Here is a 144179-nt window from a genome sequence, read left to right on the forward strand (position 1 = left end):
ACCTCCCTCCATCAAATATCAGTTTATTCTCCATAGTTAAGAGTCTCTTACCGTTCTTTCCCTCTCTTTTTTTTCCCTTCTCATATGTTCATCTGTTTTGATTCCTAAATTCCACATGAGTGAAATCATACAGTAATTTTCTGTCTTGGACTGACTTATTTAATTTAGCATAATAGCTGTAGCTCCATCCACATTGTTACAAATGGCACAATTTCATTTTTTATGGCTGAGTGATATTCCTGTGTGTGTGTGTGTGTGTGTGTGTGTATCACTTCTTTAATCATTCACTAGTCAGTGGACACCTGGGATCTCTCTATAGTTTGTCTATGGTTGATAATGCTGCTATAAACATTAGGGTACATGTACCCCTTCTAACCTGTATATTTTATCATTTGGGTAAATACTTAGTGCAATTGCTGGATCATAGGGTAATTCTACTTTTAACTTTTTGAGGAACCTCCATACTGTTTTCCAGAGTGGCTACTCCAGTTTGCATTCCCACCAACGGTGTAAGAGGGTCCCCCTTTCTCCATATCCCCACCAACATTTGTTGTTTCCTGTGTTGTTAATTTCAGCCATTCTGACAGGTGTAAGGTAGTATATCATTGTGGTTTTGATTTGTATTTCCATGATGATGAGTGATATTGAGCATCTTTTCATGTGTCTGTTAGCCATATGGGTGTCTTGTTTGGAAAAGTGTCTATTCATGTCTTCTGCCCCTTTATTAACAGGGTTGTTTTTTGGGTGTTGAGTTTGGTAAGTTCCTTATAGATTTTAGATACTAACCCTTTATCCGATATGTCATTTGCAAATATCTTCTCCCTTTTTGTCGGTTGCCTTTTAGTTTTGTTGATTGTTTCCTCAGCTGTGCAGAAACTTTTTATCTTGATGAAGTCCCCATGGTTCATTTTCTGTATTTCAGATTTCTGTATGTTGATTTTTGTATCCTGCGACTTTACTGAATATGTATATCAGTTCTAGCATTTTTTTGGTGGAGTCTTTCAAGTTTTCTACATACAGTATCATGTAGTCTGGAAATAGTGAAAGGTTGACTTTTTCCTTGCCTATTTGGATGCTTTTCTTTCTTTTTGTTGTCTGATTGCTGAGGCTAAGACTTTCATTACTATGTTAAATAGTAATAAGAATGGACACGACTTGTTACTGACCATAGAGGTAAAGCTCTCAGTTTTTCCCCATTAAGGATTATATTTGCTGTGAGTCCTTCATTGATAGCCTTTATGATGTTGAGGTATGTTCCCTCTATCCTGCTTTGTTGAGGGTTTTTATCAAGAATGGATACTATACTTTGTCAAATGCTTTCTCTGCGTGTATTGAAAAGACCATATGATTGTTACCCTTTCTTTTATTAATGTGGTGTATCACATTGGTTGATTTGCAAATATTGAACTAGCCCTGTAGCCCAGGAATAAGTCCCACTTGATCATAGTGAATAATTGTTTTACTGTACTGTTGGATTTGATTTCTAGGATTTTGTTGAGAATTTGTGCATCCATATTAATAAGGGATATTGGCCTATTATTCTTTTTAGGGGAATCTTTGATTTTGGAATCAGGGTAATGCTGGCCTTGTAGAATGAGTTTAGAAGTTTTCATTTTTATTTTTTGGAACAGTTTGAGAAGAATAGGTATTAACTTTTTTTAAATAGCTGGTAGGATTCCCATGGAAAGCCATCTGGCCCTGGACTTTTGTTTGTTGGGAGATTGTTGATTACTGATTCCATTTCTTTGCTGTTTATGGGTCTGTTCAAATTTTCTATTTCTTTCTCTTTTAGTTTTAGTGGTTCATATATTTGTAAGAAGTTTTCCATTTCTTTCAGATTGCCCAGTTTGTTAGCATATAATTTTTCATAATCTCTTATAATTGTTTTTGTTGTGTTGTTTTTGATTTCTTCTCTCATTTGTGATTTTATTTTTTTGGGTCTTTTTTCTTTTGGTTAAATCTGGCTAAGGGTTTTTCAATCTTATTAATTCTTTCATAGAACAAGCTCTTAGTTGTGTTATCTCTTCTACTGTTTTTTGTTGTTGTTGTTTTATTTTGTTTTGTTTCTATGTCATTTATTTCAATTTGAATCTTTATTATTTCAATTTTCATGCTGGCTTTAGACTTTATTTAATGTTCCTTTTCTAGTTCCTTTAGGTATAAGGTTAGGATGTGTATTTGAGACTTTTCTGGCTTCTTGATGTAGACCTGTATTGCAATATACTTCCCTCTTAAGATTTCCTTTGCTGTATCCCAAAGATTTTAGACTGATGCATTTTCATTTTCATTTTCATTTGCTTCCATGTGTTTTCTTTGTTGTTGTTGTTCTTCTTATTCTTTAATTTCCTGGTTAGTCCATTTATTCTTTACTAGAATATTTTTTAACCTCCATGCATTTGTGATCTTTCCAAATTTTATCTTGTGGTTGACTTCAAGTTTCATAGTGTTGTGATCTGAAACCTTCATAATATGATCTCAATCTTTTTGTACTTGTTGAGGACTGATTTGTGACCTAGTAGGTGATCTGTTCCAGAGAATATTCCATATGCACTCAAAAAGAATGTGTATTCTGTTGCTTTAGGATGAAACATTCTGAATATATCTGTTAAGTACATCCAGTCCAATGTGTCATTCAAAGCCATTGTTTCCTTATTGATTTTATGCTTAGATGATCTGTTCATTGCTGTAAGTGGGTGTGTTAAAGTCCCCTATTATTATGGCATCATTATTGAGTTTCTTTATTTTTGTTATTAATTGATTTATATATTTGGACACTCCTAAGTTGCAGGCATAAATATTTACAAGTATTAGATGAAATCGATGGATATGCCCCTTAATTATGGTATAATGCCCTTCTTCATCCATTGTTATATTTGTTTTAAAATCTAGTTTGTATAAGTATGGCTATTTCAGCTTTCTTTTGGTGTCTGTTAGCATGATAAGTTGTTCTCCATCTTCTCGCTTTCAATCTGCAGATGCCTTTAGATCTAAAATGAGTCTCTTGTAGACAGCATATAGATGGGTCTTGTTTTTTTATCCTTTCTGATATCCTATGATTTTTGATTGGAACATTTAGTCCATTCACATTCAGAGTGATTATTGAAAGATATGAAGTTAGTGCTATTGTGTTACCTGTAAAGTTGGTTTTTCTGGTGGTATTCTCTGTTCCTTTCTAGTCTGTGTTGCTCTTGGTCTTTTTTTTCCCCTCAAAGAATATTTCTTTTTCCCTTTAATGTTTCTTACAGGTCTTGTTTAGTGGTCCTGAACCCGTTAGTTTTTGTTTGGGAAACTCTCTCTCTCCCTCTATTTTGAATGTAGGTTTGCTGGATAAAGTATTCTTGGCTGCATATTTTTCCCATTGAGCATATGGAATATAACATGCCACTCTCTTCTTGCCTGCCAAATTTCTGTAGACAGATCTGCTGTGAATCTACTGTCTTCTCTGGTCAGTTAAGGACTTTTATTCCCTTGCTGCTTTCAGGATTCTTCCCTTGTCTGTGTATTTTGTGAATTTGACTAGGATATGTTTTGGTGATGGCTAGCTTTTGTTGAATTATGGGAGCTCTCTGTGCTTCTTAGATTTCAGTGTCTGTGTCCTTCCCCAGATCAGGGAAGTTTTCAGCTATAATTTACTCAAATAAACCTCCTTTTTCTTTCTCCTTCTTCTTCTGGGCCTCCTATGATACAAATGGCACTCTGCTTTAAGAAGTCTCAGAATTCCCGGGGCGTCTGGGTGGCTCAGTCAGTTGAGCGCCGACTTCGGCTCGGGTCACGATCTCGCGGTCCATGAGTTCGAGCCCTGCATCGGGCCCCTGTGCTGAGAGCCCGGAGCCTGTTTCAGATTCTGTGTCTCCCTCTCTCTGACCCTCCCCCATTCATGCTGTCTCTCTCTGTCTCAAAAATAAATAAACGTTAAAAAAAAAACTTAAGTCTCAGAATTCCCTAAATCTATTTTTATGATCTAGTACCTTTATTTCAATCTTTTTTTTAGCTTCATTATTTTCCATAATTTTATCTTCTATATCACTGATTCATTCCTCTACTTTGTCCATCCTTGTTGTCATTACATCCATTCAGTTTTGCATCTTGTTTATAGCATTTCTGATTTCGGCCTGACTAGTTTTTAGTTCTTTTATCTCTGCCTTAAGGGATTTTCTAGTGTCTCCTATGCTTTTCTCAAGCCCAGCTATTATCCTTATGATTACAGTTTTAAATTCTAGTTGAGATATTTTTCTTCTATCTGTATTGATTAAATCCCTGCACGTGGCTTCTTCCTGTTCTTTCTTTTAAGGTGAATTCCTCTGTCTTGTCATTTAGTCTGGGTCACTGTTTTTTGTGTGTGTGATTGTTAGGAAAGCCTGTTGTATTCCTGGTCCTGAAAGTAACAGCTATATTAAGAAGTGAAAAAAAAAGTAAACTAGATCTTAGGTGTGTTTTGGTCTGCTTGTTAAAAGAACCTAGATCCAAAAACAAAACAAAACAAACAACAAAAAAAGGAAGGTACATACTATTTCTGTTACCCTAGAACAGAAGCTTCTGCAGCTACTCTGATCAGTAGACTTGGTGCATACTAGCGGTTTGTGCTGGTCTCCTGGGGGTGGGGCCTGCTGCACTGATTTTCAGGCACCATCAAGCCAGCCAGGCATGACCCAGGTGATGGCAAAGACTTCCAGAACTTCAGACTTTGTGCTCTGCTGCTTATAAAAAATTGTGTGGAGATGCACCTGCAGGGTGCAGGGGAATGGGGCTTCTTGTAAGCAGCTCTGGCCTCCACTTGGTGGCACAGCACTAACCAACCTCAGTTAGTGCTGATAGGTAGAAGGGAAAATGGTGTCACCCCACTCTCTCATCCCTAGAGAGGGCAGTTCATGGCTGCCACTCTTCAGGAAGCCCTCACAAAAGAGCAAAAAATCATGTGTTATTGTCCCTAGCTTCCACCAGATCCCTCCCTTCACGCTGCCTGCATCTGAGCTGTCTACCTGCCACGTGTCACAGTACCCTTTTATGTCAGAACTGTGGCTGGGTTTTGAAACTCCAAATTTTGGGGACATGTATGATGCAGGCCAGCACTGATTCTCTGAGGGAGGGTCTCACCACAGTTTTGCCACTTGCCAGTTTGTTCCAGAAAAGCAGTCACACAACCAAACAGTGTTTCAGAGTTTATGGTAAGACACAGCACAAAGCCAGCACCAAGATTTGCTCTCCTCATCTGGTGTCTTTATTCCTATGCTAGGGAACAGGACAGAACATTGTCCTTGCTGGTTCTTTTTGTCCCCTGAATAGCCTTGTGGTAAATATCAAATGCATTCCAACCAGGGGAACTGTTTCTCCCTATGTGACCCAGGGGATCCTTAGACCAAGCTGCCCATTCCTTGGTCCTTGCTTTTCTTCCCCACTTGAGCACCACCAAGACTGTGAGGCACGACCCTGGCAATGGTGTAGACCTCCAAACCTTCAGACTTTGTGCATGACTGCTTATAAAAATTTGGAGTTCATTCCCTCTCCTTTTCCCTGTCAGTGATTTTGGGGAACAGTTTTTCTTATATAATCTCCTGCACATGCTTTCACTCTTTTTCTTTTGCTCCTCTCCATGATCAGGGCTTCCTCCCCTTCTCAGTACTTGTAGTCCAGTTTTGTTCTCTCAGTCCTCAGACTGATTTCTTGGGTGTTCAAAATAATTTGATATTTATCTATCTGTGTCCAAGGGACAAGGTAAGCTTAGGGTCCTCCAACTCTTCTGCTATCTTAATTTTTTTTGTTGTTTACACATCGCCGTACTTGTTTTAATGGCTCTATAATACATTGTTACTAACAGTGTACCCTTTTCCCAACAGTCTCACCAATACTTGTTATCTTTCAACTTTTTGATAATATATTCTAATAGGTGTGAAATGGTTTTTCCTCATTTCTTTGATAGAAGTGTTGAGCATGCATTCTTAATACCATCTTTTTATGTTGGCTATTTGTGTGTCTTCTTCGGAAAATTGTGTACTGATATCTTTGGCCATTTTTAATTTTTTTTTTTGCTGTTAAATTATACAAGTTTCTTAGAGATTTTGGTTATTAACCTTTCATCACATATGTGGTTTGCAAATATTTTCTCCAATTCCATAGGTTAGCTTTTTATTTTGTTGATGGTTTACTTTGCTGTGAAGGAGCTTTAGTTTGAGATAGTCCCATTTATTTATTTTTGCTTTTGTTGCCTGCATCTTTGGCATCATATCTGAAAAATCATTGCCCTGACCAATGCCAAGGAGATTTTACATAGATTTTCTTTTAGGAATTTTATGGTTTCAGGTCTTCCATATAAGCCTTTAATCAATTTCAAGATTTATGTTTGTTTTTGTGAGTGATGTAAGAGAGGGTCCAGCTTCTTTCTTTTGAATGTGAATATCCAGTTTTCCCAATGCTATTTATTGAAAATACTATCCATCTTCATTGTGGGTTCTTGGAACCCTATCAAAGATTAGCTGAGTACATATGTGTGGATTTCTCAGCTTTCTATTCTGTCCTATTGGTCTACGTTTCTGTGTTTATTCCAGAACTGTTTTATACTGTTCTGATTACTGTAGATTTGTAATATAGTTGGAAATCAGGAAGCATAGTGTCTCCAGCTTTGTCTATTTGGGGTTTCATCATATGAATTTTGGAATTTTTTTTCTATTTCTGTGAAAAATGCCATTAGAATTTTAAATAGGGATTGCATTGAATGTTTAGATCACTGTGTCATAGAGACTTTAAAAACCTTAATTTTTCTAAGAACACAAGATATCTTTCATTTCTCTTCATTTTTTGGATAAAAGTCTTGTTTTCAATGTGCAAATCTTTAACCTCCTTAATTTTTAAGTTTTCTATTGTTTTTTGTTATGCTATTGAGTGGTTCTCTTGATTTCTCTTTCAGATAACTCACGTATTATATAGACATACAGCTTATTTTTGTATGTTGATTTTTGTATCCTGAAAGCTTACTGAATTTGTTTAATAGTATTTGGTGAAGTCTTTAAGGTTTCTGTATAAAAAAAAAAATCATGTCACTTACAAACAGATCATTTTATTTCTCACTTTCTGACTTGGATGCCACTTTGTTTCTGCTTCATTGATCTAGGATTATGTTTGATAAAACTGATTAAAGTGAGCACCTTTGCCTTATCACTGATATTTGAGGAAAATCCTTTAGCCTGGGCTTGTCATATTATGTTGTAATACATTATTTCTATACCTTATATGTTGAGACTTTTAGTCATCAAAGAATGTTGAATTTTGTCAGATGCTTGTTTTGCATCTATTGAGATGATCATATGATTTTTATTATGCATTCTGTTATGGTGGCATATCATATTTATTGTTTTGTGTCTATTGAACCATCTTTTTATCCCAGTGATAAATACCACTTGATCATGGCATATGATCCTTGTCCTCTTGGATTCGGTCTGCTACTATTTTGTTGAGTATATTTACACCTAAGATAATTAGGGACATTGGCCTATAAAAATTTTCTTGTATGGTAATTTCCTGGATTTTATATGAGGGCAAAACTGGCCTTATAAATGAGTTTAGAAGTATGCCTTCCTCTCAACTTTTTGAGAGTTTGCTAAAGATGGTATTAATTCTTCCTTAAATGTTGCTAGAATTCACCAGTAAAGCCTTCTGGTCCTGGGCTTTTATATGTTGAGAAATTTTTGATTATTCATTTTCTAAGAATTTTGTTAGTCTATTAAGATTTTTTATTTCTTCATAATTCACTTTGTGATAGGTTTCTAGGAATGTATTCATTTTTTCCATGTTATAAAAATTTTGGGGATATGGACATTCATGGTCTTTCAAGATCCTTTGTATTTCTGTGGTAGCAGTTTAATGTCTTCTCTTTCATTTCTGATTTTATTGGAGCCTTCACTCTTTTTCTTAGTCTAGCTAAGGGTCTATCCATCTTGTTTTTTTAAATTTATGATGGCTCAGAGCCGGGAGCCTGTTTCCGCTTCTGTGCCTCCCTCTCTCTCTGCCCCTCCCCCGTTCATGCTCTGTCTCTCTCTGTCCCAAAAATAAATAAAAAACGTTGAAAAAAAAAAAAAACCCTTTTAGTTTCATTGATCTTTTCTGTTGTTTTACTTGTCTCTATTTCATTTATTTCTGCTCTTTATTTCCTTCCTTTTTCTATATTTGGGATTAGTTTGTTTGCCTTCTTATAGTTCCTTGAGTATAAAATTAGGTCATTAATTTGTGATATTTTTAATTGAAGCATAATCAACATGCAGTGTTATATTAGTTTCAGGGGTACAATATGATTCAACAATTCTATACATTATTCAGTGTTTTTTCCCCTTAATGTAGTTACTTATTACTGTAAATATCCCACTTAAAACTGTCCTTGCTGCATCCCATAGATTTTATTACGTTGTGTCTATTTCTTTGTCTTGAGATATATTTTAGATTCCCCTTTTGATTTATTCTTTGATCCACTGGTTATTTTGAAATGTGTTTCATTTCCATGTATTTGTTAATTTTCCAGCATTTCTAATGTTACTGATTTCTGATTTTCATACCAAAAAAGACTTATGATTTTCAGTTTAAATTTGTTAAGTCTTGTTTTGTGACTTAACATATGATCTATTCTGCACAATGTTCCCTGTACACAAGAAAAATGTGTATTTTGCTGCTATTGGATGTTCTGTATATGTCTGTCAGGTCTATTTGTTATAATTTATAGTTCAAGTCCATTATTTCATTACTGATTTCATTCCTAGATTGTCTCTGAAATGTTGAAAGTGAGGTATTGAAGTCTTTTACTATTGCTATCTTTTTCTGTCTTTGGATCTTTGTTCCTAGTTATATATAAATAAATATTTACATATTTATAATTGTTACATTATGTTAATGAATTGACCTTATTGTCCTCATACAATGACCTTTTTAAATCTCATTACAACTTTTGATTCAAAGTCTGTTTGCTCTGGTTGAAGTATAGCTACCCTTATTCTTTTACTTTTATTTGAAGGGGATGCTTTTTCTATTCTTTCAGTTTCACTATGAGTGTCCTTAAGCGAATTCCTTATATGCAGCATATAGTTGGGTCTTGTTTTTGTTGTTTAAATTTATTCAGTCATTCTATCTGGTTTTTTCATAGTATAATGGCCTATGGCGTTTTTTTAAATCAGTATTTATTAGAGTAATTTTAGGGTTGCATTATTATTGAGCAGAAAGTACAGAGACTTCTCATATACCCCCAAATATGCACAACCTCCCCCACTACCAATATCCCATACCAGAGCAATACATTTGTTAAATCAATGAAATTACATTGACATATCATTGTCATCCAGAGTCCATAGCTTACATTAGAGTTCACTCTTGGTATTGCACATTCTATGGCTTTTACAGATGTATAATGACCTGTATCCACCATTATAGTATCATACAGTTTTCACTGCCCTAAAGATCCTCTGTGCCTCAGCTATTGTTGCCTGCTTCCCCAGCCCCAGGCGACCACTGATTTTTACTTTGTCCATAGTTTTGCATTTTATAGAAGTCATATAGTTGGAATTATATAGAATGTACCCCTTTCATATTGGTTTCTTTCACTTAATGATATTCTTTAAAGATTCCTCTGTACTTATTTTTCAACAGAGTGAAACTCCATTGTCAGGATATAGCATAGTTTATTTTTTAATTCTGTCTCAAAAGTTTTATGGGTAATATTTTTTAATTTACATCCATTATTTAGCATATAGTACAACAATGATTTCACAAGTAGATTCCTTAATGGCCCTTACCCATTTAGCCCATGCCCTCTCCCACAACCCCTCCAGTAACCTTCTGTTTTGTTCTCCAGAGTGTCTTATGTTTTGTCCCCCTCCCTGTTTTTGTATTATTTTTGCTTCCTTATCCTTGTGTTCATCTCTTCTCTGTCCTTGTATGAGTGAAGTCACATGATACTTGCATTTCTCTAATTTTGCTTAGCATAATTCCCTCTAGTTCCATCCACGTAGTTGCAAATGGCAAGATTTCATTCTTTTTGATTGCTGAGTAATACTCCACTGTGTGTATATACCACATCTTCTTTATCCATTCATCCATCAATGGACATTTGGGCCCTTTCCATACTTTGGCTATTGTTGATAGTGGTACTATAAATACTGGTGTTCATCAGCCATTCTATCTTTTTACTGGATAATTTAATCAACTTACATTTGGGGTAATTGTTGATAGATAAGGACTTATGTGAATTTAACTTTTTTCATATTGCTCTGTAGTTCCTTTGTATCTTTCTTTGTCACTGTAAATTGATGATCTATATATATATTGGTATTGGTATGCTTTCATTCTTTTCTTTTTGTATGTATCTACTATAGGTTTTGCTCTGAAGCTTAAATGAGACATAATTATAACCATTCATTTAAGCTGATAACTTGAATCATATACAAAAGCTCTTACACATTTACTTGCCCCCCCATTTTTTATGTCATAATTTACATTTTTTATTGAAGTATAGTTGATGTACAATCTTACATTAATGTCAGATGCACAACATCATGATTGAACTCTATGCTATGCTTACCACAAGTGTAGCTACTATCTGCCACCATACAAAACTATTACAGCACCATTGACTATATTTCCCATGCTGTGCTTTTCATTCCATGACTTATTTATATAACTAAAAGCCTGTACCTTCAACTCCTGCTCACCCTTTTTTTCATATCCTCCCCACTTCTTCTCCCCTCTAGCAACCACACATTTTTCTATATTTATGGGTTTCTACCTTTTTTGTTTGTTCATTTGATTCACTTGTTTAGATTCCATATAAAAGTGAAATCATATGGCATTTGTCTTTGTCTGACCTATTGACTTAGCAAATTACCCTCTAGGTCCATCCACATTGTTGCAAATGACAAGATCTCATTCTTTTTTATAGCTGAGTAATATTCCAGTGTGTGTGTGTGTTTGTACCTACCACATCTTCTTTATCCATTAATCTATCAATGGACATGTGGGTTGCTTCCATTATCTTGGCTATTGTAAATAATGCTGCAATAAACATAAAGGTTCATATACCTTTTTGAATTATCATTATTATTTTCTTTGGGTAAATACCCAGTAGTGGAATTATTGGATCATATAATAATTCTATTTTTAATTTTTTGAGGAACCTCCATACTGTTTTCCACAATGACTCTATAAATTTACATTTCTACCAATGTACAAGAGTTCCCTTTCCTCCACATTCTCACCAACATGTGTTATTTTCTGTCTTTTTGATTCTAGCCATTCTGACAAGTGTAAGGTGAGCTCTCACCATGGTTTTGATTTGAATTTCCCTGCTGACTAGTGATGTTGAGCATCTTGTCATGTGTCTATTGGAAAACTTACATCTTTTTATGTTACCTATCCATTAACAAAACATTGTAGCTAAAGTTCTTTTTTAAACTTTTGTCTTTTGGCTGAAGCACATGCTCTGTGGCCCAGGTGGAGTGAGACATGGGGCAAGGAGTTGGGGCATGTGCCCTGAGTCCCTAGGCTTCCACTCTGAAAGGACCGGCCATCCCTTGAAGCCTGGCTCACCTAAAGCTTGCCTGAAATCCAGAATTTGAGTTGGATTTTGTAAGAGGCTTCACAAGGTGGAGTAGGTCTGAGGTGTAGGTCACTGATGTGAGAGAAGGTTGCCTGAAGATGCATTCTGAGGGACCCTATTAATGGAGGGATATCTGGTTTACCAGGTGTAAACCAGAAGTATGACATCTGGGAAGACTGTCACTCTAGCCAGATAGTAGTCTGTTATAGGCTTTTGCCTTAAGAAGCATCATAAAGGAGGAGAGAAGGGGCTTAAAGTCAAGACTGTGTTTGGCAGACACACAAATGGATACACATAACCAGAGCAGGAAAGACCATCTTCCACAACAGAAGAGCTTTTGAAATTTCAGCATTATTTTATAGTTTTTAGAAACTTAAATGTGTGACCTTACACATTAAGAAACCCTCAAACAAAAAGGTCAAAAACAGATTCCAGGCTGCAGTGTTTCAACTAATGTCTATTGAGTATCCACAATCCACAGAACCAATTTCTAGGTCTTTAGGATGTATTTTATAGGTTTGAAGAGCAACATCATCCATTCAATAAACCTTTCCCCAAGAAATTAATGAGTATGAAAACACTTTAACTTACCTTTGAGTTCAAAGTGATTTGCATACCATTCTAGTATTAGACTATTGCAAATCTGATTATATATTCACCTTTTTCAGTGATTTTATATAATAAGTAACATGAAAACATGAAGAGTGTTCTAATTTTAGTTTAAAGAATACTCTTTAGTAATTCTTATAAGGCCAGTCTAGTGTGAGGAACTCTCTCAGCTTTTGTCTGGTAAATTATTATCTCTACTTCATTTATAAAGGACAACATTGTTGGATAAAGCATTCTTAGTTGGAAGCCTTATTGTTCTTTCATCATTTTGAACACACCTTATTCTCTCCTGTATGTGAAAATTTTCTGCTGAGAAATCCACTGGTAGCCTTATGGGTGTTTCCTTGTATGTGATGAGTGTTTTTTCTTTTGTTTTCTGTTGCGCTTTTAAAATCCTTTCTTGAGCTTTGATTTTTAAGAGTTTGTAAGGTAACTTGGTGAAAATATCTCTGCTACAGGTTAGGGATATTTGAGCTTCATGTACTTGGATGTCCATATCTTTCCTCAGACTTAAGTTTTTAGCCATTAGTTCTTTCAACTAGATTTCTGTCCCCCTTTTTAATTCTCTTTCTAGATTCCCATAATGTGAGTATTAGCACTCTTGATGGTGTTCCATAGATGCCCTAAGTGTTCATTTTTGTTCATTTTTATCCTCTGGTTAATTTCAGGAGATCTGTTTCAAGTCTGCAGATTCCTGTTTCTGCTTGATCAATATGTTGTTGAAGCTCTTTATTACATTTCTTTCATTTCATTTATTGTGTTATTCTCAAGAATTTCCTTTTGGTACTATTTTATTATTCCTATTTCTTTGTTGAACTTTCCATTTTTTTAATTGTTTTATTGAGTTTATTGAATTGTCTCTGTTCTCTTTAATCTTTCTCAGCTTCCTTAAAATTATTTCAAATACTTTTTCAGGTAACTTTATACCTCTCCATTCTTTGAGGTCAGCTACTAAAAATTATTATTTTTTCCCTTGGTGATATATTCTCTTGCTTTTTCATGTTTCTCGTGGCTTTGAGTCAATATGACTACTTTGAGGAAGTAGTCCCATCTTCTCTTTTGGGGACTTGTTTTAGTGTGGATTGATTTTCACCTACTCAAGCTGCAAAAGCACTGGCTGGATGGGATTAAGTGTCTCTGGTTATGAGGCTGCTTGGGTCCCTCTGGTATCTGTTTTGTTTGTAGAGGAAGTTTCTTGTTCAGGGAGTTCCTCTAGATGTCTGGTCAGGTGAATTGGTGCTCAGAGCAGCAGTAGAGCCAGCGTCCTGGGATAAGGGCAATACAGAACTAAGACACCTGGGGCACAGACATAGTTGCTGAGGCAGTGGTGCCGGAGGTGTGGGCATAAGCAGATAACCTAGGGAAACAGGATCCATGTCTTTAGAGTCCACTGCTGTGACTTGGGCCCTGAGGGGGGGGGGGGGGAGGACAGAAATGCCAAGGTAGGATGAGCCCAGAATGACAGGGTGCAATAGGCTGGACCTGGTGGGTAGAGTGTAGCAAAGTCCTGTTCTCTTACTATGTTCAAATTGTGTGATAGTTGTGGCCAAGTTTTAATTTACATGACCTCTTTATTTGAAGAACAAAGAATGAATGGGCTTTAATTTTGAGATGCCCACAATGATACACAACATTAAACATTAAATAGTGGAAATTAAAAATGTCTTCAGTAAAACTTCGGTGCCCTAGCACCATTGTTCTTATCTATTTTCTATGTAGAACTAAGATTGACTAACCTGTTTAAATTTTCTATTTATCATAATGCAGTAGAAATTTCAGGGCAATTATAGTGAAGATTTTGTAACATTCTTTTAAGATAATTTATTTCTATAAAATGTAAGGGTGTGATCAGAGGTAGCTTGAGTGGCAAAGACAAATAACTTGTATTTCAATCATGAATAAGGGAACAGAGTAATAACAGCTCTATAAAGAAATATTTTCTTTGGAGAAATGTTAAAATATTTCAAAATTCTAAAATTCAGTTTTACGTTATCACTAACAGACTTAACATATAAACACATCCTTCTCTGGTCTCTCTACTATCCTCTTCCATCTTAGAAGGTCCAAACCCTTTCATTACTTCTAATTCCAATACAGTAAAAATGTTAACAGTTTCTCTGGAAACCGTATTATAGACTCTATATGTTTTAAAAAGTGCTAAATTTTTCATTAGTAAATGTTTTGAATTCATAATTTGCTTCTTCCTACTGGTTTTTCTCTGGCACAAAAACAACTTGTTTCCCTGTTTTTATATTATACTCTAAATGAATAATATTCTCTTAGCTTTATTATCTACTCCTAGATCTCTCCTTTGATTTAGCTCTAGTATGTAGCATTTATTCTGCTGAATGTCTCTAAACTGCCTAAGTGAGGGAACATAGTAGTTCTTTATGTGTCCAGGATCTATCTATTATGCTTATATAAGGCTAAACCCTGCACCTAGATAGTGTTACAACTTGGGTTTAAAAGCACTTAAATCCTTTCCCTTTCAAAACATATTTTTTGAAAGCTCTGCCTTGCATTATATACTTGTAACAAAGAGGCATGGTTTCAAATTTACCCTGTGGAAAGATGCCTAGCCTGTTTTACAGTGCTCTTTTTAATTTCATTTTACACAACTTACTTCAGATTGCAAGGAAACAAAGGGTGTTTTGTATTTTCTAAGGATTTCCTATTTGCAATTCATGTTGTCTTATCCTTATCTCCTCCTCTAAGCATGCTTCCTGTGTTTATAGGCATGTCTCAGGGATAATGTGAGTTTGGTTCCAGACCATCACAATAAAGCAAGTATTACAGTAAAGTGAGTCAAATGAATTTTTTGATTTACCAGTATATATAAAAGTTATGTTTATGCTATATTATAATCTATTAGGTATGCAATAAATAGCATTATGTCAAGAAATGAACATACCTTAATTAAAAACACTTTATTGCTCAAACTTAATCGTCTGAGTTTTCAGCAAGTTGTAATTTTTTTTTTTTATACTAGTAGACGGTCTTGCCTCAATGTGGATGACTGCTGACTGATCAGGGTAGTGGTTACTGAAGGCTCTGGTGGCTGTTCAATTTCTTAAAATGTCTTAAAATAAGACCACAGTGAAGTTTGCAACATAAATTGACTCTTTCTTTCATGAATGACTTTTTCTGTAGCATGTGATGTTATTTGGTAGCATCTTACCCACATTAGAACTTCTTCCCAAATCAGTCAATCCTCCTAGTTGATAAAACATCAGCAGCAGCATCATTTAAGTTTATGGAATATTCAGCAGTCTTCACAGCATCTTCACTAGGAGTAGATTCCCTCTCAAAACAACAACAACAACAACAACAACAACAACAACAACAACTTTTTTCATCTGTAAGAAGCAACTTCTCATCTGTTGAAGTTTTATCCTGAGATTGTAGGAATTCAGTCACATCTTTAGGATCGACTTCTAATTCTAGCTCTCATGCTATTGCCACCACATCTGGAGTTACTTTCTCCACTGGAGTCTTGAACCCCTCAATGTCATCCATAAGGGTTAAAATCAACTTCCTCCAAGCTGCTGCTTATGTTCATATTTTGTCCACTTTCCATGAATCATTAATGCCGTTAATGGCATCCAGAATGGTGAATCCATTCTAGATGTTTCTCAATTTATTTTTCTAGATCCATCAGAGGAATCACTATCTGTGGCAGCTATAGCCTTATGAAATATACTCCTTAAACAATTAGAATTGAAAGTCAAAATTACTCTTTGATCCATAGGTTTCAGAATGGATGCTCTGTTAGCAGACATGAAAACATTAAACATTAAACATTTTTTTAATTAATATTTATTTTTGACAAAGACAGAGCATGAGGGGGGTGGACAGAGAGGAGACAGAGAATCTGAAGCAGGCTCCAGGCTCTGAGCTGTCAGCACAGAGCCGGATGTGGATCTCAAACTCACCAACCATGAGGTCATGACCTGAGCCTAAGTCAGATGCTTAACCAACTGAGCCACCCAGGTGCCCCTACATGAAAACATGAATCTCATTGTGCATCTCAATCAGTCATCTTGGGTGACTAGATGAGTTGTCAATGAGCAGTAGTATTTTGAAAGGATTTTTTTTTTTTCTTTCTGAGCAGTAGGTCACAACAGTGGGCTTAAAATATTCAGTCAACTATGTTGTAAACAGAGGTACTGCCATCCAGGCTTTGTTGTTCCATTTACATAACACAGGCAGAATAGATTTAAAATAATTCTTAAGGGCTCTAGGATTTTCAGAGTGGTAAGTGGGTATTAGCTTCAACTTAAAGTCACCAAGCTACATTAGCCTGTAACAAGAGAGTCAGCCTGTCCTTTGAAACCAGGCATTGACTTCTCTCTAGCTCAAGCCCTAGACATCATCTTTTAATATATGGGTGTTACATTTACATTGAAAGCCTGTTTTTTAGTGTAGACACCTTCACTAATTATCTTAGCTAGAGCTTCTGGATAACTTGCCGCAGCACCTTGCACTTTTATGTTATGGAGACAGCTTAAGCCTCATGAACCAATCTTTGCTAGCTTCAAACTTTTCTTCTGTAGTTTCCTCATCTCTCTCAGACTTCATAGAACTGAAGAAAGTTAGAGTCTTGCTCTGGATTAGACTTCGGCTTATGGGAAAATTGTGGCTAGTTTGATCTTCCATCCAGACCACTAAAACTTTATCTATACTAACAATAAGGGGGTTGTGCTTTCTCATCCATTTGTATGTTCACTGCAGTAGCACTTTTAATTTCCTTCAAGAATTTTTCTTTTGCATTTACAACTTGGCAAACAGGTTAAAAAAAAAGCCTAGCTTTAGGCTTCTCTCAGCTAGAAATGATTAAGCTTAAGGAGGAAGGCATATCAAAAGCTATTTAAAGTGGGAGATGTGATACCCACCTCTCTCTTCCCAAATCTTACTTCTTTGGTCAACCTTTTCTCATCTCCCCAGACACCTAAGGTGTCTAGGTGAAACCCTGTAGCAGTCAGTATCTTTCTTACAAGACTTAGAATAAAATATCATTGAAGAAAGTAATTTCATTTAACTCTTCAATCCTAACACTCTATTGCTAAAAAGCTGGAAAATTACTTGCTAAAATAAAATAATTAAAGCCAATGCTTGTTTTCAGTTATAGCTTGCAAATGATATTAAATATATGAGTTGCTTATTTCAAGTTTATAATCAGTATCAAGCTGATAGAAGATATGGAAAAATTTTAAATAGAATCATTACTCTAAATACAAACAAAAATGCTCCTAGGATACTAGAAAAAGCATGTTGAAATATATAGGACCAGTTTTGTTCTTTTTGCCTTATGTAATCAACCACAGGTGTTTCCTTGTCCTGTGTAAATTATTTAAGTTAAACACATAAAAATGGTTATTATTCTTGTGCTTTGTGATTTATAAAAAGGTCTAAGTACAATCATAATGTTAAAATTTTACTTCCTAATGGGATTTGGCTAAACTGGATTGCAAATGCCATAGCAATCAACAAAAGTGTAAAATATATAACAAATAACTTAGTTGTGTTGTATGTGAAATGCAGTTAACTAGTTTCAGCCAATTTGCTCATGACCATGGATGTGTCAGCCGAGGAGGTGTGTTAATCTCAGACCTCCTGTCAAGGAAATACTTGCTAATTAGCTTAAAGAACTTCAGCTAGTTGACAGCTTCCAACTATTAATGATTTCAAGGGCCACCCCCTAACATCCCTGTTGGCTTTCTGCCTGATTGCTTTCAACAACAAAACCAAGAAACTTTGCATTCCCAACTTCTCAAAAAGGGTAGCATATACCCATTTTATTGCATGGCTTTTCTATCAGAAGTGATGCTCTTCCTTGGCAATCCCAGCCAATGATTTAGCAGATAAGGAATACTAGAATTTTTCTGTCTATCATGCAGCTTCTTTACCAGTCTTTGGTTTGAAATTCTCCATTGGATTGACCAAAACTTATTTGTATCATAATCTTAAGTTCTCCCTAATCAATCTTCCTTTATTCTCCCTTTGTCTTCCACAGGCATAATCCTGTAATAGACCTCTTGCATTCATAATTCTGTGTCAGCATCTACTGTTTGAAGGATATAACACATTAGTCCCAGTACTGACAACAAGGACTGCATTACAGGGAATTTGTGAGACACGAGTAATCCTTAGCACAAAGTGGCTCCTCAATTGCTGTAATTCTCACTGGTAATGACTTAGCAAATTGAATGTTTTGGTAAAGGGTAATGCTTTGGTCATTGCAGTGGTTTAGGATTTTGAAAATTTCAAGGGAAATCATGCATACTAAGACAATAAAATTGACTAGATGTTATTAATAGTGCTGATGCCTGACCGAGCAATAATGAAAAGCAGAAATAATTAAATAATGGAAAACTAACAGTAAAGATCCATTGGCGGCTTACAAAGTAGCCATTATTAATTCCCATAGAAGAGCAGATAAACCCTAATCTGATCTCAGGATTTAATAGTTAAGGTTACAGGGCTTCAAAGATAATTATGTGTCAACTAAGGCAAGTCTGGTGTATCAAGATCTTTTGGAAAAACTGTGACTCTAAAGCATGGGTTGGGGAATCTAATACATACCCTTTGAGGATTCAGAAAGGTCTGGGGAACCCAAATCCCAAAGTCTGAAAAGCTGACCTCCCTGTTAAAAGACAGCACTTTCCCGAGCCTTAAAAAAATCACAATCTAGGGGACATTCCAGAAGCCTCTCCCCAAAAACGTCAGTAGGAGGCCCACCAGGATTTGCCTTACCACTTCTCTGGATCTAATTAAGAAGGTAGCTATTGCGCCTCAGAGGAACTTTAAGAATTAGCTCATGTTAACAGAAGTTGAAGGGAGTACCTGTGGGACTAGATTTTCAGGGTGCTTAATCAAGAGAGCTAGTATATAGGACTAGATAATGGAGAGATTATTAACATGAGCTCACATACCTGAGACACAGAACTCAATATCCTGTTAAGTATCTTAGGGCATGACTCAAACTCTCCAATAGAATGCCTTCTAGAAACCTACGGAAAGTGTGACTTATTTTGAGTGAAGTTGAAATGCCATCACTAATGGTAGAGAAAGAGACTACAAGGCTCAGGGAATTGGCATGATGGGCTAGATAGATTTTGTAAGCCCAAAAGGGTCACCAGAGGATAATGTTACATAAGATGCAGATAATACATGTTCATAGGGCTGATGACAGGAAAGGCTGTTAATGAGTTTGGCTCATTGACATCAATGGGGATGATGCAGCCCCAAAGCAGTAGACTTCAGTTAGAAACAAACACCAGAAGCCAAGGGCTCTTCATGTCAAAGTGGTAGCCAAAAGGGCTTGAACTGCAGAGCCTATCAGTGATACTATCATGGAACTTACACATACCTGATCTAAAGGCTTAGAATTCCACAAAACATAGCATCTGAGCAAGAAGTCCACTTTATAGCAAAGGAACAATAGGACTAGGCCCATGACCATAGAATCTACTGGTTTTGTCACATATTGTATCATCCAGAAGCAACTGACCTGAGAAAGCACTGGATGACTTGTTGCTTGTACAGCTCCTACAGTGCCTTCTTAGAAGCAGTATCCTCCAAGATGAGGTATACACACTGAATAAAGAACTCTATAAGGCCTTATGTCCTCAGTAGGAAGATGCATTTGTGTGAGACTAAGGTATGGAAGAATGAGTGCCCAACTTACCAGTTACTCTCTATGACCCACTGGAAGAGGTAGGCTTCCCATCCTCACACCTCTGAGATTACAAGGCTAGTGGTCCTACTCCCAAAATGGAACCTTCTCTAGCCAAGCAACATACAAAGAGTCAGTGAGTTATAAAACACGGGTATCAACCTGGAAATTTTGATTTTTTTTTATGTACCTAGAGACAAGAAAAGGAGTCAGTAGGAATAACTGACCATGATCAGCAGAAGGAGTTGTTAAACAAGTGAGGGAAGACAGATTATGTGTGGAACTCAAAGCAATCCCCCTGGGAACCCACGGTTCTTTTTCCTTCCCAACTGTGGGATAAGTGCAGAAACTTCAGTGTGACAAGTGTTTAATTTCCAGGAGTCCAGACCCCTTAGAAATCAGGATTTGAGTTGCATCATCAGGTACATAAATCAGCATGAATGACCCCCTAAGGGAAAAGGAAATTTAAAATGGTTAGTGGAGGGGTGGATATAGTTATAAGTACCAGTTATAGCCCAGGCTTCCTTGCAGTGGTGAGTGTTGGAGTTTATCTCATTACGTTCCCTCATAAATTTCCCCTCAGAAATTTGGAGTAGCTGCTGCCCAAACATGTTACAAGGGAAGGACTGTGTTGCATGTGGAGGTATGCTGCTCAGACATTACCAGTATCTGTAAAGATCAGCCTATTACTTAGTCTGTGAGATTTTTTTTTTTTTTTGGACATTTTTGCCTAATGCGGGACTCCTCTAAATGGGCAATCTTTACTCTGAAGCTCCCATTCCATTGCTGAGAATCTGTCATATCTGCATCATGCTTGACACTCCTAGCTGCATCTCAGTGTCTGTTTCCCAGGGGACCCAGTGACCACAATAGCTGTGCATCTCAGTAGACTTTAATTATATAAATTCCCAGGACCTTCCATAAATTAGTCTCACACACAGTCCTCACTTAGGATCTAGAACTAATGTAGATATAATTACTTTATCCCCACTCCCACTGCATCTTGTCAGGAAGCAGATTTCATAGGTTCTTAATTTTGATAAACCTCACATCTCTATAGTCTTGAACTGATAAGACTAAAATTCTTTTTAGTCAGTGTGCTATAAAAACAAGTAGCTTTTGTGCTTCACAGAACACACAATTTATTCCAACATATTATTCAGGAAGAGTTTGAAATGTAATTCTTCACCACCATTCATAACTAGTATTAATAACTACAGAACAATGTAGGTGAAAAGTAGGAGTAGGCGTTTCAAGGATATGTGAATATGATTTATATAAAAAGTACTTTAAAAACTGGCTGAATGCAATTTCTTATTCTGGGTAGTGAAATTAGGTGATTTTTCTTTCTAATCCTTTTTTTGTATTGCTTCATTTTATTAATTCAGAAAAGACTCACTTTTTGTTGGACTATGGAAAAAAATAAAAACTTCTTGAACTCCTTTCTGGTCAGCTAATGTGTGATACTATGAGTTATAGTCAGCCATTACATATACATACATACATCCTTAAAAATATAAAATATACTCCTCCTTTGAGAGAAATTTTAAAAAATGGCAAGGTAGAAAGTGGTATTGAGGGAAAACAGGCTGTAGTTTAGTTGTTAAATGCAGTAGAGTGATGAAAGCTCATATGAACAAATTTCTGGGTATAATTATACTAACGTATAGGTTAAAAAGATTGTCAGAAAAAAAACGTTAAAAATTCCTACCTACATGATGACTTTCCTAAAATAAAATATTAGGTCTTTTTCAGAGTCCATTATAGATATAATAATACTGAATACATATTTAATTATTTATACATAAATTTATATATATATATGTATAAAGTATATATATATATATATTTAAAATACATATATTTTTAAAGGTTCTGGGAACAGATCACTTATACTTGAATACAGTGTAGGCACTGAGCAGTATAAACTGCTTCTTAAATCATAGGATTGAATTAACTACTATATTAACGTTGTTTTTTTACACAAACAGATTTGGATTGAGAGTTCTGGAGGAGAACACTATAACTATGGAAAGAGAAAAAAAGAGAAACTAAGTTTAAAAATATCAAATTTTCCAACTAAAAGGAAAACAGAAATCTGAGGTACATATTATTAATGTGAATATAGAGAAATCATTCTAATTTGACATACAATTAGAATATCAGCAAAAGTAGTCTATTGAATCTGTCTAGAAATGCTCCTTAGAAAGACAAATCAAGACTAGCTTCTGAAAGAAACTCAAAGTCAAACATTTTTGCCCTGAGGTATCTGCCTTTAGCCTAATTATTTCCTCAGTACATTCTTCCTTGTTTAACTTCAGTTTTTCTTTTTTCTTGCCCACATTTCAGATACATTTCTTCTTACTTCGTTATGTACTATATATTCTTATACTTTCATATACTTTGAGACAACCTTTCTCTCTGTCACTAGTTCCTTGTCAACAGATACTTGGAAGTTTGGGTTGCTCTATTCATTATATTATGTAGAAACGTATCACAAATTTTATATATCTATAGGAATGACACCAGATTCTGAGAACACAGAGTTCTTATTTAATGTAAAATGGAAGTGGTGTTACAATTGCTTAGCATTTAAAAAGTATATTAGCTTGTTTATTCAAGTTATCAAATTTTTAAAATTTTTATAAATTTCCATCCTTTAAACTCAGTGATAAACTAAAAGTGTAACATACATATAAAGCATTCTGGACTGACTATTACAAAATCAATGTTTTAATGAATTTTAGCAAGCACATTTACTCATATGAACACACAAACACACTGCCTAATGATGAAAAGGAAGGCATTAGGATTTTCATATTCCCCATTGTGTAGAAAAGGAAATATGGTTTAGAGCAGTTAAATGAAATTACAAAGAAATAATCCCATTACCAATCCGTTTGCCTTCAAATGCTACTGCTATTTACACCATAAGTGGTAAAATTATATTTATTAAGACATAGCTGCTTTACATGTATATGAATTAAATATATTTTCTTGACTTACAATATTGTTTTAGAAGTGATTATTCCCAGTCATTCCTGTTTATTCTTAAACTTAGTTAACCTAGTGCCATAACTATTCATTACTATGTAAAATGGATTATCGTTTAAGATAATCGTTGCATTCCCTGAAAGCTGGTTGGTTGTATTAGATTTATTCATTATGCACAGTATAAATAATATACTTCATTTACTATTCACATGATAAACATATAAAGAAATGTGCAGTTACATGAATGAAAATTAAACAAGTATAATCCATTTTCTGAAACCTTGGAGCCAAATAGGTTTTGAACTTTCAGAAAGATAAAGTGAATGAATAAATCATTTAAGTATAACATTCCTATCATTCCATAATCAATAACTGATTATATATGGACCCAAATCGTCCCACATATGTGGAATAAATAAAAACTTTAAAAAGCCTGACATCAGTTCTGGTCCAGCTTTCTTACCAAATGTATTAAGATTAGTTTGGGATCAGTGGACAAATGAGCACAACATAACAAAATCAATAAATCAACAAAATTTTATATGTAAAACTATTGAGATTACAGATGGCATATAATACATTTTAGATCTGTAGAAATGTATAGAGTACCATTGTCAATAATAATATAAACAATGAGTAACACAGTCTGTGATATTACTGAAGGAATGATGTACTTTTCATTAATGAAGCAGGTCAGTATTGTTTCAAAGAAAAGTTGTCAAATTAGAGTAATTTTACTTATTGGATTTTAAAAAAAATTATGCCTAAGTACAATTAAAATACTTGATGATAATACAAGTAAATATACTTTTTGAAGGCTAAGTGCTCAGGTAGTTTATTCAGTACTCAGGGAACACAGTACTTATAAATAGCTAATATTAGTAATCACATTATATAAATGTGAAGGGACAATCTTAGAGATATTAAGCAAGGTAACACTAATAAGTCTTAAAACTGAAGTATAACCCAGATCATCTGATTTAGTCTAAAATAACTAAGCTCTACTGCATAAGATTCTCAGTTGCATATAAAACGTGGCTTGAATTTTAGTTTGATATTATTTGAATTAAACTCTGTGAGTAACAATGGGAGATAATGTTCCTAAATAACAGCTCCTGGAAATTTTGTTTTTATATACACTTTAATCGATTTTAATGATATACAATATTGTATATAATAACTACAAAAAGTATTTTCATAGAAACTCATGTTAGACATAAACTTACCACAGTGAAAATGTGGTTATTTTTTCCTTAATCATTGGTGGGTCTTCCCATAATGTATTGTCTGTATTTTTTTTATAGCATAAAAACTTAAAAGTAGAAGGGTATATTCTAACTTGAATTCTGCTAGGTCATAGTGGCGCTTTTAATTTTTTAAGTATATATTTACTCAAATATGTGAAACATTTGTCAAGTATCTTTGGTGTGCTTAGAATAAGATTATAAATATGCAGTTACTCCTGACCTTGGCAAACCTAGTTTCTATGTTTATTATTGCAATTTCTAAAAACTGTTATTCCAGTATCACCAGTATTACATTTGGAATTTATAATTTCCTTAGAATTAACATGAGAGTAACAAAAAAGTCAAAATATTAGAACAATATTTTTAAAACGCTGAGTATTTTAGTTCATAGATATATTCTAATGCTTACCTCAATCCTGAAATGTAGGTCTTATTATCATGATATTGAGTTAGAAACACAATAGTTGTTTCCCAAAGTGTATAGAAGGTATAATAGCAAAATTTGGTTTTAAATTGATGATTCTTTGATTGCAAATGGTTAGGTATTCTACTATGAAACATAGCATAACAACAAACAAAAATATATATTCCCAAACCTGCAAATCAGTTGAGCAAACCAGCATTTATGTTTTGCCTGTCTACAGAGCAAATATCTATCTCTTGTTTTATAAATCCAACTATTTTTTGTAATATGTTTTATTTCATTGAATCTGCCCCTTTATAGTGTTGTCATTAAAAAAAATGTTCAGATTTTTGCACCTAAATCCCAAAACAATTTTGTGTATATATATACTTGTCGCTAAAGGCAAAATTATTTCTCTAACAAATCCATGTGCCCCTTTTAGGACATTGTGTACATGAATTGTTTTATAGTGCAAGGACCCAATATATGTTGTTTGCAGTGTAATCATGTCCTAATTTTCCATTTTTATTTGCTCTCTGTCTCCTTTGCTTCGAAGAAATCGATACTATGATGGAATGGTATAAAATATTCACAAAGATGTCAGGATTTGAATCAGATGTAATAATGCTGTTCACTATTATGTAGGATTCTTTTGTTGTTCAAAATGAAAAGAGCTTTACTATTTTCCTGATTTTAAAAATAAAACCTATTTCTTAAAAAAAAATCTATATAAAAACTGAAAATAAGATAAAACAAGACCAACAATAAAACCATGCAATTGTAATATCTAGAGAAAAACTGTTAGAATTTTAAAAGACAATCTTTTAGGATATCTACATTTCTCTTTTTCTCTCTCTGACATGTGTTTATTTCAGTGAAAGAAAGAAGACAAACTTTCAACCTTCCCACATTTGTACTTCTTGATGTCTGAAATTCATTTTTTGATTGTTTCTTTTCTTTTTTAGAGAAATTCCTTTAGCCATTCTTTTAGGGTTAGTCAGGTGAAAACAAATTCTCTTCACTTTCCTTCATCTAAAAATGTCCTTTTTCATCTTCATTTCTGAAGGATATGGCATGACAGATCTTTTCTTTTAGCACTTGAAAAATATGCTGTCAACATTTTCTGGTCTCCATGGTTTCTGATGAGAAATCTGCTGTCATTAAAATTGTTTCTCCCCATAGGGGAAATTTCTCTCTCACTGCTTTCAAGATTTTTCCTTTTTCTTTAATTTTCAGAAGTTTATGATGTGTCTCAGTGTGGGTTCCTTTGGGTTTATTTTGTTTGGAATTTGCTCTAATTTTTTAATCTTTGGATTTCTATAGTTTGACAAATACAGAAATTTCTAGCTATTATTTTTTTTAAATATTTTTAGCTCTGTCATCTGTGTTCTTTCCCCAGGTGTCAGTGATATGTTAGATTTTTTAAATAATTTTTCAGATTTCTGAAGTTTCCATTTTTTTCAATGATTTTCTTGTTGTTAATTTCTATTGTTCTGTCTTACAGTTCACAAATTCTTTCCTTTGTCCCCTTCATATTGGTGTTGAGCCCATCCACTGAAGTTTTTATTCGAGTATTATATTTTTCATTTTTAACATTTCCATTTGGTTATTATCTTCAATCTTTGCTGAAAACTTCTGTTTCTTTGCAGAGATTTTTATTTATTTATTTATTTATTTATTTATTTATTTATTTGGGACAGAGAGAGACAGAGCATGAACGGGGGAGGGGCAGAGAGAGAGGGAGACACAGAATCGGAAACAGGCTCCAGGCTCCGAGCCATCAGCCCAGAGCCTGACGCGGGGCTCAAATTCACGGACCGTGAGATCGTGACCTGGCTGAAGTCGGACGCTTAACTGACTGCGCCACCCAGGCGCCCCTGCAGAGATTATTTTTAATTTGTTTCAAGTATATTTGTAGTTGCTTATTGAAGAATTTTTATTATGGCTGCTTAAATTCTTTGTCAGAAGACTTTAACATCTCAGTCATTTTAGTGTTGGTTTTTGCCCTTTTCTTCAGTTTGAAATCTTCCTAGTTCTATGACAAGTGAATTTTGATAGTAAGCTGGACATTTTGTATATTATATATGAGACATTGGATCTTATTTAAGCCATCTGTTTTAATTTTTTTAATGTTTATTTTTGAGAGAGATACAAAGCGTGAGCAGGGGAGGGGCAGGGGAGAGAAGGAGACACAGATTCGAAGCAGGTTCCAGGCTCTGAGTAGTCAGCACAGAACCCTATGTGGAGCTTGAACCCACAAACCACAAGGTCATGACCTGAGCCAAAGTCAGATGCTTAACCGACTCAACCACCCAGGCACCCCTAAACCATATGTTTCAGTAAGACAGTGCTCTGGCAAGAGAAATGAGGGCACCACTTCATTACTGCCAGGTGTGATGGAAGTTCAGGTTCTCCATGTGGCTTCCATTAATACTGTAGAAATAAGCTCATTACTGCTACATGGTGGTCAAAGTCTCGTTTCTGAACTATGTCTTTTGTGACAACACTGCTGGAGAAGGGAAGGGTTGTTTCTGTTGGGTGGGGGTAGATGTCCAGGCTCTCTATGTGATATTTATTGACATCTCTGGGAAGGAGAAAGACTTGTTACAGCCTAGCAGAGATAAAAGTCTTCCATCTCAACTTGGACTTTGATACCCAACCCTCGAGGGGATTTGCAATTTTTTCTTATACTCTCACAGCTATGGACATCTTGACTCTCCCTTTAGCCTTTGTTGGTATCGGTGGGAGTGGGTCCACAGGTGTGTGGAATAAAGTGGTTATTTTCTAAAAGATTTTTATTTCTGGTCCTTTGGCTAGAGAAAGTTTTTTGTTTGTTTTGTCTAGGCCCCTTGGCATTGCTGGGATTTTGGCATCTTCAACAAGTCTGAAAATTTAGACTTGAAATGGAAAAATGAAAATCCAGGATAATTACTTCATTTACTTTTACTTTAATCAGTGGGGATAACTGACTAAGAAAGAATTTGAAATGTGTACTGAAGAAAATATCATTGGTTGTTCAACAAGGAAAATATAATTGTATGATCTAAAATAACTTTCTTTGGGTTCATTTTAATATGAAAGTATATTAGAGATAAGTCCATATTCTTTTTGACTAGTAGCCTCTTACCTTTGAAGGTTTGCCTTATTATACATTAAGTTTATTTAGTTATTTTGAGAAAAACAGCATGAAGGATGGAGGGGCAGAGAGAGAGAGAGGGAGAGGGAGAATTCCAAGCAGGCTCCATGCTGCCAGCACAGAGCCCAATGCAGGGCTCAAACACAGGAAGCCACAAGATCATGACTCGAACCAAAACCAGGAGTTGGACGCTTAACTGACTGAGCCACCCAGACTCCCCACTTGTTATAGGAGTCATTAAAGGCAGAAATTTCTATTCTATAAGCCTGTGCTGTATTACATCTATTTAAAAATAGATTTTAAAGAATATTTCACAAATATAGTTATAAATGTTCTTTATTAATTTCTAATGTGTGTATTTCAACTCATTAACAAAAACACGTTAAATAAACTATATGTTTACAGCTTTTAGAATTTACACATACACTGTAATATTACATCTATATAAAATCAGCCAAATGTTGTATTTTCCTGCCTTTTACAAGTGAGAGGTAGGGAGATAGAGACAGCAGGAAAGAGATATTAGCCAGTTTGGTTAAAATCAAATGGCTAAGAAATTGAAAATATCAGAGACTTCTTTTGGATAAATGTTCCGTTCTGCAGGACATCAGCTGTGATAAATGGGGAGGAGCATAGCCTGTAAAGTATGTTTTATTCTGTCTTGGGTATATTCCTACAATTTATATTAGTGGTAGCTTAATGAATATGCTGTCAGATGATAATTTTTTTCCAAAGTGGATAAAAGGAAGACAATCTGTTAAAACATAAAATCCATTTTTCATCTATTATGTTGAAATAAAAAATTCCACTTTTGTAAGTCAATACAATAGAATATTGGCAATTTCATATTTTTAAAAACTATTATATGGCAATTTTTTGACCTATGTAAAAATTACTTCCACTGATTTAACAAAGTATTGAGAAAATAGTAAACTATTTTAGACTTTTGGGGTAGCTTTGTAACTTGTTTAATGACTAGCTGCATTTTAATTAAATCTGTTTCAGAACTCACTTTTCCCCGCTTTTTAATAAATCCATGGAGAGGTGACTTACCTAGTATACTTATAGTGTTCAAGGCACAAGCACTTCAATCCTCATTTTATCTATAGTTCAGAACAAAAGCAAAAGCCCTAAAGCTTTTACAATTGTTAGTTTCTGTTTCTATCCAGTCAAGATCAACTTTATCCTGGTTACCTGGTAATTAGGTAGTAAATTCTCAGGGTATTGATTCAATTTAATTCATGTTGAATAGGTTTTTTTCCTCAAGTCCAGTAATTTTGTTTTTTAATTATTTTGTAGCCTACTATTACTATGCTCTTTTCAGCATGGGTTTCCTGCCCCCCAAAGGGTTTCTTAAAGAAGGTTTAATTTTCTTTATGTTAATTATAAAAGAGAACAGTTCCTTAAAAGCTATTTATTATTTCTATCTACAGATGTCACTTTAATCAGTCTTCAAAGATATTCATTAGCCTTGAATATTGATGGCAACAACATGGTAGAATAGGAGATCGCAACACTGGTACCACACAAAACGGTGATTCCATAGATGAAAATAACTCTGGGAAACTGTAAAGGACAGAACTCTAATGGAGCACAAAAACCAAAGCCACTGCATAGAAAGCATTTTACCTGCTTCACCCTATCCTTTGGGCCTGCGTTTTTCAGTAGCAAGAGGAATGAATCCCCATGGGGCAAAGGAGAGAAGGACTCTAGTAGAACTTGTCACCAAGTCTTCACCAATGGTGACCCCAGCTGGCACAGTTCTCTGAAGTCCACACTGGTACCCCTTCCTTCCAAACCTCCCTGGAAAAAATGAAGCCACTAAGCACATGCCTGTGCTCCAAATTTACTCCACAAACTCCCCAAGGGCAAGATCCTTGTGCCCACTCGCAGGTGAAGATATTTCTCTACCAAAGTCACTCCCTGAAGTATGGAAAAGGTGAAATCTCCTTCAAAAGTGTATACACAAAATACAAGGCTACAAGAAACACACAGGAAAACATGACATCATCAAAGGAACACACAATATTTCCAGTAGCCAACCCTAAGAAAGATAAATGAATTGTCTGAAGATTCAGAACAATATTTTTAACAGCTTTATTCATGTATAATTGACAAAGCTGTAAGATTTAAAGTGTACAACATGATGATTTGATATATGCATCCATTGAAAAAAGGATTCCTCCAATTGAGTTAATTAACACATCAATCACCTCTTATTTCTTCCCCTTTTTTAGTGAGAATATTTAAGTTCTACTTTCTTAGCAAATTTCTTTTTCTTTTTCTTTTTCTTTTTTTCTTTTTTTTTTTTATTTAAAGAGAGAGAGCATGAGCAGGGAGAGGGGAAGGAAAAGAGAGAATCTCAAGCAAGCTCCAAGCTCAGCATGGAGCCAGATGCAGGGCTGGATCCCACAACACTGGGATCATGACCTGAGCTGGAATCAACAGTTGGATGCTCAATTAACTGGGCCACTAAAGTACCCCCATACTGTCTTAGCAGAGTTCAATTAACACTGTGTCGTATAATTGAAATCTGTTATCATCTATAGTCACCATGATATACAATAGAAATTTAGACCTTATTCATCCTATAACTGAAAGCTTGTACCCTTTTACCAAACTCTCCCCATTTCACCCACCCCCAACCCCTGGCAATCATTTTCTACCCTATTTGTAACTGTTTTAAGTGATTAAGTCTTTATCTGGCTCATTTCACTTAGCATACCACCCTCTAGATTTATACATGTTGTTGCAAATAACAGGATTTTCTTCTTTTTTAAAGGCTGAATGATGTCCTTACTGTATATATATACCATGTGTTCTTTATCCATTCATCCATTGATGGCCATGTAAGTAGTTTCCATATATTGGCTACTGTGACTGATGCTGCAATTAAAAATGAGGGTATAGCTATCTCTTAGAGATAATGGCTTTGTTTCCTTTGAATATACATCCAGAAGTAGAATTGCTGGATCATATGCATTTCTATTTTTAAGTTCCTGATGAAACTACATACTGTTTACCATAGAAGTTTTATCATTTTCATCCCCACCAACAGTATTTACCTTTTCTTCACATCAACAGTTCACATCAACAGTTATCTTTTCTTCACATCTTCATCAGCATTTGATATTTCTTTTGATACTAACTATTCTGACTAGTGTGAGGTGAGATCTTCTTGTGGTTTTGATTTGTATTTTCTTGACAATTAGTGATGGCACCTTTTCATAGATCTGTTGGCCATTCGTATGTTTTCTTTGGAAACAGGACTATTCAGGTCCTATGCCCATTTTTAAATTGGGTCATTTATTGTTGTTTGTTGCTATATTAAGTTGTAGGAATTACTTATATATTTTGGGTATTAATCCTTTGTTGTATATGTGATTTACACTTCTGTTGCACAGGTTGACCTTTTCATTTTCTTTGATTGTATACTTTGCTGAGTAAAAACTTTTTGGTTTGATGTAGTCCCAATTGTTTATTTTTGCTTTTATTGTCTTTGCTTTTGATGTTAAATCTAAAACAATTATTTCCAAGATCAAAGCTAAGGAGCTTATTCTCTATTTTTTTCCCTAGTTTTATAGTTTCAGGGCTTATAGTCAACTCTTCAATCCATTTTGAGTTGATTTTTGTGTATTATGTAGATGGGAGTACAGTTTCATTATTTTGCATGTGTATATCTAGTCTTCCCAGCACCATTTATTGAAGAGACTGTCCTTTCCCTTTTGTATATTCTTGGCTTCTTTGCTGTAAATGGATTGGCTGTATGTGTGGTTTTACTTCTGGGCTCTCTGTTCTATTGATCTATGTTTCTGCTTTTATCCAATATATTTTTATCACCATAACTTTGTAATATAATGTGAAATCAGGAAAAGAACAAATCTTTAGCTTTGTTCTTAAAATTGTTTTGACTATTCAGAATCTTTTAAAATTTCACACAAATTTCAGGATTACTTGTTTTATTTTCTGTGAAAAATGCCATTGGGAGTTTGATTACAGATTGCATGAAATGTGAAGATTACTTTAGGTAGGATGGACATTTTAACAGTATTAATTCTTCTGATCTATAAACACAGATTTATGTGTGCTTCTATGTACAGCTTTTCACCTTGTTGGTTAGATTTTTCCTATGTATTCTATTGTTTTGATGTTATTTTAAATGGGATATTTTTCCTAATTGTGTATAGACAAGTGATTTTTGTATGTTGATTTTTTAATCCTCCATATTATTGGAACAAGTAAATTCAGTTAGTTTTTTGATGGAGTCTTTAAAGTAATTTGCAGAGAGAGCTTTTATTCTTTCCTTTGAATTTGGATATATTTCCTAATTGCTTAGCTAGAATTTCCATTAATATGTTGAATAAAAGTAGAATGGGCATCCGTATCTTCTTGTTCCTCATTTTAGAGGAAAAAATTCCAGTATAGCAACTTTGAGTATTAGGTTAGTTGTGAGCTTCTCATAAATTTCCCTGATTTTGTTCAGGTATATAACCATTTTTTGGTACATTATCATGAAATGCTGTTGAATTTTGTTAAGTGCTTATTCTGCACCTATTGAGATGGCCATATCGTTGATACACTATTTTAAAAAAAGAATAAAGAATTTTATTGATTTGCACATTGTGAACCATCCTTCTTGGAATAAATCTCACTGGATCATGGTGTATGATCATTTGATTGCAGTCAATTTAATTTGCTAATAGTTGAGAATTTTTGAATTTGTGTTCATCTGGGTTTTTAGCCTATATATTTTTTGTCTTGTAGTGTCCTTGTTTGGCTTTATGCTGGCCTCATAAGCTGAGCTTGGAACTGATCACCCTTCTATTTTCTGGAGGAGTTTCAAAAGAATTAGTTTTACTTCTTTAAATGTGTGGTAAAATTTATTATTGAAATAATCTAATCCTGAACTTTTCTTTGTTAGGAGAATTTTGATTATTGATTCAAACTCCTTGCTAATAATTGGTCTGTTTAGATTTTCCAAATGTTCATTATTCAGTCTTGGTATATTGCATATTTTTAGACCTTTATTGATTTCTTCCATGTTGTCCAATTTGTTGATGTGTATTTACATAGTTCCATATGATCCATTGTATTTTTGTGGTAATTGTTGCAATGTCTACTATTTATTTATGCTTTTGAGTTTCTTGCTATGTCTAATTAAAGATTTATCAATTTTATCTTTTTAAAAATCATCTTTTAGTTTCATTCATCTTTCCTATTGTATTATCTATTTAATTGCTCCATTGATTACTATAGTCCTGCAGGACTTGTGATTGCATGTCTCATTGACTATCAGAGCCAGACCCCTGGTTACCAATGCTGCACATATACCTGTAGCCAGGCTTCATTCCTGCTATATAAGCACATTTACCACTGTCTATAAAGACATCATAATGGCTGTAATAACTTTAGGGCCATTGCTGAACTCTCACATATTTCTCTGCATTTATTTATCTTGCAGACCCCAGCTACCTAAGTGACCATATGACCACACATCTCCTGGATCTGGAGTCGGTACACAACTCCACACTTGACAAACCTTGTACCACTAGACCCAGTGCTATTGTGCCTTTGTGTTCCCGCTTCCAGTCAGTATCACTATGCCTCCATATTAAGGTATTCCCTTGCTGATACCAGTCTATAAAGTCTGGAAGAGACGACTGCTTCTTCAAATGAACAGACAGCAATGAAAGGATGGACATAAAAATCAAGAACAATTATGCCAGTGAAGAAATATGAAGAAAAGAAAGGAAGAAAGAAAGAAAGAAAGAAAGAAAGAAAGAAAGAAAGAAAGAAAGAAAGAAAGAAAATGTTTATTGATCAACCATAAATAAATTTTGATCCACAATTTGTCAAATAATTCAAAATAGTTGTTACAAACAAGTTCAGCAAGCTTCAAGAAAGCACAGATAGTTTCTTGAAAATAAGGAAGTCAGTACAAGAGCAAAATGAATATTTCAACAAACACAAACAAAAAAGAACCAAACAGAAACAAGAGAATACTGTGACTGAACTAAAAACTGCTATAGAGACCTTAAGCAACAGACTTCATTAAGTAGACAACATAATCAATTCAAAGATATATCACCTGAAATAATGCAGAAAAAAAATGAAGAGATATATAAAACACTTTAAAGTAAATTATACATGCATTATGAGTATTCCAGAAGGAGAAGAGAAAGAAAGGGGCTGAAAGCTTATGTAAATAAATAACTGAAAATTACCCAAATCTTGGTGGAGAAATAGACATCCAGTCTTAAAAAACCAAGAAGATGCCATAATTGTTGAACATAAAGAGGTCTACACCAAAATAATTTGTTAAAAGTCAAAGAATTTTGGAAGGAGCAAGAGAAAAGCAACTCATCATATACACACACATACATCTTCATACACACACAACTAAGATTATCAATGGATTTCTCAACACTAAGCTTGTAAGCCAGCGGAGAGTGGAATGACAGATTTAAATAAATGAAAGAAAAAGATCTGCCAACTAATACTATATTCTGCAATAGTGCTTTTTAAAAATTTATTTATATATTTTTGAGAGAGGGGATGGGGCAGAGAGAGAGGATCCCAATATGACCCCACACTCCTAGAGCAGAGCCCAGCACAGGGCTGAAACTCACAAACCATGAGATGATGACCTGAGCTGAAATCAAGAGTCAGACACTTTTCTGACTGAGACACCCAGGCTCCCCAATAGTGTCTTCAGAAATGAATGAATGCTTTTCCCAAACAAAATCTGAGGAACTTTCTTACTATTAGATCTGCCTTAAAAGAAATGCTTAAGGAAGTTGTTCAAATGGAATTGAAACTATTGAAGAACAATGTGAAATCATATGAAAATATAATTCTTAATGGTAACATTAAATATAGAGGAAAATAAGACTACAGACAGAGTAAAATAAGACTGCAGTGGTGGTCCACAAATTACCCTGGAAGCTAAATGTAGAAAAAAAAACCCACAAAAATTTCATTATGGATTTTCAATACAAAAATAACCTCTGACTTTTAGAAAACAAAGGAAATGAGTAGGGTGGTGGGCAAAGTGTAAGACTTTTTCTATGCACTTATGATGAGGGAGCATAAGGAAGCTGAGAGCAAAGCACAAGCTAACATCCTGCCCCCTGGGTGGGATATCTGTGACATTCCTCAGACATCCCTGGCTACCTGAGAACAAAGGAAAGGACAGAAAACAAATGGTTAAACTGGTAATCTCCATCATTTTACAAATATTTTAGTAATATTACAGGAAAAGGGCAATCTTATCAATAGCCTAATCTTTAGGAACTTCCTATTGTCTTAATAATAATGTTTTTGCTAGAGGGTAAAACAACTTTAGTTTGAAAATAGCTAGGCTTCCAGTAATCTGTGAGTCATTTTAGTATATGGAAATCCCTTTAAGAAACTTCCTCTTGTCTTTATCTCCCCCAGCTTCATAGTATATAACCAGTCACTTCACAACACCAGGGCAGCTTTTTCTGCCCATAGGTCCTGTCCCAGTGCTTTAATAAAATCACCTTTTTTGTACTAAAGACAATTTCAAGAATTTTTTCTTGGCCATCAGCTCTGAACCCCCGCCAATTAAACTTTTTATCAAATTACAGATGATTATAACACAAATTTATACAAGCCTCATTTTAACTGCAAAGAAAAACCCTCTTATACATACACAAAAGATAAAGAAATGAAACCAAATCTCTACCAAAAAACATCAAAAAACAAGACAACAAAAGTGTAGGAGAAACAAAGGAAATGGAAAACAGAAAACATTGTAAGTTTTTACACATCAGTAACTATCTTAAATATAAATTAATTATATCCCCCAATTGAAAGATGGTGATTGAATATGGATAAAAAAATTCTAGCAGTATGTTATCTACAAGAGATTAACTTTGAATATAAAGACACATCTGGGCCATAAGTAAAGGTATGGAAAAATAAATTCCATGCAAATGGCAATCAAAAGAGCAGAGATTGCTATACTTCTATCAGAAAAATTAAGTAAAATACTGTCACTAGAGACAAAGTCATTAAATATTGATAAAAGTTTAAATTTAACAGGAAGATACAACAATTATAAATATATACTTACCCATCAGAGAACCCAAAAATATAAAACAAATAATGATGTATCTGAAGGGAGAAATTAATAACAATATAACTATAGTAGGAGACTTTAATACCTTAAATTATGGATAGAACATCCAGGCAGAAAATCAATAAGGAAAGAGCTCACTTGAACAGTCTATAAACAAAAAAGACCTAACAGACTTATACAGATCTTTCCATCCAACATCATTTTCTCAAGCACATAGAATGTTCTATGAGAATTAGATATTAGATCACAAAATAAGTCTTAACAAATTTAACATTGAAATAGTACCAAGTATCTTCTCAGAACACAATGGAATGAAATTAGAAATCAATAAGTGGAAAATTCCCCATTAAATAATTATTAAATTATTAAATTAATAATATTAAATTAAATATTAAATAACATATGCTTAACCATTGGGTAAAAAATATATTCAAAAAAGTGTTTTAAAATACTCAAAATGAATGTGAAAATAACAACTTAACACAAAACTTATGGGATGCACCAAGAGGATTACTAAGGAAGTTAGTAGGGAAGTTTATTATGTTAAATACCTATTATAAAAGAAATAAAGATATCAAACAGCCTAACTTTAGATTTTAAGGAACTAGAAAAACACCAAATGAAATCCATGGTTAGCAGAAGAAAAAAATAAATAAACATGAGATGAGTAAATTGTTACAATGTCCTTACAACCCAAAGTGATCCATAGATTCAATGCCACATGAAAGTCTCAAAGCCATTATTTACAGAAATAGTAAAAACACTAAAATTCATTTGGAATCCTAAAATACTCCAAATAGCCAAGGCAATATTGAAGAAAAACAATAGAACAGGAGGCATCACACTCCATGGTTTAAAATAATATTTCAAAGGTATAAAAATCAAAAGGGTAAAGTACACTCATAAATCAATCATATGGCCAAGTGGAATAGAAGGGAGAGCCCAGAAAAATTCAAGCTTTTGTGGTCAACTGAGAAAATTTTTCTCCACATGCAAAAAAAATGAAATTGGACCTGTATCTTCCACTATATACACCATCAAAAAAATGCCAGAAGAAAAAATAAAAAGCTCATGGACATTTGTCTGGGTAATTATTTCTGGATATGACAGAAAAGCAAAAATTTACCAGTAGGATTATATAAAACTAAAAAGCTTTTGCACAATAAGGGAAACAAATGAAAAGACAGCCTACCAAATGGGAGAAAATATTTCCAATCCATATATCTGATAAGGAGTTAATATCTAAACTATATGAGAAACTCTTAAAATTCTATAAGAAAAGAAAATTAAAAATGGTCAAGGGTCTCTGAATAGACATTTCTACAAAGAAAGTGCACCCCAGGAGACCCCTGCCTGCACCCACCTCGACTTCATGCACACCACCAGAGTGCCCCTGAACAGTGTTTTGGGAAACCCAGTTTGCACCCACTTTAGCCACTTGAAGGGCACCCTTCAATTAGAATTAAAGAATAACTGAAATTAAAAATGCACTAGAGGGAATTAACAGATTAGAGGATGCAGAAAAAAATGGTTCAGTGATCTGAAAGACAGGTAATAGAAAGCATGCTAGCTGAACAGTAAAAAGAAAAAAAATGAGGATAGGTTAAGGGATTTCTTGGATAACATCAAGTGAACAAACATTTGCATGATAGGGGTCCCAGAAGAAGAGAGTGAAAAGGACAGAAAACTTGTTTGAAAAAATAGCTAAAAAATTTCCTAACCTAGGGAAAGACACAGATATTTACATTCAGGAAGTACAGAGTTCCAAACAAGATAAATCAAAGGAGGTCCACCAATAATAATTAAAATGTTAAAGATTAAAGAGGAAGCAACTAGTAACATGCAATACAAAACAAAACCTTATAAGGATATCAGCTGATCTTTCAGCTGACCAAAAGGGAGTGGCATGATATATTCCAAAAAGGAAAAAGTCTACAACCAAGAATACTCTACCCAGCAAGTTTATTCAGAATTGAAGGAGAGATTAAAAAATCCCATTAATATTTCTTATAAAGCTGGTTTAGTGGTGGACTCTTTTAACGTCTGTTTGTCTAAGAAACTCTAAGTGGAAAAGAAAAGGCCCTAACTAGCAGAAATTATGAAAGAAAAAAAAATCATGAGTAAAAGCAAACATATAGTAAATGTACTAGAGCAACCACTTTAAAGTTCGTATGAAAGATAAAAGACAAAAATAGAAAAAATATATTAAAAATTAGGAAAAGGACTCAAAAATAAAACTGTAAAATATGACATCATATACATAATATGGAGGAGGGTAAAAATGAAATTCTTTATAAATGTGTTCAAACTTAAGTAATGGGCAACCTAATATAGACTGCTATATACTTAAGATGTTATATATCAACCTCATGCTAACCAGGAACCAAAAACCTATAATAGATTCAAAAAGAAAGAGAGGAAGAAAAGAAGGAACAGAGAAGAACTGAAAAAAAAAATAGCAGAAAAGTGTAAATGGTCTAAATGTTCTAAAAGACATAGGTTGAGAGAATGAATTAAAAAATAAGACCCATCTATATGCTGCCCACAAAAGACTCATCTAACTCCTAAAGACACATGCATACTGAAAGTGAAGGGATGGAAAAAGATACTCCATGCAAATGTAAACAAACAAAAGCCAGGGTGACAATACTTATATCAGACAAAATAGCCTTTAAAGCAAAAAATATAACAAGAGACAACACAATAGGTGGATTAATCCAACAAAAGGATATAGTAATTGTAAATGTCTATGTACACAACATTGTAGCATCTAAGTACACAAAACAAATATTAACAGACATAAAAAGGAGAAATTGACAGCAATACATTTTGTGAAACAGACTAATGCCATCCTGGACAAATCTGCCATGATAATTTCTTTGTGACCTGAAGCCTTCTTGAGCACAGCCCTGCCCCTCATATTATTTCTTTTTCCTTTTGTTAACCATACCCTTAAGTGCACCCTTAGGGTGTATTGTCCTTGCTCTGATAGGTGAGGGGACTATAACACAAAACTGTTCTCAAACATTCTTTTCCTGAGTGGTCTCCCAGTATCTACTCCCCATCCTCCAGAACTATAAAAGTAGATAGTTTGGGAGGTAGGTTTGCAGAGACCTACTTGTTGTTTCAAGGCCACCTAAGACACACTTCTAGTGAAAGTCCCCCTAGTAAAACCATTTCTTATCAAGCTGGACTTGTTGGCTTTTATTTTTGGTCTTACAGCTCTTTCATCCTTTGGAGGTCATTTTGCATATACTTCCCTTTCACAGAACATGCATTAATAGTAGGAAACTTTAACACTCCATCTGCATCAATGGATAGAATATACAGGAATAAAATCAAGAAGGAAACAGTGGCTTCGAATGACACATTAGACCACGTGGACTTAACAGATTTATATAGATCATTTCATCCACAAAACCCAGAATACATTTTTTTCTTTAGGTGCGCAAGGAACATTCTCTAGGACACATTACATGTTAAGCCACAAAACAAGTCTCAATACATTTAAGAAGACTGAAATCATATCAAGCATCTTTTCCAACCAGAATGGTATAAACTGAAAATCAATTACAAAATAAAAGCTAGAAAGAATACAAATATGGATGCTAAACAACATTGTCCTAAACAACCAATGAGTCAATAAATAAAAAGAGGAAATTTAGAAAGAAAAATATATGGAAACTGAAAATGAAAACAGAATGTTCCAAAATCTTTCGAATGCAGTTAAAGCAGTCCTAAGAGGGAAATTTATATCAACACAGGCCTACTTCAGGAAACAAAAAATCTCAAATAGTCTAGCTTTATACCCAAAGGAGCTAGAAAAAGAACACACAAACCTCTAGTAGAAAGAAGGAAATAATAAAGATCAGAGCAAAAACAAATAAGAGACAAAAAGATCAACGAAACCAAGAGGTAATTCTTTGAAAAGATAACTGCTAAAGGTTTGTGAATGCTTATCCAAAAAAAAAAAAAAACTCAAAATCAAAAATGGAAGAGCAGTAACAACTGACATTACAGAGACTACTACAAAAAACTATAGGATAACAAGTAGAACAACCTAGAAGAAATGGATAAATTCTTAGAAACACGTTCTTCTAAACCTGAAGCAAGAAGACATAGAAAATCTGAACAAATTGCTACTAATGAATTCAATTGGTAAAAAATAAATAAAGAAACAAAAAACCTCTCCTAAAACAAAAGTCCAGGACCAGATGGATTCATGGGTAAATTCTATAAAACATTTAAAAGAGAATTAATGGCTAGTGTCCTCAAACTGTTCCAAAAAAATAGAAGAGGGGGGAAAAAGCTTCTAAATAAATTCTACGGACCCAAAATTATCCTGATAACAAAACTAGACAAATACTATGAAAAAAGAAACTACCAGCAAATATCCCTAATGGACACAGATGCAAAAATCCTCAAAAAAATATTAGGAAACTGCATTCAACAATACATTGAAAGGATCATTCACCACAATCAGGTAGGATTTATTCCAGGAATGCAAGAACATTTCAATATCCACAAGTTAATCAACATGATACACTACATTAAAGAATAAAAATATGATATCAATAGAGGCAGAAAAAGCATTTAACAAAATTCAGCATCAGTTCACTATAAAAAAATTCTCAAATGGGTTTAGAGGGATTATATCTCAACATAGTAACGACCATATCTGACAAACCCATAGCTATCATCATAATAATGAAAAACAGCTTTTCCTCTAAGATCAGAAACAAGACAAAAACATATATTCTTGCCATTGGTATTCAACATAGTCCTGGAAGTCCTAACTGCAGCAATCAAACAAGAAAAAGAAATAAAAGGCATCCAAACTGGTAAGGAAGAAGTAAAACTGTCATTATTCATAAATGACATGATACTAAAATCCTAAAGACTCCATCAAAAAATTATTATAAGTAATAAATAAATTTAATAAAGTTACAGGATGCAAAATTAATATACAGAAATTGGTTGAGTTTCTATATATTAATAACAAAGCAGCAAAAAGAGAAACTAATAAAACACTTCATTTATATTATAACAAAAAGCACAAAATACCAGGAATAAACTTAACCAAGGAGGTGAAAGACCTCTACTCTGAAAACTATAAAACACTGATGAAAGAAATTAAAGGTGACATAAATATACCATGCTCATGGTTTGGAAGAATTAATATTGCTAAAATGTCCATACTACCCAAAGTAATCTGCAAATTCAATGCAATCTCTATCAAAATACCAGCAACACTTTTCACATAACTAGAACAAATAACACTAAAATTTGTATGGAACCAGAAAAGACCTTGAATTGAAAAAAACAATCTTGAGGAAGAACAAAAATATGGAGGTATCACAATCCCAGATTTAAAGATACATTACAAAGCAATAGTAATCAAAAACTATGGTACTGGCATAAAAATAGACCTATAGTTAAATGGAACAGATTAGAGATACCATAAATAAATCTGCACTTATACGATTACTTGATGACAAGTCAGTCAAAAAAATACAGTGAGGAAAGGTAGTATTTTCAATAAATGGTTATGGGAAAACTGGACAGCTACATGCAAAAGAATGAAACTGGCCACTTTCTTATACCATACACAAAAATAAACTCAAAGTAGATTAAGGACATAATGTGAAACCTGAAACCATAAAAATCCTAAAAGAAAATATAGGCAGTAATCTTTTATATAGGCCCTAGCAACATGTTTATGGATATGTCAACAAAGGCAAGAAAAATTAAGCAAAAACAAACTTTTGGTACTACATCAAAATAAAAAGCTTTTGCACAGTGATGGAAGCCATCAAACTGACAAAGGAGCAACCTACTGAATGGGAGATGTTTTTGCAAATGATATATCCAATAGATATTAGTATCTATCATATATAAAAACTTGTACAACTCAAAAAAACGCCAATTTAAAAAAATAGGTAGAGGACCTGAGTAGACATTTTTTCCAAGGAACACATACAGATGGGCAATAGACATATGAAAAGATGATCAACATCACCTCCATCAGGGAAATGCAAATCAAAACCACAATGAGAGGTCATCTACACTTCTTAGAATGGCCAAAATTAAAAAGACAAGAAATAAAAAGCATTGGCTAGGATGTGGAGAAAAGAAAACCCTTGTACAATATTGGTGGGAATGTAACTTGGTGAAGCCACTATGGAAAATAGTATGGAGGTTCCTCAAAAAAATAAATAAAGACCATATGATTCAGTAATTCTATTACTAGGTATGTACTCAAAGAAAAAAAATAATTCAAAGAGATACATGCACCCCAAGTTTATTACAGAATTATTTACAATAACCAAAATATGGAAGGAATCTGTGCATTGATTGATGAATGGATAAAGAAGTGGTATTCACACACACACAATGGAATATTACTCAGCTTTTAGAAATATGAGATCTCCCAGTTTGCAATAACATGGGTGAACCTTGAAAGTAGTAAGTCAAATAAGTTGGAGATAGACAAATACTATATGATTTTACTTACAGAATCTAAAAAGCAAAACAAAAGAACAAAGAAACAGACCTATAAATACAGAGAACAAACTGGTACTTGCCAGAGGGGAGGAGGTAGATAAAATGTGTGAAGGGGGGTGGGAGGTACAGGCTTCTAGTTTTGGAATGAATAGGTCACATGCATGAAAAGTACATAATAAGGATGTAGTCAATGGTATTGTAATAGCACTATATGGTGACAATAGTAGCTACACTTGTGAGAACATTATAATATATAGAGTTGTTGAATCACTCTGTTGTATACTGGAAATTAGTGTAACATGTGTGTCAACTATCCACAATAAAGTAAATCATTAGGATCTGATCTCTCTCTCTCTCTCTCTCTCACACACACACACACACACACACACACAGCATATACACTTGCTGCAATAAACATGCATTTAAAAAAACAAGAAATCCTCTGTATGTTAACTAACTTGACAAAAAAAAATCAAACAAATTCATGTTATCCTGCCATTGGGGTAACATGAATAAGCCTGAAGGATATTAGGCCAAGTGAAATGAGCCAGACACAGAAAGACAGATACTATATCCTTCCACTTACATGTGCAATCTAAAATAATCAAGTTCATAGAAACACAGTCAAATGGTGGTTGTCAGATATGAGGTGGGAGAGAGAAGTGAGGGGTGTTGGTCAAAGGATAATATGTTTTTATTTATCCAAGATGACTAAGTTCTGGAGATCTAATGTACTATATGACTGATAACAATGCTGTATTATATACTTGAAATTTGCTTAAAGAATGTGTTCTCATCCCAAGAAATATGCAGATAACTGTGAAATGATGGATAAGATAATTACCTTGTGTTATTTCATAATGTGCCTATATGGCAAACTATCAAGTTGCATACTTTAAATTTTAAGTATGCATAAGTGTCATAGGGGGTGAAAAATAGTTTCAACCAATAAAAGTGACCAAAATGACCAAAACTTGAAAATTCATAACATATCTAAAGAGATAATATATAATTTTTAAGTTGCATTTGGTAAAGTGAAGGTGGAAGAGATGTTTCACCACAAAGCACATAACAGAATAATTATAGATTCTGATTTGACAGTGGTTGTCCAAGCAATGTTTTATAGGAAGCTGCCATAGCTACCAGATTCATATATGGCTATCCTATTAGTGTGACTATTCTTAAAGAAGAAAGGGATGAAAAGTAATGAATGATTTGAAATGAAGTAATGAAGTATGAAGTAATGAATTATTTGAAATGTTTTTAGCTTGAAAGTAGACTAATACAGTGTTTGATTCTGGCTCATCTACTAGGTCTGGTGAACTCAACCATTTTTTTCTGTTAGCAGAGAGCAGGTAGAACCAACCCTACTACTAGTGACTACTTGCCCCTTGATTTTCTCCCAAGAGCATCCCAGACTCTACCTGTCCAAATTTGAAATAACAATCATTTTGCTAACCACAGTCCTTCTATCAGAGATATTGTTTCTAACTTCCACTTTAACACTTGTAGAGATGCTTCAGAGTCATTCTTGACTCCTCCCTTTGACTTAACCTTTACTTGTGTAACCAAATCTAAAATCTTTCCATTTTTACCTTCTAGACACTTATTTATACATCACTTCTTTCAAACATAATATTGCAACAGCTCTGTAATTGGTAGTCTGATTACATTTTGGCACTTTCAAATCCCATACATTTCCTGAGATCTCCAAAATAAATATTTTATTAATTTTCCTAAATCTACAAGGAGCCTCTTACCTACAAAAAAGCTAAGGCCTCTCTTGTAACTATCTTTTTACCTCTTCTCCCGACCACCTTTCCAAATAACAGTAACATGGAAAGCTTCATGGTGTAGATCTCAAATACAAAGCCACCCAAAGCCAGATTATCTGATTCAAAAACTATGTATAACTTTTACGGTGGCTAATGTACACATGCACATACACACGTCAATTACATTTGAAATTTATTGACTATAAATTGGCTATACAGTTTTACTGACTATAAAGCTATAAAGGAAGAAAATAGTCCCTAATTCAAAAGATTATAAGAATTAAATTATGTACTATATAAAAATTCTATGAAGCATTCAATAAATATTAACTATAATCATATTTATTGATCAACTTGTATGTCCCAATCATTGAAATGAGAATATCATGTGAGTTCAATCTCCTGTTACATTCCAAGATTCTGGGTCAATTCTACAAGAAGTCATTGTATATAGGTTAAAGGATAGATATTTTTTTTAAGAATAATAGTCATGAGATTAATTGATGGGCTTGAAAACAACATAGTAGACAGCAGAGAATCTATTGCTGCAGAGATCAACGAACTGAAAAATAGTCATACTAAATTTAAAAATGCTGTAAATGAGGTGCAAAATAAACTAGAGGCAGGGATAGTGAAGATTGAAGAGTCATAGGGGAAAATAGGTGAAATAGAAGATAAATTATGGAAAAAGATGAAGCTGATAAAAAGAGGGATAAAAAAATTCTGGATCATGAGGGGAGAATTAGAGAACTAAGTGATTCAGTGAAATGGAACAAGATCCATATCACAGGAGTTCCAGCAGAAGAAGAGAGAGAGAAAGGGTCTGAAGGTATACTTGAGCAATCATAGCCAAGAACTCCCCCAATCTGGGGTAGGAAACTGACATTGAAATTCAGGAGGCACAGAGAACTCCCTTCAGACATAACTTGAATTGACCTTCTACACGACAGGTCATAGTGAAACTGGCAAAATACAGAGATAAAAGAGAATTCTGAAAGCAGCTAGGGATAAACAGGCATTAACCTACAAAGGTAGACACATAAGGGTAGTAGCAGGTCTACCTACCGAAATGTGGCAGGCCATAAAGGAGTGGCAAGAAATTTTCAATGTGATGAATAGGAAAAATATGCAGCCAAGAATTCTTTTTTTTTTAATTTTTTTAAACATTTATTTATTTTTGAGACAGAGAGAGATACAGCATGAACGGGGGAGGGTCAGAGAGAGAGGGAGACACAGAATCCGAAACAGGCTTCAGGCTCTGAGCAGTCAGCACAGAGCCCGACTCAGGGTTCGAACCCACGGACAGTGAGATCGTGGCCTGAGCCGAAGTCGGACGCCTAACTGACCGAGCTACCCAGGCGCCCCTCTTTTTTTTTTCAATATATAAAATTTATTGTCAAATTGGTTTCCATACAACACCCAGTGCTCATCCCAAAAGTTGCCCTCCTCAATACCCATCACCCACCCTCCCCTCCCTCCCAACCCCATCAACCCTCAGTTTGTTCTCAGTTTTTAACAGCCTCTTATGCTTTGGCTCTCTCCCACTCTAACCTCTTTTTTTTTCCTTCCCCTCCCCCTGGGTTTCTGTTAAGTTTCTCAGGATCCACATAAGAGTGAAAACATATGGTATCTGTCTTTCTCTGTATGGCTTATTTCACTTAGAATTACACTCTCCAGTTCCATCCACATTGCTACAAAGGGCCATATTTCAGTTTTTCTCATTGCCACGTAGTACTCCATTGTGTATATAAACCACAATTTCTTTATCCATTCATCAGTTGATGGACATTTAGGCTCTTTCCATAATTTGGCTTTTGTTGAGTGTGCTGCTATAAACATTGGGGTACAAGTGCCCCTATGCATCAGTACTCCTGTGTCCCTTGGATAAAGTCCTAGCAGTGCTATTGCTGGGTCATAGGGTAGGTCTATTTGTAATTTTTTGAGGAACCTCCACACTGTTTTCCAGAGTGGCTATACCAACTTGCATTCCCACCAACAGTGCAAGAGGGTTCCCATTTCTCCACATCCTCTCCAGCATCTATAGTCTCCTGATTTGTTCATTTTGGCCACTCTGACTGGTATGAGGTGATATCTGAGTGTGGTTTTGATTTGTATTTCCCAGATGAGGAGCTGCAGTCCAGTTCTCCCAGCACGATTTGTTAAAGACACCATCTTTTTTCCATTGGATGTTCTTTCCTGCTTTGTCAAAGATTAGTTGGCCATACGTTTGTGGGTCTACTTCTGGGGTTTCCATTCTATTCCATTGGTCTATATGTCTGTTTTTATGCCAATTACATGCTGTCTTGATGATTACTGCTTTGTAGTAGAGGCTAAAGTCTGGGATTGTGATACCTCCTGCTTTGGTCGTCTTCTTCAAAATTACTTTGGCTATTCGGGGCCTTTTGTGGTCCCACACAAATTTTAGGATTGCTTGTTCTAGTTTCGAGAAGAATGCTGGTGCAATTTTGATTGGGATTGCATTGAATGTGTAGATAGCTTTGGGTAGTATTGACATTTTGACAATATTTATTCTTCCAATCCATGAGCACGGAATGTTTTTCCATGTCTTTATATCTTCTTCAATTTCCTTCATAAGCTTTCTATAGTTTTCAGCATACAGATCTTTTCCATCTTTGGTTAGATTTATCCCTAGGTATTTTATGCTTCTTGGTGCAATTGTGAATGGGATCAGTTTATTTGTCTTTCTGTTGCTTCATTATTAGTGTATAAGAATGCAACTGATTTCTGTACATTGATTTTGTATCCTGCGACTTTGCTGCATTCATGTATCAGTTCTAGCAGACTTTTGGTGGAATCTGTCGGATTTTCCATGTATAATATCATGTCATCTGCAAAAAGTGAAAGCTTGACTTCATCTTTGCCAATTTTGATGCCTTTGATTTCCTTTTGTTGTCTGATTGCTGATGCTAGACCTTCCCACACTATGTTAAACAACAGAAGTGAGAGTGGACATCCCTGTCGTGTTCCTGATCTCAGGGGAAAGCTTTCAGTTTTTCCCCATTGAGGATGATGTTAGCTGTGGGCTTTTCATAAATGGCTTTTATGATCTTTAAGTATGTTCCTTCTATCCCGACTTTCTCAAGGGTTTTTATTAAGAAAGGGTGCTGGATTTTGTCAGTGGTCTTTTCTGCATCGATTGACAGGATCATATGGTTCTTATCTTTTCTTTTATTAATGTGATGTATCATGTTGATTGATTTGCAAATGTTGAACCAGCCCTGCATCCCAGGAATGAATCCTCCTTGATCGTGGTGAATAATTCTTTTTATATGCTGTTGAATTCAATTTGCTAGTATCTTATTGAGAATTTTTGCATCCATATTCATCAGGGATATTGGCCTGTAGTTCTCTTTTTTTACTGGGTCTCTGGTTTAGGAATCAAAGTAATACTGGCTTCATAGAATGAGTCTGGAAGTTTTCCTTCCCTTTCTATTTTTTGAAACAGCTTGAGAAGGATAGGTACTATCTCTGCTTTAAATGTCTGGTAGAACTCCTCTGGGAAGCCATCTGGTTCTGGACTCTTATTTGTTGGGAGATTTTTGATAACCGATTCAATTTCTTCGCTGGCTATGGGTCTGTTCAAGCTTTCTATTTCCTCCTGATTGAGTTTGGAAGAGTGTGGGTGTTTAAGAATTTTTCTATTTCTTCCAGGTTGTCCAGTTTGCTGGCATATAATTTTTCATAGTATTCCCTGATAATTGCTTGTATCTCTGAGGGATTGGTTGTAATAATTCCATTTCCATTCATGATTTTATCTATTTCAGTCATCTCCCTTTTGTTTTTAAGAAGCCTGGCTAGAGGTTTATCAATTTTGTTTATTTTTCAAAAAACCAACTCTTGGTTTCGTTGATCTGCTCTACAGTTTTTTTAGATTCTATATTGTTTATTTCTGCTCTGATCTTTATTATTTCTCTTCTTCTGCTGGGTTTAGGCTGTCTTTGCTGTTCTGCTTCTATTTCCTTTAGGTGTGCTGTTAGATTTTGTATTTGGGATTTTTCTTGTTTCTTGAGATTGGCCTGGATTGCAATGTATTTTCCTCTCAGGACTGCCTTTGCTGCATCCCAAAGCGTTTGGATTGTTTTATTTTCATTTGCATTTGTTTCCATATATTTTTTAATTTCTTCTCTAAATGCCTGGTTGACCCACTCATTCATTAGTAGGGTGTTCTTTAACCTCCATGCTTTTGGAGGTTTTTCAGACTTTTTCCTGTGGTTGATTTCAAGCTTCATAGTATTGTGGTCTGAAAGTATGCATGGTATGATTTCAATTCTTGTATACTTATGAAGGGCTGTTTTGTGACCCAGTATGTGATCTATCTTGGAGAATGTCCCATGTGCACTCGAGAAGAAAGTATATTCTGTTGCTTTGGGATGCAGAGTTCTAAATATATCTGTCAAGTCCATCTGATCCAATGTATCATTCAGGGCCCTTGTTTCTTTATTGACCATGTGTCTAGATGGCCCTTGTTTCTTTATTGACCATGTGTCTAGATGATCTATCCATTTCTGTAAGTGGAGTGTTAAAGTCCCCTGCAATTACCACATTCTTATCAATAAGGTTGCTTATGTTTGTGAGTAATTGTTTTATATATTTGGGGGCTCCCGTATTTGGCGCATAGACATTTATAATTGTTAGCTCTTCCTGATCGGTAGACCCTGTAATTATTATATAATGCCCTTCTTCATCTCTTGTCACAGCCTTTAATTTAAAGTCTAGTTTTTCTGATATAAGTATGGCTACTCCAGCTTTCTTTTGACTTCCAGTAGCATGATAAATAGTTCTCCATCCCCTCACTCTCAATCTTTAGGTGTCCTCAGGTCTAAAATGAGTCTCTTGTAGACAGCAAATAGATGGGTCTTGTTTTTTTATCCATTCTGAAACCCTGTGTCTTTTGGTTGGTGCATTTAGTCCATTTATTTTCAGTGTTATTATAGAAAGATATGGGTTTAGAGTCATTGTGATGTCCGTAGGTTTCATGCTTGTAGCGATGTCTCTGGTACTTTGTCTCACAGGATCCCCCTTAGGATCTCTTGTAGGACTGGTTTAGTGGTGACGAATTCCTTCAGTTTTTGTTTGGGAAGACCTTAATCTCTCCTTCTATTCTAAATGACAGACTTGCTGGATAAAGGATTCTCGGCTGCATATTTTTCCTGTTCATCACATTGAAGATCTCCTGCCATTCCTTTCTGGCCTGCCAAGTTTCAGTAGAGAGATCGGTCATGAGTCTTATAGGTCTCCCTTTATATGTTAGAGCATGTTTATCTCTAGCTGCTTTCAGAAATTTCTCTTTATCCTTGTATTTTGCCAGTCTCACTATGACATGTGCAGAAGATCGATTCAAGTTACATCTGAAGGGAGTTCTCTGTGCCTCTTGGATTTCAATGACTTTTTCCTTCCCCAGATCTGGGAACTTCTCAGCTATTATTTCTTCAAGTACACCTTCAGCACCTTTCCCTCTCTCTTCCTCCTCTGGAATACCAATTATGCGTAGATTATTTCTCTTTAGTGCATCACTTAGTTCTCTAATTTTCCCATTATACTCCTGGATTTTTTTTATCTCTCTTTTTCTCAGCTTCTTCTTTTTCCATAATTTTATCTTCTGGTTCACCTATTATCTCCTCTGCCTCTTCAATCCGAGCCATGGTTGTCTCCATTTTATTTTGCAGATCATTAATAGCATTTTTTAGCTCCTCCTAGCTGTTCCTTAGTCCCTTGATCCCTGTAACAATAGATTCTCTGCTGTTCTTTATACTGTTTTCAAGCCCAGCGATTAATTTTATGAGTATTATTCTAAATTCACTTTCTGTTATATTGTTTAAATCGTTTTTGATCAGTTCGTTAGCTGTCATTATTTCCGGGACATTTTTTTGAGGGGAATTCTTCCGTTTAGTCATTTTGGATAGTCCCTGGAGTGGTGCAGAACTGCCGGGCACTTCCCCTGTGCTGTCTTTAATAACTTGTGTTGATGGGCAGGGCCCAGTCAGATCTGATATCTGCCCCCAGCCCACTGCTGTGGACACAGTCAGACTGGTGTGTGCCTTCTCTTTCCCTCTCCTAGGGGCAGGATTCACTGTGTGGTGGCGTGGCCCGTCTGGGCTACTTGCACACTGTCAGGCTTGTGGTGCTGGGGATCTGGTGTATTAGCTGGGGTGGATCCTCAAGGTGCACAGGGGCAGGAGGGGCAGGCTCAGCTCGCTTATCCTTTGGATATCCGCTTCAGGAGGGGCCCTGAGGCACCAGGAGGGAGTCAGACACACCGGAGGGATGGATCCGCAGAAGCACAGTGTTGGGTGTTTGTGAGGTGCCAGCAAGTTCCCTGGCAGGAACTGGTTCCCTTTGGGATTTTGGTTCGGAGATGGGTGAGAGAGATGGCGCTGGTGAGCACCTTTGTTCCCCGCCATGCTGTGCTCTGTTGTCTGGGGCTCAACAACTCTCCCTCCAGTTATCCTCCTGCCCACCCTCCCTGTTCTCTGAGCAGAGCTGTTAACTTATAACCTTCCAGATGTTAAGTCCTGCTTGCTGTCAGAACACACTCTGTCTGGCCCCTCCACTTTGCCAGCCAGACTCAGGGGCTCTGCTTTGCTGGCGGGTTGCCCCTCTGCTCCAGCTCCCTCCTGCCAGTCCATGTAGCACGCACTGCCTCTCTGCCCTTCTACCCTCTTCCGTGGACCTCTCATCTACACTTGCCTCCAAAGAATCCGTTCTGCTAGTCTTCTGGCAATTTTCTGGGTTATTCAGGCAGGTGTGTGTGGAATCTAAGTGATCCGCAGGATGCAGAGAGCTCAGTGTCCTGCTACACCGCCATCTTCCCAGAAGCCCCCTCTGGAAAGTGTCCAGCCAAGAATTCTTTATCCAGAAAACTTTTCATTCAGAATAGAAGGAGAGATAAAGGTTTTCCCAAACAAAAACTAAAGGAATTCATCACCGCTAAAGAAGCCCTACAAGAGATCCTAAGGAGGACTCTGTGAGTGAAATGTTGCAAGGGCCACAAGAGACAGAGACATCACTACAAGTGTGAAACCTACAGACAGTACAATGACTCTAAACCCATATCTTTTAATAATAACGCTGAATGTAAATGGACTAAATGCTCCAATCAAAAGACATAGGATATCAGAATGGATAGAGAAAAAAAGACCCATCTTTGCTATCTAAAAGAGACTCATTTTAGACTTGAGGACACCTTCAGATTAAAAATGAGGGGATGGAAACAATCTATCATGCTACTGGAAGTCAAAAGAAAGCTGGAGTAGCCATACTTCTATCAGACAAACTACATTTTAAACTAAAGGGTATAATAAGAGATGAAGAAGGACATTATATAATAAATACAGGGTCTATCCCTCAAGAAGAGCTAACAATTATAAATGTCTGTGCATCAAATTAGAAAGCACCCAAATATATAAAACAATCACAAACATAAGCAGTCTTATTGGTAAGAATGTGGTAATTGCAAGGTTCTTTAATACTTTACTTACAACAATGGACAGATTATCTAGACAGAAAATTAATAAAGAAACAATCACCTTGAATGATACATTAGACCAGATGGACTTGACAGATATATTTAGAACTTCTTATCCTAAAGCAGCAGAATGTACTTTCTTCTCAAGTGCACATGGAACAGTCCCAAGGTAGATCACATGCTGCGACAAAAAACAGCCCTCAGTAAATATAAAAGAATTCAGATCATATCATGCACACTTTCAAAACACAATGCTATGAAACTTGATCAACCACAGGAAAAATTTGGAAAACCTCCAAATGCATGGAGGTTAAAGAGCATACTACTAAAGAATGAATGGGTCAACCAGGCAATTAAAGAATAAATTTTTAAAAAATATGGAAACAAATGAAAATGAAAACACAGCAATCCAAACCCTTTGGGATACAGCAAAGGCAGTCCTAAGAGGAAAATACATTGCAATCCAGGCCTATTTCAAGAAACAAGAAAAATCCCAAATACAACATCTAACAGCACACCTAAAGGAAATAGAAGCAGAACAAAGAAAACCCAAATCCAGCAGAAGAGAAATAATAAGTATTAGAGCAGAAACAATATAGAATAAAAAAAAGTAGAACAGATCAATGAAATCGAGTTTTTTTTTGACAAAATAAACAAAATTGATAACCCCCTACCCAGACATCTCAAAAAGAAAAGAGGACCCAAATAGATAACATCAAGAATGAAAATGGAATTATCACAACCAATCCGTCAGAAATGCAGGCAATTATCAGGGAATACTATGAAAAATTGTATGCCAACAAACTGGACAACATGGAAGAAATGGACAAATTCCTACACACCCACACACTACTAAAATTCAAACGGGAAGAAATAGAAAATTTGAGCAGACCGATAACTAGTGAAGAAATTGAATCAGTTATCAAAATCTCCCAATAAATAAGAGTCCTGGACTAGACTGTTTCCCTGGAGAATTCTACTATACATTTAAAGCAGAGGTAATACGTATCCTCAAGGTTTTCCAAAAAATAGAAATGGAAGGAAAACTTCTGTACTCCTTCTATGAAGCAGCATTACCTTGATTCCCAAACCAGAGAAAGACTCTACACAAAAGAATTATAGGCCAACATCCCTGATGAACACAGATGCAAAATTTCTCAACAAGATACTAGCAAATCAAATTCAACACAATATAAAAAGAGTTATTCACCATGTTCAAGTGGGACTCATTCCTGGGCCGCAGGGCTGGTTCAATATTCGCAAATCAAATGTGATACATAACATAAAAGAAAGCATAAGAATCATATTATCCTGTCAACTGATGCAGAAAAAGCATTTGACAAAATACAGCATCCTTTCTTAATAAAAACCCTCAAGAGAGTGGGGATAGAAAGGACATACTTCACAAAGGAACAGACTTCAAAAAGAAACATAACATCATAAAAGCCATATGTGAAAAGCCACAGCTAATATCATCCTCAATAGGGAAAAATTGAGAGCATTCCCCCCAAGATCGGCAACACAACTGGGATATCCACTTTAACCACTATTGTTTAACAGAGTGTTGGAAGTCCTAGCCTCAGCAATCAGACAACAACATGAAATAAAAGGCATCACAATTGGCAAAGAAGTCAAACTTTCACTTTTTACAGACTACATGATACCCTACATGGAAAACCTCAAAGCCTCCACCAAAAGACTGCTAGAACTGATATATGAATTCAGCAAAGTCGCAGGGTACAAAATCAATGTACAGAAATTGGTTACATTTTTATACACCAATAATAAAGCAACAGAAAGAGAATTAAAGAAACTGATCCCATTTACAATTGTACCAAGAACCATAAAATACCTAGGAATAAATCTAACCAAAGATGTAAAAGATCTATATGTTGAAAATTATAAAAAGCTTATGAAGGGAATTGAAGAAGACACAAAGAAATGGAAAAACATTCCATGCTCATGGATTGGAAGAATAAATATTATTAAAATGTCAATACAACCCAGAGCAATCTACACATTCAATGTAATCCCAATTAAAATTGCACTGGCATTCTTCTCAAAGCTAGAACAAGCAATCCTAAAATTTCTATGGAAACACACACACACACACACACACACACACACACACAAAATACCCGAATAGGTAAGTAATATTGAAGAAGTAAACCAACATGGGAGGCATCACAATCCCAGACTTCAGTCTCTACTACAAAACTGTAATCATCAAGATAGTATGGTACTGCCACAAAAACAGACACATAGACCAATGGAATAGGATAGAGAACCTAGAATCGGACCCACAAATGTATGGCCAACTAATCTTTGGCAAAGCAGGAAGGAATATCCAGTGGAAAAAAGAGTCTCTAACAACTGGTGCTGGGAGAACTGGACGGCAACATGCAGAAGAATGAAACTAGACCACTTTCTTACACCATACACAAAAATAAACTCAAAATGGATGAAAGACCTGAATGTGAGACAGGAAACCATCAAAACCCTAGAGGAGAAAGCAGGCAACAACCTCTTTGACCTCAGCTGCAGCAATTTCTTTCTCGACACATCTACAAAGGCAAGGGATCTAAAAGCAAAATGAACTTTTGGGACCTCATCAAGATTAAAAGCTTCTGCACTGAAAAGGAAACAATCAACACAACTAAAAAGCAACTGACAGAATGGGAAAAGATATTTGCAAATGACATAGCAGATAAAGGGTTTATATCCACAATCTATAAAGAACTTACCAAACTCAATACCCGATAAACAAACAATCCAGTGCAGAAATGGGCAGATGATTTGAATAGACACTTTTCCAAACAAGACATACAGATGGCCAACAGAAACATGAAAAGATGCTCAATGTCACTCATCATCAGGGAAATACAAATCAAAGCCACACTGAGATACCATCTCACACTGGTCAGAGTGGCTAAAATGAACAAATCAGGAAACTTCAGATGCTGGTGAGAATGCGGACAAAGGGGACTCTCTTGCACTCTTGGTAGGAATGCAAACTGGTTCAGCCACTTTAGTAAACAGTGTAGAGGTTCCTCAAAAAATTAAAAATAGAACTACCCTATGACCCAGCAATAGCACTACTAGAAATTTATCCAGAGGATACAGGAGTGCTAATGCATAGGGACACTTGTATCCCAATGTTTATAGCAGTGCTTGCAAAAATAGCCAAATAATGGAAAGAGCCTAAATGTCCATCAACTGATGAATGGATAAAGATGTCGTTTATATATGCAATGGAATACTACCTGTCAATGAGAAAGAATAAAATCATGCCATTTGTAGCAATGTGGATGGAACTGGAAGGTATTATGCTGAGTGAAATAAGTCAGTCAGAAAAGGACAGATATCATATGTTTTCACTCATATGTGGATCTTGAGAAACTTAACAGAAAACCATGGTAGGGGAAGGGAAGGGGAAAATAGTTACAAACAGAGAGGGAGGGAGGCAAACCACAAGAGACTCTTAAATACAGAGAACAAATTGAGGGTGGACAGGGGGTTGGGGAAAGGCGAAAGTGGGCGATGACCATTGAGAAGGGCACTTAATGGGATAAGCACTGGATATTGTTGTGTGTAAGCCAATCTGACAATAAATTATATTAAAAAATTTAACAGGAATCAATGCAAAGATGTTAGAAACATGAAAAGTCAAAGAACTATAATAGTAGCAAAGAATCATAAGTTTCCAGTAACCGCAAAGAAATAGATTTGAATTATCTGAAAATGAATTAAAACTAATAATTTTAAGGAAGATAGATTCAAGAGAATGCAGACAGCTCATAGAACTCAGAGACATAATACATGGACAAACCAAGAAGTTTACCCAAGATATAGAATTCCTAAAGTACCAAACAGAATTTCTGTAGGTGAAATGAAAACAACAGAAAGCTTCAATAGCAGGCTTAATCAGGCAGAAGAATCAGTGAACTTGAATACAGATCTCTTGATATCCAGTCAGAGGAGAATAAAGAAAATGAAAAAGAGGGAAAAAGTCTATGTGAGTTATGGGATGCCATCAAGTAAAACAATATCACATTATGAGTGTCAGGAGAAAAGGAGAAAGAGAGAGAAACTGTAAAGAAATAATGGCTGAAAAATTCCCAAATCTTGGGAGAGAGATAGCCATTTACATACACAAATCTCAAAGATCTCTGAACAGATTCAACCCAAATGATCAGTGAAACATCATGTCAATCTCAAGACATGGCACAAAAGCAGTAGTTGGAAAAGCACCTGGGTTTAACTGAAAGAGATTTATTTACTGATCTTAGACCTGAGATGGAAAAGTGGAGATCTTCAGATCTTTTGCAAAAAAGTTCTGGCAGGCACTGATTCTCTACCCCTCTCCCAGCCTAGGTAGCCTAGCACTTGTGGGAGCTAGTGGAAACACTCTCCATCTATCTTGCTAGCAATGCATGCCCTGCCCCTGAGTTGCCCTCAAGATTGACCCAACTAGGCAGATGTCCTCCCGAGCACCTGCTACAAGCAGACCAGGCAGGAATCTGTACAATTCCAAAGTAATTCCTGTCCTGAGGAGTGAGGGAGATAACCCTATGTACCAACACATCCACAGTTCCAGCAGCCAAGCCTCTTAGTTGGCTGTGCAAGGAGAAGCCCTACTGCCTGCACACTGACAACTGTGAAGATACTATATTTAGACATACTAAATATAGACACCCAATGTGACTGCTGCCCACCAACAAAACCTCTCAACCAGCCCTGCAGGGAACAAGTCCTCCCATTTGGTATACCTACAGCTGTGGCAGAGAGGTTAATTACAGAAAGCTAGCTTGACTGACAGCCCTGCCCACCTATGAACATAAAGTAGCCTCAGGCCTCTCAACCAAACTCTACCTGATGCACCAGTAGCAGGCAAAGCAGGTTATTGAAGCCAGCTGGGCTGAAGGCAGATGTGGCTCCACCCCAACAGCAGTGTGCATGCAGCCCACATAGGAGACAAACCTGGAGTGCCTGGTTCTGGTGACCAATGTCTTTGAATGACACATTGAACCAGATGGACATAACAGATATATACAGAACATTTCATCTCACAACAGAATAACACATTCTTTTCAAGTGTTCAAGAATAGAACATTCTGAGAATAGATCACATAGTAGGGCATAAAACAAGCCTCAATAAATTTAGGAAGACTGAAATCATACCACACATCTTTTCTGACCACAACAGTATGAAACTAAAAATAAATCACAATAAGAAAACTGGAAAACAAAGAAACAAACATGTGGTGACTAAACAAACAGTGGGTCAGCGAAACAGTCAAAGAAGGACTAAAAATACATGAGAAAAAAAATCGAAAACATAATGGTCCAACACCTCTGGGACAGAGTGCAAGCAGTTCTAAGAGGGAGGTATAGAGCAATACAGGCCTACCTAAAGAAACAGGAAAAAATTCAAATAATCTAACCTTACACCTAAAGCAACTAGAAGAATAACAAAGCCCAAGATGAATAGAAGAAATGAAATAATCAAAATTAGAGCAGAAATAAAAGACATAGGGACTAAATATACAATAGGAAAAAAAATGAAACCAAGAGCTGGTTCTTTGAAAAGATAAACAAAATTGACAAACACTTACCCAGACTCATAAAAAAAAAAAGATAAAGGACTCAAATAAGTAAAATCAGAAACAAGACAGAAGTAATAAAAGATGCCACAGAAATACAAAGAATTAAATGCCAACAAGCTGGACAACTGAGAAGAAATGGATAAATTCCTAAAAATATACAATCTTCCAAAACTGAGCAAGGAGGAAATAGGAACAGACTGATTACAAGTAAATTTAAGTCAGTAATCAAAAACCTACCAAAAAATAAAGGTCTAGGACCACATGGATTCACAAGTGAATTCTATTGCATGTTTATTTTATGTATGTATGTATGTATGTATGTATGTATGTATGTATGTATGTATTTTCAATGTTTACTTATTTTTGAGAGAGCAAGAGGATGAGCAGGGGAGGGGCAGAGAGAGAAGGACAGAGAATCCCAAGCAGGCTCCGCTCTGTCAGCGCAGAACCACGTGTGGGGCTCAAACTGACAAACCATGAAATCATGACCTGAACTGAAGTCAAGAATTGGATGCTTAACTGACTGAGCCAGTCAGGCACCCCTCTACCAGATACTTAAAGAAGAGTTGATACCTATTCTCCTCAAACTATCCCACAAAGTAGAAGAGGAAGGCAAGGTTCCAAATACACTCAAAATGATACCAGCTTTACTCTGCTTTACCCTGAAACCAAAGGCACCACAAAAAAAGAAAACTACATGCCAATGTCCCTGATGAACATAGATGCAAAAATCCTCAAAAACATATTAGAAAATCACATATATCACTATATTAAAAAGATCATCACAATCAGGTAGGATTTATTTCTGAGATACAAAGATGATTCAATATTTGCATATCAAGCAATGTCATACACCATGTCAAACTAATAGAATTATATCAGCATCTCAATAGATGCAGAAAAAGCATTTGACATGATTCAACATTGATTCATGATAAAAATTCTCAACAAAATGGGGTTAGAGGGAACATACCTCAACATAATAAAGATCATATATGAAAAGCTTGCAGCTAACATTGTACTCAATGGTGAAAAGCTAAGATTCCCCCTAAGGTTAGAAACAACAAGGAAGTCCACTTTTAAAAAAAATTCCAATATAGTTAACATACAGTGTTATGTTTGTTTCAGGCATATAATACCGTGATTCAACAATTCCATATATTACCCAGTGCTCATCATGACAAGTGCACTCCTTAATCCCCATCACCTATTTCACTCCCCCCTACCACACATACATATCCCCTCTGGTAACCATCAGTTCCCTCAAAGTCTGTTTCTTGGTTTGTCTCTTTTTTCCTTTGCTCACTTGTTTTGTTTCTTAAATTCCACATGAGTAAAATCATATACTATTTATCTTTCTCTGACATTTCACTTAGCATTACACTCTTTAGTTCCATCCATGTCATTTCAAATGGCAAGATTTCATTCTTTAAGGATGTCCACTTCTAACACTTTTATTCAACATAGTACTAGAAGTCCAAGCCATAACTATCATGCAAGAAAAAGAAATAATGGAGATCCATATTGGTAAAGAAGATGTTAAACTCTCACTAATTGTAGATAACTTGATAGTACAGATAGAACATCCTAAAGGTTCCACTAAAAACTACTAGAAGTGATAAATGAATTCAGTAGAGGCAGTATGCAAAATTAATACACAGAAATTTGTAATATTTCTATACACTAACAACAAAGTTGCAGAAAGTAAAATAAACAAAATCACCATTTACAATTGTAGCAAAAAGAATAAAATACCTGGGAGTAACCTGAATCAAAGAGGTTAAAGACTCATACTTTGAAAATTATAGACCATTGATAAAAAAACTGAAAATGACTCAAATGGAAAAATACTCATGCTCGTGGATTAGATGAATATTGTCAAAATATCCATACTATCTAAAGCAATCCACAGATTCAATATAATTTCTATCAAAATACCAACAGCATTTTTCACAAAACTAGAACAAATAATATTTAAATTAGCATGGAACCCTAGAACACCCAGAATAGCCAAAAAACAAAACTTTTTAAATGGGAGTATCACAATCCCAGATTTGAAGATATACTACAAATTTTTATATATTTCAAGATATACTACAAATCAAAACATCATAGTGCTTGGACAAAAAAGGCACATACATTAATAGAACAGGATAAAGACCTAAGAAGTTAACCCACATATATATGGCCAATTAATCCATGACAAAGGGGGCAAAAATACAGAATGGGGAAAGGCAGTCTTTTCAACAAATGGTGCTAGGAAAACCCAACATGTAAAAGAATGAAACTGGATTACTTTCTAACACCGTACACAAAAATAAACTCAAAATGCATTAAAGATCTAAGTCTGAAACCTGAAACCATAACATCCTAGAAGAGAACACAAGCAGTAATGTCTCTGACATCAGCCATAGTAAACATTTTTCTAGATATGTCTCCTCAGGCAAGGGAAACAAAATCAAAAATAAACTACTGGAACTACATCAAATAAAAGGCTTTTGCACAGAAAGGGAAAACATCAACAAAACAAAAGACAATCTATTAAATGGAAGAAGATATTTTCAAATGGTATCATCGATAAGGGCTTCATATCCAAAATAGTTAAATAATTTATCCAACTCAACACCAAACCTCCCCCACAAATAACCCAATTAAAAAATAGGCAGAGGACCTGAATAAACTGTTTTTCAAAGAAGTCAGCAGATGGCTAACAGACACATGAAGAGATTATCAACATTACTGATCATCAGAGAAATGCAAATCAAAACCACAATGAGATATTCCCTCATGCCTGTTAGAATGGCTAAAAATACAATGACAAAAAAAGTAACAAATGTTGGCTAGGATGTGGAGGAAAAAGGGACTCTTGTGCACAGTTGGTGAGAATATAAATTGGTGGAAGCACCTTGGAAAACAGTATGGAGTTTCCTCAAATAATTAAAAATAGAAATATCTTACGATCCAATAATTCCACTACTGATTTTTACCTAGGGGAAATAAAAACACTAACTCAAAATATGCATATACCCTATGTTCATTGCAGCATCATGTACAATAGCCAAGACATGGAAACAACTTAAGTGCCCATTAATAGATGAATGGATAAGGAATATGTGGTATATACACACAATGGAATGTTACACGACTGTAAAAAAGTATGAGACTGTGCCAATTGAGACAACATGGATAAGCCTAGAGGGTACTATGCTAAGTGAAATAAATAACACTGACAAAGACAAATACCATCTTATTGTACTCATAAATGGAATCTAAGAAAATGGATAAGGCAAAAGTAGAATCAGAACTATAAATACAGGCAACAAACAAATGGTTGCCAGAGGGGAAGGGAATAGGAGGTTGGGAAAAATAGTTGAGGGGAAGAGGGATATACAGGCTTCCAATTATGGAATGAGGGTGTCATGGGAATAAACAGCAGAGGATAAGAAATACAGTCAATACTTTTGAAATAGCAATGTAATGTGACAGTAGTATCTATACTTGTGGTGAATGTAGCATAATGTATAAACTTGTCAAATTACTAAGTTGTACACTTGAAACTAATGTTAACGTTGTGTGTCAAATATACTAAAAAAATGATAAACGTTTAGCACACTCATCAAGGAAATAAAAAAAGATGACTCAAAGTTAGAAGTGGAGGGGAAATAAGAACAAACACCACAGAAAGACAAGATTATAAGGGAATATTATGAAAAATTATATGCCAACAAATTAGATGATTTTGAAGAAATGCATTCCTAGAAACATTCAACTTTCCAAAAGTGAGTCTAGAAGAAATAGAAAATTTAACTGATTACTAGATGTGAAATGAATTAGTAATCCCAACATCCTGAGAAAAAAAGTCCAGGATCAGATTAAAGGGTGAATTTTACCAAACTTTAAAAAAATAGTTAATACCTATTATTCTCAAACTACTCCAAAAAGTAGAAGGAAAACCTTCAAATTTATTCTACAAGGCCAGCATCACCTTTATACCAAAACCAGATAAAGAGTCTACAAAAAAGAAAACTATAGGTCAACATGTCTGATAAACATAGATGGAAAAATACTCAAAAAAAATTAGCAAACTAAAATCAATAATACATTTAAAAGATCATTCACTACAATCAAGTAGGATTTATTCCAGGATGCAAGAAGAGTCAGTATTTACAAATCAATCAATATATCACATTAAGAAGAAAAAGGATAAAAACCATATGATCATCTCAATAGATGCAGAAAAAGCATTTGATAAAATGCAATACCTATTAACAATAAAAACTGTCAACATAGTAGGTTTAGAGGGAACATACCTCAACATATTATAGGCACAGCTAACATCATATTCAAGGGTAGAAAACTGAGAGCTTTTCCTCTGACATCAGGAACAAGACAGTGATAACCACTCTCAACACTTATTCAACATAGTACCGAAAGTCCCACCTTCACCAGTCAAGAAAAATAAGTAAAAGACATACAAATTGATAAGGAAGAAATAAAAGTGTTACTATTTACAGTTGTCATGATACTATACATAGAAAACCCTAAAGACTCCACTGAAAAAACTATTAAAACTGATAAGTTCAGTACAGTTGCAGGAATCAGTTGTTTGTATACATTATAACAAAGAGCCAAAAGACATTTCATGAAACAATTCTATTTATAATTACACCAAAACAAAATACCTAGGAATAAACTTAACCATGGAGGTGAAAGTATGAACCTGATGAAAAAAATGAAGACAACACAAACAAATGGAGAGATATTCCATGCTCATGGGTTGGAAAAATTAATATTGTTAAAATGTCCATCCTACTCAAAGTAATCTACAAATTCAATGTGATCCCTCTCAAAATACCAACAGCAGTTTTCACTGAACTAGCACAAATTATACTAAAATTTTTATGAAACCACAAAAGACTCTGAATAGCCAAAACAATCTTGAGAAAGCAGAAAAAGCTGGAAGTATCATAATACCAGATTTCAAGATATACTACAAAGTTATAGTAATCAAAACATTATGCAACTGACACAAAAATAGACACATAGGTCAATAGAACAGAACTGAGAACCCAGAAATATACTTACAAGGTCAAACACAAAAATAGACACATAGGTCAATAGAACAGAACTGAGAACCCAGAAATATACTTACAAGGTCAATTAATCTATGACAAAGGAAGCAAGAACATACAATGGGAAAAAAATAGGACCTTCAATAAATGGTGATAAAAAAACTGGACAGCTACATGCAAAAAATTAAATAAGACCACTATGCACAAAAATAAACTCAAAAGTGATTAAAAAAATATCAGAACTGAAACCATAGAAGTTCTGGAAGAAAACAGGAAGTAATCTCTTTTATATAGGTCTTAGCAACATTTTCTCTAGATATATCTCCTACGGTAAGAAAAACAAAAACAAAAATAAACTTTTGGAACTACAGCAAAATTAAAAGCTGCACAGCAAAAGAAACCATCAATATTACATAAGGGCAACCTACTAAGGGGGGAATATATTTGCAAATGATATATCTGATGGGGGTTAATATCTAAAATATATAAAGAACTTATGCAGCTCAACACCAAAAAACCAATCTGATAAAAAATGGGCAGAGAACCTGAATAGACATTTTCCCAAAGAAGACATATAGAGGCCAACAGATACATGAAAGATCATCAGTAATCACCAGGGAAATGCAAATCAAAACCATAATGGGATACACTGGTCAGAATGACTAGAATTAAAAAGACAAAAAATCACACACGTTGCCTAGTATATGGAGAAAGAGGAACCCTCCTGCACTGTTGGTGGAAATATAAATGAGTTCAGCCACTATGGAAAACAGTATGCAGATCCCTCAAGAAATTAAAAATAGAAATACAATATGATCCAGTAATTCATTACTGGAAATTTACACAAGGTAAATGAAAACAATAATATGAAAAGATATATGCTCCCCTATGTTTATTGGAGCATTGTTTACAATAGCCAATATATGGAAGCAACCCAAGTGTCCATTGATAGATAAATGGCTAAAGATATGGGGTATACATACACGGTGGAATATTTTTCAGACATAAAAAAGGAGATCTTGCCATTTGTGACAACATGAATGGACCTAGAGGGTATTATGTAAGTGAAATATGTTAGAGAAAGACAAATAACATATGGAACCTAAAAAACAAACAAATGAACAAGGGAACAGATATACACACAAACAGACTCTTAAATACAGAGAACCAACTAGCAGTTTCCAGAGCAGAGGATAGATGAAATAGATAAAAGGGATTCAGAGGTGCAAACTTCCAGTTATAAAATAAATATGTCACAGAGATGAAAAGCACAGCAAAATATTGTAACAACTATGATAACAGATGGTGACTACACTTATCATATTGAGCTCTGAATAATGTATATAGAATTGTTGAATCAATGTTTACACCTGAAACTAGTATAACATTGCGTGTTAACTATACTTCAATAAAGAAATCTGGGGGTGGGGAGAAGCTGCAGGAGGGGATAAGCTGAACAAGTTCATTCAGAATGGCATGGGCAGGGAGGCTCCCAATTAATAGTACTCAGGGGTTTAGGGAAGTACTTTTTCTATAGATTATAAATACTTCCTGAGGATTTTCATCATTCCAGTATTTAGGAAGCCACATGACTTTGTGGTAAGAATTATTACAGAAGAACCCAAAATAAATGGAGGAGAGAACTGGTGGAAAACTGAATTTGGCTAATGCCCTCTCCTCTACACCACTCTTCTCTAGGTCTGTTATTTTAAAAAATGAAAATCCCATCCATCTTTCAGAGTCCAAGTAATATTCCACCCCCATCTCTATCTCCCTTTCTTTTCTTTTTTTTTTTTTTAATGTTTATTTACTTTCGAGTGATAGGAAACAGCATGAGCAGGGGAGGGGCAGAGAGAGAGAGAGACACAGAATCCACAGCAGGCTCCAGACTCTGAGCTGTCAGCACAGGGCCCGACGTGGGGCTCGAACTCACCAACCGTGAGATCATGACCTGAGCCAAAGCTGGATGCTTAACCGGCTGAGCCACCCAGGCACCCCTCTATCTCCCTTTCTTTACACACATACACACACACATGCACATACACAATGACAGTGAACCTCTCACTGCTCTAAGCACCCATCCAGCAGTACACCTGCATTTCTATCATAGCACTTGTCAGAGTCAATCTGGTTTGGGGAATTCATTCATTCATTCATTCATTCAATAAATATTTATTGAACATATGCTATGTGCTGTGTTCTAAAGTTATTGACCAAAACAGAAAGGCATCCTATCCTCATGGAGGCAGGAGTCCAGTTGATCATATTTGAATCAGCCCCCACCAGTACACCACTGAATTGTGGGTTCTGGAAGCTGGGACCTATGTCTCCATCATCTGTGATCCTCAGTGATTAGCACAACATTTGACACATATTAGGAGATTAATACATGCTTATTGATTGGGTGATAAAATCAATGAATCAATCAATACTAAGAAACAGACTTTTTCTCTTACTTAAAACCATCAAGTATCCCCCATTGTCTACATCAGGGCATCAGGGTCAGCAAACTAAAAAACAAAAGGAAGACAAGAGCTAGCTATAAAACAATCAAAAAGTAATTTTTAAAATGGTGATAGTGAGTTCTACCTGTCTATAATTACTCCAAATGTGAATAAATTATCCAATTAAAATACAGAATGGCTGAATGGATTAAAAAACAAAACCCAAGTATATGCTGTATATAAGTGACTTGTTTAAACTTTAAGTACCCTAATAGGCAAAGAGTGAAGGAATGGAAAAAGATATTCATGTGAATAGAAACCGAAAGTCACCAGAATCAAAAACTATAAAAAGATAAAAAGGTCATTACATAATAAAGAATTCAATTCATTAGGAGGATGTAACAAATGCAAACACATACACACCTAATATTGGAGCATCTGAATACATTAAATAATTATTAACACATGTGAAGGGAGAAATAGACAACAATATAATAATAGTAGGGAATTTCAGTACCCACTTTCACAATAACTAGATCATCCATACAGAAAATCATCAAGGAAATAATAGATTTGAATGACACTATGGACCACATGAACTTAATGGACATCTGCACAATAGTCCATTCCCAAACTGGCAGGATATACATTCTTCACAAGTACACAGAACATACTTCAGAATAGATCACATGATAGGTCACAAAAGAACTTTTACCAAATTTAAGAAGGTTGAAATCATACCAAGTATCTTTAGCAACCACAATGCTATAAAACTATGAATCACTAATAGAAACAAAGCTGGAAAGTCACAAATATGTGGAGATTAAATAACATACTTGTAAATAACAAATGGGTCAAAAAGTAAATCAAAAGGGAAATTAAGAAATATCTTGAAACAAAAATGGAAGAACAACATATCAAAACCTTTGGGATGCTGCAAAAGCAAATCTAAGAGGGAAGTTAACAGTGATAAATGAGTACATTTAAAAACAGGAAAGATCTCAAACAATCTCATTTTATACTGCAAGGAACTAGGAAAAGAAAAACAAAGTAAGCCCAAAGTCAGAAGGAAAAAAGTAACCAATATCAGAGCAGAAATAAATGAAATAGAAAACCAGTCACTCTTCAAAACCCCAGTGCAACTCTTTCTGCCCACAGGTCCTATCCCTGTGCTTTAATAACATCACGTTTTTGCACATGCATGCACACACACACACAAATAAAAAAGAAACCAATAAAATATCAATGAAGTTAAGATCTGCTTTTTTTGAAAAGAGAGATAACTCAATAACATCAGAAATGAAAGAGGAGACACTACAACTATTGTCACAGAAATAGAAATGATCATTAAAGACTACTATGAACAATAATATGCCAACAAACTAGATGACTTTAAAGAAATGGATAAATTCCCAGAAATATACAACCTACTAGGACTGAATCCCAAGACAGAAAATCCCAGGACCAGATGGTTTCACAAGTGAATTCTACCAAACACTTGAAGAATTATTAATGCCAATCCTTTTCAAACTCTCCAAAAAATTGAGGAGGGGAGAATGCTCTTAAACTCATTTTACAAGACCAGCATTACCAGGATACCAAAGCCATATAAGGACATATAAGAAAAGAAAATTATAGACCAATATCTCTGATAAATACAGATGCAAAAATTCTCAACAAATTAGGTAACTGAATTCAGTAGCACACTAAAAGGTCATTCATCATGATCAAGTGACATTTTTCCTTAGGATGAAAGCATAATTAAATGTATGCAAATAAGCAAGCATAATTCATCACACAATGAATAAGAGCTAAAAATCATATGACCATTTCAAGTAAGATGCAGAGAAAACACTTGGCAAGTAGAATATCATTCTATGATAAAAATGCTCAACAAATTGGGTATAGAAGGATTAATCTCAGCATAATAAAGACCATATACAACAAGTCTGCAGTTAACATCATACTCAGTGGTGAAATGTTCAAAACCTTTCTTTTAAGATCAGGAACAAAATAAGGATACCTACTCCTGCTGTTTCTCTTCAACATAGTACTGGGAGTCCTAGCAATAACAGGTAAGAAAAAGAAATAAAGCCATCCATTTGGGAAGGAAGTAAAACTGTCTACAGATGACATGATCTTTATATAGAAACCTAAATATTCCACCAAAAAAAAATCTGTTAGAACTAATAAATAAATTCCATGAAGTTGCAGGATACAAGATCTATATACAGAAATCACTTGCATTTGTATACTTGCCAACAAACTCTGAAATCACAATTAAGAAAACAATGACACTTACAATGGCATTGAAAACATTAAAATACCTAGGAATAAATTTAAGGAGGTAAAGTACACTGAAAATCATAAGACACTCATCAAAAAGATTAAGGAAGATACAAATAAATGAAAAGATAACATGAGTTCTTGGATTGGAAGAATTAATACTGTGAAAATGTCCTTACTATGCAAAATGAGCTACAGATTCATTGCAATACCTAATCAAAAGTCCAGAGGCATTTTCAACAGAAATAAAAAAAAAAACTATTTCAAAATTTGTTTAGAACCACCATAAACTCCTAATAGTCAAAGCAATTCTGAGAAAGAAGAACAAAGCTGGATTCAACACAACCACCAACCTCCACCCACCACCCTTGCTCCTTGTCAGTTACAAAGCTATAAATTATCAAAATGGCATAGGGGCATAAACACAGGCACACAGACCACTGTACTAGAATAGAGAGCCCAGACACAAACCCACACATATACAGTCAACCAATTTTTACAACATGGTGCAGGAACATGCAATGGGGAAAGGACAATTCATTATTGAAAGGACACCATTCAATAAATGGTGCTGGTTGAGAGAGACTGCTGGGAAGATGGTGGTGTAGGAGGACACTGGGCTCACCTCTTCCTGCTGATTGCTTAGATTCCACCCATATTGGCCTAAATAACCCAGAAAACCACTAGAAGACCAGCAGAACTGACTCACCAGAGCCAAGTGTAGACAAGAGGCCCACGGAAGGGCAAAGAGGCAGTGTGTGCTACACGGACTGGTGGGAGGGAGCCGGACAGTGGAGGGGCAGCCTGCTGGGCAAGGCAGAGGCCTGAAGTCTGGCTTGCAAAAGTGGAGGGGCCACATTGCATGAGCTCTGACAGCCAGTAGGAATTAACATCTGGAATTTTAAAAGTCAACAGCTCTGCTCTCAGAGAGCGGGAAGGGCAAGAGGACACCAAGTCCTCCCTCTAAAAAGACTACAGGACAAAGAGCCTGCAGGGATACTGGCTGGAACCACAGTTTGAAAAATGCCTAGGGCCTACAGGAGGGAGAGTTATTGAGTCCAGGAAGGACAGAGCTAGGCGGAGGAACAAAGGCAAGGGTAAGCACCATTTCCCTCTCCCATCCCCCAGCCAAATTTCCAAAGGGAACAAATTCCCATCAACTAACTTGTTTGCACCTCACAAATGCCCAACGTTGTGCTTCTGTGGATCCATTCCTCCCACTGGCCAGCCTCCCTTCTGGTGCTGCAGGGTCCCTCCAGCAGGGGACCACCAATGGCAAAGCTAGCTAAGCCTGCCCCTCCCACCCCTGTGCACCTTGCAGATCCGCCCCATCTAATATGCCCTTGGCCAGATCCCGTCAAAGCAGCACCACAAGCCTGGCAGTGTGCAAGCGGCCCAGACAGGGGCCACACCACTCCACAGTGAGTCCTGTGCTGGGAGAGGGGAAGATAAGGTACACACCAGTCTGACTGTGGCCCCAGCAGTGGGCTGGGGGCAGACATTGGGTCTGACTGTGGCCCCGCCCACCAACACAAGTTACTCCAGATGGCACAGGGGAAGTGCCCTGCAGTTCCGTGCCACCCCAGGGACTGCCCAAAATGACAAAACCGAAGAACTCTCCTCAAAAGAAAATCCAGGAAGTAGCAACAGCTAACAAATTGATCAAAAACGATTCATAAAGTAATATAATAGAACAAGAATTTAGAATAATAGTCACAAAATTAATCGCTGGGCTTGAAAAAAACCATAGAGGACAGCAGACAATCTATTGCTACAGATACCAAGGGACTAAAAAATAGTCATGATGAATTAAAAATGCTATAAATGAGGGGGAAAATAAAATGGAGGCAGCCATAGCTCGGATTGAAGATGCAGAGGAGAGAATAGGTGGATTAGAGGTAAACTTGTGGAAAAAGAGGAAGCTGAGAAAAAGAGGCATAAAAAAATCCAGGAGTATGACGGGAGAATTAGAGAACTAAGTGATGCAATCAAATGGAACAATATCCATATCATAGGAATTCCAGAAGAAGAAGAAGAGAGACAACGGGGCGGAAGGTATACTTGGACAAATCATAGCTGAAGCTTCCCTCATCTGGGGAAGGAAACAGATATTGAAATTCAGGAGGCACAGAGAACTCCCTTCAGACATAACTTGAATAGATCTGTGTGACATATAGTGAAACTGGCAAAATACAAGGATAAAGAGAGAATTTTGAAAGCAGCTAGGGATAAACAGGCTCTAACATATAAAGGGAGACTGATAAGACTAGTGACAGACGTATCTACTGAAACTTGGCAGGCCAGAAAGGAATGGCAGGAAATCTTCAATGTGAAGAACAGAAAAAAATATGCAGCCGAGAATCTTTTATCCAGCAAGTCTGTCATTCAGAATAGAAGGAGAGATAAAGGTTTTCCCAAACAAACAAAAACTAAAGGAATTCATCACCACTAAAGCAGCCCTTCGAGATCCTAAGGGGGACTCTGTGAGTCAACTGTTGCAAGGACCATAAAGTACCAGAGACATCACTACAAGCATGAAACCTACAGATATCACAATGACTCTAAACCCATATCTTTCAATAATAACACTGAATGTAATTGGACTAAATGCTCCAACTAAAAGATGTAGGCTATCAGGATGGATTAAAAACCAAGACCCATCTATTTTCTGTCTAAAAGAGACTCATTTCAGACTTGAGGATGCCTTCAGATTGAAAGTGAGAGGATGGAGAACTATCTATCATGCTACTAGAAGTCAAAAGAAAGCTGGAGTAGCCATACTTATATCAGACAAAGTAGACTTTAAATTAAAGGCTGTATCAAGAGACGAAGAATGGCATTATATAATAATTACAACGTCTATCCATCAGGAAGAGCTAACAATTATAAATGTCTATGTGCCGAATTCGGAAGCCCCCAAATATATAAAACAATCACAAACATAAGCAACCTTATTGATAAAAATGTGTAATTTCAAGAGACTTTAATACTCCAATTACATCAATTAATAGAACATCTAGACAGAGAATATATAAAGAAACAAGGGCCCTGAATTATATATTGGATCAGATGGACTTGACAGATATATTTGGAACTCTACATCCCAAAACAACAGAATATACTTTCTTCTCAAGTGCACATGGAACATTCTCCAAGATAGATCACATACTGGGTCACAAAACAGCCCTTCATAAGTATAAAAGAATTGAGATCATACCATGCACACTTTCAGACCACAATGCTATGGAGTTTGAAATCAACCACAGGAAAAAGTCTGGAAAACCTCCAAAAGCATGGAGGTTAAAGAACACCCTACTAAAGAATGAGTGGGTCAACCAGGCAATTAGAGAAGAAATTTAAAAATATATGGAAACAAATGAAAATGAAAATACAACAATCCAAACGCTTTGGGATGCAGCGAAGGCAGTCCTGAGAGGAAAATACATTGCAATCCAGGCCTATCTCAAGAAACAAGAAAAATCCCAAGTACAATATCTAATACACACCTAAACGAAATAGAAACAAAACAGCAAAGATACCCCAACCCAGCAGAAGAAGAGAAATAATAAAGATCGAGCATAAATAAATAATATAGATTCTTAAAAAAACTGTAGAGCAGATCAATGAAACCAAGAGTTGGTTTTTTGAAAAAATAAACAAAATTGATATACCTCTAGCCAGGCTTCTCAAAAAGAAAAGTGAGAGGACCCAGGTAGATAAAATCATAAATGGAAATGGAAGTATTACAACCAATCCCTCAGAGATACAAACAATTATCAGGGAATACTATGAAAAATTATATGCCAACAAACTGGACACCTGGAAGCAATGGACAAATTCCTAAGCACCCACACACTTCCAAAACTCAAACAGGAAGAAATAGAAAATTTGAACAGACCCATGACCAGCGAAGAAATTGAATCAGTTATCAAAAATCTCCCAACAAATAAGAGTTCAGGACCAGATGGCTTCCCTGGGGAATTCTACCAGACATTAAAGCAGAGATAATACGTATCCTTCTCAAGCTGTTTCAAAAAAATAGAAAGGGAATGACAATTTTCAGACTCCTTCTATGAAGCCAGCATAACGTTGATTCCGAAACCAGACAGACCCAGCAAAAAAGGAGAACTATAGACAAATATCCCTGATGAATATAGATGCAAAAATTCTCAACAAGATACTAGCAAATTGAATTCAATAGCATATAAAAAGAATTATTCACCATGATCAAGTGGGATTCATTCCTGGGCTGCAGGCCTGGTTCAATATCCGCAAAATCAATGTGATACATCACATTAATAAAAGAAAAGATAAGAACCATATGATCCTGTCAATTGATGCAGAAAATGCATTTGACAAAATTAACCATCCTTTCTTAATAAAAACCCTTGAGAAAGTCGGGATAGAAGGAACATACTTAAACATCATGAAAGCCATTTATGAAAACCCCACAACTAATATCATCCTCAATGGGGAAAAACTGAGAGCTTTCCCCTGATATCAGGAACACGACAGGGATGTCCACTCTCACTGCTGTTGTTTAACATAGTGTTGGAAGTTCTAGCATCAGCAATCAGACAAGAAAAAGAGATCAAAGGCATCAAAATTGGCAAAGATGAAGTCAAGCTTTCACTTTTTGCAGATGACATGATATTATACATGGAAAACCCGATAGACTCCACCAAAAGTCTGCTAGAGCTGATACATGAATTCAGCAAAGTCGCAGGATACAAAATCAATGTACAGAAATCAGTTGCATTCTTATACACTAATAATGAAGCAACAGAAAGACAAATAAAGAAACTGATCCCATTCACAATTGCACCAAGAATCATAAAATACTAGGAATTAACCTAACCAAAAATGTAAAAGGTCTGCATGCTGAAAACTATAGAATGCTTACGAAGGAAATTGAAGAAGATATAAAGAAATGGAAAAACATTCTGTGCTCATGGATTGGAAGAATAAATATTGTTAAAATGCCAATACTGCCTAAAGCAATCTACACATTCAATGTAATCCCAATCATAATTGCACTGGCATTCTTCTTGACGCTAGCACAAGCTATCCTAAAATTTGTATGGAAACACACACACACACACACACACACACACACACACACACACACACAAACCCAAATAGCTAAGTAATATTGAAGAAGTAAACCAAGACGGGAGGCATCACAATTCCAGATTTTAGCCTCTACTACAAAGCTGTAATCATCAAGACAGCATGGTATTGGCACAAAAACAGACATATAGACCAATGGAATAGAATAGAGACTCCAGAATTGGACCCACAAAAGTATGGCCAACTAATCTTTGACAAAGCAGGAAAGAATATCCAATGGAAAAAAGACAGTCTCTTTAGCAAATGGTGCTGGGAGACCTGGACAGCAACATGCAGAAGAATGAAACTAGACCACTTTCTTACATCATTCACAACTATAAACTCAAAATGGATGAAAGACCTGAATGTGAGACAGGAAACCATCAAAACCCTAGAGGAGAAAGCAGGAAAAAACCTCTGGGACCTCAGCCGCAGCAATTTCTTGACAAACCCCCAAAGGCAAGGGAATTAAAAGCAAAAATGAACTACTGGGACCTTATGAAGATAAAAATCTTCTTCACTGCAAAGAAAACAATCAACGAAACTAAAAGGCAACCAACGGAATGGGAAAAGATATTTGCAAATGACATATCGGACAAAGGGCTAGTATCCAAAATCTATAAAGAACTCACCAAACTCCACACCTGAAAAACAAATAATCTAGTGAAGAAATGGGCAGAAGACATGCATAGACACCTCTCTAAAGAAGACATCCAGATGGCCAACAGGCACATGAAAAGATGCTCAATGTCACTCCTCATCAGGAAATACAAATCAAAACCACACTCAGATATCACCTGACACCAGACAGAGTGGCTAAAATGAACAAATCAGGAGACTATAGATGCTGGTGAAGATGTGGAGAAATGGGAACCCTCTTGCACTGTTGGTGGAAATGCAAACTGGTACAGCCCCTCTGGAAAACAGTGTGGAGGTTCCTCAAAAAATTAAAAATAGATCTACCTTATGACCCAGCAGTAGCACTGCTAGGAATTTACCCAACAGATACAGGAGTGCTGATGGATAGGGACACTTGTACCCCAATGTTTATAGCAGCACTTTCAACAATAGCCAAATTATGGAAAGAGCCTAAATGTCCATCAAGTGATGAATGGATAAAGAAGTTGTGGTTTATATATACAATGGAATACTATTTGGCAATGAGAAAGAATGAAATATGGCCTTTTGTAGCAACGTGGATGGAACTGGAGAGTGTTATGCTAAGTGAAGTAAGTCATACAGAGAGAGACAGATACCATATGGTTTCACTCTTATGTGGATCCTGAGAAACTTAACAGAAGACCAGGGGGAGGAGAAGGGGGAAAAAAGTTAGAGACAGGAAGGAGGCAAACCATAAGAGACTCTTAAAAACTGAGAACAAACTGAGGGTTGATGGGGGGTGGGAGGGAGGAGAAAGGGTGTGATGGGCATTGAGGAGGGCACCTGTTGGGATGAGCCATGGGTGTTGTATGGAAACCAACTTGAAAATAAATTTCATATTAAAACAATAAAAAAGAAATAAATAAAAATAAAAATATATGCAGTGCTAAAAAATAAAATAAATGGTGCTGGTCAAGTCAAAATAATGAAACTAGACCTCTCACAAAATTAACTCACAATGTATCAAAGACTTAACGTAAATCCTGAAACTACAAAACTAAAAGAAAGCATAGAGAAAAAGTTTCTTGAATTGGTCTTAGTCCTCATTTCTTGGACAAGCCTTCAAAAGCACAGGCAACAAAAACTAACATATTTGGGGTACATTCAACTAAAGACATCAATAAACTGAAAAGGCATCCTACAGAAGGGGAGAAAATATTTACAAACCATATAAGGGTTTAATATCTAAAATATATAAAGAACTCATACAGAACTCGATAGGGGTAAAAAGTAAATAATTTAAAAATGGACAGCAGGCCTGAAAACATTTTTTCCCCAAGAAGACATACAAATGACTGGTAGTTATATGAAAGAGTGCTGAACATCACTAATAATATGGAAAATGCAAATCAAAACCACAATGAGCTACCACCTTACACCTGTTAGGATGGCTATGATCACAAAGACAAAAGATAACAAATATTGATGAGGATGTGGAGACAAGGGGACCCTTATACACTTTTGGTCTGAATTTAAAATAGTAAAACCATTATGGAAAACAATATGGTGGTTTAAAAAAAAATACCTACCCAGCAATCCAATTTCTGGGTGTATATATGAAGGAATTAGTGTATCTAAAGGATATCTGCACACCCATATTCACTGCAGAATTATTCACAATAGCCAAGATATGGAAACAAAGTGTCTGTGAATGCACAAATGGATAAAGAAAATATTTTATACACACACACACACACACACACACACACACACACACGGTAAAATAGTATTCAGCTAGAGAAAGAAGGAAATCTTGTTATTTGTGATCTAAATCTTGTCATTTGGGTCTTTGGGCATTATGCTAAGTTAAATAATCCAGGAAGAGAAAGACAAATACTATGTGGTATCACTTATATGTGGAATCTTAAAAAGAAAAATAAAAGGAAATGTCATAGAGAGTATTTTCAGGGCCTGGGAACAAGGGGAAATTTTGTGACGTAGGTCAGAAGATACAAATATTTTTTAAAAAAGTAAGTTTGGAGGAATTTATGGCATGGTGACTACAGCTAATAAGACAGACTTGTATACTTGAATGTTGTTTAGAGTAGATCTTAACTATACTCACCATGAAAGAATTACCTATATCAACTATGTGAGGAGATAAATGTGTTAATTGTCCTAATCTTGGTAATCATTCTAGAATGTGTATATATATATATATATATATATATATATATATATAAAATTATCACACTGTACACTTTATACTCATTTATATTTTTCAGTTATTCCTCAATGAAGTTAAAAAGTAAAGGAAAATTATAAATATGCTTATTTATTTAGATTATTAAGTACTGAGAATGAAAAATGAAGAGAAAAATCTTTAAAACAGGCAGAAAAAACATATATTTTACCTGCAGAAGAGCAACATTATGATAAAAGTTTAGTTACACACAATGGAACCTTAAAGACTTTTGCATATCTTAAAAGTCCTGAATGATGTGAACTGCTAGATTGTACACCCAGTTAAAATATTCTTCAAAATTGAAAGTAATATACAAATACTACACAAAAATAAATGAAAAATGGATGAAAGACATAAATGTGAGACAGGAGACCACCAAAATCCTAGAGGAGAACACAGGCAGTAACCCCTTTGACCTTGGCCTTAGTAACTTCTTACCACATACGTCACCAAAGGCAAGGGAAACAAAAATAAACATGAACTATTGGGACCTCATCAAGATAGAAAGCATCTACACAGTTAAGGAGAAAATCAACAAAACTAAAAGGCAACCAAAGGAATGGGAGAATATATATGCAAATGACATATCAGATAAAGGGTTAGTATCCAAAATCTATAAAGAACTTATCAAACTCAATGCCAAAAGAAAACCAAATAACCCAGTTAATTGACAAAAGATATGAATAGCCATTTTTCCACAGAAGACATCCAGATGGCTAACAGACACATGAAAAGAGGTTCAACATCACTCATCATCAGAGATATACAAATCAAGATCACACTGAGATACCATTTCACACCTGTCACAATGGCTAAAATTAACAACACAGGAAACAACAGATGTTGGCGAGGACGTGGCAAAGTGAGAACACTCTTACACGATTGGTGGGAATGCAAATGGTACAGCCACTCTGAAAAACCGTATAGAAGTTACTCATAAAGTTAAAAATAGAGCTACCCTACAAGCCAGCAATCACACTACTAGGTATTTACCCAAAGATACAAAAATACTGATTTAAAAAGACACATACCCCAATGTTTATAGCAGCATTATCAACAATAGCCAAACTACAAAAAGAGCCCAAACATCCATCGAATGATCAATTGATAAAGAAGCAGTGGTATATGTATATGTGTGTGTGTGTGCGTGTGTGTGCGCGTGCACGTAATGTAATATTATTTAGCCATAAAGAATGAAATCTTGCTGTTTTCAATAATGTCGATGGAGCTAGAGTGTATTATGCTAAGTGAAATCAGAGAAAGACAAATACCATATGATTTCACTCATGTGGAATTTAAGAAACAAAACAGGTGAACATAGTGGGGGGAAATAAGAAGGAAACCATAAAAGACTCCTCACTATAGAGAACAAACTGAGGATTGCTGGAGGGGAGGTGGGCAGGGGGATTGGTTAAATGGGTGATGATTATTAAGGAGGACACTTGTTATAATGAGCACTGTGTGTATTATACAAAAGTTGTGAATCACTAAATTCTACTCCTGAAACTAATATTATGCTATATGCTAATTAACTGGAATTTAAATACAAACTTGAAAGATAAAAAAGAATAACAAACACTATCAACAATTAACCTACAATAAAGAAAATTCCGAAAGCAGTTTTTAAGACAGATGGAAAATATTGTCACAGGAATATATAAAGAATACAAGGGATTAATATTTGGCCAGATATAAATTAATATGAACGGTATAAAACAATGAAGAAATGCACTCTAAAAAATGATAATCTTGTGGTGTATATTTCAGTCTGCAGGCATCTTTATTGTCTTCCCTATTTTTTTTTTAAGGTTTATTTATTTATTTTGAAAGAGAGACAGAGAGGGAGAGTATGTGCATGCACAAGCTGGGATGGGGCAGAAAGAGGGGGAGAGAGAATCCCTAGCAGTCTCCACACTGGCAGCGCGGAGCCTGATGTGGGTCTCAAATTCACAAAACGTGAGATCATGACCTGAGCTAAAATCAAGTCTGATGCTTAACCAAATGAGCCACCCAGGCGGCCCATTTACTGTCCTCACTCTTATTCATTCACAGAACTCTAAAGCCCAAGTTGGCCTATGTCAACTTTGTTAAATCATTCCAGTGGACCCTGATGTCCACAAGTTTTAGTTTGCCACAAAGGAAGGATCTGCCTCATGCCCACCTCTCTGATGTCTTTTCTTCCCTCTCCTTCCTCCTAAGTTACAAATATGTCAAATCACCTACTGTTCTTCAAATGTCTCACCTTATTTTTTAAGCTCCCTTTAGTTTTTACAGACTACAACTCTGCCTATCTGTATGCATAACTTCCTAATCTTTAAAACTCAGCTCAGATATTTATTTCAGTAAAACTGCCTTAGCCCAACCCCTATCAGTGATTTCTAAATAATTAGCTTTAGGGACCAGGAAAACATTCTGTGTCCACAGCATGACCCTCTATATTTCTCTCTATCCATCGATACCACATGTTATCCTATTATTCTGTGAGGCAAGGAACATGCCCTTTATTTCTATAAACTCAGTGCCAAAGGACTGCTGGATTGTAGAAGATAATAAATATTTGATGTACAAATGACCATTGATGGGAATCTTATTTAGCATTATCCATAAAAATGATTCTGTATGGTATATTTGGGAAATGCCAGGCTAAATATATTTAAACAGTATATTTATAACAAAAGTGTTAAGAGTTCCATATATGTTACTTCACATTGTAGTGCTCCATGAGATGGCGACTGTATGTAGCCAAATTTTCCTCCAAAGTTCAAAACTTCCTTTTCACTTAACATCTAGTAATATTTCAAGTTATTTTTCAGAACACAGTTTTGGAAAAGCTGGGCTACCCTATCCTACTCACTTAGCTAGAATGTATTTTGTTCTATTAAATCAGAGGGAGAGAGAATTTCTGTACCTCTATCTCATTATAATTCATCACAAATTAAATTTTGTCATTAAATTATCTATAACATTTTTCAGTATTTGTTCTCTTGAAATTTCCAGAAACTTTATAAACATTTATTTTAATATGGTCATAAAACAGTAGAGGAATAATTGGTTTACTGAAATGAAATTAATTTAATCAAGAACAAAAGCTAGATTCCATTTTCTTTTTTAAAAAAATTTTTTTTCTTAATGTTTATTTATTTTAGAGAGAGACAGAGCGCAAGCAGGGGAGGGGCAGAGAGAGAGGAAGACACAGAATGGAAGCAGGCTCTGAGCTGCCAGCAGAGAGCCCCATGCAGGGCTCCGATTCACGAACTGCGAGATCATGACCTGAGCCGAAGGCGGCTGCTCAACCGATTGAGCCTCCCAGGTGCCCCTAGATTCCATTTTCTATTATTGCCAAGAGGATATGGTAAAGCCATAACTAAAAATAGTTGTAAGTAATCCACTAATTATTGTTGTTAATATAAATATTCCTTAAAACAATACTGTCCTGAACAATTCTTTTTTATTCAGGTCAACAACCTTGAACAATATTCATTAAAACATAAATGAGGTATTTTTTCTTTATGAAGTGCTGACTTTGGGTTTTTACATGTTTCCTTCAAGAGATTGCTAAGGTGGTTACTCAAATATTGAGTTACTTGCTAATAAGTGCCACACTTTGATCTTTCTACCTTAAAGATTTTAATGCTAAATAATTTTCAGCACATTTTTTGAAGCCTATAAATTATAGATCTAAATATATATAATACATATATTATATATATATGTATATGTATATATGTATGTGTGTATACACACACACACACACACACACACACACTAAGATGAATGATTTCTTAAACTATAGTAGAGCTGATGTGATTGGTATAAATCCTAACCTTTCTCAAGGTTAACTGCTTACAAAAGGTTTAAGACTAATATAGATTTACCTGTACTCATAAGTCATTAAAATGTACAAGCTAAGTGCCATGAGCCCTTAAAAGAAAAGAAAAAAAGATGTCACATTTTGGGAAGGATAGAGATAGGGTCAATCAGTATCAAGAAAATATCACCAAACAACATGATTAATGAAGTTTTTCCCTTGAGGACTGGATAGGCTTTCAGGAAGTCACTTGTTTGGAGAAGTTATTCCAAGCTTAAGAACTAACAGATGCACAGGAATAAAGGTGGCAAAGCATGAAACTTGTTCAGGAAAATTATTTGTGCTGAACAACTGCAATATTATGTAAGTGTGTAGAAGTGGGTAATAGGCTGGAAAGTTCCATTGAGGCCATTTTGTGGAACTATTTGAAAATCAGGCAGATGGATTTGTGTTTAATTTAATTGATACTTGGATGTCACTTAAGGTGGTTGAGCAGGATAAGGATTAAATCAGTGTTGCACTTGACAAACATTGATCAGCCATAGGATGAGTCAGACTGTGGATGAGCCAGAAACAGGAAGACCAATTAAGTAAAAGGCAACAGGCAATAGGCTGGTGAGAGGATTGAGGGATCTCATTAAAATTGGAATGAGAGTAATGAGGAGGGAGAGGAGACTCTAGATTTGAGGGTTAGAGGATATGGACAGAGACAAAACAGGATATTCCATATTGACTCCAATGTAGAAATTTAGACAAAACATAGAATAAAGATGTGAAAATTAGAACTAATGGGAATTCACTTTGACAGTTTTACAACGGGTATTTTTCCCACATTTACTGACATAATTGACATAGAACATTGTAGTAGTTTAAGGTGCACAACAGGCATTTTTGAAGCAAAATGATTTTGTTTTGTTTACAAATTTGCTGCAGGCTTTAAGGAAACAAAACATTACAGGTTCAATTCAATTGCCTTATGCTGTTCTCCCCTGTGACATTACATTGTTAGTATCGTATATTCAGCGTACACTGTTTATTATTTTTAAAATTACTGACATATATCTGCATTAAAAATATGTAATATTTTTAGCATTTTAATTAAATTTTGCATCATTCAGTAATTTGCTTTCCAAAACTGTATGCTGTGAGATCTATCTATATTGATGTATATAAATCTGGTTAATTCATTGTTAACTTTTGTATAGTCTGAACATACCACTATGTATTTATGTTTTATTTTGTTACAAATAAATATTTATGCTGCTAGAGGAATTTGGGAGAGGAATCACCCCAGCTAAGACTTCCTGGACCAGACAGTCCCCAACTGGCCCAGCAGGTGATCTGGCAACTAACCACAGATGCATCAGTGAGCTAAGAGGAGGGTAAATACATTTGGCCCAGATCAACAGAAAAATCCCTATGAAACACATACTCATACGATAAATAAAAGGTTGTTGTTTAAAGCCATTTATCTTTGATTCGTATTTTTAAGACAATAGCTCAATAACTCTTTAATTGATGACCGTCATTGTTTACATGAAGGCATAGAAAATTAGATTATGTGTTACTTATATGATATGTAAATCTCTTTAATAACAATATTTGATTCCTGGGTAAAATGAATAAAAATATCATTTCACTGGAAAGTGTAAATCTGAGCTGCAATTTCTAGGTTGAAATATTTTATGAAGTTTTTAAAAAAGTTATACCCTGTTACAGTTATCATTACCTAATAATACATAGTGTTTTAAAGATTGCATTTTCTAATCCCACCTAATTTGTAGGTTTATTTTCAGCTTTTAAAATATTTTAAGTTATTTCATTTAAATTATTCTATGCGTCAAAATCAATGACAAAATAAATCTGTATTCTAATAACTAAACCTGGTTTTAAAAATGACTTCTGTCACAGTCAAATACATCCAAACAGAGTAGAATAGTGGCTGCCAGCTGCTGGGGGGAGGGAGAAATGGGGAGTCGCTATTTTACAGGTATAAAGCATTATTTATACACGATGATTGGGTTATAGAGATAAGCTATCCTATATTATACTATACTTAACAATAGTGTATTGTGCACCCAAAAAATTGTTGAAGGCAGATCACATGTTAAGTGTTTTTGCTACACACGAAAGAGAAAACTGCAAAGCAAGCTTAACAACAATGAATAAGGTAGGGTGACAATTCGGCACCTTTAAATCATTTGAAATTTAGTTTACAAAAAATGGACAGTAATAATTGCAAATTAGAGCATATTTCTTAATTTATAAGTGTAATATGTGTATGTGACCACTAGATAGAGCTAGTATAATAATATCCTGAGAAAATAACAAATATTTGAAACTCTGTTTTACACTTTGCACATGCATAATTTGCACATGTTGTATTCTCTATAATCCCATGTATCTCTAAAATTGTTAACTTTAAGCTGGTACAGCTTAAAGTTCAGCTATATTTTCACTAAAATACATTCAATTACCAGTTTTGTTTCCCAATAGTGATCTGCATATAACACATTACAAAATTGTAGTAGTCATAGATCTAAAATCATACTAAAGCATTTTAGGATGTTTTAACATAAAAATTATCCTAAGACCACCAAAATATTTTTTGATGAACTTCTAATATATTTTATGGCTTTTGATACTTGCATGCATTATAGTGTTTATCATGCATGGGGCAAATTGTACTTGCTACTTTTAGAAAAAGATTAAATGTAAAATAAAAATATACAAAAATAAAAATTCAGACTAATGATTAGATCTTTAAAGCAGAATATATTAAACTAACCGAAATGTATTTCTCTTCTCTTTTTAATCAATAGACAGAGGACTTCCATTATGGAGCCAACAATGAACACCACAATTTGTTGGAAACTTGAAAGTAAAGACCATGTTTTAAACTTTTGTCCTAGCTCCTATAAACAGCCATCACTACCATCGACATCATAGAATAAGAACAGAAGTCTTTGGAGTCTCCTTCTCAAAGACGTTATTTATTTGCTGGCTATATTACTACAGTGTTTATAAATATCCATAGCTTAAATTAACCATTATTCAGTGCAATATATGTAGCTTGTTACACTTTCAAATTAATGAAATCTTTAAAACTCAGTTTCTTTATCTTATAAAAACGGTTTTAATGTTATGTGATTTAGGAATGTAATTAGGAGCACTTAGCTAGTCATTAAAGCAGCACTTGTTAGATTTTGCTGAAAATCAGAATCGCCCAGAAACATGTTAAAATTAACATCCTAGACCCTGTCTCCAGAGAGCCCAACTTTATTCTGCTGTGCATCCTAGAAATGTGCATTTTATCAAGTGTCTCTAGTAGTTCTGATGCAAAAATTCATATATTGTAATTTTAGGAGTGTAGTAAATAAGAACACAGACCCTACGTTGACACAGGCCTGAAATGTAAGCCTCTGTTTTTAATAGATAAAATGGAGCATTGATACCTAATACAGGTAATTTGAAGGATTAATCTAAATCTCAGTCTAAATTATCCCTGGCACATGGTAACAAGTCTATAAATATTGCACATTATATTCCTTTCCCCAATTATGTCTACATAGTGTGACTATTCTCTGATATTCAAGGAGCTAAATGATGATAGCGATACATATTTTTGTTGTGCTTTTGTGATTTAATTTTTCCTTGCCATTTATTATATGATGCAGTTACTGTCAATCACATGCTTACATGCAGAGCAATGTCACATTATCTATTGATAATTACTTAGAGCCTTGTTTGTGCTTGAAAAAAACAAAACAAAACCCAAACTATGTTTGGGAGATTACATTGCCATAAGGTATGTCTGACTTGTTCAGCACAAATGTAAGTTGTCAAGAAAAATATACAACGTGCCTTTGTTCACAAAGAGCTCTCACACAGGAACTCAGAACTCCCTACTGAAGGACATAATTCAATTGAATGTTGTCATCTAATATTTTAAATCCTTTTCTTGTCATAGGGTTGCTCATAAAATTGTTAATGCATGACCCTCAGTGAGTCCATTGAACTAAGCTGCTTTTATAGTCTGCATTTACATAATCCTGCTTGCTGGTATCCTATTATCTGAAGAAAAATATGTGATGTGTGTAAAATACACTGAACTTCTCTTAACAATTATCTTTTTTTGCAAAGTGGTCACTTTGAAAAAAATATATACATTGCTATAATGTACTTATATGGCTTTTGAATAAAAGAGCTGTTCAACACTGACATACTGAAAAATATTCTGAATTAAATAAACAATGATAAAAAGATAGGCTACATGATAATGTACTTGTCCAAATATTGAACTGCATATTTAGAAGGTAAATTATTTCAAATGTTTTCATCATGCATTTCTTTCTCCTGTCTCATATAAACTTAAGGGAGCTGGAAACACTGTTAGTCAACATTTATCAAACACATTAACTTGTGGGCATTTTCATAACTACCAAATATTTAATACCTCAATTAACTCTCACAAATGGATATGGTGGAAAATATTATTTTCCTGCTTCTATAGAAATTAAGAGAAAAAAAAAAACGGGCCAAAAGTCATTCAGTGGGGGGATTCAGGATTTAAACCCAGGCAGTCTAATTCCCATGAGCCTAAGGCCTGAACTCACATCAGAACTTCCTTTCCCTATTTATTTCCATAGCCCCATCTGTAGTTGAGGAGCTTATTTTCTCAAGGGGGGATGTGGGGATTACCACATATACCAAAGTTTGGTTTCAATCCAATCTTCCAATGTACTTTCCAGTAATTCAATTTTTCATAGCTTACCTTTTTGGCTATTTATGGGGTCTTGAACTTGCCCACCTCTGAATTATTGCTTAACCCATCTGAATGCACTGTTTTGTTTTATAACATACTGATATCATAGTGATCATTCTGTATCCCACTCAAATTCTTTGCATGTTGTAATGTTTTGTTCAGACCTCTCTGGTGTAAAGTAATTCCTTCCTTTTCTGATCCTGGTAGGAGAACCTTGAGAATTCAATCTGAGAAAATCTTAAGTCCAAGGGTGACTAGACTTCAAAATCCTCTCCCTTCCAATATACATTTATTTATCAGAAATAACCTATGCTTCAGGATACTTTCCACCCACGAGGTGAGATCCCCTTGATTACATGCATTGCACTCAGGAGACTTAGAGGTGACCCACATTATGATGTATAACCCTTGGTGTAGCAATTCAGGAGAATAAATCATTAGCCCTGTGAGTCTAGTGATGTGTCTCATGAAAAAGCTGGATCCCACAGGAGGACTTAGCTTGAGAAAACTCTAAGCATGAAGGTACAAATGAAGATGCAGTGGGCACAATGTTTAGGTTTTCACTTTAAAGCTCCCGCTATATCTTTATTAAACATTAGTGGTCCCATTGTTTTTGATTAAAAAAAAAAAACCTGTTCTCAGATTCCAATATAGTAGGTAGTATATATCAAGTATAAATGGTTTTAAAAGCTATGATTCCAATAATAATATGTATGTGTGTGTATATGTGTGCATATATATATATACACATATATATGTATATATATACACATATATATATAATTTGAATTTTGTTAATTCCAGTAGCACCTATTATCACATAAAAATGTGAGAAAATTTTTATTCACACAGAAGATAATATGTGGGATCTGTGAATTTGGGGATTTCTTGTGGTAAATCTGATGCTTGCCATGGCCTGAAAACCTCTCACTAGGATAACCTGTTGGAATCATTCCATTTATTGCATTGTGATATTACTCTATTCCTTCCTCTTTCTTCTGCTTCTCCTTTTTCTTCTCTTTCTCCTCTTTCCCTTCTTATCTTTTACTTTGTTGTGTTAGCATTGCTATATCATCCCCTAACGTGACTATGTAGACATACATTTTGAATGCTGCAGTCTTACTCTATGGTTTAGAACAGAGTTCAGTGCAGAGTAAGCCTCTGAAATCTCATTCCTAAGCAACAGCCATTCTCCCCTTTTTTTCCTGGCTAAGAAAACCAAATTTTATCCAGATATGGGAGCCTGGCTTGCCTCTCCCCAGCCACAGGTAATTACACTCAAGATAATCAAGATAATTACTTTCCTGGTGCCAATGACTGGTTTATGTATCATCAGTTAGGAAGAAGGAAATCTGCTTCCCCTATACTTGATAAAGCTTTTATTCCATGGTAGAAATATAAAAATCAAAGAGAAATTGCCTTCTCTGCCTCTGGATAGTTTTCTGTGGAAGAAACAATGTACACAACTGCTAAAACCATGTTAGAATCTTAAGTGACCCAACATCATGTTGAGATTGGAAGAGGAAATGGATGGAACGAAACTGGATCCTAGATAGATAGCATCTATTGTACAGTCAGCCTTCACACATTGTACTGTGTGACCTCATTGTTTAAACATTATTAAGGTTTCAATCACTTGCAGGAAAATCATCCTCTTACGTGTTCATTTTAGTAATCCTAATTTCTCATAAATTATGTTCCAAAGAAAATTATGGTGAAGGCCTATTCTCATTGTACTGACATTACATAAAACATCTTTTGTTACATTAAAATAATCTGTAAGCTGTCTAAAGAATTCAGGAGACAACACAGTAGAAATTTACCTTTTTATTTCTAATAGCTTCTTAAAATTAAGACAGGAGAAAATAAAAACTACAATAATAATTAGGGAAATGAAATTCTTAGAGATTTTTAAGCACCCATAATTTAAATAATATTATAGGACTGGCTGAGATACACACAAAATTACATTTCTGTGTTTGTTATTTTTGAGAAATGTGTTTGTTACTTTTGGGAACACCATAGCTTTTTGGTGGGATTTTAGAGTTTCTTACTATTACTTGTAGTGATATTTTTTCCTTAGATTTTTATTTCAAATCAAGCTTTAATACAGTAATTTATTTCTAATATTTTATAAAGCTGACTTGTAATATATAGATGATAATTATCTGGTTCTGGCTTTCTTTTGGAAGTCTATGAATGATTAATATCAATATAAATCTTAAAGTTTGCAATACTTTTTACCATATAGCATTACAATTATCTAGGAGTTATATTATTCAGGTTTATATTTACCATTTTCACATTTCTAATAAAGAAAACTAACCTTGGAGACTTCATATCCCTTACTCAGTATCATAAGACCAACGGTGCAGAAGAGTAGACAAACATGCTCTTAGAACACACCATTGTCTACCATTATACACAATTATTCTGTGTGGGTTAGTTCGAAGTCTGTTAAAAGCTCCGTGGTTATTTGATGCAGTACAATTAAATATAATTATGAAGAATAGTTAAGGAGGCAAAGATCATTCCGCGACCTAAGCAAGACATAATCAACAAAAGCTATGCGTTTTTGGTTCTGAAATCAGGAACCTGATAATTTTTCTTGACAAGATAGAGTCCTGGAGTTGAAAAATAACATATTCTAAAAACTTCAGGCTGTTTAAGTATTACTAAAGCATAACCTTGGTCAAACACCATGAAAATGCTGATGTTTAACCATTTTTAATGATAAAAATGGCAATTTCATCGAGTCCAATATAAAAAAAAAATAGACAAGGACATCTAGGAATTAAAAATGGAGAAAGGAGGAAGATGAGAGAGGAGGTCACATAAGATACAGTTAGTTGGAATCACACAAGTAATAGTAATAAGGGCCTAGATCCTGGCACTGGCGAAAGAAAAGGGTTAGACTAGAAAAATATTTACGTGATAAAACTGACAGTATTATCGAATATAGTGTTGATACAGATGGAAAATAGATTACTCTCACGTTCCTGGCTTGCATGACTCAGTGGCAAAACTATGGCCAGGTGGAAGAATTACAGAGAAAAAAATATATGGATAGGGCAGAGGATGATGTGCAAATCAAACCCAAAGGACAAAACAGGAAAAATGGGGCATACTTTAGGCTAAAAAACAGCCAAGATTATTCGGAAGGAAATCAGGAGAAGAATGATTCAGAAGGCAAGAGAGAATAAAGGGTTAGAAGAAATACCAGCATGTTGTAATAAACAGGGTCAGTAATAAAATTGAAGAGTATAGAGCATGCATTGTGTTTATTAGTTATCCTCTATGAAAGAAACAGGGATCTCTAAAATCTCGACAGTCACCATACTGAATAGGAAAAAAAAAAAAACTTATAGTGGTGTTCTTTATACTTCTATTTTACAGAGAATTTTTAGGTTTTTAATATTTTGCTGTTCTATTTACCTCGACTGGGAGTTCAATATGTGAGGTCTTTGAATGTAGGCAGGCTAACATGCTAAGATGGTTATATTAGGAAAGGCTGCCCCATCACTACACCCTTGCCTTGCTGTTGGTTATAGAAATCAATCTTGGATAAAAGATTGGGGATTAACAGAGTAATTATGTTTTGACCATCTTAGGTTTGAGATACATTTTGGGCATTCAAATAAAGTTTATGAGTGAGAGCAACTGTGTACACTCTGGCACTAAGAAGAGGTCCATATTGGAGTTAATTTCTAAATTATAAGCTAATAAATAATGTGTGACATAAAGAGAGAATGCAGTGCAGTTAAAAAAAAAAAAAAAAAAAAAAAAAAAAAAAAAGCAATGATAAATCCCTGCAGCACACATCGAGATCTTGTGAACAAGAAGCCAGCAACAAGAACTGTGTGGAGAACGGTAACTGAGAGGGGAAATACGATTTATGTCACGATTAAGACAAACCAACAAAAAAGGCAAAAAAAAAATATTTCAGGGTGGAAAAGATTTTTAATCTTGATAAGTATTGCTGATAATTTGTATAAGACAGTAAGAATTGCTCACAGTCTTTGACAGAATGAAGTTAACTAAAACCTTTGGTTAATACAGTTTATATTAAATGTTACTGGAAATAGACTGGATTGAGGAGGAAAAGGCAAATCGAGGGGTTGAGTGAATAAAACTATCAACTATCGAGAGTAGAAAAAATTGTGAATAGTGGTAGTAGGATGTTACATTGCAGGATGTTTAATAGGAGATCCAGAGTTTTGGACCAATTAAGTCAGATTCCCAATGAATCTTCAATATGTTTTTATTTCTTTTTCAACTTTTTTTTTTTTTTTTTTTTTTTTATTTATTTTTGGGACAGAGAGAGACAGAGCATGAACGGGGGAGGGGCAGAGAGAGAGGGAGACACAGAATCGGAAACAGGCTCCAGGCTCCGAGCCATCAGCCCAGAGCCTGACGCGGGGCTCGAACTCACGGACCGCGAGATCGTGACCTGGCTGAAGTCGGACGCTCAACCGACTGCGCCACCCAGGCGCGCCTGTTTTTATTTCTTTAGAGCAAGTGCTTAGAACTGGAATGGCTGGATCATCTTAAAGGTATATATTCAACTTTTTTTTTTTTAAATGGCTACTTTTCCAAAGAGCCTTATGCCACTTTACGTTTGCAGCAGCAGGGTACGAACATTCCACCAGTGCTTTCTCCATGCCAACACTTGATATCATCAGTATCATTGAATTATTTCAATGAATGTATAGTTGGTTTGTATGTTTTTCTGAAGGCTACTGTCAGGTATCTTTTTGTGTTCATTATCAATATATCTTCGTTTATGAAGTACCTGTGTAAATTATCAGCCATTTTTTTATTTATCTTAGGGGATGGAAATATTTATATTCTGTATACAAGATACTTTCCAGATACATGAATCATGACAACTTTCATTGTATGGATTACCTTTATTCTAGAGGACTTTCAAAAAGCATTTTTTTTTTCCAAATTTGTTTTTATGGCTCATGCTTTTCTATATCCTATCCAACAAATCTTTGGCAAATCTTAAGACATAATTATTTACCTCTTCTAGAGGTATTATAATTTTAGTTTTTGTACTTCAAGTCTATGATCAATTTTGAGATAATTTTGTGTGTAATGTGAGTTTAATTTTTTCCTTATAGCTATATCAAGTTTTTCCAGCACCATTTGTTGAAAACACTATGCTTTCCCCACTGAATTGCTGGGTACCTTTTTCAAAATCAATTGTTTAGCTCTCGACTCTTATGTTATATTAACCTATATTTGTCCTTTCATCAATATCTTACTATATTGATTACTTACTGAACATTTAAAGTTTTTTTTAACAAATATTCTTCATCTCTTTTATTGGACATATGCTGTTAGGTTGAATCCTTATACTGTACACTTGAAACTAATATAAGTTGAATCTTTATAAGGCTTTCAAATTGGGCAGTATACAAGGTTTTCTTGCCTTTGTAGAGTTGGATACAGTTAGAAGTTTAGAATGTCTTTTTAATATGCAAAAGATTCCTTATGTCTCTTAAAAATTGATTGCAACCTAGTTATGTTTGCAGACTGTGTTACCATGCCAATAAACATCCAAGTGAGTTTGAAACTCAGTGAGAGTTAAGTAGTGTTGGAAAATAGAACTGCAATAAATAGGGCATTATCCGTACTTGGTCTATAGCTTGGTTCGGATATTGAAGGTGAAATAGAAGATAAGTCAAGTATGATTTTTGAAATGTGCTTGACTTGAGCTGAAGAGTATTTTTTTTTTTTTTTAAATTTTTTTTTTTTTTCAACGTTTTTTATTTATTTTTGGGACAGAGAGAGACAGAGCATGAACGGGGGAGGGGCAGAGAGAGAGGGAGACACAGAATCGGAAACAGGCTCCAGGCTCCGAGCCATCAGCCCAGAGCCCGACGCGGGGCTCGAACTCACGGACCGCGAGATCGTGACCTGGCTGAAGTCGGACGCTTAACCGACTGCGCCACCCAGGCGCCCCAGTATTTTTAATTTTTAAAAACTTGATAAAAATGTTTAACAAAATTTGCAATTTTAACCATTTAAGTGTAAAAATCCATGGCTTTAATTTACAGTGCTGCACAGTCATCATTACTAATTGTAAAACTTTCTCATCAGCCTAAACAAATTCAGTAACCATTAAACAATATCTCCCCATTCTCTCCTCTCCCCAGTTCCTTGTAACCTCAAATCTACTCTGTCTCTATGAATTTGCACCTTCTAGATATTTCATGCAAGTCAAATTATGCAATGTTATCATTTTGTGCCTGGTTCATTTAGCATAATGCTTTCAGGGTTCATCCATGTTGTAATAAGTATCAAAACTTCCTTCCTTTTTAAACAATATTCTGTTATACATAGATATCATGTTTTGTTTACTCTATTCATCTATTGATGGAAGCAAGGTTGTTTCCACCCTATAGCTATTACAAATAATGCTGTAATGAACACTGGTGTACAAATATCTGAGGCCATTTTCAATGCTTTTAGGTATGTACCTAAAAGAAATACTGCTGGGTCACATGATAGTTCTATGTTTAACTTTTTGAAGAGTCGCATTTTCCACAGCAGCTGCACCACTTTACACTCCCATTATCTATGTACAAGAATTCCAATTTGTCTACCTTTTCACCAATACTTGCCATTTTCTTTTTTTTTTAATTAGAGCCATCCTAGTAGGTATGAAGTGGTATCTTATGATTTTGATTTACATTTCCCTAATGAATAACACTATTGAGCAACTTTTCATATACTCACTGATCATTTGTGAATCTTCTTTGTACAAATGTCTATTCAAGTCCTTTGCCCATTTTTAAATTGGGTGTTTTGTCTTTTTGTTATTGAGTTTAGAAGTTCTTTCTATACTCTGGATATTAAACTCTTATCATGTATATATTTTCTCTCATTCTGTAGGTTGTCTTTTTACTTTCTTGACAATGTCCTTTGTTACAAATAAGTTCTTAATTTTGATGAAGTCCAATTTATCTGTTCATCTTCACAAGCAACAAGATTGTTTATCTGGTGTCCTAAGAATTCATTACCAAAGCCAAAAACATGAAAATTTAGCCCTAAGTATTATTCTAAGCATTTTATGATTTTAGCTTTTATGTTTGTTTTTCTGTCTTAATTTTTGTACAAGGTTTGATGTCAGGGTCCAACTTCCCTTTTTTTTCCCCTGAACGTGGACATCCAATTGTCCATCCCAGCACCATTTGTTAAGACTATTTTTTCCCTACTGAATGGACTTGGCATCCCTATCATAAATCAACTGCCCATAGATGTGTGGTTTATTTCTGGGTTGCCAGGGGCGCCTGGGTGGCTCAGTCGGTTAAGTGTCCGACTTCAGCTCAGGTCACGATCTCACACTCAGGGAGTTCGAGCCCCGCATCGGGCTCTGGCCCGATGGCTCAGAGCCTGGAGCCCGCTTCCAATTCTGTGTCTCCCTCTCTCTCTGCCCCTCCCCCGTTCATGCTCTGTCTCTCTCTGTCTCAAAAATAAATAAACGTTAAAAAAAAATTATTTCTGGGTTCCCAGTTCTATTCTACTGGTCTACATGCTTATCCTTATGCCAATACCATCCTGTTTTGAAGATGAGTATAGCTTTTTAATAGGCTTCACAAGTGTGAGTCTTCCACCTTTACTCTTTTTCAAGGTTATTTTAGCTATTGGAGGCCACTTGTAATTCCATATGAACTTGAGGATCAGCCTGTCCATTTCTGTAAAAAAGGCTGTTGGAATTTTGAGACAGATTACATTCAATCTATAGATTACCTTGGGTAGTACTGACAGTATATTTACACATCAGTTTGTTGAAACCTGTAAATGGTTTTTCTTCATACAGGAGTTTTTTGTAATTTATCTATTGGAAGAGTATGAAGTGTCATGTTCCCTTATTTGGATCCAGAAAGACATTTTAATAGGTCAAAACTAAGAAAAAATATACTGAGAAAAACCATGAGGAAAAAGATTTTTTGATTAATTCACATCCTGTCATAGTTTAGCAATGTTAGATTTACACTTTCAGCAGCCATTTTAAAAAGTGAAACCACAGGTGTTTTATGCTAAGATTTCTGTACTTTTATATAAGAGGCCCTCAAACACTTGTTTTTTAGTGTCACAACCAGAACAATTTTAAACTACTATAAAGAAAATGTATCTATCTATACAAGCAGAGAAGACTGGTGATTTTTATGTACAAGGTAACTCCCATTTTTTTTAAGTTTATTTATTTTGAGAGGGAGATAATGTGAGCGGTAGTGGGACGGAGACAGAGGGAGAAAGAGAGAGAATCCAAAGCAGGCTCCATGCTGTCACTGCAGAGTCCCACATGGAGATGAATCCAATTAACTGTGAGATCATGACCTGAACTGAAACCAAGAGTTGGACGCTTAACCGACTGAGCCACCCCAGCACCCCAGGTAACTCCTATTTTAACCAAGCATTTGAGTAGAATAGTGGCAGTATAGCATAGTGGTGAAATCATAGGCTCTACAAACTACCTGCATTTGCCTCCCATCTTTACTATTCACAGGCTATATAACACTGGGCAATTTACTTAAGATCTATCTGCTTTGGTATTCTCTTCTATAAAATGGGGATGATAATACTTCAAAGGTTTGTTATAAAAATTTATTTTATATTTGCACATAGAATTGTTCACTAAAACTATTATATGCAATAACTTACACCTTTATTTCACTTTATTATTTACAAAAGATATTTTTATTCTTTTATTTAATATCTAGATTAATCCTGTGAAATAGGAGAGATTATTAGCCTCATTTAACAGATGAAGAAACAAAAATTCAGATTGTGACAAAGCATATTAAAAATCAAAATCAATAAAACATTATGCCAGATGAATAAGTTTTAGAGATCTGCTGTACAACATTGTGCTGACAGTTAAATTTATACTTTAAAATTTTGTTAAGAGGGTAGATTTCATGTTGTTTGTTCTTACCACAATGTAAGGAATCAAATGAAATAAAATCAAATCTATAAAATAAAATCTTATTAAAACCAAATAATTGTTTGTCAAACCTTTATTCTTTACACTAGAGCAAACTGCTCTCTTTTCTATTTCAATTGAACAGTAAGAACAATATAAAATGAAATTATGTAATTTTATAACAGAAGAAAAATTGAAATAATGAATTTTTATATCAGAGTGTTAATTTCATTTTCCTATGGTTCATATATTTGTTTTTTCCTGGTTTTCAGAAGAGAGGAAGTATATTACTCCTTGTAAAATTCGTACAGTGGTTGGCAATCTGCTGAATATGGAACATTTAAAATTTGTACTATTCTGATTATAAATAATCACAATTTATTCTAACTCACATAACTCTGGATGCAAGCACATCAACGATGAGATATACTTACATATTTGCTTTTTATTTAAATAGTTCTTGATTACTGATTCAGATTTTAAGAAAATTTACCTTATTCATTTTTGGAACCTCATAAATGCCAGTATAAATGAAACATTACACAATTTTTTTAAAAGATTTAAATGGCACAACTTAGAAAAATATAAAATACTTTAGTAAACCTATTTAACTTAGTGAACCAATTATCTAATCAGTAAATATTTGTCTATGTATGAGTTTTACTATTATCATCCACTACCAGAATCAGAGATATTTAAAACATTTTGATTGAAGTCATGGCTTTGTATTAGACGGAGAAGAGATAATAGGGCTTGGAAAACTGATTTCCATTGCCTTCAAACAGATGTCAGTTGAAAGAAAATAGGGGCACCCGGGTGGCTCAGTTGGCTAAGCATCTACCTCTTGATTTTGGCTCAGGTCATGATCTCATGGTTCCTGAGATCGAGCCCTGCTCTGTACTGACAGCTCAGAGCCTGCTTGGGATTCTCTCTCTCCTTCTCTATCCTTTCCCTGCTCATTCTCTCTCCCAAAAATAAATAAATTAACATTAAAAAAAAAGAGGGATGCCTGGGTGACTCAGTTGAGTGTCTGACTCTTGATTTCAACTCACGTCATGATCCCAGGGTTGTGGGATAAAGCCCTGTATCAGGGTCTGTGCTGAGTGTGGAGCCTGCTTAAGATTCTCTCTCTCCCTGTCCCTCTGCCCCCTCCTCTGCTTACTTTCTAAAATGCATAAAATGAAAAAAAAATTAAAAAAGACAACAGCATAAGTACCATGTAATTGGAATAACAAACATTGAGGCATATAGCACAAGCACATGGAACTCACAGCTTAATAAAAAGCATCTTTTGTGATATGGCATTAAGTAATATTTGCATATTTACACCAGAATTAAACACAATACTAGAGATTTTAGCTATGTAAAAAAAGAACTTTGATTTTCCTGAATTCTAATTAGTCAACATAATGATGTTTAGGTTTGTCATTAGTCACTTAAAATATAGTAAATGCAGTTCAATTAAACTATGATTCATAAATTCAGTTTATAGTTATTGAATGCCCATCCCACCCCAGATACTATACTAAATATGGAAAATGCAAATATTTAGAATAAGACATTAGAATAATATCCTGAGACTGGTATTAATCTCAATAGGCACAGCTGAAAAGAGAAATGAAGTTAGTCTGGTATCACTTGTTCTAGAAAAGTCATTCTAGTTACTAATGATCAATTCACTTTGGAAATTCAGCTAAAATGATTGTCAAATTTTTTAAATAGGTATTTTTTTTAAGAAAAGTTTTAGGTTGACAGCAATATTGAGTAGAGGGTATATAGAATTGTCAAACATTTTAGTCTATATTTGAAATTGCTTTGATTTCATGTTTTGAAATCATTTATTTGCAGAATTTAAGTACTTTCTTGTGCTACAAAATGATTCTTTCAACTGCAACTAAATTAACTCATAGTTTCAGTGAAGTTATATGATGGCTTATAATTTTAATAAGTAATCAATGTGAATATTTTACTAGTTTTTTTCCAATGAATAAATGATCTACAATTCCATAAACATTCAGACAATTATGTAGTAATAATGGGGAAGTTAAGTTAAATTCATAAATACAGTTGAACCAAATAAGTTTCTAACTGATTAAAGATTTATAAATAAAGTGCAAAACTAAAAACATTAAAAGTAAAATATAGTATAATAGAAAAATAATCTAGGTGTGGGGAATTTATTCCTGGGCAAGATATAAAATCTAAAAGCTGTGAAAGACAATATATTTGTTATATAATATTTGAAAATTATATGTCTAAAGATGCCATATACAAAATTGTGCATTGCAAGTTCAACTAAAAACTAAATACAAATTATTTATAACTTTATCAAGTAAGGATCAGATTAAACAAGATCAAAAGGGAGATCTATAGAGACTATAGGATCTAAGGAGACAAACTAAAGGATAATTCAACAAATTTATGAAATCCAACAAATCAAAATACACAAATAAAAATGTAGTAACAGGGGGCACCTGGGTGGCTCAGTGGGTTAAGCAGCCAACTTTGACTCAGGTCATGATCTCCTGGTTCGTGGGTTCAAGCCCAGTGTCAGGATCTGTGCTGAGCCTGGAGCCTGCTTTGGATTCTGTGTCTCCCTCGAGCTCTGCCCTTCCCCCACTCATGCTGTTTCTGTCTCTCAAAAAACTAATAAAAATGTTTAAAAAAATTTTTGTAAATGTAGTAACAGAATTGAGACACATAGGAAACAAGAATAGAAGTGATGAAGTATAAATATAGAGAATATGAAAAGTTCTCCCAAGATGAAAAGTAATAAATGTAACAGAAAAGAAATGATAGGTATGAAAACCTAAGTTTTAGGCAAATTAGTTGTGTTCCTAATGATGAAAGAACTATCTGGAAAGAAGAACTAGCCAGACTAAATTGAAAATAGCTTAACCTGAAAAGAAAAATTAAAAAAATCCCAGTGTTCAGATAAAAGGGTCCCACCCAAGGAATTCTGGGTTAAAGAGAATGACTCCTATGCAGAAGGTCATCTCATCCCCCAAAATATTAATGTCCAACTCTGCTGAGGTTGCCCCTTGGTGAGCATACACATGAAATACTAATATCTTCATACACTGCATCCACTCAGCAAACTCTATCCACATACCTCTTCCTCAGAACGCTTTGTTTTCAAATTTTCAAATGTGTAACTGAAGACCAACAAAATAAAAACCAAGGCTTTCCTTCAGCTTGCTATAGCAAGGGAGTTAGCCACCATGACTGGCATTGTTAGAGACTCAAAAGCAGGAAAGAGTGAGAAAGCTTTATAGTGGAAAAAAGGGAAAGCTTCAGGTATGCACTGATTGCAAATTGTTGGTATAGAAAAGCTGAAAATGGGCTACCTAGAAGGGAAACATCCTATGTGATTGATTAGGGGTACATATTTGGTTTTCTCTTATTGGTACTAAGTTGGAAGCAGGGACAAACAACAGGAAAGCTGTCAATTATTAATCAGGTCCTGGCCATGTTGGTTCAATTGTTACAGAAATTATTGTTTAACTGCCTGTGTTGTTACCAAACATAACAATCTGGCTTCCTATAAATCTGATTTATAGCAGGTTGGTTTCCTGGGCTGTCTATTGTAGATAACAGGGGTGGTTTTCTGGGCAGTTTTCTTCAGATTGTACATCAGAGTTCCATTTTTATATATGGTCTAGCCATTGTCACTTATATATCCAGTTTCTCAGTACTGTGTTTTTCCCAAGTCCTAGATCATTATGCCAAAACACTGACCACTATTACTGAATTAGTAGAGATTCTATCTCCGACCATAATTACTTCCAGGCAAAATGTATACCAGGCACACTACTCAAAGTTCTCTTCAAGGGGGAGTTTCCCCTTTTACTTCTCTCCTTCAAAACCACCCTAAAGTATAACTATAGTAGAACTGGCTTAATCCGATTTTGGGAATCGCCAGCATAATGTGCAAAACTATCTTTAAAAACACACCTATCTTTTTTATCTTCCTAAGTCAATTGGTCATAGGAAACTTACCATGAGGCCACAAATAGGAGAGAAAAAGCAATCTGACAGGAATAGGCATATAGGCCACTTACTTATGTAACTTATTTGTGCTACCAGGGTTGTAGCCTAATCCCCAAAACACTACCCCCATTTTACACTGGAGTGCTGCTGTGCAAACCCAACATTAGGTCTTGGTGTGTCAGAGAATACCTTTCATCATTTTCAAGTTTTAGTCTCTAGTAGCCCCAGTAGCAAGCTAGAAGCTGCATTTCAAAAGGAGAATAGTTACCTGAAGAGGATGGCAAGGCCTTGCCTCAAAATCTCAAAGGACTATGAGATGATTCACCTTTAGAAGTTTGCCAGATATTCCATATGTCATTCCTAACTGCCACAGGCACTTCGAGCACTACCAGATTTGCTGATCTTTTGGCCCAATGGTAGAACAGCCTGTAAGGGAAATTGTATTTACTGCAATCCTTTCTAATTCTGGGTCTCACTCAAAACAGACAGCCTTTTAGATTACTTTGTAATTGGTTTGGAATAGCACACTCAAATGAGGAAATATGTTGCTTCCAAAACCCAAAGAGATCCATTAAGAGATCCTTACTGCTTTCTCCATGGGAGGGGAGAAGATGCAGCAAATGGTCTTTCCTGTGAAAAGGAGAATTCAACCTTCTGGAGATAGCTGGGCTCCTGGAAATTTCAGTCAGCTTTCAGACCTCTGGATTTTTGGGATTTCCTACTTTCTGGTATTCTGGTTTGTTATTAAATTCATCTTAAGTAGTCCCAACTTGCTACTCTTCAGATACAACTAATATGTTTTCAGAGTAATGGACTAGTATGATACCCTACAGAATAGAGAGGAGCTCAAGATCCCTGTGCACTACATTAGGACCTAGAACTGGTGCCCTGGTACAGTTTTAAGACACTAGAGTGGGATGTGTGTTGCTGATGAAAGGAAACTGTTCTTTATGTGCTTTTTTTGTTTGTTTATTTATTTATTTTGAGAGAGGGAGAGAGAGGCAGAGAGAAAATCCTAAACAGGCTCCATGCTCAGGGCAGAGTCCAGCGCAGGGCTCAGACCCATGAACTGTGAGATCATGACCTGAGCCAAGTCAAGAGTTGGAAGCTCAACAGACTGAGCCACCCAGGCGCCCCTGGTTGGTTTCTTTTTAAATAGGCATAGAGAAAAAGGTGTACAGGAGATAAATGACTGCATAAATGCAGTGCAGGTATTGTGGGGTGTGCTGATTTGCTCCAGCAATAAAAGCACAATTGGAACAAACTCTGCAATTGTATCAACAACTGAAAAAGTTTATGATAATTCCTGGTCATTCTCCAAGGACCACTTTCTTCATCACAGGTCAAAGGGAGGTGAAGAAATGTGGTGGGAGTTAACAGTCTTTCATCAGTTTTGTTCTTGATAGTAAAGATCTCTGCAGTACCTTTTGGAATGCTGTATGGAGTTTGTGTTACTATTTTGACAGGTAGAGGCAGTACTGGTAATGGAAACAATATGGGGATTTTATAAGTTTCTGAATATATTTATTCAAACTATATATTCTGGAATTGAGGTTATAACCACAGGGTAGGTTCAAGAACTTCGATGAAATAGCCCAGAGCCAAAATTCTATTTCTTATATTCATATTTTTCATCTGAAAAAAAGGGGGGCCTGTGACAATAACATCTACTTTAAACTGTTGTGAAAAAATGGGATAACTATAAGCGACATATTTATAAATGTTCTGGCACTTAGTAAGCCTCAAAAATATTAGCTTCTTTTTTTTAATTTGAGGTCCATGAAAAATATTTTTACTGTGCTGGCAATTATCTATCAGCAGTACAAACTTGATTAAGTAGAAAAAATTAAAGGAATCAAGCCAACTAGTTATTTTTCATTATAAAATTCTGAATTTAGAAATTAATCTTCAACATAATTTCTGATTTTAGATTTTTAAAAGGTAAACATTTCATAACAATTTTTGTAATTAAAAAATTAAATTTAAATGCACTATATTATAACAATTAGAAAATTTGTGTAGCAAATATTGGGAGAAAATATAATATAAGTTTTTATCATGGATTGGGATGAATTTATTTTGGTAAGGATACGTTTGTATTTTTATAACATTATGTGGTAATGGCTGACATAAAAGTTTAAATCAAATATTGAAAAATAAGTCAGAAAACTCCTCTGAAATTCAGAACAGCTTCCTAGGCATTTTGTTCATAATTTGTTACTGTGGAAACAGTTGAAAAAAGACACTGGTAAAACACAGATGTCCAAGAAGGACAGTTAGAGCTGTAGCAAATCTAGTCTCTGAGGCTTGTCAGTGAACAGGAAGGACAGAGATTATAACAAGAAAAACCATGGAGAATTACTGTCATTGCTTGCATACATATGAAGAATTAAAACATGGCAGTAAGAACCAAAAATCCAGCACAGAAATATAAGTGAGTATAAGAAGGACTACCAGGAGTCTAAGGGTGAAAGCAGCAGGGAACAGAAAAGTTCTCTTCATACTTTATATTCAGCCAGTCAGCTTTTCTGTATGACTCTTCAGAAATATTCTTTTTGGATTATTCTCTTTCCATTCCCACTGTTACCCTTGGTAACAGGCTCTTCTGTATTACTCAGAACTGGATAGACTTTGCTAGAATCAGAAGAATCACAATTTAGGGGCTAAACACAAGCAAACATAATGTCTCCCTCACACCATGGTGTGCTGAGGGTAGAGCAGTTCTCTCTGAAGCAGCAAGTCAGGGACACAGAGCTTCAGATCACTGTGTTATCATCCATCCAGAGCCTGGGAGAGTAGGGGAGTGGTAGTAGAAATACTGTACTGTACACCCTTTCTTTTCACTTACTTGCTTTGGCTTGTAGTAATCACATGACAGACATAACTCCTATGTAGGTGGGGAACTATAGAGAGGCACATGGACATTAGTTTCGTGAACAGTTTCTTCCACTCTGACTTTACTCATTTCTACCTAACTAAAATAGCATTGTTACTAATCTTGATGACAATTTTCTCCTCCAATTCGAATCCATATATTTTCTTTAAAATTCTCACTTTTTAGAAGTGACTGAAACTAAACTCCATATGCTGGTTTATAAAAATCTTCATATCCTGGACCAAATGATAACAAAAGACATCTTCTCTGTGGCTTCTACATAGGTAATTCCACTTTAAATCTTGCCCATGCCATTCTTTTCATTGTGGTGATAGTCTTCCTCCTTTCCACATGGACAATCAATATTAGGAAGTCTATTTGGATACTAAAACAAGTTTAGGATATCCCTGTTATCTTCTACTCCTGATTTCAACCCAACCAGCAACCAGCTTTCCTGAGCTTTGTCACTGAATTTGGTAAGAACATGGCACCTGGAAACATAACACAAAGACAACAGACTCTGCAAGATGCTGGAAAGAGATAATGGACACAAAAAATATTTTCTGCTATGAAACGAGGGCCAGACATGCAAAACCTTAAGATGAGGGTCAGAATAAGAAGAATTCTGTGAACAAAGCTTGCATGAGTAAGTCCAGTGCATGTCCATGAAGGCATTTTCTGGTGTCCTGGACCCCTTGATAGCTGCTGGGAAGAAGTGGTAGTTTGAGTTATTTCTACTACTGAGGCAGAAATAGCACTGAACTTTGCAGATGAGAAGTCCTGAGAATAGCAAGACCGTATGGATGAGCATGAAAGGGATAAAATGAACTTCATGAATGGATTTCACCAACACATAAGACAGAGTTTTGGTCCCTCTCATTACTCACAAGACTGTCATCTATTAAGGATTTCCAGGGCTGGACCTCCATTCCAAGAGTGGTATATAAGTAGGCAGTAGAATATAACCTAAGAAAGCCCAGTAAACAGAAGGGATCTCATACTATCATGAGTTCAAACTGCTATAAGACAGAGAATGACATGAAGCAAACTAAGAGTACTTGGGATGATTCAATTATAGTACAAAATGTTTTCAAGAATATGTAGGTAGGTAGATAGTGAGAATATTTAAGTATGTGTGCTATATTTTATTTGAATTAAATCAGAAAAAATGGTCACTGAATTAGATTACTAAATGACACTCAATTAGGAATTCATTCAGAATTAAAGAAAAATTTCAAAGCACACAGCAAATAGAATTACAGAAAGAGCAAAAAACAGCAGATCGAAGATACAAGAATTAAATAAATGGGAGAAAACATCCTTGGGTTGGAAGAAGATCAGGTTCTATAGATTATAGATGACAATTTTCATCATTCTATCCTGAATTCCAAACAGGATAAACAAATACTAGGCAAACAGTTAGGTATATTAGGATCTAATTCATTAACTCTAGGAATAAAGAGAAAAATCTTGTATGCTTCAAGAATAACTACTAGATTACAAGGTAAAAAATAGAGTTACATGAGACTTTTTAATGCCAACACTGCAAGTTAGAAAACAGTAGAACGATATAAATCATCCACAAGTCATACACACAGAGTAAAAAGAATATATTTGTAAATATGGAAAAATTTGAGAAAGAGACCTTAGAATGAAAGAAATGAAGAGAAATAGGATTTCATCTGATATCTCCTAAGGAGAAAGCCACTATTTCTTTTGATCAAATTCCTAAAACATTTTTTTTATTTTTGAGATTCTAGTAATAATACTTTCCCATTTCTGAATTCCACATGAAGATATAGAATATTAAGATTTGCTTATCCTTGGGGTGCCAGGGTGGCTCAGTCAGTTGAGCCCCACATTGGGCTCTGAGCTGAGCACAGAGCCTGCTTGGAATTCTCTCCTCTCTCTCTCTGCCTCTGTCCCCTGTGCTCTCACTGTCTAAAATAAAATAAGTTAATTACAAAAAAAAAATCTGCTTATCCATTCAGAACATATTTCTGCCCCCAATTTTTTAAATGCCCTCCAAAAATATGTAAAGCAAAGGAGAGAGTGTGCTTTCCCCAAAGAATTTTGTAGTGTTAGAAGATGAAATGAAAATTAGGTCTGTTTCCATGATCATGAAGACTCAATATTACCAAGAGGTCAATTCTTCCCCACTTTCTATACATTTAATGCAATCCCAAACAAAATCTCAGTAATTCATTTTGATTATATATCATATATATCATATATATCATATATATGATATATATATGATATATATATAATATATATATCATATATATATCATATATATATACACACACACATATGATCCCAAAGTTTATACAGAGACAAAAAACATGCAGAATAGTCAACACAATATTGAAGAAGGAAGTCAGAAGACGGACACTATCCAACTTCAAGACTTATCAAATGTCAGGGTCAAATGGAATTTACCCAAGGATAAACCATTCCAAGGATTGTTCAACACCCGAAAATCAATGTGATACAGCACATGGAGACAAGAAGAGAAATATTGTCATTTCAAAAGATGCAGAAAAAACATTGACAAAATTTAACGTCAATGTATGATAACAACTTTCAATCTGGTGGGCATAGATGGAAAATCTCAAAAAAGGCTGTATCTGACAAGCTCACAGCTAACATTGTATGCAATGGTGAAAAGCTGAAAGTGTTTCTTCTAAGATTAGGAACAAGAGAAGGATGCCCATTGTTACTACTTTTATTTAACATAGCATGGGAAGTCCTAGTCAGAGGAATTACACAAGAAAAATAAATTACATCCAAATTGGAAAAGAGAAAATAAACTATTTCTATTTGTGCATGACATAATATTACACATAGAAAACCCTAAATATTCCACCAAAAAAACTGTTAAAATTCACAAATTTGGTAGATATGCAAGATAAAAAAGATCAATATATAAAAATCAGCTGTATTCCTATATATTAATAATGAACTAAAAAATTAAAAATCCAATTTACAATTTCATCAAAAATAAAATACCTAAGAACAAATTCAACTACAAAGGTGAAACACCTGGAAATTGAAAAGTGTAAGGTATTAATGTAAGAACTTGAAAAAGACTCAAATAAATGGAAAAAATATTCTGTGTTCATGGACTGAAAGAATATTGTTAAAATATCCATATTACCAAGAAATCTACAGGTTGAATGCAATTCCTATCAAAATTCTAATGGCATTTTTCACAGAACAAAAAATTCTAAAATTTGTATGGAACTATAAAAGGTCCCAAGTAGCTCAAACAATCTTGAGATAGAAGAACAAAGCTGGAGGCATTACACTTCCGGGTTTCAAACTATATTACAAAGCTACAGTAATCACATCAGTATGGTATTAGCATAAGAACAGATACATAAACCAATGGAACAGAATAAGACAGACATAAACCCACACATATAGGGTTAATTAACTTACAACAAAGGAGCAACGAATATACCATGGAAAAAGGATAGGCTCTTCAACAAATAGCGTTGGTAAAACTAGATAGCCACATGAAAAAGAATGAAACTAGGCCCATCTTACAACACACACAAGAATATACTCAAAATTAATTTAAATCTTAAGACATAAATCCATGCAATTCATCAAGTAAACATAGAGGGTAAGGTCCTAGATATTGGTCTTAGCAATTATATATATTATATATATATAAATATATATAAAATATATATTTAAATATATATTTTTATATATTATATATATTTTATACCAAAACCAAAGGCAACAAAAGAAATTTAAAGAAGTGGGACTATATCAAACTAAAGAGCTTCTGTCTAGCAAAGGAATCCACCAACAAGGTGGAAAAAAGGCCACCTATAGAATTTGAGAAAATATTTGCAAATCATGTACCTGTTAAGGGATCAGTATACAAAATATTTAATAACTTCATACAACTGAATGGAAAAAAAATGCAATTTAAAAAGGAGATCTGAATAGACATGTTTCCAAAGATGACATATAAATGGCCAACAAGTACAGGAAAAGGTACCCCACAGAACTAATCATCAGGGAAGTACAAATCAAAACCACAACAAAATATCACCTCACATCTTTTAAAATGGCTATCGTTGGGGCACCTGGGTGGCTCAGTCGATTGAGTGTCCAACTCTTGATTTCGGCTCAGGTCATGTTCTCATGGTTCAGTTTGTTGAGTTGAAGCCCCACATCCAGCTCTGCATGGACAGTGCAGAGCCTGCTTGGATTCTAGTTCTTTTCCCTCTTTCTCTGTTCCTCTCCCACTGTGCTCTTGCTCTCTCAAAGTAAATAAACTTAAAACAATTTTTTTAATCGCTATTGTTGGAATAAAAAAGCAGAAAACAAGTGTTGGCAAGGATGTGGTGAGAAGAAAACACTTGTACACTACTGGTGGGGATGTAAATTGGCAGAGCCACTTGGAAAACAGTATGAAGTTTCCTTAAAAAATTAAAAGTAGAACTACCGCATGATTCAGCATTTATACTTTGGGGTATCTGAAGGAAGCAAAATCCTTGTCTTGAAAATATATCTGTACCCCCATGTTTATTTATAAGAACCAAGCCATGGAAACAAAGGTGAATGGATAAAGAAAATGTGATATATATATGATGGATTATTCTATGTAATATTATATACATGTACATATATGATGGAATATTCTATGTTGTATTATAATATACTGTAATATTATAGTATATAGAATGGAATATTATACAGAACTAAAAAGGAGATACTGTCATTTGTCACAACATGGAAAGATGTTGACAGCATTATGCTAAGTGAAATATGTCAGATAGGGAAAGATAAATACTATATGATCTCACTTACATGTGGGATCTAAACAAATAAAAGAGGAAGAGGTAAGGGCTGGGTATGGGCAAAATGTGTGAAAGTGGTTGAAGGCGCAAACTTCTAGTTCTAAAATACACACATCCTGGGGGTATAATGTACAACATTATGACTATTAACAATACTGCAATGTGTATTTTAAAGTTGTTAAGAGTAGTTCTTAAATTCTCATGACAGGAAAACAAATTGTATGTGTGATGATGGATGTTAACTAATTTTTTTTGTGGTAACAGTTTTGCAATACATACACCTATCAAATCATTAAGTTGTACACTTAAAGCTAATATGATCTTACATCATCAATAAAAGATATGTATACAACATATACATTTATATGCATATTATATGTATATTATACACATGCATATGCATATATAGAACCCAAAACAACAGTAGTGAGGTTTCACTCTACATCTATTAGAATGGCCAATATTCAGAACATTGACCCCAAATTCTGTCAAGGATATGGAACAACAGGCTAATGGCAGGTTGATCCCATTCATTACTGCTAGGAATGCAAAATGGGACCACCATTTTGGAATACAGTGTAGTGGTTACTTGCAATACTATTCTGTTACCATATAACCCAGCAATCATCTTAGCATTTACCCAAGGGAGTTAAAAATTTGTGTTCACATCAAAACCTTACACAAATGCTTATAGCAGATTTATGATTGCCAGAACTTGGAATCAACCAAGATGTCTTTCAGTAAGGGAATGGATAAATTGTGGTACATCCAGGCAATGGAATATTATTCAGGGCTAAAAGAGAAATGAGCTATCAAGCTATAGAAAACATGGAGGAAACTTAAATGAATATTACTAAATGAGAGAAGCCAATCTCAAAAGGCTACAAACTGTACTATATTTATTGCATGACATTCTGGAAAGACAAAACTATGAAGGCTGAAAAAAAAATAGTTGTCAAGTGTTGAGGAAGTGGAAGATGAATAGGTAGAACATAGATGGCTTTTAGGGAAAGTACTCTATAAAAATAATAATAGGTGCACATCATTATATAATCATCCAAACCCATAGAAGGTACAATACCAAGAGTTAATGGTAATGTAAAGTATAGACTTCGGGTGATTATGATGTGTTAATGTTATCTGTTGTAACAAATATACCACTCTGGTAGGAGATATTGACAATGGGACAGACTCTGCATGTGTAAGGGCAGGGAGTATATGAGAAATATGTTCCTTTACCTCAAAATTGCTGTGAACTTAAAACTTCTTTAAAAAATTTTCCTAGTAAAAAATTAATAAAAATATTGCATGTTAAACACTGTTAACAGACTAAAAAGGTGTTTTCTAACATTTAAATGTTCTTTTGGTAGTGGGACACAACGCACTTCATGACCGAACACCTGGAAATGAAAGCTCTCTGTTACAGCTCCAAAAAAGATTATGATGTTATCTAGGCTCACACAGAGGTTTGTGCCCCAGGACAGGCTAACAGCAAATGGGAGCCGTAGGGTGAAGTTTATGTGTGCCAAACAGGGTGGGATTAGCTGGGTTTTGCAGGCTTCCTGCAGATTGTTTGCCTGGAATAATTTCATCGGCTCATGGATTAAGGGGTGTCCCTAGCTGTCTGGCACCTGGTCTTGTGGTAAGCAGAACAGGTGCATTGTGGGTCTCACACTAGAGTGGGAGAGCCTGAAAAGTAAAGTGGTTACCATAGGTACCTAATCAGTTCAAGGAGGAGAACTGACCTGCCAGGGCCTTGAAACTGGGTTAAGAGAGCATTTAAAAAACCTCAAACTCCATTTAAAAAATGCAAGCCAGCCTTGCAGAGCATGTTCACAAACATATCTTATAAAGGATTTCCATCCAGAATATAGAATGCTTTTCAATACAGCAAGGAGAAGACCAAAAACTTAATAAAAAGAAAAATCTGTGAAGATTAAAACAGACCCACAAAGAAGATCTAAGATTGAGAAATAAACACATTACAAGATGTTCATTAGTCATTTAGGGAAATGCAAAGTAAAACCACAATGAGATACTACTAAATATCAATGAAAATGGCTAAAACCAACACCAAAATTGGTGATGATCTAGTAATACAAGTAGAATTCTCATGTTTTGCTAGTGACAATACAAAATGTCTTAGACACTTTGCAGAACATATTATAGCGGTTCCTTAGAAGATCCTTAAAATCGTTTCCCCAGAACTACTCAAGGTAAATGAAAAAATATGTTCCACACAAAAACTTGTTTCTAAATGTTCGTAACAGCTTATGTGTTAGGAATATTTGGATCCTAGAAACAAACCTCATATCTATCGGTTTATGAACTGATGAAGAAATTGTGGTAGATCCTTACAATGCAAATCTGCACAAAAATAAAAGCAGTTGACCCTGATTAACTACTGATACACCCAACAAAATGGATGAAACTTAAAAGGAATATGCTTGGTGAAAGCAGACCGAAGACTCTCACCTCTATGGTTAAGTTATGTGATATTCTGGAAAAGGTAAAATTACAGTGTCAGAGAGCAGAGAAATGGCTGCTAGGAGCCAGTAATGGGCTATAGAATGGGTTGAGTGCAAAAGGGCATGATGGAACACGGTGCATGAGGAAATATTTTCTATCATGCTTTTCAAACTCAGAGTTGTACACTTTTTTAAAAAGCTGAATTTTTTACATGCAATTTATACATTGAAAATGCTGATTAATAAAAAGGGCCCACTACAAGTTGGTAATTTGCAATAACCACACCTAATTCCTTTACAGAATAGCAAAATTTGCTATTTAATTTCCTGTCCTAATGTATAGCATAACCCAGATTTTTCATCTAAAGATGAAATGATAAGCCATTTAATAACTGTCCAGACCAAGTCACTGATCCCTCTCTTGTAACTTAAACTCTTAGTTTCCTTAAGCTTTCAAGAAAGTCAGTTTTGCTCATGTATTCCTCTCGCTCACTAGATTTTAGACTTTTTGAATAAAATACATGAAATGTTTTGTAAACTACAGAACATAAAAATGAGTTACTGTTATTTATTACAATTTAGTGTAGAAATTTTTTCTAATCCATCTTTGTAGGACACTAGCAGTGCATACAACATGTTGTGTTTTCTTTTGTTTTCTATTTGCTCAATAACTAGGTGTTGAATATACTTAAATAGGTGATTGGGATTCTTATTTTTATGTTTGAACTTTTCCAAGTTGGAACATTTAACTTAGGCGCAACATGATAGCATTATCTCTGGGACAAAAGCTGAATAGTGACTAAGAGTGACTATCTTGTTTTCCTATCGGTTTTACTCATCATCACATTTCCTCCAAGTGAACTATTTATTGAGTTTCGGTAGCATTGAGTGCCAAAGGACAATTAAATTGATCCTCAACAAATTACTAAGAAACACTTCCTTGATTTTAGTGTTTCCCCTTAATTGTGAAGCCATGGCAGCTCCACAAATAAATGGGCGGCTTAACAGACTCCACGGCTAAAAATGTGAAAAGCTCACATTACCTAATGCTACTTCGAACATCTCTATTACCACTTTGAATGTAGCCAAAAATAGAGTGATAAAGACAAGAATAGTTGCTGTATTTGTCACCATGAACTACACTCAAGCCTTTTAAATACACACACACACACGCATTAACATTTTAAAGCCATGCTCTTAAAATGTTTTGTCCTTGTTCAATCACTTTGACATAAGGGATTTGGTCCTTGTAAGCACTTCAGAAACTAGATGAGAAAATTTCATTTTATAAATAAGAAAACTAAGTCTCAAAGAGTAGATATAAATATAAATATTTGCTTTGGGGGAGGTCCACCATTCAACTATAATTTCAACACAAAACTATTCAATTACTGAGAAATAATGACTCAGCTTTCACAAATATGAGTGTGAGCTACATGGAAGTAACTCCATATATAAATTTTTCAGCATTTTATCAGCAGTGCCAACCATGTTTCTTAATCCATAACACCGAAAATAAATTAAGTAATAATTACCCCTTCTGAAAGCCTATGTTCCAAAAAAACATGTTACGCAGTTTATATATTCAATCTCATTAATTCTTACAAAAGCTTTATACAAGGGACACCACTACTCCCATGTTACCTTCTACCCCACGGGCTCCTTCACTCCCTGATAAATAAATTCCATGTATTAGTTTTCTATAGCTGTCTTGACCAAGTATCACAAACTTAGTAGCTTAAAAGAACACAGATTCATTATCTTACAGTTCTGAAGGCCAGAGGTCCCAATATTAAGGAGTTCGCAGGTCTCATGCCTTCCTGGAAACTCCAGGGGAGAATCCATTTCTTCACGTTTTCTCTCTGATGTGTTTTTCGTAGTCACATCTCCCTCTGACCACAACCCAGAAAGGTTTTCTGCTTTTAAGGACTTGTGATTAGATTGGGCCCTCCTGGGTAGTCCGGCTGCTATCCCCCACCTGCAGGCGTTTAACCTAACCACATCTTCAAAGTCCTTTTTGCTATGTAAGACAACATATTTACAGGTTCTGAGGATTAGGTTGTGGACATATTTTAGGGCCATTATTTTGCCTGCCACACCTGTATCATCAATTTTTCAGGTACCTTTCCGTTAGGCTTCTAGCTAAACTGAAACATAGCTTTTTTTTTTTCTTGAAGGCATTACTTTTCTCACTATATTCACTAGAAAATGTTTCTTCACATCTCATGCTTTAGGAAAAAAAACCACACAAAACAGAGGTGGGACCTGTGTCATCTTAGTTCCACACTGATAATTCCCGACCATTATTTTAAAGTACCTATTCTTATGAGTTTCTTACCATCCAGATATAAAATTTCTATCTCACTTTGTAATTTTCTCTCTCAGTTATTGGCTTACTCATCCACGGTAAACTTCCCTCCTTGCTATTTATTCCCATGGCCTCATCCTCAACCTTGCATGTCAATCTCATTTGGACTATCAACACGTTGATTAGTTTTTTTCCCTTCTTTTCTGTGTGTTTTGACTTTTTACCTGCATTAAAGAGAAAGTAAAGAGTTTCATGGTTATGGGAACCAGTGAGCAGAAAGAATTAGAACCTTTTTTTCCAATTATTATTATGCGTCTTCTGATTCCCCAAGACTACAGTCAGAAAAGAATTTGCTCATTTATCAATTGGCACAATTTAAAAGGCAAATACAACAAAGGAGAGAAAAGGGTAAACTCTTGACAAAATGCTTCCATCGGACTTCAAGGAAAGCATCTTTTTTTATGTTTATTTGTTAATTTTGAGGGAGGAGGGAAGAAGTAGAGAGAGAGAGGAAGAGAGAAAGAATCTGTCAGTTGTCAGCACAGAGGTTCGATTCCATGAGCTGTGAGATCATGACCTGAGCTGAAATCAAGAGTCAGATGTTTAACTGACTGAGCCACCCTGGAGCCCCAAGGAAAGCATCTTTAAAGTTAGTCTTCTCCAAGTATTTCCATGGGGAATGCCACCCAGGTCCTAACTTGTTCCTTGTCCTGAGGCTGGGTTCCTATTTCTCAAGTGAATCTTTCAATAAATCTTGCCTTAGAAATCTCCAGCACCTTCAAGGAAAACCCACTCACATACATAAGAGTGACCTAAATTCTCCTTTCCCATTCGTTTACACAATTTGAGTGTGACTATCATTGACTTCGCTTCCAAAGTAGTGATGCCCTTTGCTACTAAAGTCCTGTAAATTACTGTCAGGTGGAGAATGGGTTTGGGGTGGTAGTGGAGGAGAAGGTGGTGGTAGTGTTGAAATGAATTCTTGGACTCTACCATTGAAATAGCCATGAATCCATCTTTATTGTTAGTCTCATCCCTAAGAGCTTGAAACATGACATTTCACTAATTAGTGCACCTGTTAGCTCAAGCACACATACATATTTCAAGGACAGAAACTCAGGTGGAAAGAGACAGGGTGTAATTTAAATCCATATGGCAGAAGAAACATTTTCCTAGTTTAGCAAGTTGTCTACCATTTCCTGTGAAAAGAGTAATTCCCATTTCTCTGTAAAATAGTTTGGTTTGTTTTCATCCATATGAAGTCTCTTATCAGAGTAGCAAATGTAATAAATTACCTCATATTAGGTTTCCCCTTAGTTATCACAGGAAAGGGCCTGCTTTTTTCATTCCAGTAAAAACAAGAGGAATGTATGTATTATACTCAGTTTTCCTCCTGATGTCAAGGACAGTAAGGAGAAAAGACAAACACATTTTCCATATATACTTCAGAATCCAATTTTTCTAATATCTATATCCTATTATGCTGAAAATTCTGAGGGATATTCATTTGTTTAGTGCTTCTTTCGCCCATAGCTTTAACATCTTCACTGTTTTTCACTGGCATGTAAGTTTGCTCAGTATCTTTTATATAAAAATAATTAAAGAAAATAAAAAGAATCACAGACATTTCCTTACTGCACCTCCCTCACGATTATTTTTTCTGTTTCTTACCTACATTTATAGCCAAAATAATTGGCAAAGTTGCCTAAACCTTCCACTCTGAATTGCTCACTGATTATTTACTCCTTATGACACTAAAATTTGGCTTATGTCCCCATGATGCACCAAAACATTCTTCCTCGGGTCACCATTGGTCTCCATGGTATAAAATCAGTAGACATCTCAGAAGCTTTTAACCTCCTTTTGAAAGATATATTTTCCTTGCACCCCTTATCCCTTTCTCCTTATGGACGTTTCCCCTAGTGATTCATTTTCAGCATCATTTTAAGATTTACTCTCTCCTATCAGTCCTTGAATGTTAGTATGCTACTGCAGGTATGTTCTCTCCTCAGTCTACAACTCTTGCAGTATGACCATACCACAAAGATGGCTTTAGCTGATGCCACTGTTCTATTGATTCCCAGTTCAGTGTCTTCTATTCAGACTTCTTTTCTGAACTTAACTCTTATATCTAATTCCTTCTAGCTAACAGTTACATAGGACCCTCAAGAATCTAATTCCTAACAAGTCAAAAACAAAACTTTTTATTCCTGTTTCATACCTGAAGCCTACTTAAAAAAAAAAATTAAACAGTGTAACCTATGTAAAAAGTGACCCAACAAACAGTAAACATTTTAATATTTTTGGACATGTTTAGAATGTTTAAAGTTACTAATTGTCCTCTTATTTCTCCAAAAAACATATACCTGAATTTATTGTCAGTTTGGTAAGGAAAAATCCAACAATAGTATATTTGTAATGCAAACACCACTCAAGAAAATGTACAGTTCTTGGAGAAAATTGAACAAAATGCAAAATTCTGAATGCAGATATTTCCACTAAGATAATAAGTATAACTTAATGTTATAAACTAGGTGCATTCATTATAAAAACCATTACTCTGCAGGGTTTATGACTTCTTTAAGGAAATACTTTCCTGTACATGGATTTATTCCACACTATGTATTTTATTTCAACCTATCTGAAAATGCCAAGGACTTTGGTGAAAGTGTCCTAGACTTTGGAGACACACAGCCTTGAGTTCAAATCCCATCTCTATTACCTGCTAGCCTGTAATCATTAGAAATGTACTTAATTCTTCTTAGATTCCTCACCTATAAAATGTGGGCACTGACATTTAACCTACAAGCTTGATGTAAGATCACGTCACCTTCCTAATCCTGCCATGTGTGCATCTAAGTGCATGTACCTGGCACTCAAAAAAAATGGAAACTGTTAATAAAGATTTTACAAACAGGTTTGTTTTACCTGGTTTTTCACCTCTGTATTGCTATAAGGAAAGAAGAAATAAACAAAATATAAATATCTGATCCCTAAGTTTTATTTACAGTTTTAATTCTATGCAAATGTATTTGCAATCATTCGTTCTTTTGCTTAGCATCTTTTCATTTGTATAGTGTCTATAAATGCTCCCAGACTTCTCAATATAGGGTATACTAAAAAAAAATAAATAAATAAAATTAGTATAGGAACTTATAGAAATGAACCCCAGACCAAACCAGTATATTATCTTTGAGGAGCTCAATTATCTAATTTCTGAGTTTTTGTCCTGACTGAACTTGACTAAGTATCATCTTTTTCCTTACTGGGGGTATCTCTTCTCTTAGGCTGCAACTACTCTTTGTGAGAGTTACCTTGTGGGTGCTTTGTTACACAATGAGTTCCACAACCAATTGTAGCAAACATTTGAAGTCACTCTTATTCCTTTTATTTTTTTGTTTTGTTTTTTTACTTTACCCTAATTAAGAAAAAGTAAAAACAAGTCTGATATTTATCTACCATAGCAATGGAGAGAACTGTGTAAACAATACGAATCATATTCTGAAAATACCACTTTAAGGTTTTCTATTATAATTAAGGTCTAATTTTCTTTTAATTACTATAAGTATTATTTTAGACCTCTATATTTGAATATATTTAGCACTGTAAAGCCATGATGTAAAGATAACTTCTCAGAAGGATTTTTGATATAAGTAAATTATACCAAATAAAATTTGTATTAAATATTCGTATCATCTACAGATAATTATTAATGATTATCAATTTCATGACAAATAATTTGGCATATATTTGATGCTTAAAAATACAATTTTCTAAGTAATAATTAAACTAATTATTTTAATTTACAAAATATGTTGACAATATTCAGTTTTATTGGAGTTTATTCACAGATTATTTATCTTCACATTATTCTTCCTGGAGATAGGGTTCTATAATTGTTAGTAATAAAATATTTTAAAATAGTCCATGTAATTAATTTCATGTAACTTAAAAAGTGTGAGAACATATCCAATTCTCTGGACAGTATCATCAACAACAGTTACATTAATTAGCATTTTATATTCAGCTTTTCTATACTGAAAGCTAATTTAAATAATTCTTACTTTTTTCAGATTATTTACTTATCTAAAATGAAGCTGGTTAAGTCATGTTAGCATTTATGGGATTAGAAGTTGTTTAACAGAGTAATTTATCATTTTGCTCATTTTTTTTTTCAAAACTGGTTGTCAGGATAATTTTATTAGTACTCACAATTATAACATAGCAGCATTTTCCCCATAAAATATGAGAAGATATATTAAAGAATAAAATCAACATAATTTTTATTTATTACAGTGATGTAGGAATTGTATTTAAAACATTTTCAATAATAAAAATAATCTAGTTAAATATTTTAAAATATAAAATTCCAGGGGTGCCTGGATGGCTCAGTTGGTTAAGCGTCCGACTTCGGCTCAGGTCATGGTCTCACCGTTTGTGAGTTCGAGCCCCACATTGGGCTCTGTGTTGACAGCTCAGAGCATGAAGCCTGCTTCAGATTCTGTGTCTCTCTCACTCTCTCTCCTTCAAAAATAAGCAAACATTAAAAAATTAAAAAAATATATATAAAATTCTAAATAAAAACGATGATTTTGGTTAGTTTAATTACAAACAACCCTTCATGCTCTCACTAATGTATTCAACAAATATTTTGAAATCTATTTGTCAGGCATTAAGTTAGGGTGTGATATGATAAGAGTAACTGAAAGCCAAGTCCCGTCTCCCCAAGAGCTACAACTCCTTTTATTATCAAAGATAGATTTTTTTTGCATCAGAGGTTATTGATTAGATTTCATGTAAGTTAATTTTTTTTCTATTTTGATGTTCATGGTGTCTAATTGTTACCCAAGATTGTCATGTGAACTATCCACAATAAAATATAAATAATAGTCAAAATGTGTGTTTACTTTATTATTGTCTACTGGCATAACCAAACTTATGAACAAATCTAAAATAAGATTAAATAATAAATGATGACTGATTTTGATCATACATTGTAGGCAAACAAATCATATTGGCCTAGCTCAATTTTTTTTTTTTTTTAATTTTTTTTTTTTCAACGTTTTTAATTTATTTTTGGGACAGAGAGAGACATAGCATGAATGGGGGAGGGGCAGAGAGAGAGGGAGACACAGAATCGGAAACAGGCTCCAGGCTCTGAGCCATCAGCCCAGAGCCCGACGCGGGGCTCAAACTCACGGACCGCGAGATCGTGACCTGGCTGAAGTCGGACGCCTAACCGACTGCGCCACCCAGGCGCCCCACCTAGCTCAATTTTTTAATACCTATATATAACTATCTGCACTGGAGATTAAGCCAAGAAAAAGTCTACTAGAGTTTTGGCCTCACAGGCTGACCTACCATTGCTTATGTTTGTAGGATTTATGCCCAATTTCTCCATCTCCAGCTTGAGATTCCAGTTTACACAGTGAGAATGGTGTGTTTTCAAACCAAGGCACTAAAGATTCTTTGCATTCTAAAGACTATTCCCTCACCTTAAAGGAGTATGCACATGTACACTTGTCTACAAATCTTGAAAGCCCTTTCTCTTATATATTTCCTAGCTTAGAAAGGGGCTCAGAAATTCTGACAATCCTTTGAAACAGCATTCTTGTATGATTCCTCATTATGAATATGCATTATTTTATTTGAGCTCTAAGGTGAAATACCCTGATTATTTTTTTCTACATCAAAAGAGCTCTTTTACAATTCTAAAGTATCTTTATTTGGTAATGTATCTTATTGGGCCTGAGACTCTCATTGTCTAATGGTTCCTTTCTCCAGTTCCTGTTTCTGATTTGCATAAAGCTACCCCACCACGTATATCAAGATTTCAGCTTATCACTCTAAGGACTGAGCATAGGCTGAAAACTAAAATTGCTTCAACAGACTCCTCAGTACATTTGCAATACTCTTGAGTGCTGATCATGCTGTGTCTGCTTAGACTTCCACTAATGGGGATCCAACTACTCCATTAAGAGTAGTTCTGAGACGAGGAATGTTCTTCTTCCACACAGCCAAAGCTTACTTCCTTATGATACCAATGATTCATTTATTTATTTATCCAGTGGATAATGAGAACCTTATTATGCTCTGGGCTCTATGAATAAGACAAAACAGATACACTGTCGTCCTTGAAGACAATGTATTTATTGTCTAATAGGAAAAGGCTAGAATAGGATCTTGTTCTAATGAGGTAGTTGTGTAACCACACCTTCTTTTTTTCTGGTGGAAGTTTATTTCTAATTAATCCTTCCAATCTCTCATTAAACATCACTGCATGATCCTTGAACCTAGAAGGAGTCCTTTGTTATGTGCAGCGGGAAAATCACATGCTTTTATTTTAGAGCCCATATCTCAGTGTTACAATTGTGACTATATGACTCGTCTCTCTCCTCTGTTACAGTCTAAGCCTCATGAGATTAGAGACCGGACTGTATGCTTTGTGGATCCTAATATTGGCCCTACTTTACACCACTTTATAACTCTATTGCTTATTTATTGCTGCATAACAAACTACTGCAATATTAGAGGTTTAAAACACCATATACTTATCTCACAGTTTCCATGGACCAGGAGTCTGGGCATGACTTCACTAGGGTACAATCATTTTGGAACTTGGCTGTAAGCAAGGTGTCAACCAGGTCTCCAGTCTCATCTGAGGCTTGGTGTCATCTTCCCAGTCATTGAAGTCTGAGAGAATCTAGTTCCTTGTAGTTTGTAGCTTCTAGAGACCACCCGTCATCCTCTGCCATTTGACCTTTTCTACTGCACAGGAGTTTAGCTTCTTCAAGGCCAAAAGGAAAGTGTCTTGGTACTTCTTAGTCTCTGATTTCCAGATTCTCTTTTAAGGATTGTGCAGAGTTTAGCTAAGCTACTTCAGGGTGTTGTTGCTTTAGGACCTATTTTGTTTGGTCAGGTAGCCTGCTGTGACCTCAGACTGACACCTGTCTCCTCATTCAAGCCTATACCTAAGATAGCAGCCTGCAGAGCCACAAGCAAAAATGAGTTCTTGATATAACCTCCCCAACAGCCCTTGTAAGCAACAGTCCTCCCTACCTCCCAGTGCCTTCTGCTTGTGTGCCCCTAGATAAGACCCTTGTGTGGCTTAACCAAATGTAACTGTTTTGGTTTGAATTAATCAATCCAACCTTAGCCTGGGAACCCAAAGTGCTCCATCCATGGACCCTAATGAAGCACTATGCTCCAGGTCCTGTCTCTCTCTGTCTGTACTCTGGCTTGACCTCTCCATGTGGCCCCTCAAGGCATACTGGGTATTTCAACAGGACTTGTCAGTAATAAACTCCTCTATTTCATTCCCTCATTTGGTCTGTGTGTGGGCCAAGGTTTGCCAGCCGGTACCTTGTGCTCCACTGAAAGTGTTAATTTGACAAATTCATAACAAGTGTTCACCTCATTAAGTTAGGCCCATCCAATCTCCCTTTTGACTAACTTAAAGCCAAGTTATTAGGAATCCTAATTATATCTATAAAATCTCTTCACTTTTATGATTAACCTCATATCACAATATGGAAACTGAATTTCCATGTATAGAGCAAATTTTACATTATTTTTAGAAGTTATATCATAATATAGACAGGATAAACTAAATTCTTGAATCCCTTTCTCGCAAATTTCCTCAAGCTAGGTTTTTATGTGTATATTTCAGTAATTGGTATTTGGGTAGTACATATAAGAAATTTTATTATTTGCTTAAAAGTCTCTTTTTGTGGGTGTTTTTTGTTTATATGCTATCCCTTTAAAATATTATATCAGTTAAAACAGACTTAAATATTCCCTAAAGGCTTTCTTTTCTTTCTTTCTTTCCTTCTTTATTTTTCTTTCTTTCTTTCTTTCTTTCTTCTTTTTTTTTTTTTTTTTGACTGTATTAGTTCATTTGGACAATTGCGAATTGCATAAAGTTATGTTCAGTTTCTTCTTTAAAAGTAATGTTAAAAGGTTTTATAGGAAATAGTTGAGAAAACAACTATATTAAGCCCTTAGAAACTCCACTCTATGTGAACAAGGAATGTTAACATTGCATGTTCTTATGCCATAAGTGGAAAACAAGCTTTTCTACCTCTTTCCAAGTGCAACATGACAAATATTGCCAAATGCTTTGTTGGATGAATATTAAGATCTTAAAGACTTCCCTCATAACTTTCATGAAATTACTTTGTCATGATTGTTTCTAAGGAGCATTGCACAAATTATTCTTCCCAACCACAAACAGAGTGCCCAGAGAGACCACTGAGCATATTTCTAGAACACCTATATTTAAGAAACTGCTTTATCATTGATAATTTCAATCATGCTAGAAGGCATTCTTATGATTCTACACAGTATCAAGAGGACTGAGAGAATGAGGGTCATGGGAAAATGGAGTAAAATAAATTTGTCATAAAAATAAAATAACATTTAAAAAATTGTTTCATATTCATTGTGAGCCCTCTTCTTTTGTTTGTAGTTTAGTCTGCATTTGAGCAAGTAGTATAAAATCCACTTAAAAGTGGTCTATATAAGGAGCGTTTATTTCACATAACAAATTGTTTAACAGAAGACAGACTCAAGATTGGCTTAGCAACAGCATGATTCCCTCAAGAACTCAGACTATTTCTTCACTTTCCCCATGAATTCCCTTTAGAGGTAGTGCAAGATGGAGTGCCTGCCTAATCTTCCTTTTAACTTGCATATATTACACTACACATTGGCAATTGTTACATTATAGTCTATTCTTTCCAACACACTTATACTAACTATATAACTGGAATTATACCATGTATCAAAGCTTTCAGATTCATTTTTCTACTTTTCTACGGGATGCCTTCCATCACATTGTACCAATATCTTAATAATTCTCTCATTTTTAGACATATAGAGTATTCCCAATTTTTCAATTATTAGTGCACTATTATTACATTACCACATCAACTTATTGTATACTGCTTGTCCTAAAATACTAGAGATATTAGGTAAAGCCCTATATTTAGGTGTATGGATAGTTTTTATTTTTTTTTTTTTAATTTTTTTTTAACGTTTATTTATTTTTGAGACAGAGAGAGACAGAGCATGAATGGGGGAGGGTCAGAGAGAGGGAGACACAGAACTGAAACAGGCTCCGGGCTCTGAGCTGTCAGCACAGGGGCCCGATGCGGGGCTCGAACTCACGGACCGCGAGATCGTGACCTGAGCCGAAGTCGGCGCTCAACCGACTGAGCCACCCAGGAGCCCCTATATGGATACTTTTTAAAATGTTGATAATTTGGGGGTGCCTGGGTGGCTCAGTTGGTTAAGCCTCTGATTTCAACTCAGGTCATGATCTCACAGTTCGTGGATTCAAGCCCTGCATCAGACTCTGTGCTGACAGCCCAGAGCCTAGAGTCTGCTTTAGATTCTGTGTCTCCCTCTCTCTTCCCCTTCCCTGCTCTCTCTCTCTCTCTCTCAAAAATAAACATTAAAAATTTTTTAAATAAAAAAAACAAAATGTTGATAATTTTAAGCGTCTTTCCAGTTCTCATTTTATTTATATATAAAATAACTTTTTCTTTCTATATATAAACCTTAATAATCTTTTATAAGCACTACACACTGTCTTGAGACTGCTTTTATAAAACAACTTTGAGATATCTTTTACATGTAAAAAGGACACAAAGTAATGGAAAAGCATTACATGCTTCTTATGGATTGGAAGAAAAAACATTGTTAAAACGTTTATACTACCCAAAGTAATGTATACATTTAATGCAATCCTTCTCAAAATACCACCAGCATTTTTTGCAGAACTAGAACAAACAATCCTAAAATTTGTATGGAACCGTAAAGGACCTAAAATAGCTAAAGCAATCCTGAAAAAGAAAAACAAAACTTGAAGGCATCATGATTCCGATTTCAAGCTATATTACACAGTTGTAATCATCAAGACAGTATGGTACTGACACAAAAGCAGACACATAAATTAATGGAACAAAATAGAGAACCCAGAAATGGATCCACGACTGTATGGTCAACTCATCTTCAACAAAGCAGAAAATAATATCCAATAGAAAAAAGACAGTTTCTTCAACAAATGGTGATGGCACTCGAACTTACCAAACATGAGATCATGACCTGAGTCAGAGTCAGACACTTAAGCAACTGAGCCACCCTGGTGCCCTGAAACTGTCCTTTTTAAAATCAGGTTATTTGTTGTTGTTTTTATTGTTTTGCTATTGAGTTGTTTGAATTTCTTGTATGTTTTGGATATTAACCCTTTATTGGATATATAGTTTACAGATATTTTTCTCCCATTCTGTGCGTTACTCTTCTGGTCAAGTTGTAGAGGAAGGATATGGAATATAGATCTTCATATAAAAAATTACTTGTAAAAAAGTTACTTGGAGATGTAGAACACGTGAAACTCCAATACATGTGGGAGTTGCTGGTGGGAGTAATGCAAAATTCACAGTCACCTGAAACTACAAAATTCCCAAACATCCACTAGCTGGTGAATAAGTAAAACAAATTGTGGCATATCCATACAATAAGATACTATATAGCAACAAAAAGGAACAAACTACTCATAAATGTAAAACCATGTGTGATTTTATAAGCATTGGCCTTAATGAAAGTAGCCAGACACCAAATGCTACCTACTCTATGACTTCACTTAGAGATGCTCTAAGAAAAGACAAGTCAGAGGGACAGAAATTAGGTCAGTAGTTGCCAAGAAGTAGGGGTAGAGATACCGATTGCATCCAAGGGGATGCTAAGGTATTTGGGTGCATTGTGGAAATATTTTATACCTTGATTGTGTTGGTGGTTATACATTTGCCAGACTTTGGGACTATATACATAAGTTGGTGAATTTCACTATGTATAAATTAAAATTCAATGAATCTGATTCATTGAAAAAGGAAAAAAAGTGTGTTTAACTTATGTTGAATAAGTATTTACTTAAATATCAAGTCAACACAATCTAAAAAAATACAATCACATCAATATGCACGAAAAATGTTTTCTGATGTCTATAATGAAAGCTATGTAGAGTAACTATAGAGTATGAAACTGGCAATTCATTCACCAATCTGATGGCAAAGAAAAAACAGAGCATTCTTTTGATGACAGAGAACTCTTTTGTCTCACTCAATATTATCAGGGTTAATTAACATAATTCTATTACCTTGAGTCATATAAAAATTATTTGTAAGTATAAAACATATTTTTTGCGGCCATAAACATGATAATTTAAAATTAGAATATATGCACCTGAAAGTTTGGATGACATTTAGGAAATTTATTTTGTCCCCTTTGTGTGATTACATGAAGCTATAAGGAAGAATTGAAGTATATTTAAATTGTCAATAATTATATAATTATTGAGGGAAGTCTTATGTTAAAAAAGTGGAGTACATATTTCAATAGTTTAATTTTTTTTTCATTTGCTTTCAATCCCAAAATTTAATTTTAATAGTTTTGCAATTAAGGAATCTGATGAGACCCTCAAGAATGTTTTCTTCTTGAAAAATAAGTCAATGTGTTAAAGAAAATATAAAACTTGTTTATAACATAACATTGTAATTTGAAGAAGCAACTAAAAATATTAACAGATGACTAAAGTAGGTAATTTTACTATAGTATTTTGAGCTATATATACTTATATAAAACCTCATATATGAGTGATATTTGGAAGAGAAACAATAGAAAGATGCCAGGCTCATTCATGGAAAGCAGAAGAGTGAATAACATAAAGGGGAAATCAAAATAATAAATGCTTGTTATAAAGAAAAGAGGATTGAGAAGAGAAATCATAGATTTGTAAAGCATTGCAGTATCTCTGAGGGTAGAATTTAACTCAATGATAAGCTAGATTTTCATTCAACATAAAGAATAACTTTCTACTGGACTAAAAATACATGGATCATTCTATCAATGGAAAATTTCCAGCAGGCAATGGAAGATAATCATATGCAAATAATAATGAGACATCCAGAAATCGCTGAGAGGTTAAACTAAGATGACGCCTTCCAATTATAAGGATTTCTTTTTTCAATCTAATACCATATGCATACATGGTGCAATGGAAACAATACACAGATTTGTTTCCACTGTAGAAAAACAAGGTAGAGAAAAATCCTATTATAAATAATAGATATTCAAAGATTTGGTTACATTGATATTTAAATCATATTCCCTAATTTCACAGGAGAGTAAAAGTTGGTCAAGTCCTGCTCATGTTTATTCAGTTAAAGTAATAACTAAGGGCTTATTATCCCTAGCTCAAAGCTGAATTTCACTTTTATTATTTCAAGAAAAGTACAGAGATTCTTACTATATTATAGATTTCCTCTTGACTTTCAATAATAGTGAAGAGCACTTATTTGATTAAAAAGTAATGGCCAGCTGCCAGAGCATTCTGTTGACAATTTATAAAGAAAGACCAAATTTATCTAGGAGAAAATGTTGCCTGGAGTCTTTTCCAAATGAATATATCACATGAATGTGGCAGAACTTCTGGTAAATAATACTAAACAAAGGAAGCTTGCATTGGCTCTTACTTTCAAATTTAATTGGGATGCTAAGTGCACAACAAACAAAGTAAACATACAGCAGCACATTAGGCATGTGCATCATATTCAGAGAACCAGAAAAGAAAATCATTTTTAAAGATGCAGAGAAAAATGAGATGGAAGAATAAAGGGTTACAATGAATATTGTCTATTTAAAAAATTAATGTTTATTTATTTTTGAGAGAGAGTGAGACAGAGTGTGAGTCGGGGGGGGGGGGTAGGTGGCGCAAAGGGAGAGGAAGACACAGAATCCAAAGCAGGATCCAGGCTCTGAGCTGTTAGCACAGAGCCGGACGCGGGGCTCAAACCCATGAACTGCAAGATTATGACTTGAGCCGAAGTTGGACACTTAACTGACTGACCCACCTAGGTGCCCCTGAATACTGTCTATTTTAGAAAGTCATAATACTAAAATAATATACCTGGGACACCAAGAGCCATCATTAAAAGCTCAAATTAAATTCAAATATCACACCCATCCCCAGCTGTCAGGGACCAACTTTTAGTATTTATTTTTAAAGGGTGGAATTCAATATACTTTTTTCATTTTTCATGTTTGCATTTTCATTTTTCATTTTTGCCCCAGTCTGTCTCCTCTTACATGCTTCATCCAGTTCTGTTAAAAACCCCTTCTCACTTTACCATGTGTGATTAAAAGGAACTCTGGGATTCAGTCTTTTCCAGACAATGTTGTTACCATTTCATGGGCCACAGCAAGGACATATTTTCCTTTACTGTCTGTATCAATCAGAGTCCTGGCAGAAAACAGCATATTTTGGGTCACATGAGGAAAGTTTAATAATGAATCATTTACTAAACTGTAGGCAGGGGATTATCCTGTGGTTCTCATTCTAGGAGCAGGTGGTTACAAGAATACGTACCTCCAGGTCTTAGAAGCCAATGAAAAGAGAAATTCTCAAAGCCCAGAAGACAGTCACATGCAAAGGCTACCTATACCTATTTAATATAAGATTATTTATTACATATATATTTGTCATCATGTTTGCTTCTTATCTCATCTCATATCCAATATTATATACCATGCTTTACATGCTAACCTTTTTTTTTTCTATTACTATATGCTTGGAGTTAAGAAAGACAGGTTTAAGAAAAATAATCTGGAAATTTTCAGGTAAAATATTTTGTTGTTCCTTTTAATGACTGCTTTTGAATAGTCAGACCTGTCTATAATTTTGAAATAATTGCTTTATATTAGATTAAGTAGTTAGATGAGTTGCTGACCTTTCCAGGGCTCTGTGAAGAGGGAAAAAATATAAAATTTTTACTAGAAAAAGAAATACACAGAGGGGATGGGACACAAGCCATATATGGAGGTTTGTTTATTTGTTGAAAAGGCATAATTTACCTACACTGAAGTCCAGAACATATCACTCACTGTGAAGAACACAACAAAAATCCATCCTCCTACGCTGTACAGACAGCAGATGAATTTAAAATCAATTATTACTTTTTTTCTTTCTCCAGGTAATAAAAAGCAGTAATGTTTGAGAAGGAAAAAACAAAAACACGAAAATGAGCACTACATCCTGACTTTGCCATATGCTAGTCATTTTCTAATGGAAAGTTATTTAAGTTCTCTGAGACTCAGCATCAATCATTTATTGACAAGCTTCTAGGTGTGGGAGATATAACAGTGTTCTTGAGGACTTATTTTTTTAGGGAAGGAGACATTATGTAACCAATTATAAATTTAGTAATGTATTAGAACTGTATTAAGTGCTGTGAAAAGCAGGTATTGGCAACTAAGAGGGCATATAACCAAAGAATCATATTTAGAGAAGTTAGGCATGATGTCCATGAAGAGGTAGCATTTTTAAAAATTGTTTTTAAGTTTATTTAGTTATTTTGAGAGAGAGACAGAGAGAGCAAGCAGTAGAGGATTAGAGAAAGAGGGAGAGAGAGAATTCCAAGCAAGATCCACAGTGGCAGCACAGAGCCTGATGCAAGGCTCGAACTCATGAACCATGAGATCGTAACCTGAGCCAAAACCAAGAGTCCGACGCTTAACCGACTGAGCCATCCAGGTACCCCTTGTTTCATGAAGAGATAACTTTAAACTGTCCTTGAAGATAGTGTAAGACTGAATTTTACAAATGATTTCTTGTTGAAGAACATCTAAAATCACATAAAAGATGATTTTATATGCCTAGCTCCTAAAGTGAGAGAGAAAACTATCTGTTGAATGCATGAGAAGAAATCTAGAGGCAAAAGTGCGATGAAGATTAAATAAAACACTGTAGCTCTGTCTTATTTTTTCCTTTGAAATCAATTTTAAAAGTAAAAGTTTGGGGTGTTCATATATAAAGAACTGATTATTTTTCCTGATTATTTCCTTTTCCTCCAAGCTAAATGCATTATTTTAAAAAATAATTAAAATAGAAAGTTTTTGTTTCAGTACCACTGTGTTATAATTGCACTTGGTATTTCTTATTCTTTCTTATTCTACCATACTTGTATAACTATGACTATTTTGTCAACAGGCTGAGATAACTTTCAAAATTATTCAAAATCAGTATAGGAGATAGAATACTTAACTGATAATAGAGTATATTGTTATTTTAGGACCCAGCTTGTGTTTTCTCAAAAATAGCATAGATCAGAATGTGTTATGGAAATGGCAGCCTCCAATTTTTAGTGGTATTATGTTATTCTACTTAATATTAAAATAATTTGAATACTAAAGTATCCACAAAGGAAATCTTGCATCAGGTAAATAAAATCATAATCAATTGAAAATGCTGGTCTGATTTTAAAAGGTCAAGAACTTATTGTTGCCTTTTTGTTCCATATCCATAACTGCAGAGTTATTGGGACTTCTTAGACGGCATAATACATTTCAAATCATAAAAATAAGAGGATTTTCAGTTAAATGGGGTTTGGCTTAGTCTATTATTATACAGATAATAAATATTTAATAAATAAAAGCAGAAGGGATTGGATAGAGTTTATGTTATAATTAATATGTCATTCTTCTCTCCATGATATTAAAAATATGAAGAAGTGTCTCTAATCCAATAAAACATCTTCTCCTCTACTGACATTATTTCAAAATTTATGCTCAGTGCTAGTAAAATAAACTGTTTCTTTGTAAGTTAAGAATTCTTTTTTTTAAATTTATGGTGGTTTTCCTTGCCATATGATTTACAAATTTTACACACTAACACCAAGTGTTTGATTTCAGAAAAGTTCTCTCAGGATTACTAGCAGAATGCTTGGCACATTAATTGATGGATTAAAAAATGCTATAGAAGAATTTCTATTATACCAGGAAAGTTTATTTCCATCCCTACGTAGTTTAGAAATCAGGCTCAGAAAGACATGCTTCTCCAAGGGCAGACGGAGAAAATCTAAGAGATTCACAACTCAAACAAGGGACAGCCAAAGAGGTTTCCTTCCTTCTTTCCTCCCTCCCTCCCCCTTCTTCTTCTCTTGCTTATACCTTTTCTTTCTCTTTTAATTTTATGCTTTAATTAACTAATTAATTTTATTCTTTATTCATATATCTATTCAGTGTTCATTTAGCAAAGAATCAAATGTTATCCTTGTCCTACCAGAGTCAGGATATAAGATTGTCTTTTCCCTATACATCCTAAAAATTAAGAAGAGGCACCCCGTGAAAGAAGAAAACAAAATATCTTTGGTGTGTTTTTTGTTTGTTTGTTTGTTTCTATTTTCCAAGTCATTTTTAAGAGAAAATGTAGTGATTAGAACTACATGAGTGAAAATCTTTCATACTTTTAAACATTTTAAAGCTAGAGGCTGAAACAGGAGTGCTGGGTCTCTCATGAGATAATGCATTCTCACATGTTTTCTAGCCTTATTTCTTCATCAAAGAAAGTTCAGAAGAGGAAAAGAAATTCAACTTCCCAGAGCTTTGTGATTCACCTATCACTAATTTAAAATAGCATTACTCATTCTGTTTTATAGACTATACCAAGGAGATGTTTTACTGTGTGTCTTTTAATCAGTGAATGTGAGGTGAGGCCCTCCCAAGAGGTCAGAAGTGAGTACAGAGAAGAAAGAATATATAATTTTCAGATTCATGATTCCTCATATTCATTAGAGGCTTAACCACTCATTACAATGGATTGTCCCAAATTTAACTTCCTATGGTTTTTATTGATTAATGTAATTTTGCAAATCCTAATTGTATATTTTTATTGCTACTTCTATAAGCAAGTTGTTTTCATGCAAGTGATTCATTCAGGTTGCATACTTTAAAATAGAGGTTTTCCCAAAATATTACTAGTGCTTAATTTAGTTTAAGAAAAGTATTTCATTATTTGGAAAACATGAAAAATGAGGGAACTCTCTTGGATAAAAAGAGTCCAGGCTAAGGTAAAAGTTAGTACCAAGTCTTTGAAGTAAGGGTGGAGGTGAAGTAAAGATTTAAGGAATAAACTTCCTGCCTACCTCTTTCTGGCTTATGACCCTTGTACTATATTAATTTGGAATCTAACTAAATTAAATGCAATGCTGTGTGCAACCAAAACCCTTAAAGCTCTTCATTTTCATACCTGTATATTTTAATTAATTCTTTAGTAGCTCAGTATTAGATTATCCTCATCTTTCAAATGAGAGATTCTTTTTTATTTTTTTTTAAATATTTTTTTTTTCCAACTTTTTTTTTTTTTTTTTTTTTTTTTTTTGGGACAGAGAGAGACAGAGCATGAACGGGGGAGGGGCAGAGAGAGAGGTAGACACAGAATCGGAAACAGGCTCCAGGCTCCGAGCCATCAGCCCAGAGCCTGACGCGGGGCTCGAACTCACGGACCGCGAGATCGTGACCTGGCTGAAGTCGGACGCTTAACCGACTGCGCCACCCAGGCGCCCCGAGAGATTCTTTTTTAAAAAAAATGTTCATCTGCTTTTGAGAGGGAGAGAGAGAGTGCCAGTGTGGGAGGGGCAGAGAGAGGGGGAGGGGACAGAGGATCCAAAGTAAGCTCTGCACTGACAGCAGAGAGCCCGATGGGGGGGCTTGAACTTACAAGCCTTGAGATCCTGACCTGAGCTGAAGTCAGATGCTTAACCCACTGAGCCACCCAGGTACCCCCTTAGATTCTCTTTAATGACAATGAGTCAAAAATCTTTTCAGTGTGTTTTCTTGACAAACTTAGTCTCTTAATTTGACTTTGCTCTTTATTCTCTTCCTTTGGTTTTCAAGGATAAACTTTATTTTAAATCTCTTCACCTATGCCTATTCTTGTAACTGCTCCTTCACTTCTGTTCATCTATAATGAGGATAGCTATTGTTTTATTCCATTTTATCTCTTCCAACTGCAGAGTAAAGCCCAAAGACTCTAAAGTCACATTAACTTGAATTTAAATTCTGTTTCTGCACCTTAGGAGTCATATAGAAGCGAACAAGGTCATTAACCTTGATGAGATTTAGCTTCCTCATCTAGAAAAAGGGGATATAAATATCTACTTCAAACATTGTTGGAAGGCTGAAAAGAAAAATGAATATTTCTTAATAGAGTGTTCCATATGTATCTTTCACTTTGGCATAGATTTATATGACGCACATTATTTACAATGAGGGAATTATTTAAACTTGGAGTTTAAATAGACTGATTATAGTTGATAGTTGGATAAAGTCCAGTTCTTTGACCTCAACTTTAACTTCCTGTTTATACTATGATGATGTATCTCAAGAGATAACTTCATTTTTTAAAAAATTGACTTATAATCTAGAAATATTTGTATAGAAAACCTCACAAAGATCCAAATCCCATTTGCTCTAAACCCACACACTAAGACACTAGATACAAAATATTTTGATATTTATCCTTGGAGAATTCTTTGTATACTCACTTTTTAAAATAAAAAACTCTGAAATAGCTTGCCTTTTAATATTTTCATCATATATATGTTGAACACTTGTCTTCCCATGATAGTTTAGGTACAATTCTATAAAATCAATTTTATTACATATATCAATATCTAACATGGATAAAACATTTTCAAAGTCCTATAGTACTTTCAAAAATTTCCCCAAAGTGTGCTGTGGCAAAAATCCTTGTAGCTACCAATCACAAGTTCCCTAAGATAAATTCCAGAAAGAAGATTATGGATAGTTCCAGAGGGTTTTTAAATCTCATTCTTTAAATTGCATTTTAGAAAGATTGCATTTTAAAAATAACTTTTAAAATCTTTTTCCACAGGTAGATTGAAGCATTTGAACTTTACAATTCCATTAATAGATAAATTCTGGATTTCTTTTCATGACAAGCAACAAGCACGCAGTAGAATAAAAATGCCATTTTATTTTATTTTTGGCATAGTCAAATGTAATTCTCCCTTACCTCATTCCCCTGCTCAAGAGATCATCCTGAGATGTATATGTTTAGGTAATGTTTTTCTTAATGTAAGAGCAAATGGATAAACTTTTGCTCCTTTGTATTTTCTCCAGTTTTTAAACTATAAAGATTTTTAGTATTTTGCCAAGTGAGAGAATGAATTGCCTGTGTATTTTTCCATAAAGATGCATCACATCATAATTTCAACCATCCCCAAGCATGATTTTCTTTCCCTCACTTCTGTCATAATACCAAAAAATAAAGTAATGGTAGAATTAGTGTCTCATTGGGAAAATAATTGTTTTAAGTTCATTCATTGATTTTTGAGAGAAAGAGAGAGAGAGAGAGAACGAGAGGGAGGGGCAGAGAGAGAGAGAGAGAGAGACAGAGAGAGAGAGAATCCCAAGCAGGTTCCACACTGTCAATGTAGAGCCCAGTGTAGGGCTCCAACTCATGAACCATGAGATCATGGCCTGAGCTGAAATCAATAGTCAGATGCTTAACTAACTGCCCCCAACCTTCTATTTCTTAAAGCCTGTGGTACCAGTTAGCTTTGAGTCCTACATAATCCTAGTTACACGTCCTTAATTTACTCTGACAGCTATGTTTGACAAATTTTTATTTCTCAAGTAGTTATTTCATATTTCCCCTAATTTAATATCATTTTTTTGTCCCTTCCCAGAAGACACACATCTTAAACAAGGAAAAGAAATTATATAATGATTGCTAATTATGTTAAAATTTCTTCCTTATCTAAAGATTATGCATGCATAAAAATGGATGTGTATTAAAGAATAGAGATGGAAAATATACATGTTCCACGCTGTCCTCCAAAAGAAAAAAGAAACTTGGGATTGACAATGTCCACTGTGAGAAAAGAAATAAGAGTAGCCAGAACGCTTATGGTCTTTTACTGAAGGTAACAACAGACAACTTCTCCATCCTTTGGAAAGTCTGAGTGAGCTCAGCTATTTCTGACCTCAGTATCACTAAGGTAATCAATGATTCCCATCATTAGGTAGAGGGCAAAGTCATCCAGTAATGTCCAAAGATCCCCTGCTGTTGATCTCTGCAGAAACTAAAAAGATAAGAAAACACATTTGATTTTCTTTCTTTCTTTTTTCTTCTGAATATTCACAACAGTGCCCAACACATATTAAAAACTCTGAATATTTGTTGAATTAATTAAAGAATGCAAGAAGGAAGAAAGCAAAATGATTAGACAGTTATTGTCCTGAAATTTTCACTACATTAAGAAAATCAAAGCAAGACCTGGTCCAAGGAGAAGTGACATTTGTAATTTTGGCAGAGTTCAAAGTGGCTTGTTATTATACTTATTTGCCTGTTCCAAAACTCCTCAAATGCTTTTCTGTAACAAAATGCACTCATTGCTGAGCATAGTCCTGAAAGGCTGTCCTAGATGACATGTTTATAAAATCCAGGTGTGTCTGCCTCCTCTTTTAACATAGCTGAGTGGGAAGCTTAAACCCACTCACTTATTCCCGGGGACATGATATGAGCCAAATGAGCGAATAATCCCATTTCGAAACAATTTTGAGAGTTTAAATTTCAGTGATAAATTCATCCTGGATTAGGACCCAAATGTTAACTGCACCTGTTGTTCAAAGACCTTCTCTAATTATATGTTTATAAGTGTAGGCTTTTTGATATTATCTAGAGTGTATACTTGCAGATTCACACAGCTGTAAACAAAAACTTAGAAGTTAATTTGCCTTGTATGCAAATAATGCCATAAATTTTTATAATTCTTTTAATTTTATGAACACTTTGATGAACACTGTCTATAATTTATATTTACAGTGCCCCTGTGTTCATAATGACCTTGTAAAATAATTAGTGATATTATTTTATTCCTCATTTTTTAGATGTTAACTTGAGATACAACGTCATTAAGTTTTTACCTGAGGTCACACAGTCAGAATGGAGCCATTAGCCTTTCAACCCAATTCCTGACTCCAAATGTTGTTTCTAAGAGCAGTTGTTCTCAAACTGTGATGTGCATAAAAATCACCCAAGAGCTTGTTAAAATGGAGATTACCTTGGTCACTCAGAGGTTCTAACTCATAGTCTGGGTGGGGGACATAAATATTAATTTTCGTTAAGAGTTGAACCACATTTTAAGAAGTGCTGTATCACACCATGTGACTGTCAGTAAGTATGCCATGTGATTTATGTTTTTGTTATGTCCCTTGAAATGCAGCCAAATATAATAGAACGTGAGACTACAAATTTCATGAGGGTACAGCTAGGAACAATTTGTCTCATTATTTTATCCTGGGCACCTAAGCGTCTGGCAAATAGTGTGATCTTCGCCATTTATACAGTGAATTAATGTATAGTATTCATAACTTTAAGTCTAAGTGGTTAATTTTGCTTCACATAAATTAATTCTGCATTTTCTCCCCATATTATGCATATTAAATATAAATTATTCTCCAATAGTTCAGTAGGTAGCTTCAAACATGTCAGTTTGTCCTCCTGCGGGTATATGCACATTTCAGCCTTAGGGACTTCGATTTCTCTTTTCTCTAACTGAATCGTATTTTGTTTTGTTTGTTTTGTTTTGTTTTTTACTACAAATTGCCACATGGCATCACTTCATTTACTCAGTCCTTTTTTTTTTTTTGTCCAACATCTTATTCTGAAAATTTTCAAACCATAAAAGGATGATTGAGTTGTAGATAAAAACCTTTATACCGTTACCTAGAATCCAAAATTCACATTTTATTTTACTTTCTGTAACATATATCTGAACATTTCTCTATCCATCTATCCATTCATCAATCCATCTTATTTTATATGCACTTTGAATTAAGTTGCAGACATTTGTGCACTGCTTCCTAATTATTTTAGCAGGCATTAAAATTAACTAGAATTCAATATTATTTTATGTTTATTTTTTCTTGGAGATAAATTTTTCATACAATGAAATGCTCAAATGCTAAGTAGATCATTACAAGAGTTTGACAACTAGCTACAACTATGTAAACCAAACATCTATCGAGGTACAGTATATTACCATCGCTCCAGAAAGTTCCCACATAAAGCTAACCAGTCAATACTGCCTGTACAATTCTCTCTGGATCAAACAGCAAACTGACTTTTTTTTTTTCCCTACCACATAGATTAGTTTGTTTGTCTAACATTTCATATAATTTGAATCATAGCATATTTTCTTCATGTATTGTTGTATTCTTCCATTCAGCAAAATATTTTTGAGACCGATCTATGTAGCTGCGCGTAACAGTAATTTGTTTCTTTTGTATTGTTGGCCATTACTTTGTTTTTACATTCTCCTGTTGATGAACACCTGAAAAATATTTAGTTTTAGCTTTAGTGAAAAAAGCTGCTACCCATTTTCTTTATGTGAACAAATCTTCCTATGAGTGTTATCAGTTCTCATCAGTTGTACCATCTTGATTTTACACTCTTACATGAGGATCAAAGTATGAGCTCTAGTTGCTTCAGAGTCTCAAAATATTTGGTGTCATTAGTCTTGTTAATTTTAGCCATTTTTTATTTATTTATTTTTTTAAATATTTTTTTTTCCAACTTTTTTATTTATTTTTGGGACAGAGAGAGACAGAGCATGAACGGGGGAGGGGCAGAGAGAGAGGGAGACACAGAATCGGAAACAGGCTCCAGGCTCCGAGCCATCAGCCCAGAGCCTGACGCGGGGCTCGAACTCACGGACCGCGAGATCGTGACCTGGCTGAAGTCGGACGCTTAACCGACTGCGCCACCCAGGCACCCCATTTTAGCCATTTTTTAGTGTGAAGTGATAGCACATTGAGGTAATGATTTGTATTTCCATGGTGGCTAATAATGTTAATGTCTTTTTCATATCCATATTGATTGGATATCTTAATTTGTGAAGTGTCTATTAAAATCGTATGGTATTCCAAATGCTTGTATGTTAGAACTTTTATTACCGTAGCACGGCTACCTGAACCTTTTCATTTTTAAAAATCTTTCTATTTTTCAAAATAGGTAATTTATAATCGCATTTACTTTTTCTTTGGTCCTTTGTCATCATTCTGCCTTTTAAGCTTATACAGTGAAATTTGTATGTCAATTCGTGTTTTAAAAATTCTAGAATTTTTAATGGTTCATTTTAGAGTTTTCACTTGGAGCTGAAATTTTTCTATTTGTTAATTCATTACAAGTATTTTTTTTTTTTTTTTTCATTTGTGTCTCTAAACACTGTTGTGATTACTTCTTTTAAGTCCTTGTATGCTAATCCCAACATCGGGGTCATTCATCTTGGGTTTCTGTCGATTTTATTTTCTCTTAAGTAGTAGCGGTTTTCCTGTTTCCAATTTTGAATTGCGTCCTGGACATTGTAAGTGACATGTATTCAAGATTATTACTTTTGTTATATCCCTCTGAAGAATATAGATTCTTTTTTGTTTGTTTTAATTCATCAGGAACCTAACTGACTCAAACTCCCAGCTCTCCTCTCTTGTATATGGCAGCTCAGTTTCCATTCACTAATTTTAGTCTAGCTGTTATCCATGGGTTCCGTTCCATGCACGTATGGTTCAGAGGTCTGTTAGAGATTTAGACTGAGTACATTCACAGGAATTTTGAGCTCCTCTTTCTGGACTTTTGTTTTTCAGGATTCCACATCCCCATGTTACCTTGTCAGTGTCCATGGTTGTCCCAGACTCTGTTCTCTGAATCTTGGAGCAGAAAGGCTGCAGATTTTCTGTTATAGTTTCATCATCTACCATAGCCCTTCCTGGGCAGGCCCTCAAACTAAAGGATGCAAAAACAAGAAATGTATGCGGTACCATTCCCTCATTCCGTGTCTACCCCCCTGCACTAACTGAATCTCTTTTTTTTTTCCTTTCCAGTGTTCTCATGCCATTGGTATTTTATACATCATTCAGTTATCTTTGAAGGTTAGTCTAACAAAAATTGTTGGAAAATGTCAGAAATGGAAATCCAGACCACTTTTTAAATATCATTTATCATTTTAAACGTTTATTGACCATGATATACAAAATAGCATACCCTGACTTCCTTGACAGATGATCAAGAATTACCAAAAAGCTAATGTTATCAAAGTATGATTTTTGTGTTAGAGAGGACATATTGACCTTGGAATAAAGAGCCCATAAATATTCAGTCTTATATGGAAACAACTTATTACAGAGATGGCAATAAAATGGTTTACCAGTTCTACAGTACTTGCATACTATTTTTATAAGCAAGGGCCCTGCATGGGTAAAATAAAATTCAAGTATGTATCTACAAAAATATTTATTTTGTTTATGCTATTTTTTAACATGACATCATTAATATAAAGATTAGATTTTATGTTATTTAAATAAATTTTTAAAATTTATTTTATATCTTTTTGTAGAAAAATATTTTGGAAATAATTTTTGAATAGGACAATTTTATAAATCAGTATGTTTGTAAGTAAATACTTAAAAGGTTTTCCTTGAATTATTTTGTCATTCCCTTTTACTCTTAAATGTGTCCTAGTCTGAGTGATAAATAATATGATAACAATATACTTGAACATATGAAAATAATATTCATTTCTTTTATCATTTAGTAAAATTTAAAATATATCCATCATGAAGTAGTATTTCACAAACAACATTTTAAAAAGTTAATAATGCGGGGCGCCTGGGTGGCGCAGTCGGTTAAGCGTCCGACTTCAGCCAGATCACGATCTCGCGGTCCGTGGGTTCGAGCCCTGCGTCAGGCTCTGGGCTGATGGCTCGGAGCCTGGAGCCTGTTTCCGATTCTGTGTCTCCCTCTCTCTCTGACCCTCCCCCGTTCATGCTCTGTCTCTCTCTGTCCCAAAAATAAAACAAAAACAAAAACAAAAAAAAAAGTTGAAAAAAAATTAAAAAAAAATAAAATAAAATAAAAAAAATAAAAAGTTAATAATGCTAGGAATCTGTGAAAAAAAGAGCAATTGGAGATGTTCCTCACTTCTAGAGGGAGAATAAGTTGGTACAATTTTTTTTGGAAAACAATTTAGCATTATTTACAAATATTGAGCATATTGAACTTACAACTCCCATTGTACAGTATGTATATACTCTTTAGAATTTCATATATGGATGAACAAGAAGCAGTGCTAAAAGAATATTCACATGTCTTGTTCATGATACAAGAAAAAACCCCTAGAAACTGTCAGATTAGGAATAAATTATTGAATAGTCATGTAATAGAATATTACACAGTTATGAGAGTGAAGGTCTACTCTATATACGTTAACATGACTGAATCTCAAAATATAATATTTCATGAAATATGAGGGTCACTCATAGAAAAACAAAAGCAATATGGTTTCCATTTATAGAAAAAAATTTAAAAGCAATATATTTTTTTCTCTTTAGGAAAATTCAGGATTATGATTTCCTCTTTAGGGGGAAGAGGTCAATGTATTTAGGAAGAGCTATGTTTGGGGATTATGGGATACTGTGGATGTTTAGCTTTGACCTAGATTTAATGGGTTTACGAGCTTGTTTTGTTACTGCCTTCTATACTGTACATATATATTACCGAAATTGTGTTTGATAAATGTTGATTCAAAATAAAATAATGACAACAGCAAAAAGGAAAGATAAAGGTAAAATAACAACTTCTATTAATATCTGTCAACTCTTAGCTCACATTCTTTATTTCCATAACCCTTATTAACAACTCACATACTTTATAATCATATATTTGTTTGCTTTTCTCTCATCAGAACAAAATTCTGTAGAAATCACCTTTTAATATTTTAAAATTGCTGTAACCTCAACCTCAGTATTCTTGATACCTAGCAATAAATGTTCAATAAATGTGTTCAATAAATGTGTTAATTAATAAATAAGTATTAATTATATAAATTAGTGTAATATCTTTAATAGTTGCAACAAAGTGTTGGGTAAATAGAAGGTTTCCTTTGCAACTTTCCCAGATATAATTGTTACTAAAATTTTTATATACCCTTATCACTTCTATATTTATGAAGCTTGCAAAAATGTGTACATTTAAGCAAAGTAAATTTATATAAAATTATAAGCTTTTATAGGATTACAGTTTTATAAAAGCAATACTCATGAGGGCATAGTGCAAATTCAATTTAAAATGCTATCCTCTATAAAAACATGAGGCTCAGTTAAAATTCAAAGACCTATAGCTTTTTATAAACTTGTTGGCAAATATTACGTGCAGAGTGACGGATTACCACCTGGTCTACTTAGATTTGGAAAGTTTACTAAACAAATCCTCATGACATCTATTTAATGTATTTCATCACACAGTCAATAACATTTGGGTTGGAGAACCCAAAAGAAAACAGATAAGAATGAGAATACTTGATACAAACTTTCAGTGAATCTGCCCTTATGCTTAAGAAACAGATAACGTAAACCTTCTGTCATAACCATTTCCTGCTGTCTTTATTGATGCACAATAACACCAACATCAGCTGAATGTTGCAGACACATGAGAAATGATGTTTATTTTTGTACACCACTGACTTTTGGGAGAGACACAGCAAAAGCTAATTGATACAATGGCTATCTATTATTTAATTCTCTTAGTATATATCAGTAGTAACTCAATATTTTTCTCTCCCAACAAATAAAGCATGACATAAAACAGGTTGAGTAAAATTGATGTAATTGTAAGTATATATACATACATTTTCTTTTATTGATTAAAAAGTAAAGAATTTCTAAATTTCAGTACTTAATAATTATTAATAGCAAATTAATTGTGATTAATTATGACTCAAAATTGAATCATTATTTTGATGTCAGTAACTGGAAAAAGCACTCTCTTACACTCAATTACATACATATACGTACACACACACACATATATATATATGATATATATATTATATATCATCTCCTGGGTATTCTAATGTTCTTCTGTGTCTTATGTCAATCTCTCTTACGTGCAGAGTGACAGATTACGACCTGGTCTACTTAGATTTGGAAAGTTGACTAAACAAATCCTCATGACATCTATTTAATGTATTTCATTAAAATACATTAAAATACCCTGAAAAGCTATAGTAAAGTGTGGGTGACTTTTTCCCTCTCATCTAAGAGTAGAGAATTATGTCCCATTTCAGAATTTAATATGGCACTGGGAAACCTTAAGATCTCTTATGTACTCACTACACACCTTGCACACCGTTACTTAGTTTAAATAGGATTTTAGAGCTTACAAAACAATTCTTTAACAACTACTTTAGACACAAATATAGAAGAAGTACATTCATTCCCTTGTATTGAAAGACCCTATATAATAAGATCAGTGATAAATGGAGCAATCTGCTTTTATTGCAGGATTGGGAACTGAAGTGTTGAATTGATGCACACTCCTAGAAGATGTTTTTCTCTATTAATGATATTTCAATTTCCTCTGATCTAAGAGACTCTCAGTTCAAGTTACTGTGCAGAATATGTGTGTCTCGAGAGACCTCTTTCAAATTTAGGACTTTGTCACTCTCAATATGTGAGAAATAGAGGCAAGTTTTACAATCACTTATTCATTACTTTGGACCTGCCCTACCATGCCACTATTCTAACTGAAAATATATGTATTTATTTCTTTCTGAAAGAATTAATATAAAATTTTATAAGAAGATTGTGTGTCATATTGTAGAACGTGTAGAGATTTTATATAATGGTAATTCAGAATAACTTCTATGATAAGCATAATTTTAAGTATATTAAAATATTGATATCTGTATGGTTTTAGTGGTTTAGCATACTTCACTATTTAATACAATACTTTAATGCATGAATTAAGTATATATAACTATTACTTGGGGGCATACATTTAATTTTATATTTTGGAAATAAATATATTCTTTAATCCCAAAGAAAGAAATGTATCATCTTTCAGAATTTTGATTATTTTTTTTAAAATCTCCCCCCTAAACACACATACACACCAAAAATGAAATTAAAAAAAAGTATTTGTTTCTTGTAATAATTGTTTTGCCTACAAAAACTTGTTTTAAAACCCAAAAATCTTAAATTTGGAGATGACAGTATATGTTATCTCCAAATTTAAGATTCTTGGTATATGTTATATCAATGTATATGTTATGTATATGTTATGTTATCCTTTTATTCTCTAGCTCAGAACTGGGTGAAAGTTTTCAACCAGAGCCCCACCTCCCTCCCACACACATAATGATGCTTTGCCCAAATGCAACACACACCTTTCCTATTGTAGTTATGGCAGATTTGCATAGTTAGCATGGCAATCATCCTGCAGATGACAGTCATTTGTTTTGCGGAAAGGGTGTTTTATCCAAATATCCTCAAAAAATATTTTGGGCTAGTAGTGGAATGTTTCTTATCGGTTATTTAGTAGAAAAATATTGCCATCATCTCTCTTTTATATTATGAAGACATGAATATTAATAACAATTTACATATAAAGTTATATATTTAGATTATAATTAATAATTTTATATTAGTTTCATTCACTCATTCAATAAAAAGTTACCATTTCAGTATCTGTACAAATTGCTACGCATATAATACTAAACAAGATATAAAAGACCTTGCCCTCTCTGTATTACTACGTATCAAATAGCCAGCAGTGCTATGGAGAAAAATAAATCAAGGCAAATACAATACCCTCCACCTCTAATCCATGAGGCATATGTTGCAAGACTTCTAATGGATGTCTGAAATCACCGATAGTACTGTATATACTATATACTATATATATATATATATATATATATATATATATATATATATATATATATACACCTATAGTGTGTGTGTGTGTGTGTATATATATATATATATATATATATATATATATATACCAGTTTTTTCTTGTATGTAAATACTTATGATAAAGTTTAATTTATAAATTAGGCACAGTGAAATATTAACAGCAATAACTAATAATAAAAAAAGCAATTATAACAATATACTGTAATGAGAGTTATGTGAATGTGGTCTCTCTCTCAAAATATTTTAATATACTATACTGACACTTCTTCTAGTGACAATATGAGATGGTAAAATACCCATGTGATGAGATGAAATGAGGTGAATGACCTAGGTATTGTGATGTAGGGTTAGGCTACTCCTGACCCTTTGATAATATGTCAGAAGTAGGATCATCTCCTTCCAGACCCTGGTTGACAGTGGGTAACTGCAACCATGGACAGTGAAAACACAGATCAGGGGAACCACTGTATGACAAGTTGTGCTCAGTATGGGAAGAGGTATACAGAATACCCACAAGGGAAGGCCTCACCCATAAGGTGACATATGGGCAAGCACTGAAGGAAGTGAAGAAACCAGGCATGAGGATATCTGGAGAAGGAACACCAGAGGCAGAGAAAACTCATATACAAATTTCCTGGGCTAGAAGTGAGTTTGATGGGTACAGGACTTTCAAGAGAGCCAGTGATAGAAGTGAAGTTAGTAGAAAAAAAGAGTGGTAGGAAGTGAAGGCAGAAAGAAAGGTGTCAGATCTTACAGAGCTTGAAAGTCATTATAAATGCTGTTTCTTATAAATACATGAAATAAAACCTGAGAATGCATATAGTTTCAGAGACTGACCTTTCAGAAAGTATGTTTCCCAAGTTCACAGAGTAGTGGCACAAGGTGGGCTGGTGAATTTCATCCAAAATCTTTTAGGCTGGTTCCCAGCAGGGTGTCACTCTCTCTATTCACTCTCCAAATTTATTTTCCTCAAAAACTTTATTCTCCTTGAATATTAATCAGAATTAATTAAAATTAGTCACAAAGTAATGTTTTTGTGTGAAACAGAGAGAGAAAATGAGCAGTATGTGAAGATAGGAAATTACTTGGAGCTGAGACCATTATTAATCTCCTTTCATAATTTTATCATGAACTCTATGGTACAAATTACATAAGTCAGAAGCAGATAGATAGATAGATAGATAGGTAGATAGAGATATATTCTACTGGCAACAAATATAAATGGTCTCCTCAAATAAAGCCCATTTATGAACTGAGATGGAGAACAGGCATCCATTTTGCTGAGTCTCCACGCACTACTGCTGGCCTCTAGAAGATGCAGTTTACTTCAGATATGAATCACAAGATGCTAATGACATGCTACAACTTCCAACCATTTTTTCAATGACAATAAAGAAGCTCTACAATTAACTTTTAGTTCTTATATAAACTTTTCTTGGTAAATTCTACCATCTCTTCTATGATTGGAGGTGTTCCAGTAGGTGACAAATGAAGACAATATAGTGAAATAATACTATTTATTTGCCTTAGATTCTGCCCATTGAACTTTTAGCACTGCATATGCACCCTGGCACCTCAGTATGCTCCATTCATTGCTACACTGCAGTGGGGTAAATGTGTTTGGGTTGTTGTGAAACTATTTGTTACCGTCCATTCTCAATGCCAGTTAGCAATCCACAGAAATAATCCTTTATTTTATCTCACCTATACACTTATAAATCCTTGTTAGTATCCTTTTTGGTTGATTCTGAAGAGCTTTCCATTTTTTATAAAAAGTCAAGTACTCTGCTCTTCATGCCATCATGTTGCCTACACTGAAACAACTCTGTCAGTGATTCTCCATTGTTCTTTGATCTTTTCCTGTCCCTTTTATATCATCTTCTGCTCATCCTATAAATCTGTTCAAACTCCCCCAGCCAAGATAAAAAAAACAATTTAAAGACTGGTACAGTCTCAGTCTTTCATTACTACCATATTTTAAATTTGTTTTTTAGTATAAAGGAATGGACGTTCTTGTTTCTCCTTCCCTTCTGCCCCAGTTAGTAGGTAAACTTTCTCTGGCAATGAACTCCATGAGGGTAAAATCAATGGGAGATTATTGTTCTTATTTCTTGCTCTCTAAACGTTTTGAGTAGCATATAATTTTCTGCTATATAGGGTTTACATGAATCTAACTATCGTGCCTAAAACTTCATTTCCTCATGAAATTCTTAACATCTTTGGATGTCATATGAACTTTTTCTTAAGTTTCCTACTGTCTTTTTGAGTGCCCTCAAACTTGTTAGCAGAAATTTCTTTTTTCTCCCATCTCTTAAAAATTAGCATTCCTCATGGCTCTGGAAAATGTCACTGCTCTTCTGACTTTCAGATATGCTCTCCAGATAATATCATCCACTTTCAAAATCTTAACAATAACTTTATGATGATGTCTCTCTTATTTATCTCTAAAATTGACTTACTTCATGGGTTTTAGGCACAAAAACCCAGCAGGGATCTTTATTTCAATAAAGAGAAAGGAGAGAAGAAGGCTGAATAGAAGGAAGAGTGAAGAAAAATAGCTGAAATTTATTAACATATAAAACTTTATTTAATATTTAGTCTAACATGCATTACCATATTTAGTCCTCACAAAACCCTGGACTGAAGCACAAATATAATTATATTAAACCTCACATATGAGAATACTAAGGCCTAGGGAGGTTAAATAATATTCCCATGATCTTATAGCCAATAAAGAACAAAGAATGAGAACCTACGTATGTATAACAAAGTTAGCGTTCTAGACTCTATTCAAGAGTTGCTTCTACAAGTGTGCATCACTTGTAGATATGCATATGCATCACATCCAAACCATTTCTACCTTCTATTCCTATATTGTCTCTTCTTGTATACATTAATTATACGGATGCATCTATATCTACTCAAGCCATAAAATTTGGCACTCTTCCAGAACTATAATGACCAGGCTCTGTCAGTCTCCTCCATTTCAGCTCCCATTGCTCCCTAACATGTGCCCTAACTAGTAATAATATGGAACAGCTTGTATGTCTTCACTGTTGCATGGTCTTTCAATTCTCTGTGATTTTGTTCATTTTGTATCCTCTGCTACAACACAGTCCGTCCCCTTTTTATCTATTTCCACATATCCCTGATGACTCACATCAAGGTTTCTATACTCCATATATGGTTTCTTAAAACCAAAGCCACCACAACTCCAAAAGGTACCATTCACTTAGAGTAGACTTGTTGTTGCAACAAACTGTTAGCAGATGGTCATAAAGTATAATTAAACTTAATTAACAAAGATACTTTTTCCCCTAATTTGTACGAAATCTTACAAATTGGCTTACTTAAACTTTAAAATTTGGGTAAATGTCCCATATTATGTAAGACCTGGAACTTACATAAATGATTAGTTGCCAACTCAACTGCAAATTCTAGCCTCTTTCTTTCTGCCAGAAAGACCTCACATCACTTTCTATGGGCTCTAATACCAAACGTGTACATATGGAGCGTTGTTTGCTGCATCTAGACAATGGGCATGTGACTCAGTATTAGCTGTAAGGACCTGAGAGAATGTCTGCTGAGAGTAAGTGAAAAAGATTTTACTCCTCAGTATAAAGAGAGAAACATAAGGAAGTGCACTTTCTCCAAATGCTTCATGTATTATTTGCTACTGCTGCCATAACAATGTACCAGACACTGGGTAGTTTAAACAACAGAAATTTATTTTCTTACTGTTCTGGAAGAGGCTAGAAGATTACGGTCAAGATGCCAGCAGGGTTGGTTTCCTCTAAGGTCTCTGAGCTAGGCTTACAGATGGCTATCCTCTTGCTGTCATTTCACATGATTGTCCCTCTGTGCACATGTACCCTGCTATCTGTGTGTCCAAATTCCATCTTTTTCTCAGGAGACCAGTCAACCTGGATTAGGGACCATTCTAATAGTCTCTTGTTGACTTATTATCTCTTTAATGACCCATCTCCAAATATAGTCACATTCTAAAGTACTGAAGTTTAAGACTTCAACATATGAATTTGGGAGTGAGGGACACAATTCATACCATAATACTCCTCAAGCATTCATTATCTTGTACTTTGCCACATAATGTGATATTTTACACAACGACAGGCATCTAAGGGAAAAGACAAAAATATCCCAGAGAAGGCAACCCAGAGTCCTAATATCATTGATCTGCTGTATTCGCCAGCCTTGGAACCCTTTGACTTCCAAGTTTTTTTAGATTAACAAATGTACTTATATTTTAAAATAGTTTTAGTTTTATATCTTTCAGCTTGAACCCTAAAATATTTAACTGATACACTAATAGAGCATTTATATATTACAATAATCAATAAAATTGATTATTACTCTAACTCCAGTAATATTGCATATATTATCATCTCTCTACTACTCATCACAGTGCCTAACACTTAATAAAAATTTATGAAACTGAATGCATGCACCCACAATCACACACAAATTTCCCTCTCCTGAACCTTGGATCTCTCTGGAAAAGTCTCCATTGAGTGACCTTTCCCTGCAACCACTAGAGAAATTCCTTTTAGATTTCTTCTCCAATTCTACTGGTATCTCTGTCTTTCCACATTTCGACTTTCCTTTGCTCCCTAATTATTTGTTCCTCCAAGAAGTCATGAATCAATAGAGATTTTATATTTTCAGAAATAATATTTATTAGTTGAGATTTTATTATATAAAATATATGATCCAGTTGATAGTTCTGCAGTTACTATATTTTTTTGTTCATTTAAAAGTTTAAAGTTGAAAAAAATAATCATTTCTTGGAATCAGTAAGCACCTCTAGTGCATTCATCTGTATTCTGACACAGGCTCAGTTCCTCATTTAACTAAATTTGATTTTTAGAAAATCAAATGCTATATTCACTTTAATATTAACTTTTATGGCTTTCAAATCAGAGTTAGAGGCACACTGACTCTTACAAATGTGTCATACATCATAACTTATGACAATAATCTATAATTTGAACATTCAATTTTTAAATATTCTCAATTTTTTAAAGGACATACTGAAATATGGGTAGCTTCATCAAATGAAAACTAATACTGCTTATTCTTTTAGTTTCACAGGAAAAAAATCCTTGAGTTTGACATATATTTCATGCTCCTCTAATCCATTCCTATGGGACCTCAAACTCCCTGCGTAGCCATAGAAGATCTGAATTGATGTATATTTCTGATGGAACTATGTCTTTTGCTACTTGCTCTTGACAGGTATGGTAATGACTAGCTTCAGTTATCCACAGCCAAAGAGAAACAGAACTAAAGTTGTTCACTGATACCCTGAATAAACAAAACTGCTTACTGCCATTCTTTCTTTGCTCTATTATTTGAAAACTCCAACTTTTCCAATTCATTTCTAAGGCTTGAGGTTTGCATTAAATGGAAATTTTAAAAAATCTGTCAAGATGGCTTCATGTAAAATACAAGGGTCTTATCCATATCTGTTGCTATAGTGAAATAAAACTATAAGCATTAAACTCTTTCATGGACTGGCAATTTGCACATGGTGCCATATTAGTCAGTTAAAGCTATCCCTATCTTCTAAAGCATAAGAATCCAAGATAACAATAATACTACATGAATATTTAGATATTAAGATATTGAGACTACATGAATAATCAAACATATAAGGAGTTAGGGGAGTTGTTGTTAGAAAGGAATAAACATCTTTCTTCTAATTAGTCATTAGGTTAACTAGGAAATGTGGAAATCAGGGTGTTAAAGTCATGTTTTCTGGAATGTTCTCAATGAGTTTTTTTTAAGGAGAGTTCTTAAAATTCTCTTCTAATAATAGGTAACTTTTCTCTAGGGTAATGATAGCTATTTCTAAAAAGTTATAATACATTTTGTAAGATTCTCCATAGGAGCCTGCTTTTGGATCCTGTATTATATCTTTGTGCAAATGGGTCTGTTTTTTATTGTATGTATTTATGGCTTACTGCATACGACTAAGCAGTAGGATCAATTTTTCTTATATATCAAGGCAAGTAAAATATCATCCTTAAGGTAGAGTTTTCCCAACTTACTTCACTGAATTGAACTCAGAGAGATAATATGTACAATGTTCTCCATGAAAGATTTTATATATTTTTAGTTAGATTGTAAGGCTATATGTGGTTTGCAGACATGCCAAGTAGAAGGAAAAATACTCAGTTTAAAAGTGAGAACTTCCATACAATTTATCTTTACACAATTGTCTCAAAAAAAAAAAAAAAGGTTTTGGTTCCAAACATGAGAAAATGAGCAATCATTGAATCATTGCAATACTTTCCCAAGGAGCAGGGTCCATCTACTTTCTGAAGTCAAGAATAAACAAATTCTAGAGATTACTTGCCAGTAGAATCCAGAGGGTGATATATGGAATTGTTGAAAATACAAGTGTCTATATTGGAGTTTTTTTTGTGAGGTGACATTGTAATTTTATAAAGCCATTAGGCAATTGTGAAGTATCCCAAACAGACCTTAAGATAGTAAAAATACATATAATTTGAAATAAAATCCAGAAAGGTTATCATGTTTAAAAACATTGTTTCTCGGGGCGCCTGGGTGGCGCAGTCGGTTAAGCGTAGGACTTCAGCCAGGTCACGATCTCACGATCCGTGAGTTCGAGCCCCGCGTCCCCGCGTCAGGCTCTGGGCTGATGGCTCAGAGCCTGGAGCCTGTTTCCGATTCTGTGTCTCCCTCTCT

Source organism: Neofelis nebulosa, chromosome 14, assembly GCF_028018385.1.
Source record: "Neofelis nebulosa isolate mNeoNeb1 chromosome 14, mNeoNeb1.pri, whole genome shotgun sequence".
Classification (NCBI taxonomy): Eukaryota; Metazoa; Chordata; class Mammalia; order Carnivora; family Felidae; genus Neofelis; species Neofelis nebulosa.